A 144,179-nucleotide genomic window follows, 5' to 3' on the forward strand; every position below is an offset into this window, starting at 1 on the left:
CCTTGCAGATCTAATAATAAGCAGTGCATAAGTGTGAACACAAAATCAAAAGCATGACCCCAGAAATGCAAAATTTAAATTGAGAGAGAAATGGAAGATTCCTCTTGGTACTGATATATCTGCCTGTAGCTCTGATCTACCTGTTCTGGTGGATTCATCAGGTAGTTTCATAGGTGCTTCTGTTATTCTCACACACATAATGGGAGTGAGCAACATATGTGATAAGTGTTTTACACAAAACTTAAATCTCAGTGATGGTTTTCCAAACTATTTTATTCCACTCTAATTTTGGAGGCTCTCCACTTCCAACCAACATGGATATTTACTGCACTCACAGACAGAAGATTTCATTTAAAGTAAGCCCATGCCTGAGAGCCAGACTCCAGATTCCCCCCAGTCTGATACTCTTTTACTTATAGAAATTCTTTTACTTATAGAGGCCAATGTGGTGCGTATCTTCAAGAAGGGAGGAAAATAGATCTGGGGAACTACAGGTCCATCAGCCTGACTTCTATCCCGGAGAAGATCTTGGAACAAATTATCAGACACCATTCCAGACAAACTGGCTGATGGCAACACCCTGAGGGACAGGCAGCACGGGTTTGCTGCGGGTAGGTCTTGCCTGACAAATCTCATCTCCTTCTATAACCTGGTGACATAACACCTGGACAAGGAAGAAGAGTTTGATGTCATATATCTTGACTTTAAAAAAGCCTTCGATCTGGTAACCCATAATCTCCTCTTGGAAAAATTGGTCAACTGTGGCCTCAGCCACATCACAATTCAATGGCTGGGGAATTGGCTCCGAAGCTGGACCCAGAGAGTGGTAATCGATGGAAGTAAATCATCGTGGTGCACTGTGATCAGTTGGGTCCCCCAAGGCTCTGTCCTTGGGCCTATACTTTTTAACATCTTTATTAATGATTTAGACATTGGCGTCAGAAGCAGACTGGCCAAGTTCACCGATGACACCAAATTTTGGGGTAAACCATCCACACCTGGTGATCCAGGCCAACCTCAACAGGCTCAGAAAATGGGTGATGGCATTCAACACCAAAAAATGCAAGGTACTCTGCTTTGGGGAAAAAAAACCCTGCAGCATGCTTATAGGCTTGACAGAGCTATGCTTGCTAGCACCATGGCCGAAAGGGACTTGTGGATCATGATTTACCACAAGATGAATATGAGCCACCAACGCGATGTCGCAGCTGGTAAAAGCAAACAAAACACTGGCTTGCATCCATAGATGTTTCTCAAGCAAATCCCAGGATGTCATCCTCCCACTGTACTCAGCCTTGGTGAGGCCGCAGCTGGAGTACTGCATCCAATTCTGGGCTCCACAGTTAAAAAAGAATGCGAAAAGCTTGAGAGTCCATAGAAGAGCCATGCCCATGATCAGAGGGCAGGAGAACAGGCCCTATGATGAGAGGCTGAGAGCCATGGGACTCTTCAGCCTGCAAAAGTGTAGGCTCAGGGGGTACCTGGTGGTTGCCTATAAGTATATAAGGGGGGTACATCAAGATCTGGGGGAACACCTGTTCACCAGAGCGACCCAATGAATGACAAGGTCAAATGTTCACAAACTCCTCCAAGACCATTTCAGGATGGACATAAGGAAAAACTTACTGTCCGAGCCCCCAAGGCCTGGAATAGACATCCCACAGATGTGGTGCAAGCACCTACTCTGGACTCTTTTAAGAAACATTTGGATGTCTATCTTGCTGGGATCCTTTGACCCTAGCTGACTTAGCTGACTTCCTGCCCCTGGGGCAGGGGGCTGGATTCAATGATCTTCTGAGGTCCCTTCAAGCCCTATGAAATCTATGAAATGTCGATAAGGACATCTCCAAAGCTTGACTCTGCATCCAAAATTCAGTGAGATTCAGATACATTCTGATTTGAGCCCCCTCTTGCTTTGGGGTGTCCTCTAATACCATTATTAAGAGAGTCCATCAGAAACATAAAATATTTTGGAAAACCAATCTACCATTCTTTGAACGCTTTTCTGGCTTTATAAGGAAGGAACTCCAAAAAAAAGTTTTGTAGACTTTGAGCCGTTGCAGATTTCTACATTTTCAATTTTGAATGAATTTGTAATTTCACCAGGGTATATAGATGCATTCTCCACACTTTCCACTTTCCTTCTGTACTTTGGTAGCATTAGCAGGATGACACCAGCCAGATTTTCAGGCAAAGTGCAAGGGCAGCCTATGTGGAAATTCCTGCTGTGTTCAGGACATAGAGGTTTGGACTGACCTCTCAGAAGTTCATCCAAGTGTTTTGCTGTCTTACAAGTAGGTGGCAGAGGATCAGGTATCCTTCTGCTAAGGCATCTAAAGGTTTCCTATCATAAAAAGGTGAGGAGGATGGTGGGAAGCTGGGCAGCTGCATGCTGGCACTGGTAGGAATGAGTGGAAAAAAGTAAAGCTGTGCCTTACAGTCAGAGTCCATTAGTCACCCCCAAATGGCTGAATGGCCTATACTGGGGAAAGAATGAAGCAAAGAGAAAGAACAATGATAATTTGGGAGGGGAGTTATTTTGGTTTTTTGGGTTTTTTTCCCTTAAAATCTGCTAGTAAACATTGAATTAATACCTCATTGTACACTCAGAATGGCTGCTTAGAGCCTGAAATCGGAATTTAGCAAGCAAAAAGAAAGGATAAACAAGCCAAACCAAATACAACCAGACAAACCTAAGCTAAGGTTTCCAGCTCCAGGTTTCAAGTATAATTTCCAAATTGCACTCTTTTTCTAATATGTTTCAAGTAAAGCTTTTCGCCATCAATATCCAATTTAAAATAAACTTAGATTGAGAGACTTATGGGGGATTTTTACCTGTAATTATGGGGGTAATGTTGTAACAAAATCTGGAGAAATCCTTCTGTAAGCAACTCATTACAAATGCTCCTGGCATTGGCAGAAATCTATTTACTGTGGCTAATACAGTCCCTTGGGACATATTTTCTAAATTCTACTTAATCCCTATTTTGCTATTATAAACAGGAAACTCCTTAAGGCATTACAAATTCATCCTAAATATACTTAGAAATCTATCAATAGGTTGATAAGTCCCAGACAGGCAAAGAGATTGTTGAACTTCATAGATATGAAGTTAGATCATATCAAACATGTTATTACTTGCTCTTAAACCCTAAGAGTCAGGTACAGGTTTTCTGACCTGAAACCTAGATTAATAGAAAAAAAAATCTGCAACACGATATCCTTTATTAAAAAACAGATAGTCTGCTGTGCGACTGCAACAGGTGTTATACCCTCCTATCTCTTCTACGACATTTTCTGAGGTTTTAAAACTACATTTAACTGTTGGTCAGTATCTGAGAGAAAGGGGCAGTTTCAGTTATCTTAACTAAAGTCCTTAGCAGAGGCAACTTTTATCACATGTGGAAAGGCCACTGTCTCTTCTTTACCATAGCAGAATCTCTAGAAGCACAATTCTTGTCACTACCTACTTGTAATAATATTAAAAATGAATCTAAAGAAAAGACTAGCAGCAGAATCAGCTCAGTATGCTATATCTGCAGTCTGGTGGTCCATGTTGCTATTTATACTAGAAAACATGGCAAATCACATTGAAGAAAAACAAAGTTAAATGGAATAGTCAATAAGGTAGCTAAATTCAGGCAACAATGCTAATGCACCACTGTAGAGTCCAATCACTGTTCCCTTTTGAGGGAAAATATCCCAGGCTAAGTGCAGACAGTTAAAAAGCCTAAAGCTGAATCAATTCAGTCTTTGCAGGTTAGACTAGGCGACAGAAATTAAACTCAGAAACAACTGGACATACACATCAACCATCAGGATGTAGCCACATGCCTGCAGTAGTTCAGACTAGAAGCCGGGGGGCGCTAGAGCACTACTCTCTGGCACTTCCACTTCAGGCTGTCCCTGAGGTCTCTGGGATTTCGTAAACCAGTTTGGCCCAAACCAGTTAAGTCCAATACTACATTCAACCAGGTTTATCTTAGACCAGTTTCAGCCATTTTGAAACTGGTTTATGTGCACTGAACTTTTGTTCTGTTACAGGTTTAAACTGGTTTCTGATCACTTAAACTGGTTTATATGCAACTTCTGTCCCTAGCCCTAGTGAAGTTAAGGGTCTTCATTCACAGAAGTTTTGCCACTGTCAGGAGTAGAGTTTTCAACCCTTGGAGAAGAGTTGAAATGCACTAAAATCAGGACAGGAAGATGTCTGGCACCCATAACAATGCTAATTCTGCCACTTTACACATAGATAAAAGATATAAAAGATATCTCTATATATCTATATAGATATAGTGGCTGAGTTACAGTCCTGATGGGAGCAATAATTTCTAGTCTCCTGATTTTTGTGTATTTAAAGTCTCATGCTTAGCACTGCATTAGCGTTTGTATCTCAGGAACACATATATTTCATTCTCTACTCTGTTTCTAGAAACACAAAGCCTGACTGCTGTTTCTGTTTATTTCCAAGTCTGCCTAGTACTGACACCTTATGGTATCACTGATGATTGGGATTCTACTGATGCATTATTTTCTGTGGAAAAAATATTTGAAAAGAATGCTAAGTTTATTTATAAAATATACCTGCATAAACATGGAACAATTCAGGGTGGTTTTGCACTGTCTACTAAAAGAAAGAGAAATAGGACTTGTCATACTGAATCAGACCTGCAGCGTCTGGAGTTCACTGTCTGTTCTCTAACAATACTCATTCTTTCAGATGTGAGCACAAGAAACCACGTAACTCACTATTGTGATATAACCTGCTATTGGAGAAGCTTATTCAGAATGACTCAGGGTCTAAAGCATGAAGGTTTATACATACCCTTTTAAAACTACAACTGTTGTGTTTCATTATCTATACTTACCCAATCATTTTTTAAATTTTAATGAGTTCTTGGCCTTATTGGTAGCTCACAGTTATGTGTTCCACAAGTTAATTATGCATAGATTTCCTTACTGATTTTAAATGTACTATCTTTCAGTTTCATAGGATGTCCTCTTACTACGATGTCATAGTGTTCTCCATGTTATTATTTTATATGCCTATCAACCATTATGTTCTTTAAACCAAGCATCCCTAATCTTTTCCAAATTTTCTATGAAGAAAATCTATCTGTGCCCTCAGACAACTCATTACCATTAAACAAGACTAAAAATACAAAGTAAAAATCTTTATTGTCATGTTCAAAAGTAGCCTGGCACTACCTTCCTACAGTAATTTTAAAAGATGTTATTAAACTATGCAGATAGTCTTCTCACCTTCAACCCTGAAAGGTCACCTGCAATTTGGCTGCTTAAAAGAGTGTTTGATAAATGGCCTTTGTTAGCTTAACCCTTCTGAATTCAGGACAATTATTCTTATTGAATTCTAACATACTTCTAAATGTGTCCTGAGCCAGTGGGTTTAATATTAATAATGTTGGGTTTTTGGTTGTAGCCATGTTGGTCTAAGGATAGGCAGGTAATATTTTTTGAGTAGGTGTAATATCTTTTATCAGACTAACCAAGTAGTTGGAAAAAAGTTCTTAACAAGCTTTCAGGCACAGTCACCCTTCTTCAGGCATAGGGAGTCTCTGCTGGTCTGAGACTCCAAGGAACGAGAGAAGCTAAAAGTATGGCAGGATGTCAGTGACAATGTAAACAGGTAGAAATTAGAAAGACAAAAGGTCAGGCATAGAAGGGCAGAGGAAAGAAAAGGGAGACATCACAGTAATAGAATACAAGGTAGAAAAAGGCTATCTGTGAAAAAGGGAATAGTTGGAGATTAGGAAAACAGGAATGACAGAAGCTAGAAGTGTGACAGGATGTCAGTGAAAATATAAATTGGTGGAAATAATAAAAGCAAAAACGTAAACCAGGGGGAAGATAGCAAGGGGGAGTGGGGAAGGGGAAAAAAGGCCAAAGGGAAACATACCAAGGCAATAATACAAAGGTGAAAAAGAGGCATCAATGAGAAAGGAAACATATGGAAAACACGGAGACAAAGGGCAGAAAACTAGGGGAGGGGAGGGCAGAAACGATGGGGGAAAAAAAGAATGTAAGAGGTCAGGTCAGGCAGGTACCTGGTGAATCAGGTATCAGGCAGGTTGTAATGTGTCATAAAACCAATATCTATATTGAGTCCATAATTTTTTTGTATCCAGTAAATTTATGAAGTGAAGTTCATAGTCTTATCTACAAAAGGTGTTTTGTAAATTCCCTTTGAGGATTAAAACTGAGGGATTGGAGAGGAAGTGATTGTTCTGTGAGAAGGTAATTGGGTTTTCTTGTCTTCAGTAGATTTCTGGTGTGTGTTCCTTTGGGTGCGCAGTTGTTGTTTGGTTTCTCCTACATATTTTCCATCAGGGCATTTGGTGCACTGGATGAAATATATTACATTTCTAGAGGTGCGGGTATATGATACAGGAATGATGCTGATGGTTCTGTTGTGGGGTTTAGTTATAGTGGCAGTGGTGTATATGTGTTGACAGATCTTGTATTTCTTTTCCTGGCATGGTCTGGATCCACTGAGTGTAGTTTGGGTCATAGGGAGTTTGCTTCTACTGATGAGGTTAGTGGGGTTCAGTGCTTGTTTAAAGACTAGGATGGGTGGCTCTGGAAAGATCTCTTAAAGAGTGGGGTCTTCTTCTAGTATAGGTTGCAATTATTTGAGGATTTTCTGTATAGGTTCCAGGGAGGGATGATATGTCATAACTAATGGTGTGTAATTTGTGGGGATTTTCTTTTTAGAATGTAGCAAGTTTTCATGTGGTATTCAAGTGGCTCTTTCACAAGTGCAGTCTCTCCCTGGAGGAGTTTCCTTGCTGGCTGAAGGCCCTTTTGAGATTTGTCAGGTGGTGATCACAGGTTTTGTCCTCGCTGCAAATTTGGTGGTATTGGAGAGCGTGGCTGTAAGTTACAACTTTCTTGGTGTGTCTAAGGTGATTATCGGTCCATGAGTTTCTTATATAAGGTAGTTTGGCTTTTACCATCTTGGATACTGATCGTGGTGTCCAAAAAGGAAATGCTAGTCTTAGAGTATTCAAGCAATAGTCTGATGGAGGGCTGATGATTATTGATTTTTTGGTGGAAATCAATCAGAGACTGCACGGTTTCAGTCCAAATGATGATGTCATCTATGTATCTCAGGTATAGTAAAAGTTTGATAGTGCAGTTCTTTAGGAAGTCTTATACTAGGTGGGCCATAAAAAGGTTGGCATATGTGGGGCCATTTTGGTGCCCATAGCTGTGCCCATGGTTTGGAGGAAGTGTTGGTTGTTGAAACTGAAGTTGTTGTGTGTGAGGATAAAGTATATGAGTTCAGTGATATCCTGAAATCTGTACTCTGAGTTGTAATCTCGTTCTTGTAGATATGTGAGGCAAGCATGGATGCCATCCTGGTGTGGGATGTTGGTATAAGCTAGTGATATCCATGGGCGCGTCCAGAGGAGTTCGCACATGCCTCTCGCCCCATCTCTTTGAGACGGGGCAAGAGGCATGTGCGGGAATGAAAAAATGTTCCCTGCGCTGCAAGTTTGGATATCCAAAAAAATGAAGTTAAAAAAAGCAGGGCAGGGCACAGTCCCAAACCATGCCCTAAGGCAACCAGAGTCTGGGTCCTCCATGGAGACACTCTGGCTGCCACAGCTTCTCTATGGTTGGCCCCTTGCCCTGGTGCTGAAGCAGCTGCTTCAGCACCAGGGCTCCAGTGCCATAAGTAAGGGGTCAGGGGGCTGCAGAAGGGGGAAGGGGACTATGGCGGGACCCCCACTGGCAGCACCCACTCCCCCAGTCCTGCCCCATCCTGCCCAGCCCAGCCCCTCTACCTGCCTGCTCCCTGAGTCCCCCTGAGCCCTTTTCTGCCTCACTCCATCCCCCATCTGCCCCCCTGACCCCCGATCACTTTTCAGCCTGTCCCCACCCCCACCTGCTCCCCAATGCCCCCATTCTTTCCCTGCCCCACAGCCCCCTGATACCTGCTCCCCCACCCCAGCATCTCAACAGTTTAAAACAAAACAAAACAAAAAACACCCCAGCACTTACCAGCAGTCCAGCCGCTGTCTTGATGACTGGGGCCCCGCCCCGACAGCACGGGGCAGAGGGACAGCCCCAGTGGCCTCAGCCTGGGCCCTCCTGCCCCCCGCTGCCCTGTGCTGCTGGGGCGGGGGGACTCTGCCAGGAGGCCCCAGAGTCCCTCCAGCTCCTGCTTCTAAGGTAAGTAGAGGCTTTTTTTTCTTTCTTTTTAAAGTGACGGTGCCTGGGGTGGGGTGGGGTGGGGTGGGGTGGTAGCCCCTGTGGGGGCCATTTGGCCCCTGCTGGGGGGCTGTAATCCCTGTGTGGGGAGCCATAAACCCTGTGGGAGAGCAGCAAAATATATATTCATGTTTCATGAATTCATGAATATATGTATTTAGAGTTCACTTTATTATTATGATAGAGACACTGGTAGGCTTCCACATTGCTTTAACACTGTAGATATATCAATAAAACATTGTTTAACTGATCGCTGTCTCTGTTTCACTCTCCCTTTATGGTGGTCTTTTGATTTAGTTGTGGAGGAACATGGATTTGGGGGTATTTTACAGGGTGACTTTGGGATTTTTTTTTAATCAGGGATTTTTCAGTTTTCCAGTAGGGAATACCAGAATTCCTGCTAGGGAGGCCAGTAGCAGGACCCTGCCTGCTCAGAGTTGGCACCTTGGACCCAGCTAGCTGTGGCTGACCTCCTGGCCAAATGGGATCCGGAGGACATGTTTTGACAGTTCAAAGCAGGTCACCACACCCAGAACATCTTCCGGGTGATAGCTGCCCAGATGGCCGGTAGAGGGCACGCATGGCAGTAGTGCCGCACAGAGGCCAACCCTGCAGCCACAGCCCACTGGCAGCTGGCTCAGAGGGGCAGATGCCTCTACTGGCTGTGCAGTCCCCATCTGGGTCTGGCAGGTGCGCAGCAGGTCACAGCCAGGAAGCAGCCCCCACTGCCAGACTGCTTCAGTGGTAAAGGGTGCAGGGAACTCTCAGGGCTGCTTCAGCAGTCCAGCTGGCACAAGGGGTAGTCCCCAGGTACCAGTTGGCTTGGCCCCAGAAACTCCTGAGAGTGAGTAGCCCTGAGCAAGACAGGGCAGCTTTTTATACTGCTGGTCCCATGCTCTAGGTCTCCCTGGATGCAGATCCGGGAGGAGCTAGGCAGGGTTATTTTGCCCTGAGTGCAACAATTTGCTCTACAGCAAAATGCATGTCCAAGCAAAATGCATGTCCGGCGACCTGGTGATTGATGGGAAGCTGGGTGGCAGTGACCACGAGCTGATCACCTTCACCATCCGCCATAAAGCTGGCAAGTCAGTCAGCAACACAGAAGTCCTTGACTTCAGAAAAGCCGACTCTGACAAGCTCAAGAGGCTAGTCGGTCAGGCCCTCAGGGACCATGACCCCAGGGAGATGGGAGTTCAAGAACAGTGGTTGCTTCTCAAGGAAGCGATCCTCAGTGCACAAGCTAAATCTATTCCAACACGGAGGAAAGGCAGCAAGAAGGCACATCAGCCCTACTGGCTCTCCAGAGACCTAGCGGACCTACTGTGGCTAAAAAGGAAAGCCTACAAAGGATGGAGGATGGGATTCACCTCTAAGGAGGATTACTCCGCGCTGGTCCGGTCCTGCAGGGAGCAAACCAGGAAAGCCAAGGCTGCAACTGAACTCCAACTAGCTTCAGGCATCAAGGACAACAAAAAGTCCTTTTTCAGATATGTGGGGAGCCGCAGGAAAAGCAAGGGCAATGTTGGACCCCTGCTAAACCAGATGACAACTGACGCCCAGGAAAAAGCCAACCTATTAAATAGGTACTTTGCGTCAGTCTTTCATCAGTCACATGGGATGCCCATGCCTGCTATGGGACAGGGAAATCTGCGTGAGGGGGATCCCCTACCCTCCATCAATGCTGACCTCGTGAAGGAACACCTTGAGAAGCTGGATACCTTCAAGTCAGCTGGCCCTGACAACCTGCACCCCAGGGTACTCAAGGAGCTGGTGAGCGTCATAGCCCAGCCCCTGGCACGGGTCTTTGAAAACTCCTGGCGCTCTGGTGTAGTGCCCGAAGACTGGAAGAAGGCCAATGTGGTGCCGATCTTCAAGAAAGGGAGGAGAGTGGATCCGGCTAACTACAGGCCCATTAGCCTGATTTCTATCTTGGGGAAGATCTTAGAAAAGTTTATTAAGGAGGCCATCCTTGAGGGACTGGCCCAGGCTAACATCCTAAGGGACAGCCAGCACGGGTTTGTTGCGGGTAGGTCTTGTTTGACCAATCTCATTTCCTTCTATGACCAGGTGACCTATCACCTGGACAAGGGAGAAGAGATTGATGTCATATATCTTGACTTCAAAAAAGCTTTTGATCTGGTATCCCATGATCTCCTCTTGGCCAAACTGCCCAGTTGTGGCCTTGGCTCCACCACGATCCGCTGGCTGGGAAATTGGCTTCGTGGTCGGACCCAGAGGGTTGTGATTGATGGCAGTCACTCATCATGGTGCCCTGTGACCAGTGGGGTCCCTCAAGGCTCTGTCCTGGGACCCATACTGTTCAACATCTTCATTAACGATGTGGACATTGGAGTCAGGAGTGGACTGGCCAAGTTCACCGATGACACCAAACATTGGGGCAAAGCATCCACGCCAGAAGATAGGCGGGTGATCCAGGCTGACCTGGACAAGCTCAGCAAATGGGCAGACAAGAACCTGATGGTGTTTAACACCAAAAAATGCAAGGTTCTCCACCTTGGGAGGAAAAACCTGCAGCACCCTTATAGGCTCGGCAGTGCTACGTTGGTTAGCACTACAGAAGAAAAAGACTTGGGGGTCATCATTGACCACAAGATGAACATGAGCCTGCAATGCGATGCTGCGGCTAGTAAAGTGACCAAAATGCTGGCGTGCATCCATAGATGCTTCTCGAGCAAATCCCGGGACGTCATTCTCCCCTTGTACTCGGCCTTGGTGAGGCCGCAGCTGGAGTACTGCGTCCAGTTTTGGGCTCCACTATTCAAAAAGGATGTGGAGAAGCTTGAGAGAGTCCAGAGGAGAGCCACGCGCATGATCAGAGGTCAGGAAAACAGATCTTACGATGACAGGCTGAGAGACATGGGACTCTTTAGCCTGGAAAAGCGCAGGCTCAGGGGTGATCTGATGGCCACCTATAAGTTTATCAGGGGTGACCACCAGGATCTGGGGGAACGTCTGTTCACCAGAGCGCCCCAAGGGATGACGAGGTCGAACGGTCACAAACTCCTGCAAGACCGTTTCAGGCTGGACATAAGGAAGAATTTCTTTCCTGTCCGAGCCCCCAAGGTCTGGAACAGTCTGCCAGCAGAGGTGGTTCAAGCACCTACATTGAACACCTTCAAGAGTAAATTGGATGCTTATCTTGCTGGGATCCTATGACCCCAGCTGACTTCCTGCCCTTTGGGCAGGGGGCTGGACTCGATGATCTCCCGAGGTCCCTTCCAGCCCTAATGTCTATGAAATCTATGAAGCATGTGCGCTGAAGCAAAAAGCCCCAGCTCAAATTTGCATCACTTGTATTTGAGCTGCAGTAAGCGCACGTGTGTGGATGTGCCCCATGGGAGCTAAGAGAGTACTGCTGGGAAGGTAGTTTATGTTTCTGAGTTTTTGCAGGAAGTCTGTTGCATCTTGGATGAAATGAAACCTGATATTTCTTCTGTTAGGATACCATGGTTTTAAATGATAGGATTATTTGTTTGTGGATTTGAGGGAGCAGGTAAACAGTCCTTGGATTGGGTAGTGGAGAGATCAGAATCTTGTAGTTCTGATGGACATGATATGATGGTGGTTTTGAGGAGAAAAGGGCAGTAGGAACTTTCTCTAGTTTTTTATAGTAGGTAGTGTCAGAGAGTTGTCTGTTGGCTTCTTTTATGGAGTCTTCACAGTTAAGGATAACTATAGCTCCTCCTTTACCTGATGGTTTTATTACTATTTGGTGGTTGGATCTTAGAAACTCTATGACCTGCCTTTCTGAGAGGGAGATATTGTTACACCAGTGTTTGTTGTTGAGTATTTCATTGTTCATTCTTTCTGTGAAGCAATCAATGTAGTGATCAAAGTTTTATTAATAATGTTACTTACTAGTCAAACACAATTATGTTTTCCAAATTATTTTTTTTTAAATCAGTAAAATAATATTTCCATACATTATAGAATCATATGGCTGGAAGGGACCCTGAAGGATCAATCAGGTCCAGCCCCCTGCATGAGAACATCTAAACAGTTATACATACCAAATGCATTTACAGAATTTTAGCTATAGCTAAGGTAATCCTGAGGATGGCTCGCAGCTGATTACTATAAATACTAAATTTGCATTCTAAATCTTTGCCTATCCTATCTTTCCCTCTTTCCTCCCCTTACTGTTACTGGAGAAACCCATCAAGTTCAAAGAAAGTTATTAAGCAATTTTCACTTTAACCAGACCCTTTTTTTCAATGTTTTGATCTCATATGCAGAAGTCTTTACTAACTATCTTATATCCTTCAATGCACACCTTTAGTAGCCAGAGAATTTCAGAACCCCTCAGAATAAATCCCTCAGGATAAATCCCTCAGAATCTAACAAATAACTTGTTCTGACAGATGGGATTTTCTCTGTGTCTCCCAGACTCATCTTGCCGGATAGTCAAACAAGCAAGCAAAAAGGTAAAGTAAGAGTCCATTTTGTAGTATGACATTATGTATAATGTATTAAATTTGCAGATAGCCTGGCCGCATTGCATCATTATGGTGAATTATTTCCAGATTGCTACCCCATCCAGGGAGGGTGCTTAATACCAGTTGATGTACTAGGATTGAGAAACCATCACAGAGCAATATACAGTCACCTTGGATGGTGTCCAAACTCCTGCATCATCTCCATGGAAAAACAGATTTCCAATAGAAAAGCACCAGCTTGTGTGTTGGATCTGTTGCTGTTCAGCCTGAGTACACAACAAAAAGCATAGAGATTATTTTTAAGAAGGGGTGTTTATTGGGAGGGAAACGGGTTATGGAGTGGCTAGACTGAAAAATAGCTCAGGGGTGGCCAACCAGTGGCTCCAGAGTCACATACCGCTCTTCAGAAGTTAAGATGTCTCTCCTTGACTCTTTGCACAAGCACATGATGTGACATAACGGCTCTGAAAGCTGGTCCCCCTGTGCTTGTGCAAAGATTCAAGGAAAGGCATATTAACTTCTGAAGAGTCGCATGTGGCTCGGAGCCCAGAAAGTAGCTGTTCAGCACCCTGGCAGGCAGGTTATCCCTTCCTTACTTGCTCACCTGAGATGCAGAGTGTGGGCAGCCACATGGAAGCAGTGATGGGGGTGGGAGAGCAATGAGAAGGGATCTAGGGTATGAGGGCAGGGCATGGCAGTGGGCCTGAACCAGGCCAGTGGAAGAGGGGGTGTGGGTGGGTTGTTTACACAAACATGTAGCCTAGAGTGGCTACCTGTTAGCGTAACATGAGCTGGGTAACATGATCAGAGATAAACCTAAGCTGGAGTGGCATAAATTTAAGCCACCTAAAGAGTGCTTAAAACTAGTTTCTAGTGTTAATGCATAGATAATCTAGGGGTTAAGAGCTACAGGAGCTGCCTAATATTAACATGTAAAAATGCCCTCGAGATCAGTGGAAACCAATTGGCTTAAGCACTGAGGGCTCAATGGTTAAGTACACTTACGGCAGACTCAGTACAATTGAAACTAGGTCTGGCTTGAAATAATCCTTATCTCTCATTACAGGATAAAGATACTTCTTAAATAATATGCTGATTCATTGAGAAGATTCTTTGTTACTCCCCACCCATCCTTAGCTACTTCTTACTTGAATTTAGCTGAAACTCTCTTCTCTAATGAAGAGTATCTCTAGGAGGATACCAAGGCATTCATGGCTTGAAAAAATTAATAGGATGCTCAAAATAATATAGGCTGGAAATATTTTGAGTACCTGTTTTATTGGTTTCTCATGCTTGTTCAAGTGTAAATTAGATAAAACTCATCGACGTAGTTCTCAATAAATAAAATCCATTTCAACTGTTCACAGGCCAAAAATCATATCTACTGTGAATGAATGCATGCATGTATGGATTTAGAACCCTTTGAAATGTAATTTATAGAATTTCAGAAGATGTAGGACTCATTACATTGCCTGCATAAATTTAGAACTCACATGTGTGGTCAACCTTTTATGTACCTAGGTTGTAGCCATATTGGTCTAGAGAAAAAAAGCAATCAGAGCTCATGGACAGAAGTGATATCTTTTATTAGACAAACAGGATATATGCAAAAAAAATTTTCTTTAATTGCAAGCTGTCACAGGGCACTTCAGTGCCCTGCTCCTATAAACAGGTCCAGGTGTCGGTTGCCAGGGCAACCACAGTTGGTCAGCTGACCGGAAGGGGCCTGACCTATATAAATGTAACCCAGGCTGAGGCCAGGGAGGCAGTTCCCTGCTAGCAGCCAAGGAAGAAGGAGCTTTGCTGGAGTAAGCTGAGTAGAGAAGCCCGATGGCCTGAGCCGTTTCTGTTAGAGGATACCAGGTGGAGGAAGCCCTGGTAGGGACTTGAATGATGGTTAGCCAGATGGCTTAGAGTTTACGTTGTAACCCAGGGGCTTGAGTTTTCTGTTTGTAGTTTTATAAGACTGGAGGACCAGGTGAGGCTATTAGGGTTGGAGGAGGCCTCATAGGGGCTCCATGGTAGTGTGGGGACCCCGGTGCCAGAGAGGGCACAACATTCAGGGGTGCACTGACCCCAGCCCTGAGAAGGGGCGCAGAGGATTGGGGGCTAGGTAAGGCTGAGGCTGCCTCAGCCCCACATGAACTTTTAGACCCCAGGAGGGGATTTGGGGGCCAGGCACGGCTATGACCACCTGAGCCCCAATTGTGAGAGGCCCCAGTGCGGGCACGGTTGCGAGGGAAGGCCCCAGTGCAGGCATGGTCGCGAGGGAAGGCCAGGGAGCATCTGCGGGGAACGTGGGCAACTACAAGAAAAGAGAGCCCAGGGAGCGTCCGTGAGGGTGCAGGCGATAGAGACAAGCCCAGGGAGCGTCTGTGAGGGCGCAGGCGATTGAGACAAGCCCAGGAAGCCTGTGAGGGTGCAGGCGATTGCAAAACAAGTCAAGGGGCACCCGTGAGGGCGCCAAGGGCAGAACTGACCAGATAACGTCCGGTACATCTGCGAGGCTTGGGGTGTGGTACGGGATGGTTGGAGCCACGCATAGCCCCTAAGGCTTTAGTGCACCAAGTCACGTAAGGCAGAGCACAGACTGGGATACATCGGGGCACTGTGTCAAAGAAGACAAAAGGCAGCCTCCCTTAAACAGTATGAACTTCAAAGACGTGGCAGGCAAGACGGTGAGGGTACACTGACACAAGCTTGGCATGGTAAGGGGTGCTAGGGGAGTTCATGTCACCCCTAGGGCACGCCCTGTCACACAAGCTTTCAGGCACAAACACCCTTCATCAGGCATCAGATGTTTGTGCCTGAAAGCTTGAAATTAAAGACAATTGTTTTGCAAAACTTTTGTTGGTCTAATAAAAAAGTATCACCTCTGTCCACGAGCCTTGATTGCTTTTTCCTCTAGACTATTACAGCCAGAACCTGGATATATGACATCACAGGCAACTCATAGGGGAGGTCCGAACATGGCGCCTCCTGACAGGGCTGTCCCCGCTGCCGACAGCATCTGCAGGTGCTCGCCAGCTCTGCCCCCGCCACCGTCAGCACCTGAGGATGCTCACCAGCTCCACCCCAGCTGCCCGCATCTGCGTCTGCTCGCCAGCTCCACCCCCACCACCGTCATCTGCGGGTGCCCCCCTCCCCCGACTCAGGAGGCACCAGTTGCTCATGCTCGACACATGGAAGATATCGAATTTTAGCTGACTTTTTAAATGAAATCTTCATATTTTCTCAAGCAGAAAACAACTCTGACCACCTCAAACCTAAGATCCTTCTCCTGCCTTTGTTTAAGCTAATTTGCACAGCTTCACAGGATAGCTGAGACTCCTTACCAGCTAAGAAGAGGGTTTTAGCATCTACTGACTCCTCTGTGAAATTCTATGAAATAAGAACTTCCATTTCTATCCAGGAGAAATTTTACTATCTTTTCTCTGATGCCTGATGAAAGTGTTTGTGCCCAAAAACTTGCAATTAAAGAATTTTTTTTTGCAAATGTCTTCTTGGTCTAATAAAAGATATCACCTCTGTTCACAAGCCCTGATTGCATCAACCTTTTATGGCTTTTGAGGCATATTTCTTTAAAGCCAGCATTTAAAATTACCTAATTTAAAATGCCTTTTACAGATATCAGGAGCTAGCATACACAACATATTTACAAAACTTAAATGTGAGGAACATCAATTCCCAACTTTTCTTATTTGATGCCATTTATCTTCAAACATACATTCTTTTAACACAAGCACAAAGCTAAAATCTTCATGTGAACAATACAGTGTGTGAAAAGATTCTGTTTTTTTTCTTTCAGATATATTCAAGAACCATATTTTACCTATTTACTTAAAAGTAGTTTTATATTGTCTCCTATGCAAAGATCTCCACCTTCTTTGTAAACATTAGTGAATTAACCCTCCTAACACCCATGTAGAATAGGTATTACAGGGCACCTACACACATGCCTGACACCTGCTCTGATTCATGCTAATTTGCATGTGTCCGAGTCTGCTGGAGCATGATAGTTAACCACTACCAGGCACAGCCACTATGTTGCTAGCCACTGCCACAAGCAGCATTGGTGTCACATGTATTCAGTGTCTCTGTGCTTCAAAATGGCTGCTCATTCAATGAGCTTTAGTTAAAGCATCCTGCCACTATTTTTGAAGTGCAGGGACACCGAATACATGAGACACTGCAAGAGCTTTAATTAAAGCATCTCCCACGACCCGTTCTAATTAAAGCACCACCCCCCCACCATAGGAGCACATGTAAGGATGCCCATAATGATTATTTAGAAAGCGGATGAAGAAAGGTGCCTGAGGTGATATAGTGACTCACAGTATCAGTTGGGACCAGAATCTTCATCTCATAACATATTGTCCCATGCTCTAAATACGGCACTGTCTGGAAAGAGAGGCATTGTCTGCTTTTCACACTGAGTTATACTCAAACCTGTATTCAGTACACTGTCCTTGAACATGCTGGTTTGATGTCCTCAGATATCTGCAGCAACTGACACCTACAGCCTTAGTCACTATATTATTGCAGCTTTATGCCATTGATTTAAACTGTTAAATCAGTAAAAAACCTGAAGTAACACAGTGGTGAATTGAACCCATGATGTATAGCTGTTTCAGACAGAGTCCTTCGGAGACAGCACTGGGAAATCCCAGATCCCAAGGGCTGCCAGCTAGAGCAATTAAATCACAGTGTGCTACTGCACATTCTCTAAAGAGAATTAAAAGAAAGCAATCTGCTCAGTTTTGAATGATAAAAAACCATTGGGAGTTCTCAGTGACAGGGACATGCCTCCCTAGCTGAAAGCAGTATGTGCCAAAACAGCATATATTTTTATTGTTTAGTGTGCTCCACTGAAGCAAATACATATACAGAAAAGATGGTGAAAGAAAAGATGCCTTACATTGGGACCCAAATATATGGAATAAAAAAAAAAATCTTATATATTGAAACAGGAAACAAAGCCTCACAAAAGAAATAGGATGGTTCAGTATAATAAAGAGATGAAAGAAGAACTATATGAAAAAAGGGTGAGAGATTATACTGTCATAAAAGAGGCTAGAAGAAAATCTAAATTAAGTTCATAATGATGAAGGAAAAGAAATGTCTGAAGAAAGTCAAAGCCACGAATTGGATTATGCAAGCAGGCAAAGGGCCAAACTTTCTCTTTTGTATCACCGTTGTTAAGCTGGAGTGACTCCAACAGAGACAGAATTGCACTGTGTTTATGCTGCAGCTGAAGGCAGATTTTAGTCAGAAGTGCTGTTTGTACATAAAACAAACAAAAAAAAATCTTGATCTGATTTAAATTATTTACACCATGTAAATCAGAAGCAAGTCCACTGCAGGCAAGCTGTAGATTAGGGTCACAGTGATGGGGACTCAGAGAATACAAGTGCCAAAAACCTTGGAACAAGAAACAGAGTTACTTTCTGAATGATAGGGACAACATTTTTTCTGTGGGATCATCACACACAGGCTCTTATTTCTGATACAAGCAGCTGACACTGTCATCTCTTATCATATTTCCTCATCTGCCTTCATGGGTTCTCTCTTGTCTTATACTTAGTGTATAAGAGCTCTTCTATGTTCTTAGGGGCAGCCCTTGTAATCTGTGGTTACATAACGCTTAGCACATGGGGTCCTGACCCTTGCCTAGAGCTCCTGAGCTTGCCTAGAGCAATACAAATAATAATACACTACCAACTCCCAGAGCTCAGTACAGAAACCGATCCCAGAATGCACAAGAGAAATCTGCACTAAGCTCTGCAGTGCAGATGCAAGAACACAATGCTGTCCTAAAAGGGGAGTAGCACAGCACTTAGGATTTTATGGAAATGCCTTAAGGTAGCAGAGAGGAAAGATAACTGTACAGTAATAAAAGTAGGCAGGCTGCCTCACTGCAGACAGCAGTGAGAACCCTCTATATTCACAAGCATGCTCACACCACTCTGCGCCCACAATTCGGCACAATTATCCTCATGTTTCAGGGCATATGTTCATCAGAGCTCATCCAATACACAGTGGGCACCAGGCCCTTTGCTCCACGCAGTCCTCACAGGGCAGAGTGGAAAGGTAGAGTTGGTCACAGTTCTTGGATCCTTAAGGCAATTTCATGTCAGCCCTGGCTGTGTTTAGAATAGCCTGAAGGACTGTAGGGGTTCAGATGTGTAGACGTCAGCTACTCCAATGGAGACACACCACATGGAGAGACAGTTCCAGTTTTCACTGCTAAAATAGTGTAAAGGGACAGAGCACAGGCCAAGATATGACCCAAGCACATGTATGATGTGTGCATGTCTGTATAGAGGTAAGTACTACCACCAACAACACAGAGATACTGGAAAACACAGGACCATGAACAGCATGTGCCTCCTGAGGCTTGTGGGGCACAGCAACCACCCACAGGCAGAGGCATGTTGGCGGTGACGTGGGGTGGCAAGCGGTGGGTGGTGAGCAGGGACCACCCGCAGCTCCCAGCAGCCATATTGGCAGCAAGGCCAATCTCGGGGGCGGGGGCATGTGCCCCCCCCACACCCCGTATCCCTCCTATGCACAGGATTGACACTTAGTAACCACTATCAAGAAGAAAAAGTTGCAATGGACTGGCCTTGTCAGGAGAATGGAAGAAGACCTCATGCCAGAGAATACTCAGTATAGAGAGATTTGAGACAGCTCTAGAAACAGGGATCACCCTCCATGGCAGTGCCACAATGCGTGTAAAAATGATATGAAGCTCATTCAACATCAGTGAAGAAAGCTGGGAGGAGCACACAGAATCTTATCCAATCTAGAGGGAACATTTGGCACTGCCTGCAGCTCAACATGAAGCAGCTTTAATTCAGAGGATGGAAGCAAAGTGAGAAATAAGAAAGCAGCATGCTATAAATTTGGACTCCAGCTTAGACAACGTATGGATCTGTGAAACTTGTAACAAGCTGTATTGCTCTTGAAACGGGCTTGTCAGCCACAAACAGATTCATCAGGCATCTGACTAGACCTCTTACATATACACCATGATCCAGAGGATCGATGGTTACCTACTACTACCACCAAAGAAAGCAGTAATTATTACTATATTTATTTTGAATGATCATTTTAAATGAATCCTCTTTACAAGGTAATTGTAGTTATTTGTCTCTGTTAAAGAAAAACAACAAGAACTTTGTGGGACTTATAAGGAGAAATGAATTAACCCCTTCCAGAATCTTTATTTAAAAATCTTATGAAGGGACTGCCTCAAAGCCATTACAAAGCAAAAGATAAATACAATAGGCTCATTGGCAAAATAGCTTCCAGGAGAGATACTCATTACTGCTTGCTTGCTTTCTAATCTCTACCAGGTTTTAAAAAGGCATAGGTTTATTTAGTTTCCTTTTTTCCATCATGCCATCATTAAATTAGAAATATGTCAAGGCTAGCCAAACTACTTACCTGACACATTGCTATAGGAACAAAAGAATGGAAAAGGCTTCCCATGGCAGAATCCAATGCATTCTTAGTCAGCCTCCTGATTTTACATCCTGTCCATCTGGGGTTGTAGTGTTGTTCCCCAGGCAAGCAGGATACTAGAGTGTCATTTTGTGCAGATCACTTGGTGAAATCTTAACCCCACTAAGGGCAATGACAACATTTGTTTTAAGGATATTCTTTCCATTCATCCCCTAACTCACCTGTGGCCCCAGGCTGGATCCAAACTGTGGGGCTCCTTGAGGGCCAAATACAGCCTGGGGTACAAAGGCTGCTACAGTGACCACTGAGACAGAGGTGAGGGGTCCATGATGGTAGCAGCAGTGAGGGGTCCAGTAGACTGAGTCCAGAGGCAGTGGCAGCAGTGAGACAAAGGCCATGCCCAACAGGCCCAAAGGGCTCTGGATTACGTGGCAGACCATACCCGCAACTTCTAGTACCCTCTGGCAGCCTGGCAGGGCAGAGAAAGATGCTCCACAGGCTGGATTTGGTCCATGGGCTGTATGTTTGACACCTCTGCCTGAACTAAACTTATTCTTTCACTATTCAATACATCAAACACCAACATTTGAAGGAGGCTTTGGGCCTGGGTGAAATGAACTGCTTCAAATTATAGTATTTTTTTCAAAAGATCCAACCTTTCAGGGGAAAAAAAAAATCACCGATCGATCCATTTACCTCCATCTACCTTAGCAAGACACTTAAGAGTTAAATGTTCTGAATCAGATTCTATACTTAAAAAGGTAAGACAAGAGTTTTCCAAGAGGTTCTGCATCTGGGATGGAGAAAGTAGAAGGGAGCTATACAAAAGCAGCGACATGAATGCTGATCCATTGCCAATCTCAAGGTATCCTTGGAAGACAAGCCTATCCCCAACCTCAAATGACATCTCTCCAGCAACAGACTACCTAATTATTGTTCTTATCAAGGTACAAGGCCTTGCTACAGACTCAGTACCAGCTGTGGTCTCTCATCAAGATAGACCATGTCATCACTGAACCAAACAACATGGATTCTAAAATTCAGGGTTCATTCAGCTGCTCCTCTACCAACGTCATTTATATCACCAGCTGCTTACAATGACCCTCTCCTGTTTACCTTGGACAGATGGGGCAATCCCTACATGAGAGAACGAATGGACACCAAATCATCATAAACTGCAGAAAGACAAAAGTGCCCGTGGCAAAAGATTTTAATCTTCCTGGACATTCTATTATTAGCTTCAGAGTACCTGCCCTTAAAACAACAAAACTTTGAAAAACAACTTGAACATGAAAATGTGGAGCAAGAAATCAGACAGGGTTGTGTTTCCTGTGGTCTCAACAGAGACTATGGATTCTTTTCCCATTTCTGGGCCAGCTGTTAATATCATCTGAATGCAAAACAGAGCAACAAGAAGTAATCCACTGACTGGATAAACTTAACTATGGTCTCAGAGTCTATGGTTTCTTACCTCTTTACCTAGACAAATGATTTTCTCTGGCTGTTAACTACAGAGTTTTTCAAGGTGTTGAGACAGTTATTTAGCCCTGTTAGTCTGAAGTCAGGCAAAAGGCAGGGTAGTTTTTCACCGTATAGAGTAACACATAGGTAATTTAAACCTATCTGTCTGTAATTTAAACCCTCACTAATAAAATACTAAATTTAAGAGTTAAAAGCACTTTAAAATGCTTCCAGGTTCCCAGGCTCTGGTCAAGGATTGCTTACACAGCTCAGCTCAAGATGTTGCAAAGCTAGTTTTAGGTTTCCTTTGGGCTGACCATGATGCTTCAATATTTCTGGCAGCTGGAGGGCAGCTGCTCATGTGCGAAACTCCAGTCATGCCCTTTAGTCAGTGGGTAATAGTGTAATAGCCACCACGTTCATTTGATATTTCCCAAAGATTCCATGCGAGGGTTGACTCTAATGGCCAGCTATGCTGTCTATATTTTTGCTTGGCTACCGAAGAGCAATACACAGCTGCTTAAAATGATAAACAGTTATCCCAGTGTTTTTATACTTATAGATGAGCCATTCTAGCTATTTATAAAATGAGTGTGGCTAAGTACATGAGGCATACATATAAAGACAGCCTATCTCTGGCTTGCCTGAGAAGACGAAAAGTAGGTGGAAGAGCACAGATATTATTTGGAAAAAGACAGTTAACATGTAAAGAGTTTTAAAACTTATTATTGCATCCAGTCCCTTTTTTGGGCTATTAATAACTACATTCTCTTAATGGTAGCTGAAGTGTGGTCAACCTCTGATCAAATAGATACAGCTAAGGAAGAACAATGCATTCTATTTGTATTTGAAGTCTAGGAATGAATTCAGGATGTGTCAAAACAACAAAATCCAACATGGACTGTGTCTAGCCTCCAATTTAATTCCTCTGCATCCTTGTGATAAAAAGGCTAATTACATTTTTAGAAAAGCAACAACAAAACAAGAAGAATGAACCTTGATTGACTGTTCTTTAGAATACTCTAGGTACCTGAAAAACAGAAGGCACAAAGTGGCTCTTTTTCCTGTGGAAACTCCAGCAGAAAGCAAATCTAAGAGATAAGTGCATTTTTAACTCTTGGAACAAACACCACAAAATCTAACTTTATCCATGACACAGACTACACCATGCTGCTCAAGTGAGAACATTAAATGACAACTGGCTCCAGAGAAATTGATTTTTGTCTTTTTACATTTGGATGGGTAAAGATAAATGTTTTTTTATTGCCTTCTAAACCTAATAGTCTAATACAAAGTGCTTTCCAAGACTACCATCTAGTTTTGTGGATAAAAAATTCTATTTTTACTGAAGGCATAAGAGCTCATTATGTTACATCAAAGCATTCAGAAGTCTTTAAGGGTACAGTACATTTTAGGAGCAGTTATTTTGTTTTTTAGAAAATTGAACAGCTTCTGTCCATTGCACTAGATGTGCTTGTTTTCTTTCAGACAATTTAATTTTTGTCTGGAGCTAATCAAGGCAAGATACTAGCTATAAAGATCAAGGATGTCTACTACCAGTTAACTGCTTTAGCAAGAGACACCTTCATACTTGCAAATAGGACTGAACCTCAAGAACTAAGCAATTCAAAGTAGCCTCAGCTTTATCTATTTATTTATATTTAGTGCATTTCCAGCTCTTTGAATGTAGCCTTGTTAATGTTAATTGGCATAAGCCAATCAATAGGGTTCAAAGCTTGACATCGACTTCTTTACCTCCACCAAGACCTGGCCAACAAAGTCTATATTAAACCTAGCTGAAATCCGTATCTTTTTTCTTCCAGAACTGCAGGTAGTTAACACTTTTCAGAGTCAGCCACTTAGTCTCTGAATATGGCTTTAGGTCCCTGACAAACATTTAGGTAATGTTGCTTGATAGAAACTGTAATGTCATGGGACCTTCTTCATGTTCACAAGGCAAGCCATCAAAAGAAAAATGTTTCCTGACAATTTGTTTTGCCAGCACTTGCCAGCAAAGGGAGCCACTGGCAGAGATGTCAGCTCCCCTCCCCATTTTCAGCTGTACTGCTAATGAAAAATAAGATCTGAGTTCTCCCTGGATGAAGAAACCATTCCCCTGATCCTTACACGGAGCAGGAAAGACCTGTACAAAGGGCTGGGAGGCAGAGTGACAGGGTTCAAACTCTCCTGGAGCACCTGCTTCTGTGCTTTTCGCTCTCCCCATCTTATTACCACTGGCAGCTTTCCAAACCAATTCCCCACCCGGTCTCTTAGCTTACTATTGTGTGCAAGTAAAGCATGTCATCCTGAATGTCTCTTTACACTGCTTCTCACAGGAAGAGGTGCTCATGGCTCCTTAAAACAGCAGGTTTGGGGAGGAGAAGGGGTGGTGAGTCATGATCTCTCCTGCTGGGAAACCCTGGAGAAGCATTCAGCATGAGCCACAGAGTCCCTTTGCAGGAAGAGGGGGGCAAGGGAGAGGGAAGGAGAGAGAAAAGCCAACCCTGAGGTTCTGGAGTACCTGGCCGTGCACTCTCATCCTATGTGTGACATGCCACATGTTCAAATTAAAGCTTGATAGAAACCAGCTACAAAAATGTAAAATCTTTGTGGCTGGTTAGCCATTTTTATGGATGGTTGGAAGTTTACTGTGCAATGTGGCATGTCTAATTTTACTGTGCAACTAACCACTTAATTGCACAACAAATGCAACATGTCAGGGGCCTTAAACAATTTTATACACTTGTGTTTCTAAATATTGAGAGCAGCATCATCTTTTACATTTGTAGAAGAGGCATATTATTCATTTACACTGTTTATCTCTGATGTTCACATCCTGAATTTTCCAGTGGTTAGATAACAGTCCCCAGGCTCACAGATTAGTTGGACAATCACCTTCTCTCTCATTCTCTTATTTTTGTACCTCTCCCTCCTTTTTCTAGGCTGTCTCTCTACCACAATTATTATTCTGTCCCACTTACTGTTGGTCCTGTCACTTACTACTACCCTGCCACAATCTAGCACTCCAAAGAATACGTGGAAACAGTGCTCCAGTTTGACCCCAGTTACCTTTGCATAGTAGAATTGCAGTTGAACTCTGGATTCATCTTGGCCTGTTCTACATGGCTCCAACTAGAAATACATGGGCATATATAACTAAAGTTGGGGCTCACCGAGAAGCATATGGAGAGCAAGGCAGCCACATTATTTTAGGGAAAACATGAAGTAAATGTTTGGAGAAAATGTGCACTCTCACAGCCTGCTGTCATTTCATCAGCTCAAATGGCTCTGACAGCTCCTCTAGAACAAAACAGTATTTTTATAAAACTGATAGGAATGTCCCTAAAAGTAGAAACACTTTTATATGTTGAATAGCCTTCCTCCAAAACACTTTCAATCCCAGAGAGTGGTAAAACATGCATGAATGCTTTCTTAATATATCCCTACCGAACTTTGAATTTTCTGACTACACAAGGCTTATTTTGGGGCTAACTGCAACATGCCTGTAATATTTTTCTTTAACCTTTCAGTTACTTACAGATACTGTCACCCTTAACTCCACCTTCACATATGTTGATTTGAATCCCTGCCTTTTGGTATAAAGACAAAAAGATACTGGTCATAGTTTCTGGCGGGCAGTGTTGAAAACCAATTCTAAATTGGATTGTAAGATATATGGAGACATGCCCAATAAGCCTTATGTAAACCTCTCCAACTGAGCATATTTAAATCCTGTGTCTTACAACCTGATTCATTTTAGTTTGCAGTTTGAGTACTGGGTTTTTACTACCCCTTCTTATTTGAATACTTCTGGAATATAAAAGGAAAAATTTTAGTTGGATAATTTTAATATACTACTGCAGTGCTGGAGACTAAATCTGCACTGAAGTCATGTGATAACATGAAATTAAAGTTGATTATTACAAGTTATTGCTAACCCACCTATTTTCTGTAGCATTGTTTGGAATGGACCCTAGGTACCCACTAAAAATTATAGGTAATGTAATTTCCAATGTAATTTTTTAAAGGCAAAAGGCCAATTCCTGGAGCATATAGGGAAAGAAGCGAGAATCAAACCTGGCCATTATGCTTTTTAATAAGGTAAATTCTACTCTCATTTTTGGTAGGCCTAGATATGCTACTGGTATGAAATATAGGGTACAAAGGCCTTATACATTTCTCATTAACAAATAAATAATGGAGAGTCATTTCAGTGGTAAGAACACAACCTTCCTTTACCTGTTTTTTTGTTCTTTTAATCATATTGAAAGTCTGAACGTCGTTGAATGACTAACATAGATGCACCTTCCACCATGCTGATACCATATCAATTGCACTGGAATGTATAGAAAAGATGTTTCACCACAGTATCTGGTCATGAACCTTGGCTGATGAAAACAGAAAAGTGATGTTAAGAGTCTCCTTTGCACAGAAGCACAATCAATGCACAGGATGGATATTGCTCACTTAATGAGCACCCATGCAGCATTAGACTTGTGCTGGGTCTCACATTTTTCACATATTACCTAAATGTACGAAGAGGGAAATTAGTAAGAAAACAGAATTTGCAGATGACACAAAACTGAGTCAGGACAGGAAAAGATTGCAGGGAACATCAATGAGAGCTAACCAGCTAGGTGAACAAGGCAACATGATTAATGTTCAACGTTAATAAATGTTAATGATCAATGTTAACAAATGCCAAGTAATGCATATTGGAGGAAAATAAAAATTCCAAGTTAATGCCAAGTAACACCTACTGAAGGGAAAAAACTTAAACTGTTCTTACACCTTATGAGTTCTAAACAACTGCATCCCTACAAGCAAGGAACTTGGTTATTGAAGACAGCTTACTGAAACTGTCTGCAGATCATATGCAGCAGTAAAACAGAAAACAGGATATGCAATATGGAGAATATCAGAGATGATCACCTCATCTGAAAAAATATATTGCTAAGTTGGAGGGGAGGGTGTCCAGAGAAGAGTAATACCATTTTTCTGGAAAAAGCAGCAAATAAGTCTGTGCGCTGTGAACCAGCTACAGTGAGGAACAAGGTAAGATACAGGGGCCTAAAAAAGGTGGAGATGGTACAACCTCGGACAGAAAACAGATTGAAATGTGGAAGGTAACACATAACTGAGATGAATGTATGCAAAAGGATGAATGGTGATTGGTTAAAAAAAACTCAGGTCCGCCCATTGACTGAAAGAAGGGAGTTAATGGCCTTAGACATGCGATCATAGCAAAAAAGCATGTTAATGAATGAAATGCATAGGCAATTCCATGCTATTGAAGCAAACAGTAAACAGAGGCACAGCTTGAGATGGGAGGAGAAATGGGTGGAATATAAAAGGAGTGAGGGTGGAATAAATGGTAAAAAGCATAAACCAAAGTGTATAAAATGTGGAAAGAACTATTGTTCATGGCAGGTCCCCTGCTTCACAGACTGTGCATCTGTGAGGGACCCTTGTCCAAAGCTGTCTCCATTTTGAATAAAGCTGTTGTGAGCAATACATGCTGGTGTTTGCTCCCAGCTTGCTCTAGCTAATGAGTACCAGGATCCACGGGCAATTGGATCATCTTCCTAGTTGTTGGGCACCACATGGAGTCAGGGTCTAGCAAGAATAAAGAAGGGTTTAGAAAAAAAGCCTTTCATATGAAGAGAGATAGAGGAGTCTAGGAGTGTTTATCTTGGAAAAGAGATAAATGAGTAGTGTAAGAAAGGTAGGTTGGAAGAATCTCTTCTTCCCTGTTCTATAACATGAGAATAAGGGACATTAACGGTACTGAATATGGAGGAAAATTCAAAACAGATAAAAATAAATAATTACATATCACAGATAAAAGTATGACTGTAGAGTTTAGCTTCTTGTGGCAACACTGAGGCCAAAAAATTAACATGATCAAAAAAAGGGGACATATGTCTACAGGTAACAGGAACATCTCCAGGTGTCTTATTTACTTACAAAAGGTTGTGAAAGGGCTATCAAACTCCATGTCTGGGGCTTAAGTCAATTTCTAACTAATTATGGAAAAATGATCTGCAGAGGCATAACAAGGCAGGTCTGCACCTGGGGTAGCACTGGCTACTGATGTGCCAATTGTAGTGGCTTAGTTATTTGCTACTGCAATGGGAGTTGCTTTGGCACCCCCTTACAAAGGTGATGCCCAGAGCTGCTTCCCTTCTTGCCACTCCTCAGTTACTCTGTCATCATCAGCAATCCTTCACATTCAAGGATGATTGTCTTATCTGTGAGTTTGAAGATGGCTGATGGGGCCTATCTGGGATCCACAGACACAGCTGCAGCTTGGGCATACATTTCCATACCAGGTGGATGGCTCTGGGTTTTTGACTCAATCCACAACATGCTGTTTCTGCCACTCCCGCTTTTCAGTATTCGGTTGTCATCGTAAGGTTTCAAAGTACTGAGATCCTTGCAGCAGACTCTTCCTCCATTTGGGTTGGTCCTGGGCATTAAACTCCCATGAGTTGACAGATGTTGCATGTTTTCATGTTGGCCTTAAGGACGTCTTTAAAGTGTCTTCTCTGCCATCCTCTTGAGCATACGCTTTGATTGAGCTGGGAGAATAAAGCTTTCTTTGGGAATTTGGAACAGGACATCCAAATTACATGGCTGTTCCAGTGAAATTGATGTCAGATGATCATTGCCTCAGTGCTCGTGGTGTTTGCTTGTGAGAGGATGCTAACATTGGTGCATCTGTCTTTCCATGAGATTCAAAGGATCTTCTACATGCGGCATTGATGGTACTTCTCCAGTGGCTTGAGACGTCTCCTGCACTTTGTCCACATCTCAGCTCCATACAGAAATGTGGAGATCACAACTGCTTGATAAACCATGAGCTTGGTTTCAGATCTGATGTTACAATCTTCAAACACCTGTTTCCTCAGGCATCTACTTCTTTCTAACTTTCTTTGTGTCTGAGGTTGGAAACAAGACTGCAGATAAGGCCTCACAAGTGCTAAATCGAGTGGAAGCGCTGCTCCCATAACTTGCATATGACACTCCTGTTAAAATAGTGTAGTATCTCTCCTTTCCTTAAAGACTGTACTTGCACATTTGACGCTGTGGTCACTGCAGTGACTCAGTCTGCTGCCACTAAAGTGGAGGCTGCTTTTACGCCCCCCACCACCCTGTGCCTTACAAAAGCGATGCCCAAGGCTGCTTCCCCAATTGCCACTCCTCAGTTATTCTGCTGATGATCTGTAATATGTGGGGTGAAATTCAAGGAGGATAAGGACAAAAAGACTACAAGGGAAGGACCAATAAGTACCAGTACAAAAAGAGGAATTGGTTAGGCTGTACTACAAAAAGGGACCTGGGATAATAGTGGACTGCAAGCTGAATGAGTCAACAGAGTAACATTATTACCAAAAAATGAACAGATACTGCATATGACATTCCTGTTAACATATTGCAAGTTATGGGAGCAATGCTTCCACCCGGTTTAGCACTTGTGAGGCCCCATCTGCAGTCTTGTTTCTAACCTCAGACACCAAGAAAGTTAGAAAAACATAGACAAATTGGAAAAAATCCAGAGGTGAACAAGCACAATTAGACAGCTCATATGAAGAAAGGTCTCTAGAACTGGGAAGAACTTAGTTTGGAGAAGAGAAGGCTGAGAGGGGATCTAGTACCAGTCCTCCAATATAAAAAAGGATGTTATGAAGAGGATACAGGTAAACTCTTCTCTGTGTCCACAGGCAGCAGGGCCTTAAACTGCAAAAAGTGAAATTTGGTTAGAAAATTCTTCCTAATATCTAACCCATGAGTGAGATTAAGCAATGAAACAGACTATCTAGAAAGGCTTGTGGAATCTCTGTCACTGGAGGATTTTAAGTGCAGGTATGAAAAAACATTTGTGTGGTATGGCTTAGACAGAGATGCTCCTGCCTTGGACATAACTCTGGAAGTCCCTTACAGCCCTTATTTCCTTTGATTCTCTGGTTCAATTAGATCTTGGGTTATCCGAGTTGGTTTATCTGAGTTTTGTCCACTACAGGGTTCTTATACTTTTCTCTAAAGCACCAGGTGCTGGCCAAGATACTAGTCTAGACAGTCTAACAATTCATACAGTGGGAATGTACTATCAACAGGCATGAGCAAAAAGAGTTTAATTTTCAAGTAACTAATCAAACTTCACTGTAATAAAAGTCTTGTATCAGGGTTTTACTTGGAGCAATTACATAACATTTTTAATAAGTAAAAGAATTTCAAAGGCTCTTCTTTCTCCCTTCTGGGCTGCAGAAAAATTTGCATCTTATTCAGTACACTACAAATATTTTCTTTCTACTTCCAACACATGTTATAGCTGGAACAGAAGAAACCTAAACAAAGGCTCAATTATTCTTTATATATTTTACCCTTGAAGCATTTAGTTTAAAAAACAAACAAAAAATATTTGTCTAATTAAACTGGCTGGTAGACAAATAATATGCAATTAAAAGATTTCTTTCTTCTGTTTGTACCTTTCCCTAAAATATACAGCTTGATGGGAAGGGAATGTTCAGAAAGGAAGGGGAGGTATTTCTTTTTTTCTACTGAACATTTTCTCAATGATAGATTTTAGTTAGAATCCCTCCTTTCCAGCTGTAAGGCAAGCCAATATAATTGCCAAAAATCATGCTTTGCTATTTTATTATCATCCTGCACATAGAACCATCTTATTGAAAAGTCATTATTAAGAGAAACTCCTTTATGATGCAACAGAAGGATGAACAGCACAAATGCAATTACACATTTTTGAAGGAATGTTCTCAGTGCCAGGTTAGGGGTAGTTGAGGGCCACAAGGAATAAAATGCGCTATGCACTTCAAAGGAAGAGAGCTGTATTGTGTACTATCACTTCTTACCAGCAGAGACCAACCCTCCATTTGTGGTTTTAATCTGTCTGATATTTAAGGAGGCACCAGCTACCTCCTTGTGTTGCAAATGGGCATGTATGGAGACAAAGTAGCAGGCAAATGGCCAGAGGAAGGGACACGTGCCTCACCTCATAACGCCCCATGCCAATCCCCTGTATTAATGTATGCCAAAGCCCTTCCTGCTAGAGAAACACTTTTATAGACGATTTCAGAGGCAGCCTTCTCTGTGAATTCCTTTATGGACTCCCATGGGACCAGTTGTAAGTTGAGAGTTGATACTCCCAGTCTTTCCATGCCATAGAATTGGGTCCATTAGTAGTTCATTGCTCCATTTGTCATCTCTAAGATACCAGCTTATGTAACAGGACTCAGATGCACTCAAATAAAAGTGATCAAACACACTTCTGTGATCTAGGGCCAAAAAGCAGCCAGGTAGGATGCTAGAAAACTGCTATTTAGGCACCCCAAGGACAACAGAATGTGGCCTATCACTTATTCCTTCAACTCGGTCCTCAAGATTGCTGTTGCAGCCCACATTTGTATTACCTGAGCTCTGGCATGATTGATTTGCACTTCAAAAAAAAAAACCTCTCTCTCTAATATTGGCTATTCCCCATTTAGGATGCTACCTTGGAATCAGCTTTTTGGAGAGACATGAAATAGAATCTTTAAAGTACATATGTTTTATGAGCCTAAGTCCCAAGGCAAAGGAGGCGGGGGGGAAAAAATCAACGGAATTTGGGTTTCAAAGTTGTGTAAATTCTTTTGAAAGTGTTACCCCTAGCTCCCTTAAGTGTACCCTTAAGTGTAATTGTGTTTCTATGTGATTTTATGTGAAATGAAAGGTTAAAGCACAGACATAAGTGACAATTTTTGCCCGATCTGGCCCCGGAAAGTGCTCTACAGCTATGATCAAACAAAAGTGCATGGCTGCAAGCACTTGAAAAGGGCCTGATCCAGCAAAAATCTGAATCCTCATGCAATGCATTGCATGAGAGTTCAGATGTAGACATTCCAAAATAGAGCACCTTCAGTAATGTGTCTGCACCAGCTCCCAACCCAGCTGTTTTCAGAATGGAAGCAGAGAAAGGGAGTTTGGTCTAGGGTATTTTCAGCTGGCACTGGAGGGTGGCACAGGTATATTGGATCCCCCAGGGAGGGTTCCAATCCACCCCCTAGTGCTGCCTAGATAGCATCCAGAACAAGCTCCCTCTGCTCCCTTCCCATTTTGAAAACAATGCTGGGGCTAGGAGGGTGTTTCTAGGCAGCTTGCAGCCAGAAGATGGATTCCCCAAACCCCAAGACCCAAAGATCAACTTTTGTTGGGTCCAGGGGATTGTTGTAACTTATGGTGCTTCCTACAAAGTGACATGAGTTATAGCAGGGAGCTGCTCTTCTGTTTGTGCCTTTGATGGTCTGATCAAAGTGTTATATCACACACAGATAATACTTCCTATGATCATAGGATCATAGAAAAGTAGGTTTGGAAGGGACTTCAAGAGGTCATCTAGTCCAACTCCCTGCTCAAAGTAGGATCATCCAAAACTATATCATTCCAGCCAGGACTTTGTCAAACTGGGCCTTAAAAAGCTTCAAGGATCAAGATTCCACCACCTCTCTAGGTAACCTGTTCCGGTGATTCACCACCCTCCTAGCAAGAAAGTTTTTCCTAATATCCAACATAAACTTCCCTTGCTGCAACTTGAGACCATTGCTCCTTGTTCTGTCACCTGTCATCATTGAGAACAGTCTAGTTCTATCTTCTTTGGAACCACCCTTCAGGTAATTAAAGGCTGCTATCAAATCCCATCTAAGTCTTTTTTTCTGCAGACTAAATAAACACAGTTCTCTCAGCCTCTTTTCAGAAGTCATGTGCTGCAGACCCTGAACCATTTTCACTACCCTCCACTGGACTCTCTCCAACTTGTCCACATTCCTTCTGTAGTGCGGAGCACAAAACTGGGCACAGTACCCCAGATGTGGCTCATCACTGCAGAATAGAGCAGAATAATCACTTCCCTTGATCTGCTGGCAACATTCCTACTAATACAGCCCAGCATGCCATTAGCCTTCTTGGCAACATGGGCACACTGCTGACTTATATCCATCTTATTGTCCACTGTAACCCCCAGGTCCTTTTCTGTAGAGCTGCTGCTTAGCAAGTCAGTCCCCAGGATGTAGCGGTGCTTCCATCTTTCATCTTAGTTGCAGGACTTTGCACTTGTCCTTATTGAACCTCATGAGATGTCTTTTGCCCAATCCTCCAATTTGTGTAGGTCACTCTGAATCCTAGTCCTACCCTCCAGGATATCTAGTACACCCTTCAGCTTGGTGTCATCTGCAAACTTATTGAGGGTGGAATCCATCCCATGTTCCGTCATTAATGAAGATACTGAACAAAACCAGCACCAGGACTGACCCCTGCAGCACTCCACTTGATACTGCCTGCCAACTAAACATTGAACCATTGATTACTACCCATTGAGCTCAACAATCCAGCCCGCTTTCTATCTGCCATACAGTCCATTCGTCCAGCCCATACTTCCTCAGCTTGCTTGCAAGAATGCTGTGGGAGATGGTATCAAAAGCCTTGCTAAAGTCAAGGTATTATGTCCAATGCATTCCTTGTATTCAGTGAGTCAGTTATCTCATCAGAGAAGGCAATCAGGTTGGTCACCATTGTCCTTGGTGCATCCATGCAGACTGTTAGTAATTGCTGCCTTCTCCTCGAAGTGCCTAGAAATGGATTCTCTGAGGACTTGATTTATGATTTTTCCAGGGACTGAGGTGAGGCTGACTGGTTTGTAGTTCCCTGAATCCTCTTCTTCCCTTTCTTAAAGATGGGCACTATATTTGCCCTTTTCCAGTCACCTGGGACCTCCCCCAAGTGCTACGAGTTTTCAAAGATAATGGCTACCAGCTCTGAACTCACATCAGCCAACTCCCTCAGCACCCTTTGATGCATACATACATACCCAGCTTTTCTAAACAGTCCCTAACCTGTTCTTTCACTACTGAGGGTGCTTACCTCCTCCCTAACTGCTTCCTGGTGCAGTAGTCTGGGAGCTGACCATACTGTGAAGACTGAAGTAAAAAACGCATTGAGTGCTTCAGCATTTTCCTCACCATCTGTCACTAGTAACGGATACACACTTTCCCTGAACTTCATCTTGTTGCTAATATACTTGTAGAAACCCTTCTTGTTGCCCTTCATGTCTCTTGCTAGCTGCAACTCCAATTGTGCTTTGGCCTTCCTGACTTCATCCCTGTGTGCCCCAGCAATGCTCTTATACTCCTCTCAAGTTATATGTCCAAGCTTCCACTTCTTGTAAGCTTTTTTGTGTGTTTAAGCTCACCAACAATTAATTTAAATAGCAGGGATCCAATTATGATCTGCATATAATGATCTATAGTAGGTATCCTCCTGTTTAGGCATAGTATTTTAGGACACCTGTGACATTTCTAAGAAAGTTTCCTCTATTGAAAATTATCTTACTTTATATTTGCATTCACTATATAACATATGGAATTAGTTTTCAATAAAGAAAGTATAAAAACCTCTACTAAATGACACCTTGATAATGTAGTTTATCTTGCCCTACAAAATTTTATACCACAGAACCTGATATTTCCAATTCACTCCAAAAAGCAATGGCACAGAAGGGGTACCAAAAACTGAACAAAGCTTAAAATGCAACTATAGTGTTCACCTTGAAGTTCCAAGCTTGGGACATTTTAATATGACAACAGAGCAAGTCTGTAAGTTCTGCATTATGCAGTATAATTTCACTTCAATGTTCATTTCCTTTTTTCCATATTTTGTTTAATATGGCAGATTAACCCATTAGTCAACTACTACATTCATTCAGTGGTTTTCTTCCCCAAAATGTTTTGCCAAGTGCATGTAAATGAAAAATAACCACGTGTACATGTGTGTGTGCATGTTTGTATGTACATAAGTAGACTCTGAACTTGCAACGAAGTCCAATTTATTCTGGAAAGTAGCATTCATGGTTGAATAGGGAACTGGAAAACAGCACATCAGTACTTTAAGGAATTTAATGTAAGGGTTTTTTCAGCTAAAGATAGCTGTTTTGAAAGGTGATGGACTGAAAAAAAAAGCAGCAAGCATGTCACTCACTTCATTTGAAGTGGTAAACTTCAAATCATCTAGAACCATCCAGCATTACTTTTCTTGACAGGCAGCTTCATGGTGAACTGGAAGATTAAGAATAAACTGGTAAAAATCTTATGTATTCTGGGAGTAAAGAATAGGTCCACGGTTCTGCAGTTGAGAAAGTACATATTGCCTAGACCTTTGTTCAGAGCATATGTTTGATGTATTTCAAACTAGTAGTGCTCAATTGAACATCCCCAGGCCTGGGGCTTGGGTTCAGTGAATTTCAGTGTTATAGGTTCTCCACAGATAAGAATCCTTCATAGGACAATTGGCAGTCCTATGAGGTGTAAGGATGAAATGAGAACTACCAAAAATAAGGCTGAATTAGACCTTGCAAAGGATAGTAACTCAAAACACATAAGGGACACATCAGGGGAGAGATTAAAGATAGTGTTTGTCTGGGCCAAACACTAACGATACATCTGCATTGTACAATAGAGTACCATGCAGTGATACCCAAACTTGTTTGGGAAAGTGTTGCACTAATGTGACTGTGCTGCTGCTAGTACCTGAGAAAGCCAATTCAGAACAAGTGCAGATATCTTCTCACCTAACAGGGAGAATATAATAAAAGTACAATACAGTGCCAGGCAGACCTAACCTAAATGACTATGTTTCTTTAGGAGTGAAAGTAGGACAGCTAACGGGAATAAAGGTATACAAACTGAACTGTGTTTCCATCTCAGACCTGGTAATCTCTAAGAGAATACACTCAAGATTAGAAGGTAAGACATATGAATAGTTTCTGTCCCAGAATTCTGAAAGACGTGGTGCATTAAATGACAAGTTGGGTTTTAAATCGATATATATTTTTTAATCAAGGCAGAGGTAGACCCATACACTGCATACAAGAAAGCAGGGAGGTGGGAGGTGAGGAGGGAATCTGGGTAGCTGCAGGACTCTTAGTTTGACCTTAATTATTTACAAGCTTTTAGAACAAATCTGGAAAGACAAAAAGGAGATAAATGGAAACTAGTATAAAATACAACATGGTTTAATAACATGAGATTGTGCAAGGCTAATTTTATATCTTTTTTGATTAAATTGATTTTCTAGGCAAAGGAAATTTTAATAGATCTCATCTATCTGGACTTCAGTAAAGCATTTGATAAGAGTGCCACATGGGAAATGATTAGTTAAGCCAGAAAAAGATGGGGATTATAGAGAAATTGGAAAGTAACTAAAGAGGAGAGTATAATGATATACATTGAAAAAGAAAGTATTGGACTGTAAGGAGGTAATTAGTGCGGTCCTTCAAGGTTAGGTCTTACGGCCAATCTTATTTTCAGCAATGACCCTGACACAAAACCTGGGTGTGTGCTGATCATTCAAAGTTGGGAAGCAGTGTCAGAGGAAGATTGGGAGGATCCAATCGTAGAGGAAAAACTGAATGACCTAGAGGACTGGAGTAACAGAAACACAATGAAATTCAACAGTACAAAACTATAACACTTAGAGATTACTTACATGAATTTCTACTATAAACTTGAAAAAGTCATCAACTGGAAGTGATAAGGGAGGAGACAGACCTAGGAGCAGTAGTTGATCACAGAATAGCACTAAGCCACAAATACAACCTAGCCATGAAAGAGCCATGTGATCTTAGCGTATAACAGGAAAAATATCTTTAGTGAGCTTAGGAAAATCCTCAAGCCATTTTTCTATGGGTGCCCAAATAGAATAATCATGAAGTGCTTCAAAAATTGTGATCCTGGAGCTGCTTGATGCCTTACATGCTTCTCCTCTTTCCCTTCATGGGAAAATACAAGTTAACCACAATCTGGCCCATAACAACTTTTTTTTATCAAGTTAAACCACATAATTCTTTATTATCTCCTAATTTACAGTTACAACTTGATACATTAAGTTACTGTTACTAACTAAAGCAACTTGCTGGTATACTGAGTTGATATGAGGACAGCCCTAAACTAATTAATTTATAAATAAGTAAATGTTAGAGGGATAGGGGGAGGAAGACTACTTAAAAAACAGACACCCCCCCCAACAAAACATGCAGTGAATCTATTTGGGATTGGGTGGTGAATCAGTAAACAGTTCAATTTTTGAAGCATGTGTACGCACAGATAATACTAATTCAATATGCATGAATGAGAAAAGTAAAAAAACTAAGGGAAAAAGGTCAGTGTTGCTGAATTAATAAATAAGCATTATAGCAGTGTGTAGCATAATATTAAAACTTTTCTCGAGGCCTAGGTATTGCAGATGGACTGACAACCAGCAGGGTGATAACTACAGACTAGGCAAAAGAAATCAGTAATTCTTACTGCCTTGTACTCATTCTTCTCCACTTCAGCCCCTTGCTGTTGGAAGCTGGGGAAGTGGTTATCTCCACACACACACACACACACACAAAAGAAAGATCTCTGCCTAGGGTACAGATGAAAAAGGATGTCTAATATGTTCTTGTGCTGCTTCATTATACATGTTCGGATGTTCTAAAGAAGGATGTTTGTTTCATGCTGAACTGAATTTGGGAAGAGACAGATTTCTAAAAAAAGTGAAAATTGTATATCTAACTAGAGTTACAATACATTCTTATTTCAGTTGGTGTTGTCTCTTTAAAACCAAACTGAGTGGCAATGATATTGTGGAAATGAATCCAGTTTATCTCTGTGTACAGCTTGAGATACTGCAATTGACATCAAGTGAGAAGGAATATCTGTGGATGGTGAAGAAGAAAAAAGGGGAAAACATCACCAGTTGCCATAGGAAATAAAATTTGGTTTTGATTTCTTTCCTCCCTCTACAGAGAAAGTAATAACGGACGTTTTTCTTGCTGTTTTTCTTACCAATTTGCCAATGATAATGTTAACTTGCATAGCCTACACTTACTATGCTAAGCAAATTCCTACTATCAGAATGTCTGTTTCCAATAGATTTTGAAAATTCTAGCACAAAAAGTTAACTTGGAATTGAAACTGAACAAGGAAAGTTTGCAAAAGGTATGTGAGCACAAAATGCATAAACACAAACTAAGTGTCCCTGAAGAATCTCCTCTATGCTCTTAAACCAGAGGTGGGCAAAATACAGCCTGCAGGCCAGACCTGGCTTGCCAGCCCATTCCATCCAGCCTGCAGGGCCTTTAAAATTTTTAGAAAATTAATTTATATCTGCCCGTGGCTGCCTGTCAAAGATGACAGGTGGCCAGTGGCAGCAGAAACCAGCAGGAGCCTGTGGCTGAGCAAAAAAGCTAACCTAGCTCCACACAGCCCTCTACCCGATTCCCTTCCTCAGCCCCCAACCAGAAGCCTCTGTGGCTTCCGGTCCCATGCCCTTGGAGCTGTTCCCCCTCACTCCGCCTGAGTGGAAAATAAGGTAAGATTGGACGGAGGGAGTGGCCGGAAATGGTGGTTGTGGGGAGTGGTGGGGGCTGCATGGAGTGGTGTGGTAGCAGGGGGGCCCCATGGGGAGCAGTGCAGGAAGCGGCAGATGTGTGAAGCAGCAGGACCCATGTGGAGTGCAGCAGGTGGCAGAGCCACAGTAGGCAGCAGAGCCACAGTGGTCCCTAGCGGGCAGTGGGGCCATGGCAGGCCCCAGCAGGCAGCACAGTGAGCCCCAACAGATGGCAGAGCCGCGGCTGGGCCCCAGTGCATGGCGGGGCTGCAATGGGTCCCAGGAGGCAGCGGAGCCACAGTGGGCAGCAGAGCTGTCATGGGTGCCAGTAGTTAGTGACATTGCAGTGGGTGGTGTAGTAGCAGCCAGTGGGCCCTGGCAGGTGACAGAGCCATAGCCGGGCCCCAGAGAGTGGTGGGAGCCAGTGAGTGGCAGAGCCACAGAGGGACCCAGCCAGTGGCGAAGCCACAGTGGGTGGCGGTACCCGGTAGGCAGCAGAGCCACAGCGGGCAGTGGGGAGGTAGCAGGCCCCAGACGGCGGCGGAGCCACGGTGGACCCCAGCAGGCAGTAGGGTTGCAGTGTGCCCCAGCAGGTGGCACAGCCACAGCAGGAGGTAGGCCCTGGTGGGTGGCAGAGCTGGGCCCCAGTGGGACCCAGCAGGCATCAGAGCCACTGTGGGTTGCAGGCCCCAGTGGGTGGCAGAGCCGCAGCCAAGCCGAGACAGGACCCAGTGGGCAGCAGGGCCCCAGCGGGCAGCATAGCCATGAGGGGCCTTGGCAGATGGTGGAGTCCTGGTGAGTGGCGGGGTTGCAGCAGGCAGTGGAGTCACAGTGGGGCTGCAGCAGGCAGTGGGCCAGGCAGGGGCCATGAAGAGCACTGCAAGAAGTGCGGGGCTGCAGGAAGCAGCAGGCAAGCCTGCAGGAGGGAATGCAGGAAAAGGTAGTGGCAGGTAGAAACATGGAGCCTGTGCAAGTGCCCTGGGACTGGCAGAGACGCAGGGTGGGGTTGTAGAAGAATATAGCCCGGGCTTGAGGTTTGCCTGGGTGCATCATGCAAGGCTCACATGCAGCATGTTAGAGCTGAACGCTATGGAGCCAGCAGCCTGGCCCCGGCTCTCTCTCTCAATACACACCTAGCCACCATACCCACACCCCACCACATGCGCGCACACACACACAAATTCACACACACTTGCTGCCCACACAAAAACACATAGTAGGACTGTATTTTAAGCTGTTATGCAGCCACCTCTAGATACACTTTTTGTAAACACAGAACTCAGCAGAAAAATATGCTTAAATATAATTTAAATAGGTTATAGTAGATGTTTTGTGTGTGGGGGTGTATGTCCATACCAAGTTTCAATCATCCTCCCTATAAATCTCTGCTTTGCTATTTTTCAGCTATAGAAGTACTTTTTGAAAATGCCTGTTCTGTAACTGTCCACCTGATTTTTTTAGTGTTATCACATTACACATCAAAAGCTCATATAACACTGCTTACACTAATAAAAAATATTTCTTCAGCCTTATTTTCAGTTTCATTTTTACTGTAAACAGACAATTAGTTAATGAGTTTTCATTCTGTCTGAGTAAAAGGGACCACCATAAGGTTCCAAAGGGTGGTGAGGACTACACGAAGGGATAAGTTTCCGCTAAGGATCACAGCTTTTACTAAGGATTGTAAATAAGGCTGTCGTAATAAAGCAGCAGACACCAAGGATTTTAAGTTTTTAGTTTGTTTGGGTTTTTTGGGTGGGGGGAGATCATCAAATTCACTGCTAGTACAAATGATGACACTAATCAAAATATTGGGGCAGCTTCTCTGGTGTGTAAGAAAAGTACCTACAGATCTATTTATTAGAAGACGACAAACTCAAGGTGGCAGGGCAACCACGAAAGCTGAACTTGAGGTGGGCAGAAAAAGGGGGTTTACAGCAAGACATTTAGAGAGGAGATCCATTGAGAAGCTATTAATAGCCACATTCCTATATCGTGTCATGGTAACCTAAAGCTACATCCCAAACTCAACAAGGTTACACAGTCCTTTGCAGCAGTAAAACAGATTACTTCACATAGCATGCTGTTAGCGGACACTATGTAAAGTGGGATTTTTTTCCCTACACATAGGCACATTTTTACTGAATGTTTCAAAACACTTTGAAACGAGAACCTGATGGTGTTTAACACTGAAAAATGCAAGGTTCTCCACCTTGGGAAGAAAAACCTGCAGCATCCTTATAGGCTTGGCAGTGCTACGCTGGCTAGCACTATGGAAGAAAGAGACTTGAGGGTCATCACTGACTACAAGATGAACATGAGCCTGCAATGTGATGCTGCAGCTAGTAAAGTGAGCAAAACGCTGGCTTGCATCCATAGATGCTTCTCAAGCAAATCCGGGGACGTCATTCTCCCCTTGTACTTGGCCTTGGTGAGGCCGCTGCTGGAGTACTGCATCCAGTTTTAGGCTCCACAATTCAAAAAGGATGTGGAGAAGCTTGAGAGAGTCCAGAGGAGAGCCACGCGCATGATCAGAGGTCAGGAAAACAGACCTTATGATAACAGGCTGAGAGCCATGGGGCTCTTTAGCCTGGAAAAGCGCAGGCTCAGGGGTGACCTGATGGCCACCTATAAGTTTATCAGGGGTGACCACCAGGATCTGGGGGAATGTCTGTTCACCAGAGCGCCCCAAGGGATGACGAGGTCGAATGGTCAGAAACTCCTGCAAGACCGCTTCAGGCTGGACATAAGGAAGAATTTCTTTACTGTCCAAGCCCCCAAGGTCTGGAACAGTCTGCCATCGGAGGTGGTTCAAGCACCTACAAGAGCAAACACCTTCAAGAGCAAGTTGGATGCTTATCTTGCTGGGATCCTATGACCTCAGCTGACTTCATGCCTTTGGGCGGGGGGCTGGACTCGATGATCTTCCGAGGTTCCTTCCAGCCCTAATGTCTATGAAACGTCTTAGAGTAGTACTGATAAAGGTTCATTAGGCCACATACAGAGATTCAGTGTCTCCTGGGACAGTTGCAGCTGTCCTAGGTAAAACCACAAGTGTACAGATTTTCAGGATATTTTTCCCCAAAGCAAAAATTGCTCAAAGAAAAATAACCTGGAAACAACAAGGGTTAAAATTGTAGCAAAACCCCCAGTTTTGGGGGGGTTTTTATTGCATTCACTCCCCTTCCCCAACCAATTCTGACTTTTTCTCTCCCTCTCTATTCCCTATAAATAAGTATAAGTAAGCTAAGATATAGGATAAGCTTTAAACATTTTTATTTTGGTAGCAAGTTTTTGGTTTTGTATCCACTGTTTTATATTGTATTATTATTAGGTTTGTATTGATTTTTACTGTTGTATATTGTATTATTGTTAGAAATGGAATATTGTTAGAAATGCACAGCCTGCATCTTACTCTTGATAAGTAAGAAATACTGTCCAAGACTCCTTTCTCTCTCCCCCTCACCCGCCTTAGTCTTTCTCATGCTGATTACAGAAGCTGAAATTCAATTGACTGTGGCCTTGGGGTATGAACTTTTGGCGAACTGTTGTAGTTTCTGGGCATGCTTAATGAACTGTTGCATATTCATCTCTCCGCCCCGCATACTTAAGTAGCTAATTATACTATACATGCGATGTATGTGATGATGTAACTACATGTATGCTTGTATGAAACGGAAGTAGCTGTAAGAGTTCCGGTGTCTGCACACGTGCTCAGGAGAGAGAAGATAAATTCCGCTTGCAAACACAATTAGTTGCTCAGAAGCTGATTTGGGCATCAATGCCCCACTCTGACCTTGTTTGCAAACAAATACATCCTTTTGTGCCGGCTGATGTTTGTGTGTCTGTGATCTTTGCGGGCCTCCAGAGAAACGAACCGCTTTTGTACAACAATCTGGTGAGCCAGCCAGGAGTTCTTTGGATCACCCCGGAACCCAGTGACAAGATCATCGCTGCCGCCATGGGGAGTGCGCACCGAGCCACCTTTTTGGGCTCGCCCAGAGGGCTTGAGACGTGAGTTGGGGTATCCGGGAGATTAAAGGCTACCTGTGCAAAAATTTTGGTTTCTGAGGACGCCAGACACACATTCCGGCATTCTGATCGAGATCTCTAGGATACCTGAGTGAGTATACGAATTCCCTAGCCCAATTTGGTTTCTGGATCCAGGGGCAAAGATTTGTTCGATTTGGTTTTGTACCGGGGGATTTTTGGCCCAGTATTTGGTGTGCGTAAAACGTACTTTAGCGAACGGTCTGCGACTAGGATCTTTTGGTATTTGGTGTGCATTGGGCACACTTTTGTGGGCATTAATATGGGTGCGGGTAGCTCCCGTGTAGAAAACTCAGGTACTCCTTTGGGTTGTGTTTTACGGAACTTTAGCAAATTTGCAAAGCAGACAGATTATGGGGTGAAGATGAAAAAGGATGATTTAATTAAGTTTTGTCAACTCGAGTGGCCAACATTCGGGGTCCACTGGACCCTGAAAGAATCCTTTGTAGTAAAAGAAGTGACAGCTATCCATGAAATAGTTATGCAGGATGGACATTGGGATCAATTTCTTAATATAGATTGTTGGTTGGAAGTAGTTCAAAATTAGCCACCTTGGATTAAGAAATGCTTAGTAAAGTCTCATGTGATGGTTGTTAAAGGAAAGACTTGAGGAGGACCGCCTGTACTCTCTGAGTCTGATGGGGGGGGAGGGATCCTGAATTAGCCGAGTACCAGGCTCATTCTCCTGTCACCCTAACAAGTAGCGAGGATGAATCAGACATCTCCTCAGGATCCAGTCCCTCTGCACCACCGCTCCCTCCCTCAGGGAAACCACCACCGGCGTACCAAAGCATACCTAATGATTCAGAGCGTGTGCCTCAGCCAAGTGCCCCATCTGAATCAGGGAATAAGGGCTATTATTTGCGCAAGACTGTAGAATCACGGCCGGTGCTGAACTGCCCGATGTGAGAGGTTATTGGAGAGGGGGGCAATGCAACTTTTGTCTACACCCCATTTAGTAATTCAGATTTATTTAACTGGAAGAATCAGAGCCCCTCTTTTCGTGAAGACCCTGAAAAGATGAGGGACTTGTTTCGATCCATTGGGCAAACCCATCGACCCACTTGGGCTGATGTCCAGATGATGCTCCAAACCCTCCTGACCCCGGAGGAGAGGAGATTAGTACTGGGGATGGCAGAGCGCATTGCAGCAGCCAGGGTAGAAGCGGAGGGAGCTGCTGGTCATACCTTGCGTGATACCTGCCCTGTTGAGGAACCGAGATGGGATAATCATACCGCAAAAGGAAGAGAGCTGAGTGCATGGTATCTGGGGATTAGTGGAAGCAATGGGGAAGGCAATGCCTCGGGTTATTAATCTGTCTAAATTGTATGAAGTGAGACAGGGAAAAGAAGAGGATCCCTCAGCTTTCCTCGGGCGGCTGTATGAGGCGTTCCGCAGGTTTTCAGACCTAGATCCAGAAGCCCCAGATAATCAACGCATGGTAAATCTTAAGTTTATTGGTCAATCCGCTGCTGATATTCGTAGGAAGCTACAGAAAACTGAGGGAGGTGCTGGGCAACCGATTTCAGAGCTGGTGGAAATTGCATATAAGGTATATGGGAATCATGAGCAAGTGTAGGAGCGCAAGGAGGATAAAAAGGCTCAGCGACAGATGGCAGCACTGGCAGCTGCTATAACTGGAGGTAACCCTGGAAAGGCTGGGATACAGAAAGGGAAAGGAGAAAGAGTGGGAGCAGACGTTTGTGCTTACTGCAGGGAGAAAGGACACTGGAAGAGGGAATGCCCAAAGTTGAAGGAGAAGAGAGAGGGTGAACCAAGAGGTCACCTCATGAGGGCAGAGGAAAAGGGTGAGGACACAGAATGAAGGGGACGAGGATCTAAGACCACTACCATTCGGGTTGGAGCCCGAGAAGATCCCATGGTAACCATTAGGGTTGATGGCAAAAACTTTGAAGCCTTGGTGGATACTGGGGCTACATTTTCAATGATTCCAGAAAAAAAACCCTGTGCAAGAGCTAGTGAGCAGCATGTTCTTGTGGAAGGGATTGAGGGAACGCAATCCCAACTCCCCGTTTGTAAGCCACTCCTTCACCAAAGTGGGGGACCATTTGCTTGAGCACTCCTTTGTATATTCTCCAAGTTGCCCGGTTGCACTACTTGGGCGGGACCTACTCACAAAACTGCAAGCTGAGATATTTTTCAGAGACAACCAGATGGTGGTCCAGCTACCTGTCAAGCAGAGCTCGAACTATCAGATGGCTCTCCTGGAGGACCGACACCCTGTAGTAAGTTCTGAAGATCACATGACTGGAGTAGACCCTTCGGTATGGGCTGATGGAACCCCTGCACGAGCTAAGTCGGTCTCCCCGGTAAGGATCTTACTCAAGGATGGGGAGGGGCCCGTTCGGGTAAAGCAGTATCCACTCAGCCGAGCAGCCAGAGTTGGACTCAAGCCGTTAATAGAGAAATACAAGAAGTACAGATGGCTAGTGGAAGGGTCCTCACCATATAATACCCCCATTCTTGGAGTGCCGAAGGCAGATGGGGTCTCATACCGACTGGTCCAAGACCTGCGAGCAGTAAATAAGAAGGTTCTTTCAGACCACCCTGTAGTCCCGGAACCCACACACGATTTTGACACAAGTACCGGGGGAAGCTGAAATATTTTCAGTGCTAGATTTGAAAGATGCTTTCTTCTCCATTCCCCTTCACCAAGAGAGTCAAAAATTGTTTGCTTTTGAATGGGAGGTAGACCCTGGGCAGCGTACCTGGACAAGCATGGTAGATTGATTTTGCCGAGCTCCCACGGTCCGGACATCATAAGTTTTTACTTGTCATGGTAGACCAGCTCTCCGGTTGGGTTGAGGCATGGCCCACCAGGACTGCCACTGCGGCTACAGTAGTGAAGTATCTGTTGCAGGAAATCATTCCCCGGTATTCTCTGCCTGAATCCATCGAGTCGGATCAAGGACAACACTTTGTGGGAAAAGTAGTTCAAGAGGTCGCACAAGCCCTCAAGATCACTTGGAAACTACACACACCATGGAGACCACAGAGTTCAGGACAAGTGGAACGCATGAATAGGACCTTAAAAACTCTACTCACCAAGATCTGTATTGAAGCACACCTTAAGTGGCCTCAAGCATTGCCGCTAGCTCTTACTTGCATTCGAAACACTCCCCGACGGGGCATTAAATTAACCCCATATGAAATTATGTTTGGCAAGCCTCCTCGAGTCTTACCCCCTGGGATGTGAGAAAATGTAACTTTTGAATTAGGTAATAGCGAGCTTCACATGTATGTTATTGCTTTGCAGTCTGTCTTGTCTTCTCTTCACAGATATGCAGCCTCCTTTCAACATCTGCCTTTAGACGTCCCGGTACATGACTTCCGCCCGGGAGACTGGGTCTTGGTGCAGCGGTGGAAAAAGGAACCTTTGATTGAGAGGTGGAGTGGCCCTTTCCAGGTGCTTCTAGCAACCCACACCACTGTAAAGATTGCTGGCCATGACCGTTGGATACACCATACCCATGTGAAACGACATCCACGAGCATCAGAGGACATCAGCTCCCAGGACGAGCTCACTCTGGAAGCTGAGCCGTCCTCGGAACAAGAAGCCAGCAGATGGAGCTGTGAACCTACTGGTGATCTCCAAGTGCGCCTGAGACGGCTTAATCAGAGTCCAGAAAATCAAATAAGGAAGTAACAAAGAAAAAGTTTAGGCTGTATTTTATCTCAAGAGAGGGAGGATATGCTGGAAGTCTTAATATGCCTTGTTGTTATCTATGTAGTAAAAGAGGCAGGATTGAGCAGCCCTAGCCGCCACCCTATATCCCTGTTTCCCCCAATTGCTCCCCCAGAAGCAAATTTGTATGTTGACATGATGGAAAGAATTGCAGGTACCTTCAATCTCACCAACTCCTGGGCCTGTGGGGGACTCCAGGAGGCCGGAGGCCGGTGGCCTTGGAGGGCTTTTTCTTTAGCCCCAAAGTGGCTAGTGAGTAGTAAGGCAGATGTTAAGAGTACTAGTTAAGAATGGGGAGCAGAAAGTATCTTGAGGGGGGAATATTGTTAGAAATGGAATATTGTTAGAAATGCACAGCCTGCATCTTACTCTTGATAAGTAAGAAATACTGTCCAAGGCTCCTTTGTCTCTCCCCCTCACCCGCCTTAGTCTTTCTCATGCTGATTACAGAAGCTGGAATTCAATTGACTGTGGCCTTGGGGTATGAACTTTTGGCGAACTGTTGTAGTTTCTGGGCATGCTTAATGAACTGTTGCATATTCATCTCTCCGCCCCACATACTTAAGTAGCTAATTATACTATACATGCGATGTATGTGATGATGTAACTACATGTATGCTTGTATGAAACGGAAGTAGCTGTAAGAGTTCCGGTGTCTGCACACGTGCTCAGGAGAGAGAAGATAAATTCCGCTTGCAAACACAATTAGTTGGTCAGAAGCTGATTTGGGCATCAGTGCCCCACTCTGACCTTGTTTGCAAACAAATACATCCTTTTGTGCCGGCTGATGTTTGTGTGTCTGTGATCTTTGTGGGCCTCCAGAGAAACGAACCACTTTTGTGCAACATTATCATCATTTTTGTATTGATTTTTATTGTTTCATAGGGATATTGTATGGTTTAGGTCTGTGTTTGTAAGTGAATCAAAGTGATGTCAGGTTTCCATTTTATATGTCAAGTCTCCATCTTGTGTCCTCTGCCCCAGCATCCCCTGTGTGTTGCAACTTCTATGAGTCACATACCCCTCCCATGTAAATTGGTTCCCCAAAGAATGAGTGCGATTGGAAATGACTGAAATACAATGGTAGCAGGCCTCTACTGAATGGCCTATAACGACTGGGCCATCACCTCGCATTGATTCATCCAGGAACCACGGACCTCACCCAGGAACAGAGACAAGACCAGCATTTGAAAGGCAAAAGACCCTGCAGAATCAGCAACTCTCACCATTACAGACACACGAAACTGCACATCCCTGCATGAAGCACACATGCTCAGTATGCCAGGGGCTGACCCTTGCCTGGGCATGCCTCCTGTCACTAGGGTCACACAAGGTCTGCCCCTATAAAAAGGGACAGTGAAGACAGACCCAGTGGGACGCTCTCCCCATCTGGACCAGCACCATGCCACACCCAGAGGCCCTGCCGGCAACCCCTCTCTGGACAACATCTACTGGACCAGGACCCCTTTCCAGCCTGGATAGGCAGATATTACCTGCATACCTCCTCCTACAGTTTGGACTCTCTCTCCTCCTGGACTTCAGCGGACTTCAGCCCCTGCACCAAGCCTCTTTAACCCCTGCTACCATTGTGTGTGTGTGGGTGCAAGGGAACCAATTTGGCATTGTGTCATCATCTCCCCTGTTCAACAAAACCACTGTCATTTTCAACCTCGAGTTGGGTCATGTTTTACTGAATCCCAGTCCCTTCCCTATCTTAAATTCCAGCCTCATTCTCTCTTTCTCTCTCAGCTCCAGTCCCCACCCTCTCTGCTAGTTTCCTGATTGCCTCCCAATTCCATCTCCCCTTTTCTGCCACCTCTCAGCCTCTCCTTGCTTTTCTGCTGTCCCTGCTGCCTGCTGCTTTTCCTGTGATTTTCTGCTGCCCCTCTCTCTGTTTTCAGGCTTCTCACTCCCCCTCCCCCCCCCAGCTTCCCAGCTCTTATTAGCTGTCCTGCAGTTCCCTCCAGCTTCCAGCACCTACTGCCGCTCTCTGCAACTTCTCTAGCTGCCCTGGAGCCATCCCTTGGCTCCCCACACCCAGAGCCCCTCTTTAACACTCACACTTTCCCTTAGTCCCATTTTTCCCCCTCCCTACCTACTTTTTCAGCTCCCCCGTAGCTGTGCTGGCATTGCTTCCCTGTTCTGCAGGCTTTGGGCATTGTCTTTTAATCAATTAACCTGAAGTTACCCCCAGCCTCAGTTCTTCATCCCAGGCCCCTGTAGTCTACCAGTTCTAATCCTGGTTTTGGTAACTGTAACTCCCTACACTTCTACTTTCTTACCTTAACCTTTCCCCAGGCATCCCAAGTACACCAAGCACATACATACATACATACATAGATACCACAATACCCAACTTAGGAACTCACTTGTATGTATGTGTAGGTGGGTGGGATGTGTGTAAATTAGTGAATACATATATAGATATCATTGTGTGTGTGTGTGGTATATGAATTAGTAATCCACGTACGTGTATTGAATGTGCAGGTGTTGGTAACTGGTAACTGATTCTGTCTAAATTTGGTGTGTGTAGCATGTATGGGCTTAAACAGGTGATAGGTGTGCATGATATATGAATTAGTGATCTGTGTCTAACTTCTGGGGTATATAGTCCATGTGCTTGAATTGGTAATAAGTATGCATGTGCCTAGGCTGGTTTGGCTAGGTATGCGCCTGAGCTGGTAGTGTGTGTGTGTATGCACCTGATTGATTTGTGTGTTTGTATATGTGCAATTGTGTTACATCCTCTTGTCTAAAAGCGCAATACTGAGATCCTGAGAGCTTGTCTGACCCCACAGGGCAACAAAATCACTCTGAAAGATTGAAATCATCCTGAGAAAAGCCACAGTATAGTCCTCCAGTATCCCAGGTGCTCTGTTCCTGCCCCATACTGGAGACACTGTGTTGCTTGGGCTGGATTCTGCTCCCTGATTGGCTGGGGTAGTAGAACACATCCCATTCACAATCCTCACATGGTGCTACAGGGAGACACAGGGTAACTCTGAGCAGTCTGTATCAGTCAACCAATCAGAGCTACTGCACTGCTGCCATTTGTTGCCAGTCAGACTGCGGGAGTCTGCACAGCATGTTGAGATGTATGCACAATGGCCTCCTGTCTGAGGAGTGGCCTCCTGTCTGTGCAGCATCAGCTCTGTAAACTCTCTGCTCTTCAGGGGCTTGGTATTCAACTGTCTGTTCTGAGAAAGTTTTTCTACCAGGAGAACAAACCCAGGAGAATTCTCTTAGGTCATTTGAATATGTGTACACAGCCTCTGATCCAGCAAAGCATTTGAAGCATGCGCCATAATTAAGCATGTGGCTAACATATGAGACTACTGGATCAAGGCCAAAGTGACTTGCATAACAGCCGGCTTGTTTGCTCAGAATAGTTGATCCAATACAGATACAGTGCATCTATATTATGCTGAAATTAGAGGGGTTTAACAATTTTTTTTTTTTTTTTTTAAACAGAAGAAGCATTACCATACAGTCCATAATGGTGAAGAGTACATTTCAAGAATGAGGATGGCTATAAAAACTATAGATTTCATAGATTTCCGAAAACTGTTTGGATCAATGATTAATACATTTAATACATTTAATACATGCTACTAACTGGGACTGGATTTAAAAAAAAAAGTTTAAAAAATGAAATTATGCTTCTTGAGACCAGCTTAGTTAGTGTTCAATTTTATTTACTGCAAAAGACGTAAATGGAAAATTAAAATGCTTAAAGCTTTTTCTTAAAAGTCGGGAACAAGATTATGCAAAGATACATTTTAAGCACATATGTGTAGCACACACAACAAGAACAGCCAAATTCAGTGCTGATGCACCAATGAAAGAGATTTATCCAGCTATACCAAGTCGGAGTAAAACTAGCTAGTATGAATATAGTCAAATAAAATTAATGAGTCATAAACCAAAATATATATTATGAAACTGACTACAGTTATTCCAGGATCTAATTTAAAAAGCAAATTACTACTTACACTTCTACAAACCAAATCCCAGTCCCAATGAACTCAGCGGTAAATGTAGCAATTAACAGTTCTTATTCACTGATGGTTAGCAGAGGTATTCTAAGAACGATTCTCAGACTAAGAATGAGCCTAGAAACATTAAGTAAATCCCATGCTACCTCGTGATCCTGAGCACAATAAAGTCTGAATTCAAGAGAAAGAGAAGCACCCAGATGATGCAATATACGAGTATAATTCATTAGCAAAGCTGATGACTTCACTCTGATAAGTTGGTATTTCAGAAAAATTGCTGCACCCATACTGTTCTTACTTGAAGAGGTTGCTGCTTAATTTTATACATCAGTCTCAATCATTTCATGTACTGACCATATTCACAGTTCAACAGCCATCCAACAGCACTTTTTTCTCTCTCAGGTACAGAAGAATACATGCCCTTTTCCCAGAGCATGCTCTTATATTTCACACTACTAAAAATAACAATTCTCTGTACCTATACAGTTCCCCACATGGGGACTGCAAAGCACTGAACAGATTTTAAAAATTACAGCATTCCCATGAGATTGGTGGGAATATTACACCATTTTTTAAACAGGAAAAATGTAGAAGAAAGGTTAAGTGACTGGTCTGAGTTTTCAACATTGGTATAAATAAAAAACAGATTTCCTTACTCCTAAAGTCTATGCTTAGACTACTGTGTGGAATTTCCTCTATAAATTACTTGGAATTTACATCCAAATCCAAGGGAGGCTCTTTTGTATAGGAAAGATTACAAAATTAAGAAATGGGGAAAAAAGCAGCAATGTTCAGACTAAAAAGTAATTTTTTTCAGAGGTTTGATTCTACAGATAAAGAATTGCCCCTCCTTACTGTCACAGCAAAACAATCCAAGTTAAAAACTTGCTTATTTCACCATATTGAATGTATTGCAGGATTTGAAACCAAGCCTATGCTTTTGATTTTCTTTTCTTCTCTCACCCAACACCTAAACAAGCTTCATTTGACTCATCAGAACCAGGCTCAACATCTGACTCACCAGAACCTGCCTTGAGACTGACTGAATGATTACCAGGGGATCTGATTAGCAGATTATGCAGCACCTTGCACCTCTTGCTCCTTATCAGTGTGACTAACTCGTATTGCAAACACTTTACGTTCCATCAGGTGCTGGTACAGAGCTGTAGTGTCACCAGGGACAATATTAATACTATCTACTGCAGATCTGGCAGCCTAAAGTGACTGCTTTGAAAACTTATGCTTCAGTTGTTTGTTATAACTGTTCAATATATGCTGTAATCAAGGACACCTCATTCCTACTTTGCACTATTTTGCCTTTACTTAGTACTTCAAAAATGACAGACTAAAAAATTTAGCATTGCTTTCACTTTATGACTTTCTGGTTTTCATTACTTGTATCACATTCCCCACCATTAAGATCTCTTAACAAAGTGGTTTTTTGCCAGCAACCTGTTTCCTGAGTAGGAATATTTCTTTAGAAACTAAAATGCTGTTCTTATAAAGCTACAGTGGATCTACTAAGGATGCACATACCACATAAGTCTCTAGATGACAATATTTTATGTCCCAGTCACCCCCAAGAGAAAATTGTTAAATAAAATGAGAGCCTAAGATAATGCTTATATGTGCTACTTCGAAATTTAAGTCTTTTTTTTATATCCTCGCTTCACATAATCATATAACTCACTCACCCCAATGGAAGCTTTTAGCAGCTTTGTCAAATCTGTGGTCACAGTATCTTACCAAGGCTTCACAAGAAGCTCATCTTCCCTAGCAGATAGGCCTGATTCTACAGGTTTTACTAGCATATGCATACTAGTTAGTAGTACAAAAAATTTCATTCTTAGCTAGCCTAACTTCACTAAAACCTCACTTTGCTGGTATAGCATACGTTATACAGGGAACTGGGATAAGCTGCAATGAAAAATAATCTAACTGATCTATATCATGACTCCAGTAAAAGGGCTGACTCAGAGGCATAGGCATACACTTTTTAGTGTGAACAAGGACCTGGAGGAAAGAAAGGCTCCCAACACACCAGTTTCTTCATTAAGCTTAGTATTGCTATCCTGTCACATAACTATAAGAAAAGGTTTCATGAGAGTCCATTATATATGGGCTCTGATGTACACACATGTAAGTGTGTATACATACAGAAAAATCAACATTACCATTAAATTAAAGATTCAACTACTGATGAGAATTTGAAGTCACACAATTAATTTTGGATGACTACCTGAACTGACGAAAACCTTCTTGAAAGGCTAACAACCATCACCACATACATTCATTGTCACCTAATGCCCCCAGAGAACCTACCTCTTCCTCTTGAGTGTTGCCATCTTAGGAGCAAGGTAAGAACTCAAAATGTCTTCTTAGAGCACAGAGCAAAGCTGTTCACAGCCAGCATCTCTGGAGACAGATAAGCTAACATGAAAACTCATTATCTATCCTCTGCCACCTGGTGCAACATTTGTCTCCCACAGGAGAAACAGAAGAGGGGAAATACTGCAGGTCATTCCAGTAAGCACTGGGTGAAACTGGATAAAGCCTGTCTCCTTGTGACTCATTTATAAGTAATTTTTAAGCAAGGGTTTTCTTCTCTCCTATTCCACCTTGCATATAAATTTAAGTACTGTGTTTACTCAAATCCAAGACAAGGTTTTTTTCTCCAAATCAGCATGGGAGGGGAAAAGCCTTGTCTTGGATTTGAGTACTAGACCAGGATAGGCAACAGCCTAGCTACTGCTTTGGCCCCAAGCTCAGGGCTGAGCCCCAACCTGCCCCAGGCTGGAATGGCTCATTTAGTGAGGGAAGGGCCACATGACTGGAGGGAGCACACAAGATCTTGTGAGATAGGTGTTGGGGAATGCGGAGCCTGCCTCCCACATGCCTGTGCTTGCTCCTCACACCCTGTGTTTTATAGCCAGCCATAGGGAAAATGGTGCACTTGGAGAACCTGTATTTTGGTGACCCCCCGTGACTTCCCTCCTCAAGTTAGCACCACTGTTGCAGGCAAAGGCAGGCAGGGGTGCAGTGTGCAGTCCAGTGAACAAGTGGAGCAGCATAGCATTCCAGGCAGGTGGGTGGGCAGCTGCTGCTGCCTGCACTGCCCAATTTAGCTCCTCCTTAGCAACAGGGATCGGGCGGGGGGGAAATGTTGTGAGTGTGGGCTGCTCACATGTGCATGGTGCCCCCCCCGCCCATCACAGCGCCCTGCATGAATGCCTTGTGCCTCCTGAGGCTGGGGGGGCACAGCCATTGCCCACAGGTGGCAGCGTTGGCAGTGGGGGCATGGCGGTGGCAAGCAGGGACCGCCTGCAGGTTGCCTCAGTGACGCTGGCAGTGAGGGTGGGTCAAGCAGCAACTACACACAGGCACCCACAGTAGTGTCGATGGTGGAGAGGAGGGCGGGGTGGTAAGTGTCAATTGGCAACGACCCACAGACGCTGCCAGTAGCATTAGCAGTGGTGGGGGAGGGTGGCAAGCAGCAACCACCCACTGACACCGCCAGCAGCGGTGCCATGGCCAATCTCAGGGCGTGCATATGCACCTCCTAAGTGTCGCCAATGTTGCCCTGGGTGGTTGCCCATGTTGTCCACCCTAAGGCCAACTCTGTCTTGCTCTCCCCCATGCAGCTACCCTCTTGCCCCCTTACCTTCTGCTCTAGCTCCAAACTATTCAGCTTCAACCTAACCTAGCAAGCAGCTCCTGCTGCTTCTTCCTGGCCAGGCTGGGCTGGGACCAGTCTAGGACCACTGCTAGTGCTGACTGCCCTGGAGGAACAGATGCTGCAGAAGATTGTGGGGGGGAAGGAAGCTGAGGGCAAAGTGTGATGCAGAGACGAGATAGGGAATACGGTGGCAGGCACAGGCACAGAATCATAGAAGTAGCGTGGGAAGGGACCTTGTAGATCTTCAAGTCCGACCCCCTGCCTGGGCAGAAGAAAAACTGGGCTCAAATGACTCCAGCCAGATAGGCATCAAGCCTCCTCTTAAAGACCCCCAGGGTAGGAGCCAGCACCACTTCGCTTGGAAGCTGGTTCCGGATCCTAGCCGCCCTAACTGTGAAGTAGTTCTTACGGACATCTAATTTAAACCTACTCTCCAACAACTTGTGGCTGTTATTCCTTGTTATGCCAGGGGGCACTAGGAGAAACAAGCTCTCTCCCAAACCCTTCTGGTCCCCTCTAGTGAGTTTATAGATTGTCACCAGGTCCCCCCGTCAGCCTTCTCTTGTGAAGGCAGAATAGGTTCAGGTCCTGCAGTCTCTCATTGTAGGGTCAGCCCTGTTGTCTCCGGATCATGCGGGTGGCCCTCCTCTGGACCCTCACAATGTTGTCCACATCCCTCCTGAAGTGGGGTGCACAGAACTCGACACACTACTCCAGCTGTGGCCTGACCAGTGTTGCATAGAGGGGGAGGATCACCTCCTTGTCCCTGCTAGAGATGCATCTGTGGATGCACGACAAGGTCCGGTTAGCCCTGCCAACCGTGACCTCGCATTGTTGGCCCATGTTCATCTTGGAGTCAGTAACGACTCCAAGATCCCTTTCTGCCTCCATGCTCTCAAGAAGGGAGTTTCCCATCTTATAAGTGTGTTGCTGGTTAGCACTGCCCAAGTGCAGCACCCTGCACTTGTCAGTATTGAAACACATCCTGGTTTTGTTAGCCCACCCCTGTAACCTATCCAGGTCTTGCTGTAGTCTTTCCCCCCCTACTAGCATGCTCACCTCACCCCAAATTTTGGTATCATCAGCAAATTTAAACAGGGTGCTTTTCACCACGTCGTCCAAATCGCTGATAAAGAAACTGAACAGTGCAGGCCCAAGGACCGAGCCCTGGGGGACTCCGTTGCCCAATTCCTCCCAGGTCGAATATGACCCGTCAACCACCACCCTCTGAGTACAACCCTTCAGCCAATCTGCAATCCATCTTACTGTGTAAACATCAATGCCACAGTCGCCTACTTTTGTAATGAGGATGGGGTAGGAGATGGTGTTCAAAGGCCTTGCTGAAGTCCAGAAAGACTACATCCATGGCTACACCTGCATCCAATGCTTTTGTGACCTGATCATAAAAGGCAATCAGGTTGGTTTGACATAACATGCCCCAGTAAGGTGGGTACATGTGTAGCACACGTGCACCCTGCTCCCTCCACTCCTGCTTCCCAACTGTGTGTGGCGCTCTATGTCAAGGAGCAATACACAGCTACTGCCAGCAGAATGGGGTCAGAGCAGGGGCAAGCAGAAGTGCTCTGGGTCAAGATACAAGGGGGCCATGGGGAGAGGGATCTAATGGTGGGGTTCTACTACAGATCCCCCAACCAAGGGGAGGAGCTGGACTGGGAATTTTCGGGCCAGCTTGCAGAGGCACTTAAGGCAAAGGATATAGTTGTCATGGGAGATTTCAATTATCCGGACATCTGCTGGAAGGAACAGTCATCCAGGTCGGACCATTCCAGGAGGTTCCTGGCTGAGATACAGGACCTCCATTTAATTCAGAAGGTGCACAGTCCAACCAGAGAAAATGCCCTGTTGGACCTGGTCCTGGCCACAGGCGACGACCTGGTAAGGGGCCTCCAGGTCCTTGACCACCTCGGTGATAGCGAACATCGCTTGCTGGAATTCACCATCCAGCACAGGATGTCAAGGGCCTGCAGCAAGGCTGTAGCCCTAGACTTCAAAAGGGCCAACTTCAATGAGTTGAGATTAGTGGGAGAGGCGCTGGGGTTCTCGAGAGCAGGGAAGCTCAGTGCCCAAGATGAGTCTTCATTCCTTAAGGAGACGATACTCCGGGCCCAAGGGGTGACCATCCCAACAAGATGCAAGGGGGGCAGGAGTGCCCGAAAGGCCCCCTGGCTCACGAAGGGTGTCCCGGAATGGCTGATTGCCAAAAAGGCGGTGTACAACTGGTGGAAGGGGGGGGGGGTGCTATCTCCAAAGAGGAGTATACCTCTTCTGCTCAGGCCTGTAGGGGAACTGTCAGGAAAGCTAAGGTAGACAGAGCTAGGACTGGCGTCCAAGATCAAAGATAACAAAAAGTCCTTTTTCAAATATATAGTGTAGCACTGGGAAATGTGGGGCCCCTGTAAGATCCTCTCGGCAATCTCGTGGTTGCACCAGAGGAGAAAGCAGACATCTTTAACCAATTCTTCACCTCCGTTTTCTTTGGCACGAACCGGGACTTCCCCAGCGTGATGCAAGACAGACTCAAGGGGAATGCCTCCAGACCTCAGGCTGGGAAGGACCGGGTTGGAGAGCTTCTGGAGGGGCTGGACGTGTTCATATCAGTGGGTCCAGATGCTCTCCACCCCAGGGTGTTAAGGGAGCTAGCAGGGGTAATTGCAGGGCCCTTGGCACAGCTTTACAAGTGCTCATGGTGCTCGGGTCAGGTGCTAGATGACTGGAAGATAGCCAACGTGGTCCCCATCTTTAAAAAAGGGAGGAGGGAGGACCCGGGCAACTATAGGCCCATCAGTCTCATCTCAATCCTAGGGAAACTCTTTGAGAAGATCGTCATGGAACACATCTGCGATGGGCCGGCCTCAGAGATGATGCTTAAGGGCAACCAGCATGGTTTCATTAGGGGCAGGTCATGTCAGACCAATCTGATTGCCTTTTATGATAAGGTCACAAAAGCATTGAATGCAGGTATTGCCGTGGATGTAGTCTTTCTGGACTTCAGCAAAGCCTTTGACACTGTCTCCCACACCATCCTCATTAAAAAACTAGGCAACTGTGGCATGCCTACACAGTCAGATGGATTGCAGATTGGCTGACAGGTCACACTCAGAGGGTGGTGGTGGATGGGTCATATTCAAACTAGGGAGAAGTGGGCAGCGGAGTCCCCCAGGACTCAGTCCTTGGGCCTGCACTGTTCAATTTCTTTATCAGCAATTTGGACAACAGGGTGAAAAGCAACCTGTTTAAATTCACTGATGATACTAAAATTTGGGGTGAGGTGAGCACGCTAGTAGGGAGGGAAAGACTACAGAAAGACTTGGATAGGTTACAGGGGTGGGCTAGCAAAACCAGGATGCGCTTCAATACTGACAAGTGCAGGGTGCTGCACTTGGGCAGTAGTAACCAGCAACACACTTATAAGTGTCAAAGAAAAATCTTTGATCTCAGATGCCGATGGCAAAAGGTCAAAGGCTAACGCAACGTACTTTGTAATTACAGTTCTGCATCATTACAAACCCTCCCCCATAGCTTAAATGTAAAACACATGTGCAGTCTTATATGGCCGAGCTGGCATGAAGCCTGAGCAGACAAGGATAGGCAATCCTTTAATTATTCATTTATTCATGTCTGGCGTGCGGTGATAGGCCACCCTGCAAACTATAACTTTGGAAAGATTTCCGCCTTTGGTGGAGAGCTCCGTACACGCCCAAGAGGTTCAGTCAGCAATTTGGCCAGTTGCTGACCTCTCCCCACCACCGTTGAAAGTTTTCAGGTGTATTCGTTCTGCCGCCTCATCCGTCCTTCTCGTAAAGAGCTCTTGGAGGTCTAAGGACCAAAGTAATCTCTATACTTTGCTTAAAATCTGCATCAAGCAGTTTTGTAACCTGGATAGAAAAACCTCTGCATGCTGTGCTAAATAAATCAACCTCTCTTTCTACGCTGGGACCACAAGTTCTTTTCCTGCGCCTCGACCACAACTTCCCTTCCTACACTGCGACTATCTATAGCGTAAGTAAAATTATCTTTCTGTGTAACCAATACGCTTTAAATCTCCTGACTCCGACTCGCTGCTACTACCCACCTGTCCGACCACCTATCCCACCCGCGCCTAGCCGGTCGTGCCGACCAAGGCTCGCAGGTCAGGGGTATGCCGATCATCGGGGCGCAACAATAAGATGGGAAACTCCCTTCTTGAGAGCACAGAGGCAGAAAGGGATCTTGGAGTCATTCCTGACTCCAAGATGAACATGGGCCAACAATGCAAGGTCACGGTTGGCAGGGCTAACCGGACCTTGTCGTGCATCCACAGATGCATCTCTAGCAGGGACAAGGAGGTGATCCTCCCCCTCTATGCAACACTGGTCAGCTCACAGCTGGAGTACTGTGACCCGTTCTGTGCATCCCATTTCAGGAGGAATGTGGACAACATTGTGAGGGTCCAAAGGAGGGCCACCCGCATGATCCGGGGATAACAGGGCAGACCCTACAATGAGAGACTGCAGGACCTGAACCTGTTCAGCCTTCACAAGAGAAGGCTGACAGGGGACCTGGTGACCATCTATAAACTCACTAGAGGGGACCAGAAGGGTTTGGGAGAGACCTTGTTTCTCCTAGCACCCCCTGGCATAACAAGGAATAATGGCCACAAGTTGTTGGAGAGTAGGTTTAGATTAGACATCTGTAAGAACTACTTCACAGTTACGGTGGCTAGGATCTGGAACCAACTTCCAAGGGAAGTGGTGCTGGCTCCTACCCTGGGGGTCTTTAAGAGAAGGCGTGATGCCTACCTATCTGGGATCATTTGAGCCCTGTTTTTGATCCTGCCCAGGCAGGGGGTCAGACTTGAAGATCTACAAGATCCCTTCTGACCCGACCTCCATGATTCTATGACCCCCACCTTTTCCTCCTTCTCTATCCCACCTGTAAAGCCTATAGCCCCTAATGCTAACTGCCCAGTCATGGGATGAATCCCACCATGTTTCTGTGAGCCCTATTACGTCTGGGTCTGAACTGGCTATTCTGAGGGTGAGTTCCTCCTGTTTATTCCCCATACTATGAGCATTGGTATATAGGCATTTAAGGCCTTGCCTAGCTGCGTGTGCCACCCCCCGATTTAGGGGACTGTCCAGACCCCTGTTTCTTACCTGGGCACTCCTTGCATTTGTCACCTGTCTTGCTTGGGTGGTGTCTCCTCATCTTCCTGCAGCCCCCTCCCTCGGTGAGGCTAGTTTAAAGCTTGCCGTATGAGATCAGCCAACCTGGAGAAGACACACTTGTCTTTAGGTGAGAGGTGAATCCCATCCCAACCCAGCAAGTCCCCCGCCCCAAATCATGGGTCATTATCTAGGAAACCAAGGCCTGCCTGGCGGCTCCAACTGCATGTGGGAAAGGGGTTGTGGGCAGGCATATGAGTGGAGGGCAAGGCAAGCCCAGGCTCAGGGGCAAGGGAAAAGAGGCAGGGGTCTGACTGCTTGTCTCCACACTGATGCTTTCCCTGCCATAGCCTTGGGGGGGAATGAATTGAATACGAACTTCCACTAATTAGATTCTATACATGGAAAATTGCAACAAATTTATAATGGTCCATGTATGGAATCTAATTATCGGACTGGGGGAGTGTCTTAAAATATAAGGCATCTGGGATTTGGGTAAATACAATATTAGGCACTTGGCATATGTTCATTTAATGGTGCCATGGGATATGATCCCCCATCTGAGTAATCATGCCTCCTGCCATGCCACAAGCTGGTATGATCTGCTCAGTGTCCTCCCTGGAAGTACCCTTCATTAACCTTTGACCCACACTCCCATCCTTTGTTTCACATTTGTTGTCTCTTGGAATCACTTATTATACATTTAATGTCCTCCCTCTAAAAATGGAGCGAGGTTTATAGTTTGTGTGGGCCTAGGTCCACAGTTTTCCCTACGTAAGATATAGGCTTGCCATGCCACAAGTTCATGGCAGGATGTGTGATTTTGGGATCATGGATCAGATCCCAATCACACTATTACTACTTGCCAATGAAGGAGGATCATGATTTCTAGCCCCCCCCTCTTCAACAGCAAGTTGAAAGCCAGGTCCCTGCGGCCTGGTATGATCCAGTGCAGTCCCAGGGCTGGGACTGACAATCAGCTGATTGTTAGTCTCAGCTCTGGGACAGCACTGGAGTTCGTTTGAGACTCTGGTGTGATCCTGGGTCTGACAATCAGCTGATTGTAGGTTCCAGTCCCAGAACTGCATTGGGGCAGATTTCAGAGCCTTGTGCACCTGGGTGTCAGAAAGCCTTAACTAAGTATAGATAGTCAAAAAGTCTTTGTGGTTAATTTAAGCTGTGTCAATTGAATCAAAAAGAAAGTGAACAGACATTCACTTTTGATGTGGGAAATGCAGTCACATGCCTACAGTGGCTCAGGCCAGAAGCTGGGGGGTGCCTGAGCATGCCTCCCCGCTCAGCTGGAACAGACAGTTTGGTCCAAGGCTAGCCCACCCACCCTCCAAGGGGGCTTTACAGGGGAGGTGCAAAGCATCCTGGGATGTTCAGGGACTGGGAGTTAACTTGAATCTGGAGGAGATCTGGGACAGAAGTTCAATAAACTGATTTAACCTAAATCAGTTAAATTTGATATTACATCCATCCAGGTTTGTCTGAAACCCAGTATGAGTATTTTGAAAGTAGTTTATGTGCACTGAACTTCTGTTGTGTTACAGATTTGAACTGGTTTCCAATCACTTATACCAGTCTATGTCTAACTTCTGTCCCTAGCCTCTTGGGTACAGCCCAGCTATTCACAAGTTTTTTTTAAATCCCAGCATCCTGGGACTCCAGGATTCAGAAGAGCTGGGATGTCAGATAACCACAACATTTTAAGCTACACAGGGTCCCCATATCCAGGATGTGTCAAGTGCCTTGCTCCACAGCTCCCTGGGACATACAGGGTAAGGCAGTCAACCTGCGTGGCCATGGGGAGTCCTACCAAGCTGGTAAGCCCTCCTCTGGACCCTCTCAATGCTAGCCACATCCCTCTTGAAGTGCGGTGCCCAGAATTAGACTCAGTGCTCCAACTGTGGCCTGACCAACACCACATAGTGGGGAAGGATCACCTCCCTGGACCTGCTTGTGATGCATCTGTAGATGCACAACAAGGTGTGGTTAGCCTTACTGACCGGTTCCTTGCACTGGCGGCTGATGTTCATCCTGGAGTAGACAATGACTCCAAGATCCCTTTCTGCCACTGTGTTGATAAGAAGGGTGTTCCCCAGCCTGTAAGGTGTGTTGCTGGTTCCTTCTCCCTAGATGCAGTACGCTGCACTTGTCTGCAATGAATTCCATCCTATTCTCATCCACCCACCTCTGTAACCTGTCTAGATCTATCTGGATTCTGTCCCTCCCCTCCAGCGTGCCCACCTCGCCTCACATCTTGGTATCATCAGCGAATTTGGACAGCGTGCTTTTCACACCCACATCCAGATTGCTGATAAAGACGTTGAACATTACAGGCCCCAGGACTGAGCCCTGGGGGACTCTACTGCCCACATCCCTCCAGGTCAAAAACGACCCATCCACCACCACTCTCTGGGTGTGAACATCTAGCCAATTTGCCACCCATCTGACTGTGTAGGCATCAATGCCACAGTCACCTAAAATGTGATGAGAAACAGTGTCAAGGGCCTTCTTAAAGTCCAGGAAGATGACATCAACCTCAACACCCTCATCCAGGGACTTTGTGACCTGATCATAAAAGGAAACCAGGTTAGTCAGGCAGGATCTGCCCTCACTGAACCCATGTCGGTCCCCCCTGAGCATCACCTCCCATACTGGGCCCTTGCAGATGTGTTCCTTGATAATTTTCTCAAAGGTCTTCCCAAGGACCGAGGTAATACTGACTGGCCTATAATTGCCAGGGTCCTCCTTTCTCCCTTTTTTGTAAATGGGGAACTGTGAGGGGGCCAGGACCACAGGGGACCTGGCCCGAGGGAGGAAGCCCGGGTTTCCGTCCAGCTTCCGGGACCCGATCCGGAAGTCTGGTTGGGACTTTGGAGTTTCCCGGAACGTAAACCGGGCCGGCGTGGGACCGGCCCGGGCAAATAAAAGGAGCACCCCTACCCCGGGCAGAGGAGGATGGAGGCTCCGGCGGGAGCCCGACCCGGGAGCAGCAGAGCGGGGAGCGACGCGAGGGACGCCGGCTGCAGCGGAGCCAGCGGCGGCAGACCCAGGGTCAGTGAAGGAGAGAGCGGCGCGAGAGACGCCGACTGCAGCGGAGCCAGCGGCGGCAGCTCCAGGAGCAGCGGAGCTGGGAGCGGCGCGAGAGACGCTGACTGCGGCGGAGCCGGCGGCGGCGGTACCGGTAGCAGCGAAGCCGGGAGGCGCGGAGCCGGTAAGCGCGGAACCGGGAGCAGCAGAGCCGGCGGCAGCAGGGCGGGCAACAGCGGAACCGGAAGCCACGCGGCGGGCTGCAGCGGAGTGGACCGCAGCGGAGCCGGGAGCAGCGAGGCATCCCACCAAGACACAGGTAGCCAAGGGACCGGTGGCGGTTCCGACGGAGGAACCCGGGAAGGGAACCTTGGCCGGAGGGGCCTTCCTCCGGTGGCTGGTGGCCGGTTGGTCACGGAAGAAGACCCGCGGGCAGGGCGGCGGACTTTGTAGCCCCCCCCCCCCGGTCTAGAGGCTCAGGCCCGTTAGGGCCGGACAAATCCGGACTAGAGGAGCCCTCAGTATCAGGGACACTAGGTGCTGGTGGGACTCCGGGGCGGGTCCGTCAGTGAGCGGGTACCCTGTCGGACTATTCCGTCAGCAGAGGCACCCCAGCGGGGCCCCATATCCCGGAGGCTCGGGCGAGGGTGTAGGGGAGGAGGAGCCCTCAGGACCCCTGGACTTTGGAGTTGGGGTACCCTTTTCCGTGGACCGTCAGCGCCTCGCCCGGGTGAACCCCTTATTCCATCAAGTCGTGGCAGGAGAGATTGGCGGCGGCACGAGCGGTCCGGCACATACCCCCTTCTCTCCAGGGGCCATTCGGGGAGTTGGGGAACTCACTATCGGGTGACCTACCCCAACCCCCCACAGGAACACTTTGGCCCTTTTCCAAACCTCTGGTACCTGACCAGAGCACCATGAGCTGTGGTGATTAACAGATTAATTATGTCTTAAATGTAATGTCTGTGTGCTGCCTATAGGTGTTATAAGGCTTAAGGCCCTTCCTGATGAACCCTCGGCCTACAGGTGGTGGCAGGGTGGGGCCTAGAATCTGTCATCCATGTCTCCTGGTTGCTGTTTCTTGTCACCTGCCACAATTTTGGTGTTATAATACTGGGAGCCAGTTCCCCCCCAGACGACTGTCCTGGCCCAACACTGGCTTCTTCGTCAGGCTCCCAAACTACCCCTAACCACTTCTGGCCTCTGGACAAGATGATTGATGCTGAGGCTTACTGATGTTGCCCTGCAGGTATGGGTTGCAGTAGCAGTCCTTGGCAGCAGCCTGTAACACAGCCAGCTTTTGATCTGGCCTTCCCTTTTCCTGCAGTCCTATGGGGTCCGTAGATGCTCAGTCCCCCTTAACAATAACAGAATATATAATTCAACCAAAAGAAACTATAACTAAGAATGACAGCATCTGCTGCTATGCTCCTCAGAGCCTCTTCAGAAGTAATCCTTCCTAATACAGTCCATTTAACATAAGCCCAATTTTATTATACTGGTCCTCATCATCCAGGTCCCATCACTATGGGCTCTTGTAGTCTGGCCACAGCTCTTTTTTGCACGCAGACACCTTCTATACAAGGGTTGAAGTCCTGGGGCATGATCCCTGTGCCAGTCCTTCACCTCTGCTGAGGGCAGGGCCCTGTGTGGGAAATGCCCCAACACCTGAGTCCCTCTCCCCCTCCATAACCACGCTGGTTCCCTCTGACCTGATTCTTATCTCTGACCCATCTTCCTCACTGGTGGCACCACCACTCTGATGTCCTTTGCAGGCTGCAGTGGGGAACTGGCGCTCCTCCAAACGCTGTGCCGAGCAGCCTGACACACTGGCTCTTGTCTGGCTGCCTGCTGCTTCCTGTCAAAGGGTTGCTCTGGCATCTGCCTCCCCACCATGCCACAGGCTTCCCCTCCAGGCCCCTCACCAGAGCCAGAACTACCCTAGCCAACACACTTCCCACCAATCCAGAGGACGAAGCTCCTCCAGAAAAACAGTGCCAGCCTCAGCTCGCCACTCCCATTCACTGAGCTAAGTAGGAGACATGGGTCATTTTGTAAGCTCTTTTCTCCCCTTTTAAAGTCTGCCAGGAGCTTTGCAATCACAATAATTTTCCGCATAGGAAAAAGTTGTGATAGCAGAAAACCAGTTTTACAATGTCTTATCTTTTTCTTTACCCCTCATAAATATATCACAGAATTCTACCAAGTTAATTTAGTGTTTTACATCATTACTCTGGAATCTTGCTAGAACCTAGAGGTGAAGTAAAATTTAGATTGAAGTAGAAACTTTAAAATATTAATCTCATCTTCACCCTTAATAATATCAATAATAAAAATAATGAATAAGCAGTAATGCTTAAAAATACTGCACAACTTATTTTCCACCTTGATTTCATTTTTAATTTTCCTTCAGGGGCAAACAGCCAACATTGGGCATCTTATTTGCACTGAATCTATTACATCCCTAAAAGACATATTCATGCATACAAATTGGGAGTTTTGGATCCAACTTCTTCAGATGTGGATGTTGAGACTTGCACACTTTGGCTTTCCCGACACAATTTAGGTTTTAAAATTCAAGTTCCATATGTGGTGATTTGGCTTAGACCCTCCACTAAGAGAGATACGAGCTATCTCTTGCAGTAGTGAAATAAACTCATATTCTTTTGTTCCTTATTACTGGTAAACAATGACAATAGATTTGTTCAGATTAACAACATTATAAGTAAGACAGCCTATGAAATGTTTTGGAACCAAACGAAATTACAGACTGCCATCTGCCAACAGCTATGGGAAAGATCTGCCTTATACATATTAATACTGGAAGTGTGATCTCCTGTTGCAACATAAAATATTCTATCTGGAAAAAGTCTTCAGCATATGAGAGGTTCCAGCTGTTGTGAAAATAAGTTATAATAAATTACCTGTCACATTCAGTTTACTATAATTTCAAATGGGGCAATATCTATAACCAGCATGCAGATTGAGTCACCACAATAATACAGGAGATAGTCACTGAAAATACTAATAATGTGTGTACATACTTTTCCCTACCGTCCACGCAGACACAAGGGCCCCCTGTGGGTATGGATTTGGATGGGTTTCCAGATACATAAGCCCAGGCCCAGGTCCTTTTCCTCCTCTAATACTTTCCCATGGTTAACCTGAAAAATCTGTCATGTTTCAGGAGTGTGATCTGAATCCACACAGGCAACAAAGAAGGTGGCATTTTGTTTCCCTTTGTGTGCCTAAATGGCAGTTTTCTAGTTGTACACCTGGAAGTTTTGGTCCTGGGTTTAAGCTGTGTATGCATAATCATGCAAATGCAGTCTTAGCATGAGCACCCAGACCACACACTGTGGGGCAAAGGACAGAAGTTGCACATAAACCTGTTTAAGTGATCAGAAACCACTTCAAACTTGTAACAGAACAGAAATTCAGTACATATAAACTGCTTTCAAAATGGGTGAAACTGGTTTAAGATAAACCTGGCTGACTGTCGTATCAGACTTAACTGATTTAGTTGAAACCCATTTACAGAACTTCTGTTTCAGACTCCTTCCTGGTTCAAGTTAGCTCACAGTCCCCCAGCATCACAGGATGCTTTGCAGCCCTGGGCTGGGCTGGGCTGGGCTGGGCTGGACCGTCTGCTCCAGCCCAGAGAGTGTCCACACTCTCATCCAAGTCACTGATGAAAACATTGAACAGTACTAGTCCAAGGACCAAGCCCTGGGGCTACAAGTTCACCCCTCAGCCATCTCTTGTAAAGGCTGAAGAGATCTGGATCTTTCTACCTCCCCTTATAGGATCTTTCACAGAGGCCACTAATCATGTGAGTGGCAGAACTGGGATGTTGGCCCCACCCCGCTCCTCCCTAGCTGGAGCACTATCACTGCTCCTGCTGGCTGACAAGGGAGTGGAGGTGAAACACCCTGCTCCCCAGTAGCCTGGGCAGGGGGGGTGTCAATCCCCACCTCTGTCCCCTCTCCCTCCCCAGCTGGGGTCTGGCTGGCTGCTTATCCCCAGCCCTCCCACCCTGGATCACTGCTCCAGCGGCAGAGGGAGGAAAGGGGAGCATAGTGCTACAGCTTCTGGGGTTCTGCTTTCAGGGTGATGAGCAGTTGGACCTTTTGTTGTATTTCTTAAGTTAAAGCTTTGCATGTCAATAGTAACCCTTCCAGAGCAATTTGTTTAGTCTTTTTATTCACCCAGGGTTTATGCCTAGAGATCATCTGAGAGGACCACTGGTCACAAAATTGTACAAATGCATTGGGTCCACAGAATATATCCTTACTACAAAAACCTAAAGCTGTTTTTTTCTTATAACCCACTTTTCTAGTTCCAATAGCTCTTTTCTCACCAACCCTACCATATCAAATCAATCCAAAAAGGGGAAAATCTCCTGAATTCCAATTTAATCTGTGCTCCCTCCCTTGCAAAACCCGTTTGGCAAGTTTAAATGACAGCCTTCAACACCCTGGAACAGATTTTGCAATCCTCAACAGCTCTAAGTTCAAGGCGCCTCCAATTTCTAAGTCCAGTGTTCAACAAAATTTCCAAGTGCTGTGCACAATGAAGTGTCTCAGTCCAAGTGAGTTCAGTAGTGCCCATTCAGGGAGGGGGGAAGCTGGAGCGCTCCCACAGCGAGTGGGGGTAGGGAAGCTGGAGACAACTGGCAAAGGCTGCTGCTCCCCTCCCCTTCCAGGCACACTCTGGCTGCGGGCCATGCAGGCCAGGGTAGGGGGGTAAGCCCCTGGTGGAGCTGTCTGGGGTGGAACAGCCCCCCAGAAATGCCAGGCCAGTTATCACCTTGGTGGAAGGCAGGTCAGGGCACCTTAACCCCAGCCCCCACCTTTGGGTGGGTTAGTTAACGTCGGAGGTAGTTTGGGGCCAGGTACAGCTGCAGCCACCTGAACCTGTGTGGGTTGCAAGACCCTGGAGACAGTGGAGCACCTAACAGCCTGCACCAGAGTAGCAGTTGGGAGGCCTGGAGAGCCTAGCGAGGGGCACTGAGCCAAAGGAAGCAGCAAGGAGCCCAGAGGCTAGGAGCTCCAACTGTGCATGTGTGTGGGGGAAGGAGCCCAGTGAGAGTGAGACTGAGGGGCTCAGGGCTCAAGAAGAGAGGCCAGAGTTAGGGGCCGGGGTATACTGAGAGGGGTGAGTAGTGAGGCCCCGTGAGGAAAGGTGTGAAGTGGGTCCTGGTGAGCAGGAGGCTTGAGGGTAGGCCCTGCTAATATGAGGGCCAGGTGAGGCCCAGGTAAGCCTTAGGAAGCCTGAGGCCACAGGTGGGCCAGAGGCCAATTGGGTGGAGTGGCTGAGGAAGTGCTGTGGGTAAACAAGGGGGCAAGTCAGGAGCCCCTAATTCAGAGCAGCTGGGTGAGCAACCCAGTGAGGGACTAGAGGTGGAGTCACTCCTGTGTACTGCAAACTGCCCACTGTTTGCTGGGATGAGGGTCGCAGGAGAGGCCCAAGAGGCCATGCGCTTGCTGGCTGGAGAGTGTAGGGAAACCTGCCGCAGGACCCTTCGAGCAAGGGCAGGGTGAGTGTGACCCTGCAAAGGGGCAGTATGAGAGACTGTGTGAGAGGAGGTGGAGTGGGAGAGGCCTCAGTGAGAGGGGGGCAGTATGAGTGTGGCCTGTAATAGGGCAGCAAGTGAAAAGCCTAACACTGGGATGAGTTGAGCCCGGTCTCAGGATGGAGTAGAGCTCACCTGTTAGGAACATCTGCGAGGCTTGGGATGCCATACAGGGGTGGCTGGAGCTGCATACATAGGCCCAGGACAACAGGGCATCTGAAGGGCAGCCTCCCGCCTAATTAACAGCTTAATTATGTATCATCAAGACAGGCAGTGTGCCCAGAGGCAGGTGAGGAAACTAGCACTGTGGCAAAGTGGGAACGCCCTGACTAGCAGGCTGTCAGGTGCCCCTCAAAGCAGGTTTCCCTCAGAGCAGCCCCTGCCACATGGCGAGCACCCCAAGCATGCTCCCCAACAGGTATATATTGGCAACTTGCAGCATAGCAATACATTGTTTTCATTTTCTTTTTAGATGTGCCTCAACTGACTACTGGACACTGAGATTCCACTGTGCTTCAGATCATACTCTGATCCCATATCAAGGTACAGTTGCAAGTTGTTCTACTCCGACTCCATAAAAACATCAGAGGAACCAAGCAGTGAGAAATCTTTTGCCCCTCAGCAGCTGTTAAAAACCTTTCCAGGTATTTCATGTCTCTAGACTATGTTTTTCAGAAGAATAACATTTGGTGGGGAGTTTCCTATAAAGTAAGTTTGCAAATGTATAGCATTTTAGCAACAATTCGCAAAGCACCCTGAAGAAGGATGGGGGGAAAAAGGAGGGAGGATTTTTCTACTTTATAGAAGAACAAACATAATGATAAAGAGCTTGTCCCAAAGTTATTTGGTGAGCCAGTGGGCAGTTGAGGAATAATTTTTAAAAAATTTTAAACAAAAATCAAAACCAGATCTCAACTCCTAAGAAACCAGACTATGCCAGCAGACCAGATCAGTACTGAAAAACGAGAGCATTTATCAACACTAACGTTCCTACTGCTACAACAAACACCAGGATGTCCTAAAGTAGAATAGTTCATAATTGGGAAAGTATTGTTGGATAACCATGCATCATAGATAGTCCTTAATCTTAATTTGGCTAGTGATTCTATACATTTCTTTTATATGCCAACATATAAGGTTTAGACTCACAGCCCATTTTGGCATTCTATTCCTGAAGTGATCGGAAGCATGGGTTTACGTTCCTAATGTAACTTTTTCCCCTGGTAACTTCAGAATTAGACTATCATAATATTCCATAAATAGATGCCAAATTACTATCAACCTGAAAACAATATCTTATAGGCCACAACTACCCATTACTTAAGCTGGACATTTGAAGACGTGTACTTGGAACAACTACTCCAAGATCTACATTACCTGCTAATGAGCTATTTTGACCATGACCTTCTTGGCAAGCCTCTTTATCCAGGCTTTTAAGAACAAGAGGCATAACAAATGCTGGTACTTGTAGGTGAGTCAAAAGGCTGTTTGAGTGTGGTTTCACTATGATCAGTTATTTTCTGGTTGAGAAGTAAGTGTTCATTATCTTTCATACCTTTCTACTTTGAATTATGCCACATGCAGAGAACACATCTTTTAAACGTATTGGTTATAAACATTAAAAAATAAATAATGTACCTGAGCTCAAAGAAATATAATTTTCTGAATTCAAATTCTGATAACTTCCATTCCTACACTTCAGCTTACTCAACTAAATAGTTACACTAAGGTTTTCCTGCTTTAGTTAAGAAAAAAGGTTTCTTTTAAAATAATTGCTATGCTTTAATTTAATCCTCCTTTTAGCAGTCATTTTTATTAAAGCTGTAGTAGAAACCTTCCCAATTAAATGTCATACATTTTTACATTTAATTATCATTTGCACACCCTCATTGTTACATAACTTTAAGCTAGAAAAACTGCAAATGAAATTATGCATTTTTGTAACCCTCTATTAATATTATTCATGAGTAATGTTTATGTTGACACATTTAATTTAAAAATTCTAAAAATTTCTTATTCTAAATACAGAAAAAAATATCCTTGGGTTGGACAATTGTGCTACATTAGAGTGTCCAGGATCAATTTTCATAAATACTAGCTCATGTAAGTCACTCTGAGTCCAGTGTCATAGTATTGAGACCTAATACAGTGGTTCTGCCAATGTACACAACCATGGTAAAATTCAAATCATTGTCCTATACCTGAGCTGATTATGGTAATCCAAGTATTTGTGAATTTCCAAAAAAGGAGGCAGGACATGCATTTTGGTCACTACAGCTAGGACTCAGATTCTACAAAATTACTCAGAATTAGCTCTTGCTAAAGTCAAGGGGATTTTTCTGTTGATTATATTGGGAATTGGATCAGGCCAAAGAGTAGAGCTGCTAAAAAAAAAAAAAAAAGATACCATGTTTAATACAATCACTTTTTTAAAGAAGAAATGTTTGAAATGCCTATGTTGGGAAGGGCGATAACAAAAGCACATGGACTAAAGGACTATCTCAATAAGTTTTTATTTCAAGCATTTAATAGACAAATTCAACGCAGGGTATGACCTAAAACCTGTTAAAGTCAGTCTTGCTTTGGTTTCAATGGAATGGAACAGAATGTCTGTTTTATTTTTGGCCAGCTACAGATATTGTTAGCTCCACAGTCTGGCTTTTCAGAGGTAGTTCAGAGCAGCTTTGGATACCTAGGCCCTCACAGTAGTATCCAAAGCCCAGAGTTAGGCACTGAGGCTCCCTACAAAATGTAACAAAATTCTAAAAGGGTGATCCAAAAAATCTATACACTAAGTGGAGAGCTGTTGGGGAAATACTAAGCACAGGTTGTATCTGAACTCCTACTTCTCTCTTGATCTCAAGAACATGAATCAGAGCTGCAAGGTAGCTACCTAAAGCACTTCCATCCACTCCAGATCCAAAACCCACTTCTGAGGGCATGCACTTGTACCTAATTCTTTGAAAAAACTGAGTAGGATTTATTCTTTTAAAACTCAGACACTGGAAGAACAGGTGCAAATACCCTACCTTTCATATAAATGTCTAGTACGGTTGGGACCAACTTTTTGGCAGACACACTACAAATTATCTCTATACCCTCCCCAAGTGCCACTCTGACTCCTTTACTTTATCCAAGCTGCTGATTTCTGCTGCTTGCCTTGTGCTCCCTGCCTGATCTGATGCCCTGTTTTCTTCTCCCTGCTCTATCTACCACTGTGGTTTCTGTCCCTTCCTCTGTTTGCTGTGTAACAGGCTGCCCATGACAATTGTTGCACCTGACCTAGTCACTGCCCAGGAAGTGGATGATCTGAATTGTAGCTTGAGAAGATTCAAATCCATATATGCCCCCTCTTAAAACGCCCCAGCTTTAGATATGAACTATTCAGGGTTCAGAGAGGCATCACCCACCCCTCCTTCAAGCTGAGCTACTATTCAAGAAAGAATGCAAGTTTCATGGAACCAGGAGGACAGCAAAGAGAAAACCTGACTCTGTATCCTAAATTTTAGGGTATTTAATTGTGTTTGGGTAGTCTGGGGTTCTAATGTCTATACCTTTTACATTAAACCATCCTTGGGAAAAAACAAACATAGAAAGGCCTTTGAATGAAAATCTGTGTGTGTTATTCTTCAGCTCTGTTAGCTGTGCTCTGAGCATCTCTACTGAATCTGTCCCCATAGGGGACTTAAAAACAATTCTGCTTAGTTTTTGGATCCAAATGAGGCTTAGACAGGAGCTGGATGCCTAGCTGCTTAGACAGGGCCAATTCTGGGCATGAGCAAAAGCAAAATTGGAGGCTCTCAAGTGCTTTCAGATCATAAAGGGGAAATACTCACTGAGTTGAGATGGCTGTCAAGCAGGGCTTTGGGGTTGTTTTTCTTTTTCCTTCCCTGGATTGTAATTTTGGCCTTAGTCTGCCTAAGATTTTAGACTCTTACTGGTAATTGTTCCTTTGGATCTGGCCCACTGACTAGCTCAATTCTGTCAGACTTGAGTCACTGGTTCAGGATCAGTGAGCTCAGTTTATAAGTGGCATTAAGTGGCAGACTTCCTGATCCTTCAGAAGAGGCAGAAAACTTACATACACATCTTCCTGTCTCTGACTAGGCATTTGGCAGCTTAAGTGTCCATAACATGTTTTTAGGCTAGTTTCACATTATTGTTATGCATTAACTAATCAAGACCCCATTCCTGTAAGCTGCCTGCATCTGCTTATGATTATATGAAGGAGTGTCACCATTCTTTATGAGCAGGTGTCTGTGTTGTCTATTATTTCAGGTAATTAATTCTCTCTTTCCCCCTAATGTTATTTATTGCAATAAATAAATACTGCTGCTGATGTGTTTGTGCCTCTTTTCTAGAAAATATTTACAGGTGAAAATCTGATCACCCAGGTGAGGCCACCAACATACACAACTGGTTACACAAGTGTGCAAGGATAAGCATTTGAGATTCTCTTCACATGCTCCACTATTTTAAAACCCTCACCATTAGCTGCAATATAAATGTGGTAGCAAACTTTTCATAGCATTGATGCATACGTTTACAATGAGAATTGGAGTCGCTTGGCTATTTTCAACAGCTCAGCCTCCACACAATATTATCATAGCAACATTTGACACTACACCATTCAAGCTGCATTTGCAACTAACAATATATCTTGTCAGACGGCAGTTTTATTTAAAACCATAAATATCACAATGTCATGCCTCAAAAGACATCTCTCTGAAATTGATTTTTAAGCCGGTGAAGAGCACAGAAAACTGGTGGCAAAAAGTATATTTGAGGTAAAAAAAACTCTCTCTCGGTTCGTTTCTTTGGAGGCTCAATGAATATTAATGATCCTTCAGGCACACATTGTTGGTGATACAAAAGGGTATATATTTGCAAATAGGGTCAGAGAGAGAAGACAAAAGATCAAAACCCTCTGCCCCCGGGCACAATCATTAGCAGGCTTTTATCCCCTCTCTTCTGGCACGTGTACAGAAGCAGGAACTCTTACAACTCATTTCCGGTTCATACAAACATGCATGTGAATACGTCAGATCATGCATCCCATGTGTATTATAATTAACTACTTAAGTATGCGGGGCGGATAGGCTTAATACGTATTAGGTTATTGCGCTTGCCCAGAAAGCACTCGAGGTTATGGAGGGTTTAACTTCAAGGCTAAGATTGCAATTATTCTTATCTTAGCCTAAGAATGTGGGAGCCATGAAAGAAAGTGTGATTTAGTGTAACAAAGAGATAGTAAATTTGCAGAACAAAGAGAGAGTAATACCTTAGTACAAAGAGCTCTTGGAGTTTTTCCTTCAGTTTCCAACCCCCCCTTCCCTCTCTCATTAAGGAGACAAGGAGGGCTGGCAGCCGTGCTTATTCAGAGGACAACACTATTGATGGGAGCTAACAGCTATTGATAATGCATTTTTAATAATATTTCTAACATATTGATGAAAAAATTAATATGCACTTCCCAGAGGATTAATACAGCAGAACATTTTTGTAACATAAAAGTGTATTTCTCTGTGTCGTGTCCATATTCAATTTTTACAGCAATCTCTCTCTTGCTTTCTAATTACTTCCAAACCAGCAGGCAGCCAAATTACTTGCCAATATAGTTTAGAGTAAGCATAGAGTCTTTTGGCTTTATTCAGATTTTTTTTAAAAGTAAATACTGTATTTTCTCACATGCAACAGGACCCTTTCTTCGCCAAACTGCGGTGCATGTTTTAAGAGGAGAAGCTATTCCCTTCACTGGAAAAGAACAATCTTGTAGATGCTGTGCATGCCATGTGACTGCCAAGATGGCTGCTGCTTATATCTACTCAGCCTGAGCCAACTGAAGGGGTAGGCTCTTATGGCAGCCCTCACACAACTGGAGCTATTGGCTGAGCACTGTAACTTGTGACCGAAGCAGCAACTCAGCTGCTGGTAGTGAGTATCTTGATGATGCTTGTGATACAGAAACACTTTGGGCATTTTTAAATGGAATGTGGTGCCAGGCACTTTAATTAGTGAGCCATGCTAATTAAAAGCACCCGCGTATCATGTGCATCAGCATCCCCATGCATCCCTGCGCTGAAAAAATGGTGGCAATGTGCTTTGAATTAAAGCTCAAATATGTTTTATTTTAAAGTGCCCTGCTGCCATTTTTTCATCATGGGGATGTGCAGGAATGGTGATACATATGACACAGAAGGCTGCCGGAGCACGGCAATTTCCATGCTCCAGCAGACTTGATTATTCAGGTCTGCTCCAATGCACTGAATTTCCAGCTCATTCAAGTAGGCTCCCCACACATCTACAGGAGCCTCTCATTTGCAGGTACTCATATGGAAAACTACTTCTTTATAGAGAACTAACAATCTTAGTACTGCCCTTTGCAAGATTCTGAGACACAGAGTAAGTCTTCCTGGAAACTCAGAGTGTTCAGGAAGTGTGAAATTGCAAAAGACTGTCTACCACACCACAGGCTCCTGATGCCACACTTCCTGGACACTGTATTTTCAGGAGGACATACTCTGTGTCACAGTTGGCCAAAACTGCAAAAATCTTTTTTTCTACACTCTGTCTTTCCAAAATAAAGTGTGTGTTTTATTTGAGGGCTTGCTGCATGCAAGAAAAATGTTGTATTCATTGGTCTAACTGCAGTCTTTTAGGGAAAAAATATCCTTTACATTGCATCTGACCAGATGTTTTTAGACTCATACCAAGCAGAGTTGTGCTTGAAGTCATAATCCTTAAAGGAAAACTACAGCAATTATTTAGGAAACCTTAGAAGAATAAATAATTGGATTTTGTTCTACCTTGGTATGTCATTATTAGCTGGCACTATAGGGGGAGTTGCCAAGTAAAGGCAAAAGGTTTTAGGATGCGTGAGAAAGGAAGTTCCTTCTTTCACTACAGCTATCAGCTCACTGCTAACCTACTGTGAGCTAGCAAATAGTGCTTAGCATGCCTACCTGGGAGGATCAGATGTCATTCCTTGTCTACAAATCCTGGCGATTCGATACAATAGGCTGCCTGCAGCCATTAAAAAAAAAAACCCCAAAACAAGCAACCCCCTCCCCCACACACTTTACTGGAAGCAGCAGCATGTTACTTTGACCCAGCTCTGCAGTGTCTGTATAGATCAGATGCTTCAGCGGGGCTTTTTGGCACTTTTATCTAATAGCTGATTTAATCAGCTATTGGATAAAAGCACCAAAAGGCCTCACTAAAGTGCCCAACCTATACAGCTGTTGGGCAAGCTGGGTCCAACTAAGGCACTGCCTCTTCTGTGTAGGTGCATGGATCTGGGCTGACAAGTTTTCACTAGTACATCATGCATTAAGGCAGAGTTATTCAAGTTAGGCTGGAAGGGACCTCAGAAGATCATCAGGTCCAGCTTCCTGCACAAAGCAGGAAAGATAACTGGGGGTCAGGTGATCCCAGCAAGATGACTGTCTAGTTTCCTTTTGAAGATTTCCTGGGTAGGTGATTGCACCACCTCTGAAGGGAGCTTATTCCAGAATCTGGACACCCTGACTATGAAGAAGTTTTTCCTAATGTTGAGCCTGAATCAATCTTCCAGGAGTTTGTGGCCACTGATAGGGTAGGGTAGCCCCTACTTTCTGCAGCCTGCATACAAGTGGCTTACGTCAGCTGCCCTGCTGCACTGTACCAAGGCCTGCCCCTGCACTGTAAGCTGTACCACCCTGCCCCTGGGGTGGAAGCAGGAAGTGAAAACTTAGGGAGCGGGAGCCTACAGACTCCAGCTGCAGCAGCACCTAGAGTAATAATGCCATGGTGTGCAGATAGGAGCTCTCCTGAGATGCATTAATTCCTCATGGGCTGCCTGCAGATCACCAGTTTGGACAGCCCTGCATTAGGTTATATCTCCTGACAGGACATCACACTCAAATTAAGAGGTTTTGTTTGCAGATAGGACATGAACAACATTTGGGTTATAATTCAAGTTAATTCCCAGCTATGACATACCTTCTAGTCCTCTTTAATAGTTAATTATTCTTTCTTATTATTTGGGATACATTTCAATATCTTTTAGAAATGATCTATAGTAGTATGAAATCATTAGAATACATTTTGTCCCTTTTCCTTTCAAAAATGGAGCCATCTGATGTTTGCTTGCAGTAATGCATATTAGTTTTACTATTTGGAAATAGAGAATATATAGGTGAAAATTTATCCAATATGATAAGGAAAGTGGTAGCTATCCCATTCAGCATTCTGTTTAGTGAGACCATGTCTGTCACTACCACATGATCCTACCTGCATATACTGATACTTTGAATAAAATGCAAATAAATTCAAAGGGGAGAAACTTTCAAATGGTCTGGTTTTGTATATCCACAGAGAACAGAACAAATTACGCTGCTTTTTGAAACACAGGACAGTATTTTCATACTCGCATGGTGCAAACACAGGAACCTTCATCCTCCATTATCAGGGCTGAATATCCATTTGGTTCTCAGGAACTACCAGCTTCCAAATTTTGGCCCAAAAAGGGTATGAAGAAACAGCTACTGAATACGCCCATATCCAGAATAAGCTGGTCCTTATCCTGCAGTGCTAGCCAAGGATGCCTGCTGTTCTTTTTCAGAGAATCAACAAAAGTGCCCTGTAGCATATAGCCCATGGGTGGGCAAAACGGATCTGGCTAGTGAGTGAACTCCATTTCCTAGCAGCCACTGCCCATGTTGCTACAGCCACTTTCCATGAAGACCCTGACAGCGCCATGACAGCGCAGGGCCAGGGTTTCCATGGAGACTGGCCCCAGTAGCACTAGCAGGGTGCACAGCTGCACGGGAAGCTGCTTCGGGGCTGGTATCTTGTAGTAGTGACAATGTGGTCTGGAGCCAGGGCAGAGCCATCAACTACTGCCTGCATGCCCCTGCCTGTGGCCTGCAGGCCATGGATCACAGGTCTGTCCTGGCTCTAGACCACACTGTCACTGCTGCAAGATCCTGGCCCTGGAGCAGCTTCCAGCCCAGCTGTGTGCCCTACCACAACTGCTGGGCAGTCTCCACAGAAACCCAGGTCCTGTGCTGTCATGGGCCCACTGCTCCTGGGGCCTCCATGGAAACCGGCTGCAGCGACACAGGCAGGGGCTGCTAGGAAATGGAGTCTGCCACGGCCCTAATCAGGCCTGCAGGCTGGACTTTGCCCACCTCAGTATAGCCAAACTTCTGTCAGTATGGTTATTAGAAGACTTGGCAGAATTCAAATTTTTTTTTAAATAATTTTGACGGATAATATCAATGCTTATTTTTAAGCTTTTATTTTGATTTTTATTGATTTACATTTTCAGGATTGCATGGAATTCGGGACATGGGGGGCAGACAATTTATTAATGACAAATGTCACTACTGTAGGACTGCTGCCAGCTGAGCAGCAGAGCTGCCATCAGTTCCTGGCTCTGCTTGCCCATAGCTCCCTCGTCTGCTTTGTCCCTTCCTTTTCCTTTGTTTCCAGTTCCCTAGGGTTTCCCAGAGTTGCAGTCCAAACTACAGTCAGCATGGTTCTGTAGGACTGCTCCCCCTGTCATCACATACTCCATCAGTCATCATTTTTCTTACATCCCCATTCTATCAATTTTGATTATTAACAATGGAAGTATTTTTGTCAATCTGTGTGAGGTGAAAGCAACATTTATCAACATTTACTGATAAAAACTGAATCCTGCCAAGCCTAGTTATGAGCTACTATCACAGAAAAGAGGCAATGGCTTATAAGATACAGAAATTCAAAATAATTAAATTTAAGAATGAAAATGCATGAGTAACAACTATACCCTACTTCATAGCTGTGATGCTGGTAACCTCAACTCTCTTACATATGTACACAGCATGCTGTAGGCACCTGTACCACAAGACTACATACAAATTCAAAAGGTTCACAATTTATATGTGAACTATTTTACTGAAAAAGTAGAAGTTTGTAGGGACACAATGAAAAGACAATGGAGAAGAAGAAATCCCTGCCTACTTTTACCCAATGGTAAATTGTTCAGACATCCATACCCATACACTATTTATGAAACCAAATTTACATTTTAGCTAACCTTATTTTACACTTTCCTCTCCCTACATTGCCTATCAATTCTGCTTTTATTTAAGTGAAGAGACTTAAGCTAGAAATAATCAACACTGAAGCCACTAAAGAAAATATGAATTGTGGTTTCAGAGAAGACTAAGATGAAATATAGTTAAAAAACATGCCCTGAAGAGCCTCCTAGCAGCATCTTACCTCTCACTGGAGACACTCTGCGGTCTTCTTTCAGTCACTCAGAGCCATTATTATTAAGAATTTGAAACAGAAGTGTACTGAACCATGACCTGGTTTTCAAGGGTTAGCACACAGTATTATAAGCCTCCTCACAAATGTTTCAGGAGAGACACTAGCACTGGTCACTGGGACTGGCAAAAGTTCAATATCATGAAGGGGTTGAGTCTCATTAAAACTGACTCTCCAGACTAGCTGGTGGCCAAAAATTAAAAACAAATAAACGTTCTTTGAAGTCCTGTTCTAACACTTCATGAAACATTTTTGCTAATTGTTCATTTTAGGCTCTAGTGAAACCTCAGAACTTCTAGCCCCACAGGTAGATCCAGGTGGCTGCCATTGTAGCCCTCTTCAGCTGTGCAGTGCATGCTCAGTTTGATCCCTGAGCTCACTAGCTTACCAGTGCCGCTCTGGCCACAACCTCTTCTTTGGCATGGCCCCAAAACCAAAGGGGATGAACACCACAACCACTCAGCCTCCTTCTTATCTGTGACCAAATGGTAGGCAAGGAGATGGTGGGACATGCTTATAAGTTGATGACCATTCACCGCACAGATAAAGTGCAGCTGTAACCCCTGGATCTACCCTGCCTAGGCCTGAATTGACTCTCACTTATACTGGCTTTGCACCAATGAAGCTCCATTTTTCTTCAGTGGAGTTACTCCTTTTATATAAATGGAAAAGAAAGGTCAATTGAGCCAAAACAATTGATGGATTTATTTTCTAAGCTTTCATTATCATTTATTATACTTCTGACTACAAAACATGAGAAAATGAAGTTGTGAATATTTATACTCACCAAAATGGAGGCCTATGTTGTAAGATACTAACTCTTCTGACGGCATGGGTTCTCAGCTGGAAGGCAGCATGACAGAGGTGCTATTACAAGCCTTTATAAAAAGCACACAAAATGTATCTGTCTGTTCGCTTCATTAAATTTTCCTGATGAAGGCCTCAAGGGGGGCTGATTTTCCCCACCTTTAAATAGATTATTTAAAATAAGATACTAAATGAGAATGTTATTTATAGGGAATTACCACTGGAATGCATCCAAAACAGAGCAGAGTATAGTTCATACCTAGATTGATTGACTGACATGTTTTATACATACACAATTTCTCACTTCCTGATATAAAATTATTTAAAAGACCGAGACTTGTTCTTAGTGCTTTGATCAAAATAGAACACATTAAAATAATAAGCAAGTACACCCAAAATGTAAAAAATAATTACTTGCATAGCTTATTAAAACTCAACAAAATTACATACATGTCATAAAATTCTATCACAAAGAACACTATTTGTGAGTAATCTGCCGACAATTATCTGACTGTCATCATATTTGTCAAGGCAATAATCTACTGATAGACATGCTTAACCTTTAGCTGGACTTCTTAAGCACCTGTTTTAGTCTGCCTTTAGCTTTCTCTTTGGCCTAACTGCTACATGATCTTGAATGCTAAATTTTACTACTGCTTGTCAGAGTGATAAAGAAAAGAAGTGATTATAATGAGCAATTGGAGAAATGAAAGACAATATAAAACCGTTTTTGCCCTACTGGAAAAATACATACAAAGTTTCATTACAAGAGATAATTTTTACAAGAAAACATTGCCCCATGAATAGAGTTTCCATATTGATGACCTTTTCATATATATGAACAGAGTGTTTTGCTTAAATTTATTTCTAAGCAATATAGGTACTTATTCAAGCCTTAATGAATAAAATAATCCCTTTGCAAGTACTGGGAGATAAAGTTACAATCTTCAGAGAAAGGACCACAGTAAATTAATGTGCTAAATTAAATTAGCTTTTATAGAGGAATGAATAAGAAGTTACTGTCCAAAGGTCATGTACAAAGGAAATGCATGCGTTTAAAAATGACACTGGGGCAGATGGTCACAATATAAAATATGCCACCGGCTCTTGGCTATACATTAGCAGCTGTCACTCTTGTTGGGAGCCTTAAGTCCCAAACATGACATGTTTACAGGAGCATAATCTACCTTTACACTAATGTAAAAAAGAAGCAGACACCAATTTAAACACACCTTTATATTGAGATTACTTAATAAAATCTGATACAGGGTTAGCCCAAGAGAAAACAGGAATAAAAATACAATGGTGTATAATATACTAGTGGATGTGTTGTGTGTCCAGTTATTCTGGGTTAGCTTTTTGCTCAAAGCATACAGAGGACTGCCTACAGCCCACTAGGGCTGTGTGAAGCTTTGTTCACTGATTCGATTTGGCGGAGATTCAGCCCAATTTGGTGACCGAATCTCAGAATCCGAATCAAACCAGGAGACTCTTTAATCTCTACAAATTGAATTGAACCCTCCGAATCAGTTCAGAAAGATTTGATGATTCAGACACAGGACACAGCTTTAAATGCTTTTTCTGCATACCTCAAGGGACCAGGCAGCTCGTGAATGCTGAGATGTTGGGGCAGATGAAGTGTCCCACAGGAGCATGGGGGGGTCCCCAGTGCACTCAGCTGCAGACCCAAAATTGGACCTCAAGCGCTGCCAGGTCCACCAGGGAGTGTGCAGGGAGCCACCCCCCGCACTCCCCCAGCTCAGTGACTGGGGCCTCCTGAGTCTGGGCAGGCACCCAGGTTCCCCCTGCAGCCGATTGCTGGGGGGTGGTGGGGAATCCCCCATGTGGTTGCACTTGGCAACAGACCCGGAAGTGCATTGGAAGTACTTCCATTCTGCTTTCAGATTCACTGCCGTGAACACAGGGCCCCCCCCCCCACCTCCGCACTTGGGTGGGATGCTCCATCCATCCCACTATTGCAGGGTTCACAAGCCATGCCTGGTACCTCAAGGTATGTAGAAAAAAAAACATTTAAAGCTGTATCCATGACTGAATCACTGATTCTCTGAATTTGAATCGAATCTTCAGATTTGGATTTGGCCGAATCAAATTGGGGACAGTGATCCGAATGAATGAATAGAATCACTGTCCCTGATTTTGGATGAATCCAAATCCAAATTGAATACGGCCCATTTCACACACCCCTACTGCCCACCATTTTGTAGCAAGGCACTGTAATAGCTCTCCCAATGCTCTGTGGGTGTAGTTTGTGGGTGGGTAGTTGTAGTTCTCCCTGCAAGCTGTGAGCATGTGAGTTGCTGAATGTTCTTTCTAATAAAGATAAAGCTGCCTACCACCCCACCGGTCTCAGCTGAATGGTAACTTGAGGACCGAACCCCAAAGGCATGGAGATCTGAGTGAATGCCCTGTCCCTGGAACCCTATGGCATACTGTAAATGTTATAGCGGGATACCTTAAAATATACCCTTAAACTTCTACTCTAAACTGTGATGACACCCATGCCTGCTATGGGACAGGGAGATCTGGGTGATGGGGATCACCTACCCTCCATCAATGCTGACCTTGTGAAGGAACATCTTGAGAAGCTGGATACTTTAAAGTCAGCCAGCCCTGACAATCTGCACCCCAGGGTACTCAAGGAGCTGGCGAGCATCATAGCCCAGCCCCTGGCACGGATCTTTGAAAACTCCTGGCGCTCTGGTGTAGTGCCCAAAGACTGGAAGAAGGCCAATGTGGTGCCGATCTTCAAGAAAGGGAGGAGAGTGGATCCGGCTAACTACAGGCCCATTAGCCTGACTTCTATCCTGGGGAAGATCTTAGAAAAGTTTATTAAGGAGGCCATCCTTGAGGGACTGGCCCAGGCTAACATCCTAAGGGATAGTCAGCATGGGTTTGTTGCGGGTAGGTCTTGTTTGACCAATCTCATTTCCTTCTATGACCAGGTGACCTATCACCTGGACCAGGGAGAAAAGATTGATGTCATATATCTTGACTTCAAAAAAGCTTTTGATCTGGTATCCCATGATCACCTCTTGGCCAAACTGGCCAGTTGTGGGCTTGGCTCCACCACGATCCGCTGGCTGGGAAATTGGCTCCGTGGTTGGACCCAGAGGGTTGTAATTGATGGCAGTCACTCATTGTGGTGCCCTGTGACCAGTGGGGTCCCTCAAGGCTCTGTCCTTGGACCCATACTGTTCAACATCTTCATTAATGATGTGGACATTGAAGTCAGGAGTGGACTGGCCAAGTTCGCCTATGACACCAAATTTTGGGGCAAAGCATCCACGCCAGAAGATAGGCGGGTGATCCAGGCTGACCTGGACAAGCTCAGCAAATGGGCAGATGAGAACCTGATGGTGTTTAACACCGAAAAATGGAAGGTTCTCCACCTTGGGAGGAAAAACCTGCAGCACCCTTATAGGCCCGGTAGTGCTACGTTGGATAGCACTACAGAAGAAAGAGACTTGGGGGTCATCATTGACCACAAGATGAACATGAGCCTGCAATGCGATGCTGCGGCTAGTAAAGTGACCAGAACGCTGGCTTGCATCCATAGATGCTTCTCGAGCAAATCCCGGGACATCATTCTCCCCTTGTACTCGGCCTTGGTGAGGCCGCAGCTGGAGTACTGCGTCCAATTTTGGGCTCCACAATTCAAAAAGGATGTGGACAAGCTTGAGAGAGTCCAGAGGAGAGCCACGCGCATGATCAGAGGTCAGGAAAACAGATCTTACGATGACAGGCTGAGAGCCATGGGACTCTTTAGCCTGGAAAAGTGTAGGCTCAGGGGTGACCTGATGGCCACCTATAAGTTTATCAGGGGTGACCACCAGGATCTGGGGGAACGTTTGTTCACCAGAGCGCCCCAAGGGATGACGAGGTCGAACGGTCACAAACTCCTGCAAGACCGTTTCAGGCTGGACATAAGGAAGAATTTCTTTACTGTCCAAGCCCCCAAGGTCTGGAACAGTCTGCCAGCGGAGGTGGTTCAAGCACCTACATTGAACGCCTTCAAGAGTAATTTGGATGCTTATCTTGCTGGGATCCTATGACCCCAGCTGACTTCCTGCCCTTTGGGCAGGGGGCTGGACACGATGATCTCCCGAGGTCCCTTCCAGCCCTGATGTCTATGAAAACTATGAAATCACTTTTAGTTATGTACAACACAATTTAATTGAGAATTTATCAAGTACACTTAAAATAAGTAAATAAGAAGGTTAAGCTATTGGCACATATTCTCTTATGCACCGATACCTAGGGTGAGGATGCCAGAATTCTCACTGTACATTTGTAACAGGCCTAATCATGGCCTATGAAAACATATAAGAGCAGAGCAATTTAGGGGCTGCTTATGCTATGGTCTCTCTAAGGCCAGTTCTGTGGCACGTTCAATCTTGTCTTTGAATGCCCTGTGGCCACATTAGGCCAGCTAAGAGCCCCTTACACTGCTGAAATCTCAGCTGGTAACAGGAGAAATGCTACTACTTTGAGCTCCCTTAATGGCCAGACTGAGGAGGAAAAAACTGACAAATAAACCACATTGGGAATATATCTAACATACATTTCTTTTCATACAGCTCAAAAGAAGTGTGTGCACCATATCCCTTTAAAATATTGCTTTCTTTTCCTTCCAAGGGAAAAGAAAAAGAAAACCCGCACTTCAAACTTTTTCTTAGGGAAATAAAAAGGATAAATCCTCCTGTGAGAAATGGTACTTACCTGTAGTAACAGGAAAACTGTATTTTTTAAAACAGAAATTTGTGGAACTTGCTTTAGTGCCTGTAGCTTCGGATGGCTTTGTGCAGCCACAGTGACCTCACTAACCTTTCACATTATCTCCCAAGTATGTGCATATGAAGGAAGAATTTCTTAAAATATTAAAAACATTGGTACCCAGAGCACTAGTAGGCAAGACAACATTCTAAGGTACTTGTCTCAAAAGACTTTTTGCATATTAACCTGGCTCTATTATAGGCTGAAACTTTAATGACATCTAAGCACAGTATAAAATACATCAAAGCTGTCCAACTTGTGGCCCTGGGCTGCATGCAGTTAAATGGGAGTTTGCAAGGGGTTAAATGGGGCTCCACCCAATTGCTGCACCCTCCAGATTCCCACCCAACTGCTGCTCTCCCCATTGCTCCAGCTGCATCAGCAGCCAGGCACTCCAGATTCCCCCTCCTTTTGGTTTCTCCTTCCTGCCCCTTCCTCTGCCCCAGGGGCAAGTGGTGCAACATAGCATAGTCATCAGTGCCAGGGGATCCTGCAGCTAGGAGTGCCTGAGTGGCATGCTGCAGTGAGTGGCTGGGAAGCTAGGGATGAGTCATGGCACCTGGGCAGCATAGGCACTAGCATAACTAGGGTAGGATGAGTTGGGCACCAGCCCTGGGCACCAACTAGTGGAGGATGCCATGATACTCCCTGCTTTGCCCACACTGGTCCAGCGCCAGATGATCTGACCTGAGAAGCACGCAGCGCCCAGCCACTTAGAAGCTGGAGGCCCTACTCTCTTTCATTTTTCAGGCATGAAGATTCATGGTATTTCAGCATTAATAGCAGCCTACATTTGACCTATCTGCAGATTCATATGCTGGGATACCTGTAATCTGCATGAGAAAACAAAACTCATGGAAGAGGTGATACCTTTTATTAGACCAACTAGATATTTGCAAACAAATTGTTTTATTTATTTGCAAGCTTTTGGGTGCACACACCCTACATCAGGCATAGGAGAGAGCAGAGATTGTAAAAGTTCTCTTGGTAGAAATGAAAATTCGTATTTCACAGGCGAGCTGAAGATGTGGTAAAGTCTCCTCTTTGGAATAGTTCATTTTGTCCAGGTTAGGCACACAGAAAGATTAAAAAAGTCTTTTTAACTCAAAGTTCCTGGTGGCAAGCAGGATGTAGAAGTATATTTCCTTCAAGTTATAATGTCTCATATTTCACAGAAGAGTGGAAAGATGGAAAGCTCTTCTGAGCAAGAGCTCATTTTGTGGTGAGGTATCTGTGCGTCTCTGCTCTGTGAGATGCAAATTCACTCCAACAATGGCAGGAGCCTGGTGTTAGCATATCAGGTAGTAAAATGCTTCCTTCTTGTAAAATTATGAACTTTTCATTTAAAAAAATGGCTCTCCTATGGTTGACGAAGGTTGAGTGTTCTCAAAAGCTTGTGAATAAATAAAATAATTTGTTTGCAAATATCTAGTTAGTCTAATAAAAGATATCATCTCTTCCACAAGCTTTGATTCCTTTTGCCTCTAGACCAATACGGCTACAATCTGCAGGAGACATTAACAGCTGGTCCGGCATTAAAAGCCTGATACTCTGGCCGCAAAGAACATGCTGAATGTAATCTTATTGGATATGACCGGGGGTGGGGACTCAAAATTGAACACAGTAATTATCCCTTCCTTAGATACCTCTTTTCTCATAGATATATTCATAGAAGAGGGAACCTAAACCTAAATTTGTCCTCTAAAGCATTCCCTTCAGCTGTCAATTTAATGTTGTCTTTTCTAATCTAGTGCTGGTAATCTTAAATAACTGCTAAAAAGCATAATGTTTTTGCAATGACTGCACTATAACCATCTGGCCCCATGACTTTCTTTTGCTGTAGCCAGTAATTCATTCAGCTTTTTAGCCTTACAAAGGTCTTGAGAAAATTGCATCCTTTCTGTGTGTAAATGAACCCAGTACTGCATATAGTCCGTTACACACACTAGATGTCACTGCATGACCTGAAATATACTCTGGATTTTGATTTCTGTCTTCAGTGGTCTGAGATAAAAATGCCACACAGTAGAAAATGAACCCTCTTGCCTCCAAAAAACACTACATTTCAGAGGCTTGAATAGAGGAAAATGAACTCACAACTACAAATCACACTAAATTATAATATTAATGCAATACATTCCTGTCTCTGTTTTTGACTTCTAGCCTTCAATGTATTAGCTCCTCTGCCAGGACAGGCTACTCCCCTCAACAGAAATATTTACACCTAGACCTAGATTGCTAGCCTGTCCTCCTTTAACAGTCCAATCTTTATTCTAGTGTTACTTGAAGACTCAATCCTGCTACTAGTCTGAATCTGAGAAGAAGCAAGCGCAAGTGAAGATAAGGCGAAGGATGTATTTACTTTTTCCCACTCCTGAAGCTGTCTGAGAACTAATCCAGTCACCAATATACTTTAGTCTTGGGATTACTTAAACGTATGTCCCCCCGCCAATAGCTCCACACATCAGCTTGGCGCACACAGATTGCCAGGACATGGGGGGGTGTCTACATGAGAGATTTCCTATGTGGTTGACTAAACATCTGAGCAATAAACGTCTTGCATCTACACATGTGCAGCTATTAGGCTGGATAAACTAATTTACTCTACAGCAGGATAATATTTTTATTTACAAGTACTATCGTGCTGTGGAGTGAAAAACTCCGCAGCACTACATGTGTAGACACTGCTGCACACTGAAGCTCCCTCATGCTCCAGCCAGCCCCTCTGCAGCATGGGCTGCTCCAACCCGGCTCTACATGCTGCACATGAATAAACTCTAGAGCAGATTGCTCCAGGGTAAATTGCTCCTGAGCACACATTCAAAGAGCATACTTGAGAGCAAAAAACTCCTTGCATGTGTAGATGTGCCCAGGGATGCCCTAGCCAGGCTCCAACTCCCCCAGCACCCAAGAACTCTTGTATTCTATGTCAAACAATCAATTGCTGCCTGACTTTGAATAAGTGAATCCTGTAAGCTGAAGTTTCTGAAAAATGGGGCAATAATAAATCTTGTCAGAAGAATGAAAAAAACAATCTTGATCCAAGTTTTTTCATGTTCTGTGAAGGTATTTTCTTCAACACTTTCCAACCAGCCATAGGAGAGGACATGTGCCTACATTCCAGCACTGTAGATGAGGCTTACTTTATTTTCCCAAAACAACATGCCCCCAAATAAAATACACACCTTATTTCTGGAAGGCAGAATGTAGAAAAAAGATTTTTCAAGCATCATGGTCCACTGTGTGAGATAGGGTAAGTCCTCCTTGAAACATAGTGTGGAACCGTGTGTTTCTAGAAAATGTGGCATCCCAGGAGACAGTCTGGATGAGGCAGCAGGAAGTTCCTGGCATGGCAGGCAAGGGCAGCAGCAAGACTGTTCGTTCTTTACTGTGGGTAGTTCTTTATATACGTTCCTGTAAATAAAATGTTGTTTCCACATCACAAACCTCATCAAGATACTATCAGTGAAGGCACAAGTAACAGTGCTCAGCCAATAGCTGTGGCTGTGACTCCATTCTTTCAGCTTGCTGGGGTCAGAGACAATCAGCAGCTGTCCTGGAAGCTACATGGAGGGTCTGGGGGTGGAAGGCAGCTTGGGGGAAATGGTGCATTTTATATATGAGAATATTTTGATAGACTGCTTCCAAATCCCAGATGGAGCTGTATCATTAATATTAAAACTGTTATTTCATTTTTCAGATTTGACTTAGTGCCTCCTCCTCACTGGAGGCTACTCTTACACTTGATTAGAACTTCAGACGTTTATTATTTCTTAGTTTACATAACAAGTTCATTAAAATATTTCATAGTTTTTCATGTGTCAAAACTCATAATAAACATCAAAAAAAGCCATGCCCACATTTTAACTAGAACCAAAAGGAAGAAGAATCAGCACTGAATGAATCAGCACTAATGAATTCTAGTGGAGAAGTGAATAAAAACTGTGGCTAGATTGAAAAGCCCATCTCTAACTATATACTGCTCACTAAAGTGCAGAGTAATAAAATGCAACACTAAATGTAAAAAAGTGAAATACTATAATGTAAGGATCAGGAAATTTGGACTCAATGGCCGTGTCCAGATGAGTATGGACATTTGGTTCCTTGGGGATAACCAGCAGTGCCACTGCTAGTTGTGCCAGGGAAATGCCCATGCCATGCACCCTCTGGTACCCATGCCATGCACTCTCAAGCAAGTTACCCTGGGTGGGGTGGGAGAGGCTGGGACCAAAAACTATGCTGGCCCCAGCAGTCTTGCCTTGGGTCCTGGGGGCCAGTGTAGCTGCAGCCATGTTGCTCCTGCACCTGGGAGCCTGCCGACAGCTGCAGCATGGCTCCGGCCAACCAGGCTCCAGTTTTGGGTGGCACATGCTACCTCCACATGCACTGCCCCACTTTTTTCCTTCATGGGGTTATTGTTCTCTGGGATCTCCCAGTTTCAAAACAAAACAAAACAAAAAATGAACAAATGCGTGCTGCAAGGTAGCAGTGAGGGAAACACCTGAATGTGCAGTGTATGGTTATACAGACAGGTCTGCAGTGCCACATACCGCACAGCCATGCTTGTCTGGATCCAGCCAATGGAGGTTGCTGCAGAATAATCATGTTAGGATTTGGTCATGTGGGTTATTTCTTGTTTAATTCCAAAATCAATGCTTATAAGATTGGTTTAAAGTTATTTTTTTGATGGAGATTCAGGCAGGTGCATTAAACAAGGGCTTTTATGATGGCAGATGTTACGATTTCGGCTTTTCAGTTATTTGTTTACATAATGTAATTTCTTTCTGGCATTTTAATTCTCAAATATAAGAAAAGGACTATTTGAGGTATAACAAGAGTTTAAGTCATATTTTAAATGAGTTTGGATCACAGAACAGAAAGTGCAGTTTTCATGTCTCTTTACACATTAGTGTTAAGCAGCTAGCTGTCACTGCTCATGCTGAGAACTGGCTGTTCTATAATTGTAGAAACTTATGTGACAGGACAAGACCAATAACCTGCATTTCACTGTTCAAAGCCATTTATATTTATTTTTTCAAATCAAGGAAAGTATAAAAGCCCGAAATGAGAATAAAAATGACAACAATCATTCTGCAGAGATGAGACTGTACATTCTGCCTTAATCCTGATATCATGTTACACTATGAGAGAAAGGTAATGAAATATAGGATTTGTTGTTTGTTTATGGTCATGCCCCTTTTCCTATTTTGCCACTCAACCATAGAACCTAACTTGAAAACAAAGTTGAACAAAAGATGGCAAAAAATACAGGAATAGGAGTCATCTTACCTGGTTTTTCTTTTCACTTTGTGTATGATCCTGGAAAAATCCCAATTTTATTGGTTCTGTGTTTCCCCCAGTTTTGTAAAATGGGGATAATAATATTATCTTTATTTAATAACATGATAGGGTATTTAAAATGTGTATTAAAAATGTTTCTAAAACAGTTTGAGATGGAAACAGTTTCCAAACTGGTCATCCATGAAGCACTTGCTAATGGTTAACAGGGCATTGACTGGTCATGTGATTCCAGCCATACTCCTTCCCAGCTGCTAAGTAATATTTTTTTAAGTGATTGCTCTGACTACTAATGAGAGGTGTTACTATGTGACTAGCAGAGGGAGTAATAAAAAACAGGGAAGCAAATAAGAGACAGAAGATGGCCCCCAAGACAATCTTGTTTTTAAGAGGTGCCGCACAATGCATTTCTAGAGGCTTGGTGATGTTGAGCACAGGGAAAACAATAATATGAAATGTGGGCTTCTCTTTTGAAATTTCCTGTCTCAATAAACTCAGGAGGAAATAGCCTCCAGTCTTCCTCTTTGATTAGAACTGATACTAAGTTCTAGCTGATTATGTGAAAAGGCAGCAGACTTTATCCAACGCATGCCCTCTCAATCATAGAGAGATTGGGAACCAGAAAGGTGGTTGCCTGTATTTTTAGGACTTGCCAGAAAATTCTTGGATAGTGGTGATCTTACTGTGAGAATTGTAGAGACAGTAGAAGATGCAATGATCTCAGATGAGACACTGAATCCCCAGTAAACTCTGGTAAGCAGGAGTACCATTGCACCATATGCATAAAGCATATAAAGGAATGAGGCGTAGGTTTTTTCTGCACTTCGGAACATTCTGATATGACCTTCTCAGGCTAGTGAAAACCCTGCAGGACAAAGCACAAGATTAATAATAAACATCCTCTTGTTTCAATTATTGTATGAATTTATTCACAGTATTTCACAAGGACAGGCCACCTGATTCTGTAACCTGTTGCGCAGACAGGAGGATATCAATCATTCTGTGCCTCAATTTACATAGTAAGTGTTTACTGTCACTCCCTCACCTCACAAATCCAGCAGCTGTTCAAGGAATTAAATGCCTGGAGACAGCAGAATTAACAGTTACTGTGGCTGACTGTAACTCACATTTTCAGAGATGCCTACAGCTGGATCTTCAGCAAGAAATATGCAAACACACTGCCTGGTATTTGGGGCTCCTATGAGTGAGTGCTAGCCAGCTGCATCAGTGCTACTACTGGAGGTGGAGCCAGAAGACTCCAGCTGTAGATGCATTCCAGCAGTCCAGCTTGCCATGGGCTATTTGTCTTCCCTCTATTTATCATGCTACCTCTGACTATCATTGTGACTTGGAGGCCGTGTCTACATGTTCATTAATGCGCTTTTGCTACTGCACATTAAATTTAGTACCTCTAATGTGAGGTACTAAATAAATGCTCATTAAGCTGCCCTAATGTACAGTAGTGAAAGCACATGCTTTTTTAGTAATGCTTAACGTGCAGAAGCCTATTTTTACTCTGCATTAACATACTAGCACAGTTTTTGATGCAACACTTTAACGTGCAGTAAAATAAACTACTGCTCATTAAAGGGCATATGTAAACACACCAACATAATACTATAATAGTCCTGATAGTGCTAGAGACAATGACACAGAAAATGGCATTCTCCAGATCCTGTCCTATTCATAGAATTGGACAATGTCACTATAAATCCAAAAGGTAGGATTTGTGTGTGATAGCAAAATCTCCTTGATGCATAAAAGATTTACAGAGTTTTCTGAGTGCCATCATGGGCTTGCCTACTGGCACACAAGACAGGTATCTAATTCAGCCTGGTCATTCTACATATGCTGGCTTTTTCCATGGCAAATGTATTATCCAACACACAGCTATATAAGCAAAATCCAACTGCTTATTTTTCCCATTATTTTATCTTCCAGTTAATCAGGAGGGCAAGATGTAAAAGACACTGACTTGCTTCAGGCTGACTGTTCAGACAAACATGAGGTCAGTTTGTGAGTCAATCCACCTGGACTACTGGCCTGTGAAACAGTTTGGACCCGATTTCCAAACATCCAGCTTTTCAAAAGAGCAGGGAAGAGCAATAAAAAACAAAGTACACATCTCCAATGGACACCCTCTAATGCTGCACTGCAAGCTGTTAAACGGTTTAGCTCCATGGTCCCTGGCCTTCCTAGACTCGAGGCACCCCTCAAGACATGCAAATGCCAGCTCTTAGTTCTCACTTTTTTTTCACTATGGAAAAATAATAGAGCACTGCTTTTGCTGAAAAAAAGAAACCCTCAGAAAGCCCACAGCAAGTCCCGACGGTTTTAATACGACAGCTCCCCTTTGAAACCTCCGGGTTCATCATGTGAATCGGGTTTGTAAGCCTGACGCGGCTGGCACGCCCTGAAAGGATCTCACGGCCCCCTGGCCAAGACCTGCCGGTTGAGCCGCCTTCTAAGACTGTCAAAGAAACAGCCCCGGGTCAGCTCGCCACGCGGCTAAAAATCTCCACAGGTTTCCAGGGAAGGACTCTCACTGCAGAGCTACCTGTTTGCTCCCCAGGATGCAGCTGGGTGGGGACGAGCGCGCCAGCCAGGCGGGGATGCGCACCGGCCCTGGTCACCAGTCCTGCCCGTGGCCCCAGGGCAGGGCTCTCGCTCCCTGGAGCGGTGCCCCGTGCGCCCCAGACAGCCCGCCGCCGAGCCGGGCGCGCGTGAAGAGGCAGCGGCACCTCCCGTCCTGCAGGGCGCGGGGCGGCGCGGCTTCTCCTCCCTCGGAGCGGGCTGCGGGGAGGCGCCAACCTGTAGCCGCCCCGCCCCGCCCCAGCAGCGCGGCGCACAGCCCCCGGGAGCCGCCTGCCCGCCCCGCCCCGCCCCGCAGCGCTCCGGCTCCGGCTCCGGCTCCGGGGGCACCTGTTCCGCGGCAGCCCGGGGCATGGACGCGGCGCCGGGCAACCAGACGGCGGCGGCGGCGGCGGGGCTGCTCCTGGCCAACAGCAGCGAGGTGCTGGAGCGGGCGCTGCGCTGCTGCACGCCCGCCTCCGTGGTGACCGACGACGGGTTCGCCGTGCCGGCGCCGGACGAGCGCAGCCTGTACATCATGCGGGTGGTGCAGATCGCCGTCATGTGCGTGCTCTCGCTCACCGTCGTCTTCGGCATCTTCTTCCTGGGCTGCAACCTGCTCATCAAGTCCGAGGGCATGGTCAACTTTCTGGTGAAGGACCGGCGGCCGTCCAAGGAGGCGGAGGCGGTGGTGGTGGGGCCCTACTGACTGCGCGGCCCCGGCCATGGGGGCGCCGAGGAGCCGCAGGCGGGGCTGGACGCCGGCAGGATGCCCGCGCTCGGGGCGCCGAAGGCGGGAAGCGGCCGCTGAGCGCCCCGCGCCGCGCCGCGCCGGGCCGGGCCGGGCCGGCCTGAGCCCCTGGCTGCAGAGGGCTGATGCCGCCGCGCTCCCAACTCCGCCGCTTGGCTGAGGACGGGCAGGGAGGGAAGGGCATGGGACGGGATCACCCTGCTGCTTGCCCAGTGCTCCTGTTTACAGTGATTTGAATACGCTGGAGAAGAGCAGAGCGGGGTTTCTCCTGGTCTGGGCTCGCCCCAGGTGGCAGGTTCCTTGTCTGGAAAGAAACCGCCTTCATAGTAATAGGAATGTTTCCCACTCGTGTCACTGTTGTAGCTTCTGTGGGGGGTTGTTTTTTTCTTGATGGTATCCTGAGACGGTTTGTACAGAAGCCTCCCGAGCCAGCTGTGCCCTCGCTGCTTGTTTCTGAAGTGCCCAGTTTACAGTTAAAAACAAAAAAAGAAGAAGAAGAAAAGGGCTCCGCTGGTAACAGTCTTGGGGTTGTTTTTTTTCTTTTCTTATTTAATTTGCTTTAATAAATACATGATACCTTTGTGGACTCTGGGTTCCTAGTGGTCCTTTGGTAAGTCCTTTGGCACTTACACAAACAGGTTTAAAGCCAGCTGAGAGAGACTGAAGATACAAGGGAGTTTTGTACTCCCTCAACCTCCCTGTGTGTGTCCCCCCATCTCTGGAATTCAGATGGAAAACTGTGAAACAATGAGTTAAAATCCTAACTTCAAATATATCACAGTTGCATTTATTTTGGGCTAGCATTTACATATTGAAAAGTTTTTTGACCTTTAATTCATTCCCTTTACACAGGACATGCTTGTTCTGAGGGGGTCTGCATAGCTGTTTATCCGTAATGGCTTGAACTGCTCTACCCTCTGCCAAGTCTCATCAACTGAATAGGAGAAGTTGTAGAGGATAAAGAGAGCAGGAAGGGTGATGGGCCTAAGGGCATGATGGAATTAGAACTTGGGACTAAATTGGGAGATTGCTGTTTTCTCTGCCTTCGTAATAGTTTCTCAGTTTAGTGGAATTAGAATAATTCAGTAGTACTAAAGTTAGTTTCATTCCTGTGTATCTTTGAGGTAAGTCCTCAAGAAAGAGTAGAGAAAAGAATAAGCGTCTGCCAGTGCCCCCATATGATCCACTATGGAAACATGTTACGCAGCTAATGAAAGGAGAGAACTAGTGATTTGCTAGTGGTCATCAGTGCTATAATTATTTTTAGAAAGGGAAGTCTGATGAAAAAGGCATTGACTGAATCAATGCATTTGACAAGCGGACTGAGCTTAGCTTGAAATGTGTAACATTCTTAGTGCCTCATCTGCGGCTGAGGAGCCTCCAGTTTCAGTCTGTTTTTAAGATTTCTTTTTAAATATGAATGATGTTTTGTGTTACGTAACCTAAAAGCAAGGCCAAAATTTACCTCCGCTTTTAAATGCTAGAGACACACTAAAGAGCCAGCAAAGTGCCTTAGCTGGTTCTTGATGCATTTATCTGCCACCTTTGAGCAATGCACTTTCTCCATTATAGGGAGTCTTACACCCTCTCTCAGCCTCTGTGCATGTGTGCATCCTATCCTTCAAATTCAGAAGTGGAAACAATGAGCTTAAAACCTAACTTCAATATATCATAGTTGTATCTCTCTTAACATTTACACATTGAAAAGTTTTGATCCTCCATTCATTTCCTTTACACAGAGAAGGGGACATGTTTCTGTGAGGGGGGGTTGCATAGCTGTTTATCCCTGAGGGGTTGGACTAATTATTAGTTATAAATCAACGGGTCTGCATTTTCTCTAGGAGAAGTGAAGCTAACATAAACACTGTCAGTGACTACAGCAAAAGAACCAGTGTGAAAGGACTTCAATAACCTGTCTGAAAGCCAGTGGTCTTTGTGATATACAAAAGTCTTGCAGACCAAGACTTCGTTAACTGCTCTTATTTTTACATGCTAAAAGGAATCATACAGGTGGACAGATTTCAGTCTTTCTTAGAAGAAGTCTTAAATGTTGCTTGATATAGCCAGTGCTCATTAGAAAGACAGCCAACCTCACCAAATCACTTGTCTAAGTAAATTAGCACTTGTTATTATCTGTTTCAACAGATCAAGATGACATTTATCTAAGCCAAAATATACCAATCAAGTTAAAAGAAGATTAAATGAGCAGGGACCTGGAAATCTGGTCTTGACCATGAGTAATCTACTGGTAATTAATGAGGCAAAGCAGAATTTCCAAGTTTAACACAAACTACTGAGACAAGCAAAAAAAACCCAACCCTGCAGCTCAACTCAGTCACTTGCTGCTGTGTTTAAAGGACAAGAAACAGATCTGACTGTTTCCTCTAAAATAAATGCATGGTACAATTTGTTACTAAATCAAAGTCATGTTACTGAGACATCTTTCAAATGAGACGCTGCTGAGAACTTTCACCAAAACTCAATATTTTCTTTATTACACCTTTTTGTAGCTGAGAATGTAACTTTCTGAAAAAGTGGTAACTCAGAATGTGGGAAGCTAAGTCTTTTGGAAACAAGATCAAACTCTGGAGTCATAAGTTATTTGGAAACATCACATACAGATAATTGTGCCAATGATTTGACTTCCAAAAGGTTTTTTTTTAAGTTTTGGCCTCATTAAACTGTCCTATGAGATATAGCAAACAATTAAAAGTGTACTGTACTATGGACCAGTTGCTGCCAGAAGCCACAGGGTTCTCCAATCCTGTAAATTTAACTGATGACACACCTGTATGTTTGTAATAAAATAAAATGTCAGTAGTGGGTGATTCAAAGGTCAGTTGGACAGCATGCTTAAGATGCTGTCTCCAGCCTAACCAAGGGACCCCTTATAAGGACAAAGGCCCAACCTGGCAAAACACTTGTGACTCATAAATGCCTCTTTTTTAAAGTCCTTTATAAAGATGGCTCATTCTGATTTGGAAATTGTGTTTAAGAGAAATTTTGACCACGTTATGGAAAGGTACTTGTACATTCTTCCCTTGTATTAATCTCAGCTGACACCAGTCCTCTGTCTGGTGTGGGAGGAGGAGCCCCAGAGAAGTGGCCTGGGTATGGTGATACTTGAGAAGCATAGAAATTACTAGAATATTTCTTGAAATTATAACATGCATGGGCCAAATGAACGGAAGGAAACAACAAGAAAAAACAATCTGTTGTGTCTGTTCAGGATACAGCCAGTTGTCCCTCAAACTAATCTGTTCCAAAAATCTGATTGCTACTGTCAGTTCCACTTTCCTACAAAGGAGAAAAACACTTAGGCTCCTACCTACCTTTAACAACTGTCCTTACTTCCTAACTTATACCTAACCACTCTTCACTAAATCAGTGAGCTGTCTTTGCACAGCAGTCAGATATTTACATAGTTTGTTTCGACTGCTCTACACTTCATTTCAGTGGCAGTCCTTACAAGGACATTCAGAAACCTCCCATGAGGGTACTTGTTTGTGAGGTTAAACAAATAGCAACATGTAACCTCACAGAAAACACCTGTAGGAAAACACAGTGACACAAACTGGCATATCATATGAATAGTGACATCAGCACTACCCCAGGTGATTTATTTACTCAATGACAATTATTTAACTATATATTGTTAAATTTTTATAGAATTATACAAAAAGCTAGAACTCTTTGTTCCAAAATGATACCTTTTATAATTATACGGTATTGAGGGGGGAAAAAACTGGTTTAACATTTCAAAACAAAGAGTTTTAAGATTATCTCAACAGCACACACCTTTCTTCTCCGTCTTGCAGCTTTAACAGCAACATATGTTTAACTTAAACTGAAAACACCCTGTTAATTTTGCACATGTTCACTTTTCTCCTGAAGGAGTAAAGAACAACTAGCACTTGGTAAAACAAAATGGATAATTGGCAGCAGAAAGAAATTTCCAATCCACCTAAAAATATTTTGGCCTCATCCTGTATTCAGTGACTTCAATATGACTTGGCTTTCATGCTAGAATTTCTATAGTGGTACTTCTCAGCTGGTTTAGATAAGAGGCCAAAGAATTCACATGCACAAGGCAAGTAGAACACCTCCAAATGCTGGCATATATACATCCATATGCATATGTGTTTAAACCTTTGTTTAAAACAGGGTTAAAGTAGTCCAAAAGACATCTGTAACTTTAAACTTTTCCTATATCTAACAGAACTCACACACTGAACAGCAACGATATTTCTGAATTTTGATTTTTAACTTACAAGTTAATTATACTGTTGTGCCTAACACAAGACTGTAGCAGAGAGCTGACTGATCCATTATCAACACCTCAACAACGGGACAATTCTGTCAAGAGTTAAACTGGTAGGGCTGTAAGTTTGTGGAGCTTTCAGGATGAAACAGCAGATTTTTCTTGCCCTTTATTCTTTATATTTGCTTCAACTATGTGAGACAAGATAGTGCAGAAAATAGATTCCCAGTGTTAGTAAAAAAACCCTTTTCTGTGATAAAATCCACAGTCTTTAAAAACCCTCTATAAAATCCAATATGCCCCCATCTCCTTGCCAAATAATGGCTCACTTGTCTCTTGCATCTCACTTAATATTTTGCATCTTTCCTTGCAGCTCGCTGTGGAACATAGGCTTTGAAACATTCGTTAGTAATTACAGATTTCATCCTTTCTGCAATCTGAAAGATGCTTTACAGTATATGATGAACTTTCAAAAGAAAAATGGATGTACATTAGTCACTTTTCAAAAGCCACTGAAACATTACATTCATATTTTAAATGGGATACACTTATTAAAAGATAGCTCCAGAAACTGCAATTGCTTTTTGATATAGCCATTTAAATGGTCTCAGACTAAATTTCTCTGTATGCCTGTGCAATTTTAATTGTATGCTCACCGTATTATTATGGTAATAATTATCAAACAAAAATTTTAAGGATCTAGAAAATAAACACTTTAGCTGTTAAAATACATTCAAGTACTGGGCCTTATTCTTCAGTCCTCTTCAGGCAAATTTCTCCATGGACTTCAAAGGAAGTTTAGTTTTGATAAAGAGTGCAAGATCCAGCTATCTATTTGCAGTTACAAAATCAGGTTTTATTGTAAGCAACAAGTTGAGTACACAGTACAGTCCTATGATTTAGCTTGTACAGGCAGTCCTCGAATTACAACATTTCAAGTTACAACGTTCTGCACTTACAATGTTTATAAATTGACACCCTGTTTCAACTTTACAATGCTTGATCCTATGCCATGCCACACCGGCAAACAAGTTCACTGTGTCGTCCATCTCCCTGGAGAACATCTGTCCAAACTTCCTTGGACGTCTTCTTTAAGTAAGCAGACAAGGCTCCAGAAGAACCTGCAGCCAAGACTCCTGAGAAGACTCCAGCCAAGAACACTTCAAAAAGTCCAACTAAGAACCCTTCAAAAAGTCCAGCAAAGCCACCCCAAAGAAGTCCTTCCAAATTAATATAATTGCTATTTACAATATAAATACATTAATGTAGCTACATTGCTCTTCTATAATTGACTGAATATAAAATTCTGAGTTATTTTTGGTGAAAACAAGGTATCAGGCCTTGGTTCAGGAACCAATCCCCCATTTATAACATTGGTTCCTATGGGAAAACTGGTTCCGAGTTACAACGTTTCGACTTAAGACGCGGTTGTCAGGAACCAATTGTGTCGTAAATCTGAGGACTGCCTTTATATTTATCACTTAAAGTGGCCATGTAATCACAGGTGATTTAAGATATCCAACATATGGAGTGCTTGCTTTTTATGAGATTGGAAAGCTTTAACCAACCATAATGGAACCATGTTGCCTAATAAAATATTTATATTTACATTCATATAGAGAATACATTTTAATATGCATCTCTAGGGTAGGCAATTTTAAAACACAGCATTTGAGCCTACATTATCTAACATTAATCATGAAATGCTTCTCTCTTTATCTCTCTCGGTCTCTCTTTCCAGGGTGTGTGTGTGTGTGTGTGTGTGTGTGTGTGTGTGTGTGTGTGTGTGTGTGTGTGTGTGTGTGTGTGTGTGTGTGTGTGTGTGTGTGTGTGTGTGTGAGAGAGTGAGAGTGAGTGAAGGAGAGAACAAATTACACTGAATGAAAGGTCCATTGATTTTGGTATATCATGACTCCAGCTGTCTAACTTACAGTTCTAAAAGCCCTAAGGAACAACAGGTGTCTCAGTTATTCTGTATATAGCTGAGGTGTCCTCTCTATAAGTGACGCTTAAACTTGCTGTCCATTAAAAAACCTCAATTCCCATTGGCTCACCAGAACAAAATATCTCAAACTAAATCTATTCCATTGCACACTTCCACATACATCCAGTAGCTCATTCTTTTTGCCAAGAAGACAGATAATTCAGAAAATTCTCTCTCTCCTAATTTCCACTGCAGGATGGAGCTCTCTCTCCCCCATCCACAAGTCCTAAAGCTGCAGTCCTATCTCCTTTCCCCAGTTCTGGATCAACAATTCCATTGTCAGGGAAAACTACATATGAGAGAACCAAATTGGCCCCTTCCTAGCAAAAATAGTTACTCATGTTGGTGATTAAAGTCAACAGTTACATGGAGGGGAGCTGGACGCTACTGGCTCAGGATCAAATTTGTTAACTAGTTTTATATTTTCATAGTTATAGTTTCATAGTAGGGTTGGAAGGGACCTGAGCAGATCATCAAGTCTGACCCCCTGCCATGGCAGGAAAGAGTACCGGGGTCAAACGACTCCAGCAAGGTGTTCATCCAGCCTCCTCTTAAAGACCCCCAGGGTAAGAGCTAGCACCACTTCGCTTGGAAATTGGTTCCAGATCCTAGCCACCCTAACAGTGAAGTAGCGCCTCCTGATGTCCTATTTACATTTGGAGATTGTACAAGAAGATATTCTTCTTTCTCCTGATTCAAAAGCATGGCATCAAGTGATTTATGAACTAGCTGCCAGTTTTGCACAGAAAACTCTGTATAGTCTGAAAGATATTGAGATTTAGTAAAAGGTGAAGGTGGTGAACATCCTCTAACCACACTGAAGCAAATGAAGCAAGAACTTCAGACTTGCTTCAAGACAGCCATTCAGTTTCAGCACTAAAGAAATGCAAATCTTCCACTTCTTGTCTTCTGAACTGTGACAACTGGTAAAGCCAGACGAGCAATGGTAACTATATAAATGATGAGGAAGCCATTGGCCTGCAGTTCAGAGAAGAGTTTTCAGACACACAAAGCTTGTGCTATGCTGCTCTCAAGATCAAAACAGTTCTGAAAATTATAGCCAACATGAAGGGATACAGCAACTTGAATGAAGAGCAAACCCAAAAATGTGTTACTGATAGCGTTTACACATTTATTAATTTTGGAAAATGACAATGACAGCTTGTTGACATATGCAAGTTAAGAATCTAGACAGCGATGTACTGAATATATGTCAGGATTTGATTAACCTGCAATCAAGGGGCAGAAAGCTAATGCCAAAAAATGTTGGGTTAGGCTTGCTGACAAATCATGCAACTGTGTCCAAGAAGCTGGTACAGTCTGCACATTGCTGGATGCAGCATACTCTATCACAGTTTGTCACATTGAGACCATCGTTGCTAAGAAAAACTTAAAGGAATTTCAGGAAATTGAGTTGTTATCCCAAGGACTCTCATTCCCCACTATTTTGTACAGTTTTTATTGGACAGCACTGACATCTTGGAGGAGGCACTGAATGGAAACTTGTAGTATTTCTAAAGAGGACCATTAAAACCAGTTGAGATTAAGCACCAATGTAACAGGAAGGAAAAGAACCTTGAAAGATGTACCACCTGAATTTAACAAAGTTATTCCAACAGTGATGACCAGTAACAAGTCATTGAAACCACCCATCCATAGTACGGGTAATAACATGAATGAAAAGCTTGACAACACAACTGTTCAACAGGTGTCAGCAGAGCTATCCTAAAAACTAAGTAGAGTATCAGCTGACAATCAGGAGAACTGACAGGGGAGTGAGACACGTCCACTCTCAGTGGAGTGGGTGGACCGGGGTGGACAGCGTTTAGCCAATTTCTGTCTGATGCTACTTCATCACCATTAATTGATGGATTTTATCCTATGCTGCCTATACCAGCATCTGAATACAACACCATTCGGACTTTGTAGTGCATTCAGGGGATAACTTGGCTCAAACAGTTCATCCCATTTGTTTAGTCTCACACTACTATTTGCAGTCCCTGTTCCCAGGGCAAACTCCTTCCCGGCTGGGATCCACATATATAATTAGGACCGCAAATACACAGAAACAGGTAGAAGTGGTCTACCTCTGTCAGAAAAGTCATGTTGCAGGGGAGAACTTTGGGGGTGAAGCCCCACTGGGAGGAGAAAGATGCAGTGAGGGATGGTGAGGAGAGAGGAGGTCCAGAGATGACCGCCCTCAGGACCCCACCTGAGCCTTGATGGTGCATGGATTGGCGCACAATGATCAGGCTCTAGGAGCTGCTCGAGGCTGTGAACCCAGCAAGTGGCTGGGTGGGCTGTGCATGGACTGCTGCACAGAGAGCCATCCCTTGGAGCAGCTTGAGGCTGCTTGGGCCCCACCTGGTGTGCAGACCAGCACAGGGAGAGCTGGTCTCAGCTAGAGGCTGCTCTGGCTCCCACACGGTGCGCAGGTCGGTGCATGGAGAGCTGGCCCTGGGAGCAGCTCGAGGTGGCTTAGGTTAGCCTTGTCTCTAGGCTGAGTAACTGGAGCCCCGCAGCGTGACTCGACATTAAACTAAAAGAGCCCCGGTGCCCAGAGCAGGGCCCAGGAAAGGGAAGGACCCCTGGCGTGAGGTTGGGGAACAGGAGCCAGTCAGGGCTCGGCTCACGTGGGAGCGCCCTGGGTGCCCAGTGCTTGTCCCCTGGGTGCCCAGTGCAAGTCATTGAGAGGAGTCGGAGGCGCTGCCGGAGAGAGGCCCTTGCGGGACTGGCCACCAGGGGACAAGCCTTCGCTGCTTCAGAGAGGGAGATGCTGGGGAAGTGGGTCCTGCAGGGGAGGAGGGCTTGGGAGAGGAGAGTCTGCTGCCTCTACCCTCTGCCATTGTGGGAGGGGGCATGTCCACATTCTGGGGCTCTAAAGGGAAGCGGCTCCAGGGAACACCCCACGGGGTTCTGAGTGCACCCACATATTTTGTGATTGTTGTTGTTTCATACTGTAGAGGTTAACATAGTTGTGGGTACTCCTTAAGGGAGTTTACATGGTTTATCTGTCTTCATTGCCTATATGTATTTATTGTCTTTTATCGGAACTTACCTGTATTGTTGCCTGTGTATGCCTATAGTATTGCTACCTCAACTTACCTGGGTTTATCTAAGTTGATGTTCATATGTGTTTATTGTGTTGATGCCTTGACTTACCTGTTCCAAAGTGTTAATGCTTATTCTGTGCAAGGGGGTTAATTATTGCATATGCTGTGAATCACCTGGTTTATGTTTTTTCAGTCCTTTGAAGTGGTTCAATATGTTGATTGCAGGTTATTGTATATGGTGTCACATACTAATTTTACTATACATATTTAATGTTTCTTATTCATATTTGTTTATTGTAACAATAAATTTGTATATAGTTGAGCTCTTTGTCTTGGCCTGACTCTGTAGAAAGGAGAGGGAACTTCTCCCAAGTGGCAGGCCCCTCTTTCAGCACTCTTGCCTGACCACCCCATCCCTTCCACTGGTGGACAGGGAACATCCCTGGGTGTACCCAGGCTACAGGACATAATGTCAACCTTCTCTCCCATGTCCAGGTGGTGAGAGACCTGCTCATAGAAGGAGATGAGATTGTTAAGACAAGACCTACCCACAACGAAGCCATGCTGGCTGTTGTTCAGAATCTTACCCTCAACGAGCCTATCGTACATAGATTCTTTAATGAGCTTTTCCAGGATTTCCCCTGAGATGGAGGTTAGGCTGATTGGCCTATAGTTGCCTGGGTCCTCCTTCTTCCCCTTTTTGAAGACGGCCACAGCGTTGGCCCTATTCCAATCCTCAGGGATCTCCCGTGTGCCATGATTTCTAAAAGAGTTTTGCCAGGGTTCTGCAATGACCTCCCCCAGCTCCATCAGCACTCTCGGGTGAAGTCCATCTGGTCCTGCTGACTTATAAATGTCTAGCTTTTCTAGTTAGTTTTTCACAAGCTCAGCATCCACAGTGGGAAGGCTATCATTCCACCATGGCCCCTGTGATCTTTATCTCACCTGTCTTTCCCCTTGGTCCTGAAGCAAAGTGGGCATTCAGGAGTTAATTTTTTTTCTTGAATGTCCATTACCAGCTGTCCTGAGTTGTTAAGCAGGGGCCCCACGCTAACATTTGTTTTCTATGTGCTCCCTACATACCTAAAGAAGGACTTCTTATTGTCCTTGACTCCCTTGGCTAACTTAAACTCATTAGCCATCTTAGCTTTCCTAATTCTTAGTGTTCCTCCATGAGAGCCTGCGCACAAGCCAGACCCTCCTGAAACAGGGATAAGAGCTGCTCATGTTTTATGTACTTTGCTTGCCAATCCCCCTTGCCAAGTTTTGAAGTAGCAGCAGGCCATCAGCTTATCTTCCTGCTTTTGGCCACTTTCCAACTCAGCCATGATTAGCCGCCTTATTTCTTTGGCATTTTCTCCCTCAGCAGTCAGCAGGCATTTCAATTCTTTGCTCTTACTTCCCATCTGTATCTGCTGGTTCAAAGACATGCCTTCAGCCTCTGCTTGTTCATGGCTTCTCTGTTCCACCTCTAGCTCCCACTGTAGGTGATCTGCATACTCACATGCCTCCTCTATGATGAACCATGTTGCTAACAGTTCACTCTCCAACTTCTCGGAACAATCAGCCACCAGCGTGGTGGCGCTCCCAGTTCTCAGGGATTCCAACTCCAGCATGGGCAGACAGCCTCTGCAGTGCTCGCTGCCCTTCAGTAATCTGCCAGAATATCTACACAATCTTTCAACAGTGTCCCAGATTATTTGAAAGTGTGTACACAGCCTATTTTAACTACTGCAAATAGAATGAATTAGACAGGAATAATGGGTATGTCAGCAATGTCAAGGAAAAAGAGGAAGTAAAAGTTGCCACAATAATCAAGCCAGTAGATTGTGAGAACCTAACTGACAGGTCAACTTTCACAAACCATGTGGCCCTGGATGACAGGATGATATTGGAAGCAGAGGCAGAAATAGGAGGAGTTGAAGGAGAATCATCAGGAGCTCAGTTTGGGCCATGTTAAGTTTTTGTTGCTGGGGAGACATTCAAGAGGAAAAGTCATAAAGGGAAGCAAAGATGAGGGGTTGGATGAATAAGTCACAAGGAAAAGTCATGAATCATAGAAATAAATCCAACAGCTGAAGCAGTATGAGTGGATGAGATTGCTCAAAGGACCAGCAAGACATGGAGGGAAAGAGAGTATCCCCTCACTGGAAAAACAGACACTAGAGGAGAACCAGAAATGACATATTCAGTTAATACAAGATTGATTTGTTTTTAAATCAACACTGCTAAAAGCAGACCAAGATTTAATCAAAAAAAATCATTTGAATCCTGGGGTGGGCACTTTCACACAACTGAAAAGCATAGAAGCACAATGGCAAGGAACCAAGAAAGAGCTAGAAGATAAGAATTACCTTCCCACTTAACAGTAATTTACCAACCATTACTTTTTTCTACACCTCCTAATGATGCAGTATTGGCATATTATGCAAACTATCATCTGTATACTTTTCACTTTTTGTTACTTGAATATACACATCTGAAGGGTGACTTTACCCTGGGGTAAAGTGACTTGCACTGAGTAAGGCTATGTGTCATGCACCTGCTTCATTTCTGTAGGAGAGTCAAATCAATTGGGGAGCAGGAGCAGAGGGAGCAGGAGTCCGTAGCCCTCTTAGCTCACCCAACAGGGAGCTGCGCTCTGGAACCGCATGCGGGCAGTGCGCACAAACAGGCGGGCTCTGTAAGGGCACACCAGCGTTCATGTAAGGCGGGCACGAGGTAGCTGCCCAGAGCAGCACCTCCAGTGAGCAAAAGCAGTAGGCGCAGCTCTGCAGACATAGTGCAGACGTGGAGCACAGCTGCCAGGGGCCCTGCCCAGGCGCTGCTGCCTGCCATGGGCTCTTCTGAGGCCTCCACCCAGAGGGAGCTCATGGCGGGGTCGGTGGCCCCTTGCTCCCCTGTCTGTGGTGGGGTTCAGTGGGGTCCGGGGGCGGCCTGGTGGTCCCTTTACCTGTCCCCCCTGTGCATGACTTAGGGCCCTGGCGGAGCAGGTGAGGGAGCTCCAGGCTGAGGTGAGTAGGCTGGCGGGGATCAGGGATTCAGAGGATGAAATTGATGCCTATTTCTGTTCTCTGCAGGCCTGATCGCCCACTGTACAGCCCCCACAGGAGACGCATCCAATGCAGGAGTGGCAGAAGGTGTCCAAATCCAGAGCTGCTAGACCTAGAGTGGTGGAAGCTCCCCAGGTTCACCTGGGGAACAGGTTCAATGCCCTGGCAGCTGTGATGGAGAAAGACAAAGAAATTGGCTCCAGCGGGGATGATGCCACTTTCCACGTGACAAAGAAGGGGCAGAGAGTGAATACCAGCAGGAAGAAATGCTGGGTCCTCATCATCGGAAACTCCATCCTACGAGGACTGGAAGGTCCCATCTGCTAGCCTGACCCCATGACATGAGAGGTCTGCTTTATGCCTGGGGCTTAGATACATCATGGAGAGGATCCCGGCCTACATCTGACCTGCAGACCAGTACCCCATGGTTGTAATCCATGTGGGGACGAATGACGCAGCCAAGGGCAACCCTGATCGCATTATGAAAGATTTCAAGGCTCTAGGGGAAAAGCTTAAGAAGACAGGGGTGTGGGTGGTATTCTCCTCTCTTCTTCCGGTGAGTAGGCGGGGACGGCAATACAGGGCCTGCATTGGCGAGGTCAACCGGCACTTACGCAGTTGGTGCCGCCAGGCAGGCCTTGGGTTCCTAGCAAATGACCCATGCTTTCAGGCGGGGGGCTTGCTGGGGTGGGATGGGATTCACCTCTCTCCTAAAGGCAAGCATGTCTTCCCTTCCAGGTTGGCTGATCTCATACAGCAAGCTTTAAACTAGCCTCACTGCGGGAGGAGGGCACAGGAAGATGAGGAGACACAGCCTGAGCAGGACAGGCGACAAATGCAAGGAGTGCCCAGGTAAGAAACAGGGGTCCGGACAGTCTCCCAAATCGGGGGGTGCCACACGCAGCTAAGCAAGGCCTTAAATGCCTATATACCAGTGCTCATAGTATGGGGAATAAACAGGAGGAACTTGCCCTCAGAATAGCCAGTTCAGACCCAGACATAATGGTGGGATTCATCCCATGACTGGGCAGTTAGCATTAGGGGCTATAGGCTTTACAGGCGGGATAGAGAAGAAAGGAAAGGTGGGGGTGTGGCGCTCTATGTCAAGGAGCAAAACACATCCTCTGCCAGCAGAATGGGGTCAGAGGAGGGGCAAGTGGAAGTGCTCTGGGTCAAGATACAAGGGGGCCCTGGGGAGAGGGATCTAATGGTGGGGGTCTACTACAGACCTCCCAACCAAGGGGAGGAGCTGGACTGGGAATTTTCAGGCCAGCTTGCAGACGCACTTAAGGCAAAGGATGTAGTTGTCATGGGTGATTTAAATTACCCAGACATCTGCTGGGAGGAACAGTCATCCAGGTCAGATCGTTCCAGGAGGTTCCTGGCCGAGATACAGGACCTCCACTAAATTCAGGAGGTGCACAGTCCCACCAGAGGAAATGCCCTGTTGGACCTGGTCCTGGCCACAGGTGACAACCTGGTAAGGGGCCTCCAGGTTCTTGAACACCTGGGTGATAGCGATCATCGCTTGCTGGAATTCACCATCCAGCGCAGGGTGTCAAGGGCCTGCAGCAAGGTGGTTGCCCTAGACTTCAAGAGGGCCAACTTCAATGAGTTGAGATTAGTGGGAGAGGCGCTGGGGTTCTTGAGGACAGGGGAACTCGGTGTCCAAGATGAGTGGTCGTTCCTTAAGGAGACGATACTCAGAGCCCAAGAGGAGACCATCCCAACAAGAAGCAAGGAGTGCCCGAAAACCCCCCTGGCTCAGGCAATCCTGAACACCCTTGATGAGGCAGGTGGGCTTTCCAGCACTCCTGCCCCTTGGCTCACCAAGGGTGTTCAGGAATGCCTGATTGCCAAAAAGATGACGTACAACCGGTGGAAGGGGAGGTGCTATCTCCTCTGCTCGGGCCTGTACGGGGACTGTCAGGAAAGCTAAGGCAGACACAGAGCTAGGACTAGCATCCAAAATTGAAGATAATAAAAAGTTCTTTTTCAAATATGTAGAGAGGATGAAGAAAGCACCGGGAAATGTGGGGCCCCTGCAAGATTCTCTGGGCAATCTGGTGGTTGCGCCATAGGAGAAAGCAGACATCTTTAACCAATTCTTCACCTCCGTTTTCTTGTGCAGGGACTGGGACTTCCCCAGCGTGATGCAAGACGGACTTGAGGGGAATGCCTCCAGACCTCAGGTTGGGGAGGACCGGGTTAGAGAGCTTCTGGAGGGGCTGGACATGTTCAAATCAGCGGGTCCAGATGCTCTCCACCCCAGGGTGTTGAGGTAGCTAGCAGGGGTTATTGCAAGGCCTTTGGCATGGCTTTACGAGTGCTCATGGTGCCTGGCCCAGGTGCCAGATGATTGGAAGATAGCCAATGTGGTCCTCATCTTTAGTAAAGGGAGGAGAGAGGACCCAGGCAACTATAGGTCCATCAGTCTTACCTCAATCCTAGGGAAACTCTTTGACAAGATCATCAAGGAACACATCTGCGATGGGCCGGCTTCAGGGATGATACTCAAGGGCAACCAGCATGGTTTCATTAGGAGCAGATCATGTCAGACCAATCTGATTGCCTTTTATGATCAGGTCACAAAAGCATTGGATGCAGGTATTGCCGTGGATGTAGTCTTTCTGGACTTCAGCAAGGCCTTTGACACCGTCTCCCACCCCATTCTCATTAAAAAACTAGGCGACTGTGACATTGATGCCTACACCGTCAGATGGATTGCAGATTGACTGAAGGGTCATACTCCGAGGGTGGTAGTGGATGGGTCATATTCAACCTGGGGAGAAGTGGGCAACGGAGTCCCCCAGGGCTCGGTCCTTGGCCCCGCGCTGTTCAATCTCTTTATCAGCAATTTGGACAATGGGGTGAAAAGCAACCTGTTTAAATTCGCTGATGATACCAAAATTTGGGATGAGGTGAGCACGCTAGTAGGGAGGGAAAGATTGCAGCAAGACCTGGATACGTTACAGGGGTGGGCTAATAAGAACAGGATGCGTTTCAATACTGACAAGTGCAGGGTGCCGCATTTGGGCAGTAGTAACCAGCTACACACTTATAAAATGGGAAACTCCCTTCTTGAGAGCATGGAGGCAGAAAGGAATCTTAAAGATGAACATGGGCCAACAAAACGAGGTCATGGTTGGCAGGGATAACCGGACCTTGTCGTGCATTCACAGGTGCATCTCTAGCAGGGACAAGGAGGTGATCCTTCCCCTCTATGTGACACTGGTCAGGCCACAGTTGAAGTACTGTGTCCAGTTGTGTGCACCCCACTTCAGAAGTGATGTGGACAACTTTGAGAGGGTCCAGAGGAGGGCCACCCACGTGATCTGGGGACAACAGGGCAGACCCTACAATGAGAGACTGCAGGACCTGAACCTGTTCAGCTTTCACAAGAGAAGGCTGAGGGGGGACCTGGTGACTGTCTAGAAACTCACTAGGGGGGACCAGAAGGGTTTGGGAGATACCTTGTTTCCCTTAATGCCTCCTGGCATAACAAGGAATAATGGCCACAAGTTTTTCGAGAGTAGGTTTAAATTAGACATCCCTAAGAACTACTTCACAGTTAGGGCAGCTAAGATCTAAGATCTAAGATCCAAGGGAAGTGGTGCTGGCTCCTACCCTGGGGGTCTTTAAGAAGAGGCTTGATGCCTACCTGGCTGCATCAAGCATTTGAGCCCAGTTTTTTCTCCTGCCCAGGCAGGGGGTCGGACTTGAAGATCTACAAGGTCCCTTCCGACCCTACTTCTATGATTCTATGATTCTATGAATTTATTTTGTGTTGGGTGCCCTAGTAAAAGTTAAAACTTAACTTCAGTGAGTAGATAAGTGAATGTCTGGTAGGATGAAGTTATACAGTAAACTTAGGCCACAGTAATGGCACTTAAAATATTAGCATCCTCACATAAAAGCGCATTAACTCATGCTAAGCACTCTTTGAGCATCTTAGTTACACCATGTCTGGTAAAGGTTAATTCTGGATCGTGCTACCTAGCTCATGTTAGGGTAGCTTCAGGTTGCTCCATGAAAATAAAACAAGACATTTGCTGTCCTTCAGCATGCCAGGATGCATTGCTTCCATTCCCCCCTTCCCCCCACCCCTCCACACACACACAGGGATAGAGTCTAGGTGTCCTGGTTTCTAGCCACACCCCTGCTCACCAGCCCTCTAGTGGCAAGTCAAAGCTGTGCAAGCAAGAAATGCTATTAACCTGTAACACGAGGATGTTTACAGCACATTTGAACTTCCACACTGCTTAGTGTTCCGCAGATTTAGTATGGTCTAAGTATAATGTATAACTTCACCCTTAGTCTGAAGTCAAATATGTCACCTAAGGAACAATCTTGCCCTACCTTAACTGTAAGGATATCAGCCTTAAAATGACTTATTCAAATAAAGTTGTATTAAACACTATCCAATTTGCCTTTCTCTTTAGAGTTTATTTGTGAATTTGGTTTCTTTTTATAAGATGGTTTTGTCTTTTTTTACTGCTTAGAGCTGATGAGCATATCCAACTTTTGATTAAACAAATCAAGAAAAGCTGAAACTATTCAGCAATAACAGTAGCCAGGAATTGGTCAATAGCAACTAGGGATCTTTTGACTGTTATTTAAAGTATTTTTAGCACACAGAAAAGTGTCCTGAGCATATGATATGAAAACATATACAAAGCAATATATCATTTCTGTGTCCTTCACTCTATCATAATCAAGTTAGATTTGTTTTGCTTCTATTTCAGGTGGAAAGTAGCTCCAGGGATCAAGACTATAAAATTTGAGTGTCCATCAAAACAAAACTTGGTTCTGTGATGCTGTTTCTGGCAATGACATCACTGACTTCAATGGAAGGCAAAGAGATTTGGAGCCATAAAGGAGGAGTGAGGGATCCCTTGACAGTGAATGAATTGCCACACATCAGTGCTACTGAAAGAGCATCTGACTAAATGAACAGAGAGATATAGCATCCCTATATCCCTTACACACTAAGTTTCATTTTATTATTTTCAGCTACTTAATATGATTCACTCTTTTTAGTTTCCCCTATATTCATCTGCTGTAGTATTGTACAGACTAGCACATAGGTTTTCAAATGACAGAGAACAAAATGTTAATATTTTTGCTAATTTGGACCAAAAAAAAGTTACATAAAAAAGTATAACATGATAGTGGAGTATAAGTATCATTGGAATATAAGACTGAAATAGATCTCCTGGGCCACTAAGCCCAGTCTGCTACTATTACAGGCGAGTGTGTCATAGAATCTCTTTCACAAATAAGCCAAGATTTACATGCAGGGATTTTGTCCTCCACTACTGAAAAACTGTTCCAGTACATCAATGTTCCTTCCCTCCTTTCTCTCCCTAGTTTTCATTCCCTAATGCACTTATATGTAGTCATATCCCCCTTAGCATTTGCTTTCCTAGGGTAAACAAGTTAAGTCCTTTCAGTCTTCTCTCATAAAACAAGCTCTCAGTTTCCCTGATCATCCCTTTAGCCTCCCTCTGTGCCTGTTCAGTGAAGATGAATTCAAACTGGAACATAGATGGGCAGAACTACACTCAGTACTCTAGATGAGGTCACAGCATAGCCTTTTACAGTGCTTAATTAATTAATGTTTTCCTTTTTCTAACAGTAATAATTGTTATTAGTCCCTAAATGCATGTCATTGCATTCCTTCCTCTTGAGTTTCATTCTATTTCTTTTGCTCCAGTTCTCTCTTGCTCCATGATATCCCAACCCTCCTCTTTCAGGTGATGTGTCTGTCCACTATTGTTGAATTAGGTCACATCTACATGAGACGCATTAATAAGCATTAGACTAATTTGCTGCACAGTACAGGCATACATCTACATGTATGTACCCTTACTATGCAGTAAAAATGCCTAATCATGACTAAATTTGAGACCTGCAAGTGCAGGTATCAAAGTTAGCCACAATTAGCTAATGCATAGTCAAACACATGTAGACATGACACAGCACTAACTTCAGGTCTACCCAGCCACTAGGATGCCAGCCTGAGCCCAGCTCCAGGTCTCCTGGCTGGCCACCTCTCCTGGTCCAGGGCTGGGCTGCTCTCCTATAAAAGCTCGCGGGCATTTTGTCACCATCATAGCTCAGGGTCCTGAATCAGGAATGCAGATGCGCCCAGGGCACCAGGAGGATAAGCAGCAGGGTGTAGTGGCTTGGGCACCCCTCAGCCTGCACAAACAGCTCATGCACTGTCCAGGGTACATGCAACAGGAGCATGCTCAGGATGCAGCAGCAGTGCAGGGGATGGCCAGCCCTGGAGTGCCTCCCCAGAGAGGCCCCCAGCTGGGAGGGTGGGGGCACAGCCAGCTCTTCTCCTCAGCTGTCCTGCAGCCTCACGTGCCCTGAGCTCAAGCGCTCTGGGCTGGGTGGCAGCACAGCAGAGTGCTTAGCCTGCAGGGGCAGAGAGCAGGAGTGGGATCTGGAGCCACAGCAGCAGGTGCTGCCAACAGCCTGGCCTGTCCCACTCTGTGAAGGGGGCAGGGGAAGTAGGCTTCCTGCAGCCAGCACCCAGAAGCCCACCAGTGCTAAGGGAGCAAGCAGGGACCGGGAGCTTGCCTGGCAGCTGTCTGGGCCCAGGTGTGCCCAGCCTACTTACCATGGTCTGTGGGCACCTATGTATGGCTGACCCCTGATCTGAGGCTGGGCAGCATGTGGCCCCTGGTGCAGAGCATCTTGTCTCTAAAATGTTACCAAAACTCATAAAGGGCTTCTGTCTCTTGCTTCTGAAGGTCCAACTAGCTTCAGGCATCAAGGACAACAAAAAGTCCTTTTTCAGATATGTGGGGAGCCGGAGGAAAAGCAAGGGCATCGTTGGACCCCTGCTAAACCAGATGGGGCAACTGGCAACTGACGCCCAGGAAAAAGCCAACCTATTAAATAGGTACTTTGCGTCAGTCTTTCATCAGTCACATGGGATGCCCATGCCTGCTATGGGACAGGGAAATCTGGGTGAGGGGGATCCCCTACCCTCCATCAATGCTGACCTCGTGAAGGAACACCTTGAGAAGCTGGATACCTTTAAGTCAGCCGGCCCTGACAATCTGCACCCCAAGGTACTCAAGGAGCTGGCGAGCATCATAGTCCAGCCCCTGACACGGATCTTTGAAAACTCCTGGTGCTCTAGTGTAGTGCCCGAAGACTGGAAGAAGGCCAATGTGGTGCCGATCTTCAAGAAAGGGAGGAGAGTGGATCCGGCTAACTACAGGCCCATTAGCCTGACTTCTATCCTGGGGAAGATCTTAGAAAAGTTTATTAAGGAGGCCATCCTTGAGGGACTGGCCCAGGCTAACATCCTAAGGGATAGTCAGCACGGGTTTGTTGCGGGTAGGTCTTGTTTGACCAATCTCATTTCCTTCTATGACCAGGTGACCTATCATCTGGACAAGGGAGAAGAGATTGATGTCATATATCTTGACTTCAAAAAAGCTTTTGATCTGGTATCCCATGATCACCTCTTGGCCAAACTGGCCAGTTGTGGGCTTGGCTCCACCACGATCTGCTGGCTGGGAAATTGGCTCCGTGGTCGGACCCAGAGGGTTGTAATTGATGGCAGTCACTCATTGTGGTGCCCTGTGACCAGTGGGGTCCCTCAAGGCTCCGTCCTGGGACCCATACTGTTCAACATCTTCATTAACGATGTGGACATTGGAGTCAGGAGTGGACTGGCCAAGTTCGCCGATGACACCAAACTTTGGGACAAAGCATCCATGCCAGAAGATAGGCGGGTGATCCAGGCTGACCTGGACAAGCTCAGCAAATGGGCAGACGAGAACCTCATGGTGTTTAACACTGAAAAATGCAAGGTTCTCCACCTTGGGAGGAAAAACCTGCAGCACCCTTATAGGCTCGGCCGTGCTACGTTGGTTAGCACTACAGAAGAAAGAGACTTGGGGGTCATCATTGACCACAAGATGAACATGAGCCTGCAATGCGATGCTGCGGCTAATAAAGCGACCAAAATGCTGGCTTGCATCCATAGATGCTTCTCGAGCAAATCCCGGGACGTCATTCTCCCCTTGTACTCGGCCTTGGTGAGGCCGCAGCTGGAGTACTGCACCCAGTTTTGGGCTCCACAATTCAAAAAGGATGTGGAGAAGCTTGAGAGAGTCCAGAGGAGAGCCACGCGCATGATCAGAGGTCAGGAAAACAGATTTTACGATGACAGGCTAAGAGACATGGGACTCTTTAGCCTGGAAAAGTGTAGGCTCAGGGGTGATCTGATGGCCACCTATAAGTTTATCAAGGGTGACCACCAGGATCTGGGGGAACGTTTGTTCACCAGAGCGCCCCAAGGGATGACGAGGTCGAACAGTCACAAACTCCTGCAAGACCGTTTTAGGCTGGACATAAGGAAGAATTTCTTTCCTGTCCGAGACCCCAAGGTCTGGAACAGTCTGCCAGCGGAGGTGGTTCAAGCACCTACATTGAACACCTTCAAGAGTAAATTGGATGCTTATCTTGCTGGGATCCTATGACCCCAGCTGACTTCCTGCCCTTTGGGCAGGGGGCTGGACTCGATGATCTCCCGAGGTCCCTTCCAGCCCTAATGTCTATGAAATCTATGAAACATCTGGATGTGTGGGAGAGCCCATCAGCCCTAGTGAGTATGCAGACCACTGCACGCACCACGTAAGACATCTGGATACACCAGCCATGCCAGTGGTGTGCCATGGACTAGACCCTCCTGGGCCAGCAGCTGGTGGTGGTGGTGGAGGAGTGGAAGGCATGGGAACAGACCTGGTGGGTGGAGGTTATTGCTCAGAAGGAGGTGCAGGACCAGGCACAGCAGGACCACTGGGCACAAATGGAGGCCCTGGAGCAGGAGCACCTTGAGCTGCAGGATGGAGACACCAACTGCCAGACCCTGGACACCCTACTGGGCCTGGCAGCCACATCCATGCCTCCCACTGCCTGGCCCCTGTCCATGGCCCCACAGCCCCCCCCCACCGGTCCCACCCACCATGCCACAACAGGTCCCCGCCTGGGCCTGGGAAGAGGTCCTCGGATACCTCTTGCCTGCCAGACCCTCTCAGCCAGCCCTCACCCCAGACCTGCCTGAAGACCTGGCTGTGCATGAGGCTGCCACGTGCTGGGGTTGTCACAGCCTCTGGACCCATGTGGGAACATCCCAAGGCTGCGGTGCTGGGCAACTGCTCCTGAGCTCTCCCTCTAGCCCCCCCCCCGCAAAAGGTCCCCCACTCTGGGCTCAAAACACAGAGATATAGTAAATAGTTTTCCAATTGTAAATAGTTTTCTGATTCTAAATAGTTTTCAGATTGTAAGTGGGGTTTTTATTGCTGGTGGGTGGGAAGAGTGGTGGAGGAGCTCTGTTGGTTGAGAGATGAGGGAGCTCAGGTAGGGGTGTTGAATTAAAAAAATCGTGGTTCGTTTCTCGGGAGGTGGAAAAAACTTTCAGCTTCAGACACACTTTATTAGCAATACAAAAGGTATATATTTGCAAATAGGGTCAGAGGGAGAAGACAAAAGATCAAATCCCTCTGCCCCCGAGCATAATCATTAGCAAGCTTTTATCCCCTCTCTCCTGACCACGTGTGCAGAAGGAGGAATTTTTACAACTCATTTCCGGTTCATACAAACATATATGTAAACATGTCGCTTCATACGTCCCATGTGCATTATAATTAACTACTTAAGTATGCGGGGCGGGTAGGCTTAATATGCATTAGGTTATCACGCGTGCGTGGATGGGACTCAAGATTACTCAAGGTTCAGCCTGAAGGCAAAAATGGCATTTGCTCTTATCTTAGCCTTAGGAATGTGGGGTCATAAAAGAAAGTGTGATTTAGTGTGACAAAGAGATAGTAAATTTGCAGGACAGAGAGGGAGTGATGCCTTAGTACAAAGGGCCTTTTGGTGGCTTTTCCCTTCAATTTCCACCCCCCGCTTCCCTCTCCCATTAAGGAGACAAGGATGGGTAGCAGCTGTGTTTTTTTTTTTTTTTCTAAATCTGCTATTGATAATGCATTTTTAATAATATTTCTAACAATATCCCCCCTCGAGATGCTTTCTGATCTTTACTTCATTCGGGCATATCAAGATAATTACGAGGAATTTTTCTGAGGACCATGACCTTTGCAGCAGTCTGTGCTTTTAGAGGGACTGCTGCGACCTGCATTCCTTCCACTGTGGTGGTTATCAATCTAGTGAGACAAGGAATAAGGCAAGGGATAAAAATCAAACCAGTTAGAGCACACAAAAGCACAAACCCTACCTTTTTCCACCAGGGTCCTCCAAATAATTGAAACCACCAGTCCTTATTCCATGTGGTTTCCCACGTTTGTATTGGTACATGGGCTATTTTTCTAATCTCTTTGGCAATCTCTAAGACTGCTTTCCCGTTGTCATCTATTTGGAGGCAACAGTTAGAAAGGTTGAGCTTTCCGCAGACTCCGCCTTCCTCTGCAAGTAAATAGTCTAAGGCCATCCGATTTTGGTATATGGCTGCTCTCATCTGAGAACTTTGTCGGGCCAATAACTCGAGAGCAGTGGCGGTCTGGTTAGTAATTACTTCCAAGACTGCCTGCAACCGGATGATTCTATTCAGCATATATATTGGTGTCCGGTATCCCCAACTCCCATCATTAGCCCATGTAGCTGGTCCATAATACTCAATAATCCTCTGAGGGGGCCACTCATCCTTCTTCCACTTTTGGGAGCTACCCTGTGTCAAACTTACATCAATACTTCTCTTGGCCCTTTTCCAATCATCATACAAAGAGACTCCTAGCTTATTTCCAACCTCAGACGGTAACAAAAAGAAAGCTGGTACAATTACTCCCATATAGCAAGTTCCCGTCCACCCCTATGGTAGTATTGTATAGGCCCGTCGTCCGCAAATCCAATAGTATCCTCTTAAGGCCCTATTTTCTCTATTGGTGGCATTTGGAGGGGCCCAACCATAGGGCATCTCGGGAAACCCCAAGCCTCCTTCTGGACCCAAAGGACCAGCAACTGCGTGGCCTCCTTTCATGGAACATTCCCATAGCCCATCCTGGTTCTTGTCTGTACAATCTGTCCGATCATCACTTTGATTTGTGGCACTCCAATATTTATTAAACCACACAATTGTTCCATTGGGATGCTGCCACACTAGCCGATTATACCCTGGGCTATTAGGATAATAAAGCCGTTCTAATCTTGTAAGGTTCATCCACCTTACTTTTAAAGTCCATATGCAACGGCTGTGTCCCAACCTTTTTCCTGTACCATTATTACTGATGCAATACTCTCCTAACGCCACTTGGGAAAGTTCCCAACTGTGGTTCTCATCCCATTTTTGACTAGTACTCTTAACATCTGCCTTACTACTTACTAGCCATTTCGGGGCCAAAGGAAAAGCCCTCCAAGGCCACTGGCCTCTGGCCTCCCGAAGCCCCCCACAGGCACAGCAGTTGGTAAGATTAAAAGTACCTGCAATTCTTTCCATCATATCAACATACAAATTTGTCCCTGGGGGAGCAATTTGGGAAAGCGAGGGTGTGAGCCAGCGGTTAAGGCTGCTCAATTCTGCTTCTTTCATTATGCAGATAACAACAAGGCACATTAAGATTCCCACCATATTTTCCCTTTTACTTTCTTGTCTAATTTTCTGAGCTTTGATTAAGCCGTCTCAGGCGCACTTGGAGATCACCAGTAGGTTCACAGCTCCACTTGCTGGCTTCTTGTTCCGAAGACGACTCAGCTTCCGGAGTGAGTTCTTCTTGGGAGATGTTGTCCTCTGACGCTTGTGGATGTCGTTTCACACGGGTATGGTGTATCCAACGATCATGGCCAGTAATTTTTACAGCGGTGTGGGTTGTTAGAAGTACCTGGAAAGGGCCACTCCACCTCTCAGTCAAAGGCTCCTTTTTCCACCGCTGCACCAAGACCCAGTCTCCCGGGGAGAAGTCATGTACCGGTACATCTAAAGGCAGATGCTGAAAGGAGGCTGCATACCTGTGAAGAGAAAACAAGACAGACTGCAAGGCAATAACATATGTATGAAGTTCACTATTACCTAATTCAAAAGTTACATTTTCTCGCATCCCAGGAGGTAAGACTCGAGGTGGCTTGCCAAACATAATTTCATATGGGGTCAATTTGAGGCCCCGTCGGGGAGTGTTTCGAATGCAAGTAAGAGCTAGCGGCAATGCTTGAGGCCACTTAAGGCGTGTTTCAATACAGATTTTGGTGAGCAAAGTCTTTAAAGTTCTATTCATGCGTTCCACTTGTCCTGAACTCTGTGGTCTCCATGGTGTGTGTAGTTTCCAAGTAACCTTGAGAGCTTGTGCGACTTCTTGAACCACTCTTCCCACAAAGTGTTGTCCTTGATCCGACTCGATGGACTCAGGCAGGGAATACCGGGGAATGATCTCCTGTAACAAATACTTCACTACTGCAGCTGCAGTGGCAGTCCTGGTGGGCCAAGCCTCGACCCAACCAGAGAGCTGGTCTACCATGACAAGTAAAAACCCGTGATGTCCGGATCGTGGGAGCTCGGCAAAATCAATCTGCCATGCTTGTCCAGGGTACGCTGCCCAGGGTCTACCTCCCATTGGCACAGGGGGTTTCCTTCGAGGGTTTACTTTCTGGCATGTAATGCACCTGGTAGCAATGCGCTGAGCTTCTACATATAGCCCTGGGGCTACTGCTTGGCGGATCATTAGATCACCCATGGCCAAACCTCCCATATGGGTTCTTGCATGGAGCTGTTGCAGCACCTCCTGAAGCAATGGCCTGGGTATCATGACTTTCCCTCCTGGTACTATCCACCACCCCTGGGAGTTCTTTTCTGCACAAGCTTTCTGTGCAAATTTATCTTCTTCAGGGGAATACTGTGGGACTAAATCCTGAACGTATGGCCATATGGCATGGGACATAGCCTGCTTGGATACCTCTTCCGCTTCTCCCCCAATAAATGCAGCTTCCTTTGCTGCTGCATCAGCCTTTGCATTTCCAAGCTTATGCTTTTTCTCAGCAGCCTTCCCATGGGCCCGCACATGAATGACTGCTACCTCTTCAGGCTGGTGGAGTGCCTCTAGTAGTTTGATAATCTGGGGGCCATTAGCAATCTTATTCCCAGAGGCAGTAATGAAACCCCTTTCTTTCCACAATAGTCCGTGCGCATGGACTGTAGAAAAAGCATAGCGAGAGTCAGTGTATATATTAACTCGCTGGTCTGTCCCCAGCTGTAATGCTCGGGTGAGCGCAGTGAGTTCTGCGGCCTGTGCCGACCATGAGCTCGGCAATGACTCCCTCCATACTACCTTATCCAAGGTTACCACTGCACATCCTGTTCGTCTTTTTCCATCGATGACAGAGCTGGAGCCGTCCACAAAGTATTCAACATCTGGGTCTTCAATTGGGTCCTCAGCAAGATCAGGTCGCACCTGCGTGGTCTGATTCAGGACCTCAAGGCAGTCATGCGTCGGTTGCCCTGGCTCTGGCAGCAAGGTTGCAGGGTTTAAGGCTGTAGTATGTTTGAAAGTAAGTCCTGGATTAGAGAGCAAAAATATCTCATACCGTGATTGTCTGGAGGGGTTAAGAAATTTCCCTCCCTCAGTCCCTAGGATCTGGGGAACTCCATGAGGAGTGAGTATTTCCATATCCGCACCCATGACTATCTTCTGGGCTTCTTCAACAACCACTGCTGTGGCTGCCACAGCCCGAAGACAGGCTGGCCACCCGAGTGCAACTGGATCTAGAACCTTTGAATAATATCCCACGGGTCTCCAGGTCGGGCCCGATGGCTGTGTCAGCACCCCTGATGCAACCCCTCGATTCTCATGAACATACAGTCAATATGGCTTTTTACTGTTTGGGATGGCTAAGGCTGGGGGCTGGGTTAATGCTGCCTTCAGCAGATCAAAAGCATGCTGCATTTCTTTATTCCATTTCCATTTAGTGAGACTCTCCTTAGTCAGGGATTCATACAGTGGTCTAGCCTTCCCACCGTAATCTGGTATCCATAGTCGACAGAACCCAGTTAGCCCTAGGAATGCTCGCAGCTCCTTGGGTGACTTAGGTGGGGTTAGACCTTGAATCGCCTGTATGCGATCTGCACTCAGGGCTCTGACTCCTTTTGAGAGCTTATATCCCAAAAATGTGACTTCAGGCTGACATATTTGGGCTTTTTCTCTAGAGACTTTATATCCTTTTTTTCCCAGAGTGTTTAGGAGTGACCTGGTGGCTTCCTCGCAGAGCTGCAAGTTTGGGCTTGCAACTAGCAGGTCATCCACATACTGGAGGAGAGTCACTGCGGGGTGTGATCCCTTCCATTCCCCCAAGTCCTTCTGAAGGGCAAGTCCGAAAATATGGGGGGCTGCTATAAATCCTTGTGGAAGAACTGTCCACATGAGTTGGGCTTTATGGAAAGTATCTGGATCCTCCCATTCAAAAGCAAACAATTTTTGACTCTCTCGGTGAAGAGGAATAGAGAAGAAAGCATCTTTCAAATCTAGCACTGAAAATATTTCAGCTTCCCCCGGTACTTGTGTCAAAATCGTGTGAGGGTTCGGGACTACAGAATGGTCTGAAAGAACCTTCTTATTTACTGCCCGTAAGTCTTGGACCAGTCTGTATGAGACCCCATCTGCCTTTGGCACTCCAAGAATGGGGGTGTTATAGGGTGAAGACCCTTCCACTAGCCATCCGTACCTCTTGTATTTCTCTATTAACGGCTTGAGTCCAGCTCTGGCCGCTCGGCTGAGTGGGTACTGCTTTACCCGAACGGGCCCCTCCCCATCCTTCAGTATGATCCTTACCGGGGAGACGAACTTAGCTTGCGCAGGGGTTCCATCAGCCCATACCGAGGGGTCTACTCCGGTCATGTGATCTTCTGGACTTACTGCAGGGCGTCGGTCCTCCAGGAGAGCCATCTGATAGTTCGAGCTCTGCTTGACAGGTAGCTGGACCACCATCTGATCGTCTCTGAAAAAGATTTCAGCTTGCAATTTTGTGAGTAAGTCCCGCCCAAGGAGTGCAACCGGGCAACTTGGAGAATACACAAAGGAGTGCTCGAGCAAATGGTCTCCCACCTTGGTGAGGAGTGGTTTACAAACAGGGAGTCGAGTCTGCATTCCCTCAATCCCTTCTACAAGTACATGCTGTTCACTAGTTCCTGCACAGGGGGGTTTTTCTGGAATCATTGAAAATGTAGCCCCAGTATCCACCAAGGCTTCAAAGTTTTTGCCACCAACCCTAATAGTTACCATGGGATCTTCTCGGGCTCCAACCCGAAGGGTAGTGGTCTTAGATCCCTGTCCCCTTCATTCTGAATCCTCACCCTTGTCTTCTGCCCGCATGAGGTGACCTCTCGGTTCCCCCTCTCTCTTCTCCTTCAACTTCGGGCATTCCCTCTTCCAGTGTCCTTTCTCCTTGCAATAAGCACAAACATCTGCTCCCACTCTTTCTCCCTTCCTCTTCTGTATCCCAGCCTTTCCAGGGTTCCCTCCAGTTATAGCAGCTGCTAGTGCTGCCATCTGTCGCTGAGCCTTTTTATCCTCCTTGCGCTCCTGCACTTGCTCACGATTCCCATACACCTTATATGCAATTTCCACCAGCTCTGAAATCGGTTTCCCAGCACCTCCCTCAGTTTTCTGTAACTTCTTACGGATATCAGCAGCAGATTGACCAATAAACATAAGATTTACCATGCGCTGGTTATCTGGGGCTTCTGGATCCAGATCCGAAAACCTGCGAAACGCCTCATACAGCCTCCCAAGGAAAGCTGAGGGATCCTCCTCTCTTCCCTGTCTCACCTCATACAATTTAGACAGATTGGTAATCCGAGGCACTGCCTTTCCCATTGCTTCCACTATAATTCCCAAATACCGTGCACTCAGCTCTCTGCCCTCTGCAGTATGATTGTCCCATCCCGGCTCTTCTACCGGGTAGGTATCACGCAGAGTACGACCAGCAGCACCCTCTGACTCAACTCTGGCTGCCGCAATACGCTCTGCTGTACCTAACACTAATCTCCTCTCCTCCGGGGTTAGGAGAGTCTGGAGCATCATCTGGACATCAGCCCAAGTGGGTCGATGAGTCTGCCCAATAGATCGAAACAAATCCCTCATCTTTTCAGGATCTTCACGAAAAGAGGGGCTCTGATTTTTCCAGTTAAATAAATCTGAAGTGCTAAATGGGGTGTAGACAAAAGTTGCAGTGCCTCCTTCCCCAATAACCTCTCGCATCGGACAGTTCAACACCGGCTGTGACTCTACAGGCTTGCGCAAATAATAACCCTTATTTCCTGATTCAGATGAGGCACTTGGCTGAGGCTCACGCTCTAACTCATTAGGTATGCATTGGTACGTCGGTGGTGGTCTCTCTAAGGGAGGGGGCGGTGGTGCAGAAGGACTGGATGCCGAGGAGGCGTCTGACTCATCTTCGCTACCCGACAGGGCAACCGGAGCACGGGTCCGGTACTCAGCCAATTCAGAATCTCCCCCCTCATTAGACTCAGGAAGTACAGGCAGCCCCCCCCGAGCCTTTTTCTTAACAAGCATCACATGAGACTTTGCTAAGTAATTCTTAATCCAAGGTGGCTGATTTTGAACCACCCACAACCAACAATCAATATAAGGAAACTGATTCCAATACCCATTTTGCATAACAATTTCATGGATAGCTATCACTTCTTTTAGCACAAAGGATCCTTTCGGGGTCCAGTGGACCCCAAATGTTGGCCACTCGAGTTGACAAAACTTAATTAAATCATCTTTTTTCATTTTTATTCCATAATCGGCCGGCCTTGCAAATTTATTAAAATGACGTAATAAGACTTTTAGAGGGGTATCAATATTGTTTTCTACACGAGAGCTACTCGTACCCATTTGCCCACAAAAATGCGCCCAATGCACACCAAATACCAAAAAGATCTCAACAACAGATGATTTACAATGAGAGCTAAGCCTAGAATTTCTCAGCAAACTTACACATCCTTTGTTTTAGATCCGTACACCAGATTAGGCAAAGGGAATTCGTATACTCACTCAGATACCCCAGAGATCTCGATCCAAATTCCAAAGTGTGTCTGCCTCTCCAGAAACTCAGAATTTACATAGGATACTTCCTTTAACTTCCCGGATATTTGGACTTAAACCTCAAATACCAGGGTGAGTCCAAAGTCGGCTCGGTGTGCACAAATCCCTGGTACCGGAGGTGCTCTGTCACTGAATTCCGGGGTAGTCCTCGAGAAGCCCCACGTTGGGCGCCAATTGTTGAATTAAAAAAATCGTGGTTCGTTTCTCGGGAGGTGGAAAAAACTTTCAGCTTCAGACACACTTTATTAGCAATACAAAAGGTATATATTTGCAAATAGGGTCAGAGGGAGAAGACAAAAGATCAAATCCCTCTGCCCCCGAGCATAATCATTAGCAAGCTTTTATCCCCTCTCTCCTGACCACGTGTGCAGAAGGAGGAATTTTTACAACTCATTTCCGGTTCATACAAACATATATGTAAACATGTCGCTTCATACGTCCCATGTGCATTATAATTAACTACTTAAGTATGCGGGGCGGGTAGGCTTAATATGCATTAGGTTATCACGCGTGCGTGGATGGGACTCAAGATTACTCAAGGTTCAACCTGAAGGCAAAAATGGCATTTGCTCTTATCTTAGCCTTAGGAATGTGGGGTCATAAAAGAAAGTGTGATTTAGTGTGACAAAGAGATAGTAAATTTGCAGGACAGAGAGGGAGTGATGCCTTAGTACAAAGGGCCTTTTGGTGGCTTTTCCCTTCAATTTCCACCCTCCCCCTTCCCTCTCCCATTAAGGAGACAAGGATGGGTAGCAGCTGTGTTTTTTTTTTTTTTTTTCTAAATCTGCTATTGATAATGCATTTTTAATAATATTTCTAACAGGGGGAAGAAGGTGGGTGGGTGTTGTTATGGAAATAAAGTTTTTTTGTTTTGAGCATGCACATAACCTGAGAGTGGTGCTGGGGGTGGGCAGGGAGCAGGGGGGGTGTGGGAAGCAGGGCTAGCAGGCTGGAGCAGGGATTGCAGGAGGAGGGGGTTGGCCAGGGCCTCCTGCACCCAGTGCCCTGGCCCACAGCTCTCTTGCGGCCTGGGCAGGGAGGTCCTGCTGGAGGCAGCAGGGCCAGCGCCATGGCCAGCAGGAGCACAGAGAACTGGTCATTACTACTGGGGCAGGGCTGGAGCAACAGGGCACTGGATGTTGGTGGCAGAGGCAGGGGCAGGAGCTGCAGCATCCATGGTGTGGGGAGCCAGGGTGGGCAAGGCATCTTCCACATGCTTCCCCTGAACTAGGCACATGGCTTATGGGAAGGGAAGGGGCTGGCCAGGGATCAGAGGGCAGGGGTGTGTTTCCAAGATGGCTGCCAATTGCTGCCAGCCATGTGGCCAGAGGCTGCCCTCCCCCCGGTGGCCACAGGGGCACTGAACAGGGCTGGAAGTACTTGGCACTACCTTCAGTGCCAAGTCCCTGTATGTGGCACTGCCTACCATAAATCAGTTACTGCACATTAGCTTAATGCACAGTAACTTTTATCAAGACGAACCGTATATGTAGATGTGCCCTTATTCTCCCAAGGCATTGTCAGTATAAAGCCATGTCAATGTAAAGTAGTTGGTAATATCATAGGGGCTTAATGCAATGGCTTAGTACTATCCTTAAGGACCTTGGCAGGGAGCAAGTTTTTCATTCTTAGTTGATTTGTCAATGCAGAAAGGAGTTTAATAACACCATGATGAAAGCACAGCCAAAGTCCAGCAAAATGCCTAAAAGAAAGATAGAAATCAGCTTGTAGTATACTATAGCACCCTAAAAGACCAATGCAGTTTTGTGCTAAATTCATGAATGTTTGGAAATAAGTTCCCATTAGTTCCTCCTTTTAATGGGTCTGGCATGTAAATTCACCTCAGGGCACCAAAAACGTACTGATAAATTTGAAATGGTTCAGGAAGAGCAACAAAAATCATGAGGGATCTGGAAAAGCTAAATGGGGAAGACTCACCTCTGCATGGTTATTTAAAGCAGTGGTCTCCAAAGTGGGGTGCACAAGACGATCCTTTGGGGTGCAGGAAGAAAATATTAGAACTTCTATTTATATTTATATCTATATAAATATACATATATTGGGGGGTGTGCTCAAAAATTTTTTACTGATGGGGTGCGTGATCAAAAAAGTTTGGAGATCACTGATTTAAAGCAATGCAAACAGGGGAGGAAGATAGCATGGTATGAATGCACAGAATGCAATGAAGATGAAAATAAATTATTTAAGATGGTATGTATCTTAAGTAGGAGAAAAATGATTTTAAAAAATGATGAATTAAAAGAAAACTTTCCAGAAAGTTGGAAGTATTAGGCTGTGGTATAATTTCCTAAGGAGAGTGGTAGAAACTCTATCACTTCTGGCTTTTAAACCTTGGCAGGAGAATATATTAGAAAGGCACCGAAGAGGACAATTCTGAACTTCCAAATAATTGGACCAGATCATGTAATAGATTTTTCCTTCAGCAACTTCTACAATTTCATTAAAGGGAATGATAAATATTACCAATTTTTCTATTTTATAGTAGAATATAACTGGCATTTTGAATCTTGGTATATGCTGTAAATATGTGTACTTTTGGGGGTTTCATGCATCTTGGGAACAAAGATGTGCCCTCTGAATTGCCAGCTAAATTTATCACTACATTCAGTACATTGCAGAAGTTGAAAGATCCTCCATACATGCTGTAGATATTAATTATATATGAGAATACATGAAAGGTTATCTAGTGAAAAAAGCAACCCTGAATGATATTCAATTCAGGAATTTTATGAAGTAGAGAAAGCAGCAGTTCCCTTTAATACATTCATCCCGGATCACAGTCACTTCCATCAGAACAGAGCTTATCACGACATCTAGGGCTAGGTTTTCAAATCACATTAAAAATTAGGGTTTATGCACTACAACTATCACTGTGAGTTTAAAATATACATCCCCAATATTTTAAAAAAATCACTCATTTTCATTATAATTACTGCATCTTCTATAAACTTGCATCTGCCTTCCTTTAGACATATAGCCTCATGAAAAAAGCAGCAGTGACTTTAATATGGATTTTTCATTCCAGAAACATAGAACTGTATATCTTTGAATGGAAAAGATCACGTAAGTCATTTAATCCATTTTCCTGCCAGAGCAAGGTTATGTCCTCTTACACATTAAGTAGCACTTTGTCTAACCTAATTTCAAATTTACAAAAGCAGGGTTGTCAATATTTTCGTTGATGAGAATCATTCCACTGTCTAATAAACCTCATTCTCCGAACTTATCCTGATCTGCAGCCTAAATACCTTTTTCTTAATTTCTTCCCACTATAAGAAACTATATTCCTTTGTTTCATTTTATTAATTTCTTTTTTTGTGTATTATATAATTTTACCATTATGCATAGAAATATATATCCTTACCAGCTATACAAATAATAGTCTTCCATTCTGCTGTCTAGGTATATTTTCTCAGCATTTCCATGTTGTCTTATCAAAATAGAATGCAGTACACTTAAGATATATCAATGACATCTTCATAATTTGGATTGAAAACCTGCAATCTCTGATTGAGTTCCATCAGAAAATCATCATCATTCCTTCATCCAACTATCTCTTGAATACTCCAGCACCAACATCTCATTTTTAGACACTATGATCACTATCCAGAATGGTAAGATGCAGACCACACTATACAAGCAACCCACAGACCAACATACGTATCTGCACAGAACCAGCAATAACCATAAACACACCAAGAAAGCTGTGAAACACAGCCAAACCCTCAGAATTTGCACTGAGGAGAGCACCCGGGATTGCCACCTCTCTAATCTTAAAAAGGCTTTCTTTCACTCAACAAGGGCACTTCTTCAGAGAGATAGATCACACATTTGAAAGAGCCATCTGGATACCTCATGAAGAACTGTTGCAGTACAGAAGAAAACCACCACAAATCACATACTGCTGGTTATGACATATCACCCCTCCCTTGAACCCATACACAAAATCCTCAAACAACTGCACCCCATACTAGAAGGAGACCCAATTCTTAAAGAGACCTTCCCAGAACCACCTATCCTAGCCTTCAAACAAGCACTGAAGCTCACTAACCTCATCACCAGAAGCAAACTTCCTTAGGCCCAGAGCACACCGAATGGATCCAGACCATGCCATGACAAGAATTGCAAAACCTGCCAACACATCTCCACCACCCCCACAATCACTACACCCCACAACAGAGCCATCAGCATTCCCGGATCTTATAGCTGCACCTCCAGAAATGTAATATATCTCATCCAATGCACCCTATGCCCTGATGGAAAATACATAGGAGAGACCAAACAGCTGTGCACCAGCATGAACACCACACCAGAAATCTATCAAAGACAAGAATACCCAACTACCTGCGGGGGCACATTTCTCACAAGAAAACCACTCTGTCTTCAATCTCTCAGCTCTAATCCTCAAAGGGAATTTACAAAACACTTCCCAAAGACGAGCCTATGAACTTCACTGGATACAAAAAATCATGGACTAAATATAGACATTGGATTTATGACACATTATAACCTGCCTAACATCTGACTTCCCCAGTACTTTTTTACTATTTACCTGGTACATTCATTCCCCTTCTTCCCCTCCCTACTCTCCCCATCCTAGCCTGTCTCTCACCCACTCACTCCTCAATTTACTTCTTCACTGATTCACTTTCTTGCATGCATACCAGTCTCTGGCCTCTTTACTATTCATTCCATCCAGGAAGAGCACACACCAACTTCAGATGCTTCCTTAGCCTGATGAAGGGTTTTTAAACCTGAACGTTGCTAAGAAAAATGTTTCCAACTATTTAAGTTGGTCTAACAAAAGATATCAGATTCACCCAAAGAACCTTTCCAAATGCAAGCAGCATTTGGAGAAATATTTCTAATGTCATTGTTACAATATTTATTTGTGTTACAAATATTTGTATTTACTTGTATTGCAATTAAAACTATAACTCTTACCAAGACTGGGGGGCCTACTGTACTAGGCACAGTGTAAATTCATGAGAGATACTCCTTATTCGGGTGTACTTGAAGTCTAAGTAGATGAGACAGAGACAGCATGGAAAAGGAATCAGAGGCCCAGAAATGGGAAGTGCTTTCTCACTTTTCTTCAGAAGCACAGCAGCAGATCTAGGAACAGAGCCAAGGTTTCCTGAACTGATCCACTGGACCATGCTGCCTTTCAACTATACTAGTTTTATTGTGATATACCCAGCATCTTTATGAGTATAGATTTTGTAACAACCCATGCTCTCTGCAGGTTTGAATGCACATATTAAATGTTAAGTGATATCAGTAACCAGAGATACTCAACAACTGCCTTTAACATAACCTGGACTGGATCAGTGGGCAGAAAAAAGCTAGAGTAGACATATACACAATGGTTAAGAACCATTGCTCAGTATTGGTATTTTCACCTTGCTTGCAGTTCAGAGAATGGATCACTTTAAATTCTAATTATTTTTCCTTTTTCCAGTTTCGTAGTGTGTAGTTATTTTGAGATCCCTTTAGTTTTGTGGCTTGGTAGTGCACACCCAGCCCCTCCGATTTACTTTTAATTTTGCTTTTTAGCAGGAGACAAAAAGAAAAGTGCCTGATCTCTTTCTGAACCTTATTACAGATTCATTTCCTGTGATTGAGAGGAGCCTTCCTTTCCATTTTTTCCAGCAAGAGACCAGCACTTTAGGAAGACATAAGCAGCAATTGATTCCCCCCTGTTGCTTTGGGAAGAAAGCCCTGAAAGAATCTGTCCTCCTCTTAACAGATATAAGCAGTCAATAACTCTTGTATTTACCAAGGGAGTGACAAGCAATCTGGAGCTGAACTATTATGGATTCTCCACAAGCAACTTACTACTCCATTTACTTTTTAAAAATTCCAAATGCATTCTGACATCCCGCCAATGCCCAGAGTGTATTGTTACCGTGGAAACATTCAACCCTATCTTCATTTATGTAGATGCCAGATATCCTAAACCAAACAAAAAGACTTATCTTTTTTTGCTTGCTAACTAGTCATTGGTTCTGTTTGTTTTTTTAAATGGATAGAGCATACTTACTAATAAATCAATAAGAGAGATTTAGCCACAACACTCTTATGTATTACAATGTAGTGTTAGAGATGCAGGGGTCAATTTAATGTTAAATTTGAATTTCTGTATTTTCCTTAAAATGTACTTAGGGCAAATAAAATGTGGCTTGCAATTGGCACTAGCATATAATACCCCTCCCTAGAGTCTTCAATATTAATGGTACTAGCTGGGACTTGCAGTCTCAATCAGCCATGCCTCATTTAAGAAAGGATGACTGAACTGAATGCTATGCAAATTAAATCACAACACATAGGATCCTAGCAAGATGCTAATAAAACCCTCAAACAGCGAGAGTACACCTAAAACAGAGCACAGCTTTTCACCTAGAAATGTGCTAGTACAAACCTCTACCCTGCCTTCAGCCTGATTCCAAACTAGCATAGTCCAGACTACATTTCTCTACCTGTGAAAATGACTGGCATAATTATACCCATGTACTTTGCTTGCCTCTGCTGGAAAACCTCAAGGAATCTGTAATGTCTAAAGCAACGAATGAACAAATTTAACTGAAGGCAATATTTTTTGTCATGTGTTGGCTGCTGACTGGAAAATCACCACTGCTTCTCAAAGCACTCCCATCATCATGGCTTCTAAATAGACTGGAATCCTTTCTTGCCAAGAGTGGGCTATTTCGTCTTTGGGAAAGAAGTGATTTGACATAGATAAAGGGAATGTTATCTTACTTTAATTTGTTTGCAAGTGTGGGTGGGCACTTTTGGAGAGAGATTAATGGGAAAGCAAAATAGAGATTATGACTCAGAGATGCAGCATACGATATTCTCAAAACCACAAGCAAACATCTATGTTCTCTCTCAACCATCCTTTCTCTCATTTTTAAATACCAAAATGCTCAGTCCCAAATCACCCCTCATCCATCAAATTTCCTGTTTTAATTCTGCAGTAAAGTTTGCTATCCAGGCATGAGGATGCTAACCTAAGCAAGGAGCCTGGGTGGTCAACTTTTTCTGTACTTCTATCACTTGAGAAATCTAAGCCAAAAACAAACAAACAACTCCCCCCTCACCTCCCAAAAAACAAGTTAATCATTAGGGCTCAAGTATCTATATAGAACATCTTCCTCAAATTATTCCATAATGATCCTGTCTAACCAAAATAATCACCTTTGCCTCAATGCCTGTAAGACATTAGCATGTAATAAAGGGTTGATGAATAAAAGGGAGACCTGGCAGATATTTTATATATTTAAGTTCATAAATGAATTTTTCACTATATTTAAAATGTATATCTACTCAATTATTTCACTTTCCCCACTTCTCATACGTTATTTGTCTTCTCAGAACCAGTTCATGCAAAGTTTGATGCATATGTACATGAACAGTCCCAATTCAAATTTCAACAAAGACTATATTTACTCAAATTCAAGACAATTTCCCCCCACCCCGCCCCCATCACATTGGGGAAAAGAAAGCCCCATCTTGGATTTGAGTATTGACCTGAGGCATGAGGTAGCTCAGCATCTTTGAAGCTGGAACTGAGATGCCACCTGTTCTGGGTCAGAATAGCTTGTTTGGTAGGGAAGAGGACAGGCAGCCATGGGAGCACAGGGGAGACCTCTGGGTGTGTGGGGGGGGAATCTTCAACCTGTCCCTCTGTACCTCCCACCGGCCCAGCTGCCTCCTCTCCCACTTACCTCCTACTCCAGTTCTGGTAGTTCCACCTCCAACCAAGCCCGCCTGGGAGCTGCCACTGCTTCTCCCTGGCTGGACTTGGCTGGGTCTGGGCCAGGGCTGTCATTACTGTTGACTGCCCTGGACGAGCTGAGCTGCAGCAGAAGGTAAGGAGGGGGGATAAGCAGAAGTCAGGGAGTATGAGGCAGGGGGCCAGATATGGAGGGGCAGGCAGAGGGGTACATGGTGGGGGACAGGCATCTGGCCTCTCATCCCCTTCTTCTTTCCTGACAGTTCAGGGGGAACAGGATGAATTTAAGAGCAGCAGAGTAAGGACCCTGGACTTCAGAAAAGCAGACTTCAACTCATGCAGGGAACTGATGGCCAGTATCCCCTGGGAGGGCAGCCCGAGGAAAGGAGTCCAGGAGAGCTGGTTGTATTTTAAAGGAACCTTACTGAGGGTGCAGGAACAAATCATCCCAGTGCAGGGGATGATTAGCAAGTATGGCAGAAAACGAGCTTGGCTTAGCAGGGAACACTTCAATGAGATAAAACACAAGAAAGAAACTTACAAGAAGTAAAAACTTGGACAGACAACTAGGGAAGCATATAAGAGCGTTGCTCAGGCACACAAGGATAAAATCAGGAAGGCCAAAGTGCAATTGGAGTTTCAGCTAACAAGGGATGTGAAAGGCAACAAGAAGGGTTTCTACAAGTATGCCAGCAAAAAAAGGAAGATCAAGGAAAGTATGGGGCCCTTACTGAATGGGGGAGGTAACCTAGCTACAGATGACGAAAGGCTGAAATACTCAATGTCTTTTTCACTTCAGTCTCCCTTCACAAGTAAAATCAGTTCCCTGACTACTGCACTGGGAAGCACAGTCTGGGGAGAAGGTGAGCAGCCAACAATGGCAAATGAACAGGGTAGGGTCTATTTAGGGAAGTTGGATGTCTACAAGTCCGTGGGGCCAAATGCAATGCACCCGAGAGTGATGAGGGAGTTGGTTGATGTGACTGCAGAGCCACTAGCCATTAGCATTGAAAACTTGTGGCAACTGAGAGAGGTCCTGAATGATTGGAAAAGGGCAAATATAGTGCCCATCTATAAGAAAGGGAGAAGGAGCATCTGGGGAATTACAGGCCAGTCAGCTTCACCTCAGTCTCTGAAAAAATCATGGATCAGATCCTCAAGGAATCAATTTCTAAGCACTTGGGGAATAAGAAGGTGATTGGGAACAGTCAGCATGGATTCAGCAAGGTCAAGTCATGCCTGACCAACCTGATTGCCTTCTATGATAAGATGACTGACTCTGTGGATGAGGGGAGAGCGGTGGACGTGATATACCTCTCCCACTTCCTGCCCTGGCTCTGGGCCCCATGCACCACCCTGGCTGGGCAGCACCACCAGGCTCAGCACCTGCCCCATTCCCTTCCTCACCATGAGGGCCTTGATCTGTGTCCCCCCTCCTCTAGACCTACCTGCAGGCAGCTGGGGGAGCTGCCTGTGGTTGTATTCCTGGCCACATGGCAACCCCTGTGTCCCACTCCCCGCAGCCCCTTACAGGGGGCCAAGCAATCTGGGGTCTGTCAGTCTTCAATAAAGGACAGATGGTCACCCTGGCATTTTCCACAGGGGGGCCAGGGCCCTCAGACCCCCACATACTCAGCACCTATGAGTATGAGCATTGCCAACATATCTAGGGAAGTGATTCTTCCTGTCTGTTCAGCACTGGTGAGGCCACATAAGGAGTACTGTGTTCAGTTTCGCCCCACCCACCCCTCCACTAAGGAAAGATTGTAGCTAAATTGGAGAGAATCCAGGGAGAACAACAAAAATGGTTGAGGAGTTGGGGAACATGACTTCTGAGGAGAGGCTGAGGGACCTGGGCTTATTTAGTCTGGAGAAGAAAAGGCGGAGGGGGGATTTAATAGCAAACTTCAACTACCTGAAGGGTGCTTCCATTGTTTTCAGGCGTGGCAGTTGACAGAACAAGGACTAATGGTCTCAAGTTGCAGCAAGGGAAGTTTAGGTTAGATATTAGTAAAAACTGTCATTAGGATAGTAAAGCACTGGAACAGGTTACCCAGAGAGGTTGTGGAATCTCCATTCTTGGAGGTTTTTAGGACCCAGCTAAACAAAGCCGTGGCTGGGATATGGTTGGAGATGGTCCTGCTTTGAGTAGGGATTTGGACTAGATTACCTCTTGAGGTCCCTTCCAACCCTAATTTTCTATGATTCTGTGGTGCATGGGGGAAACTACTGTGGCCACTACAGCAGTGGTGACTGTGGTGGCAGTTGAAGGTCTGGAGGTGAGAACTGGTACAGAGATGGCAAAAAAGGTCTGGTGACAGCAGGTGAGGGAGAGGTGGGGGAGCAAAGGCTGTGTGGGGCAGGAGGAAGGGACAGGCTTGCCTTTGCTCTGTTCTGGCAGGCTCTTTCCCTGCTGCAGCCTGGGGAACTGAGCAAGGCCCCAGCCTGGCCCTGTTTGCTGCTGACAAGCAAGGCCCCAGCACTGAGCACCTTCATGGAATCACCTGGCTAAGGAGGGCATCACCAGTGCAGAGGCTCCCAGTGGCCTCAAGGAACAGCTTGAGGACGACCAACATCTGGGAGATGGTATCCCACTCTGTTTTGTTAAGGGGGGAACTGATCCCAATCTTTGGAAGCAAGGCCATCTCATGGATGGCCTTCTGTTGCTCAACCAGCCTTTTGAGCAACAGGTATGTGGCGTTCCACTGAGTCGCTCCAGTGGAAGTAGCCCACCACCTTCCTGCATTTTGAAATGAGCTGGCTGGTTGTGAAAGCACCCTCACCAGCAGCCCTGTCTTCCTCCAAGGTTTCCTTCACTATAAAATGGAACTTCTGTGCCATACCGTGGATGCCAACAAATTGGCATCACGGACCGCCTTGACCATATTGGCCCCATTGTCTATGACCATGAACCCATGGGTGAGCTCGCCCTGCCCAATGAGCCACCTCTGCACCATGTGGTTCATGGCCCCTATGATCTCCATTGCCATGTGGGACTCATCCATCACTTCTGCTTGAAAGAGAGATCACCAATGGCCTGACTGACCACACCAGTGCCCTGCAAGGGAGAGGTAGACATGATCTCTACCCCAGCTGCTCCAGATGTCCGAGGTTAAGTGCAAGGCCACCTGCGGCCCTGCCTTGCACAGGTTCTCCTTCAAGTACTCCTTGCATGCCTCATACGGGAAGGGCACCACCATCCTGTTGAAGGTGGTGTATGTGGGTACACAGTATGATGGGGCCACAAGCACCATGAGCTACCTGAACCTGGCTGCTCAACTAAGGAGAAGGGCTGGCCATCCAGAGCAAGCATCTCCCCAGTGCTCTTGCTGATCTTGCTCACCTTGGGAACATGCCCTCCTTTGTCTCTGCCTTTCCCACACTGGTCCAGGGTGGCCTGCCTCTGCTTTTTGGGGATGGGGACTTCGGAGCAAGAGGGGGACTTCTTGGGCATGCTCCCACTGCTGTCATGCTGATGAGGGAAAAGGGCAAGGAGATGCTGCCTCCTAAGATGAAGCAGCATAGCTGTGGTGGTGAAATGCTTCTCATCTTTGTCCCAGTGGATCTGCTTTCAGCAGTGCTAGCAGGCAGCATACCTGGGATCATCTGTCACCTCAAAATGATCCCACACTACGCTCCCCCCCCGGCCTCCCCCCCCGCCCCGCTTCTGGGTTGAGCGTGGGGATCCTGCCTTATCCCCCTCCTCATCAGGCAGAGGCAAAACAACAGGAGGAGCTGAGCCACCTGCCCCTACAACCTCCTCTGAAGTGCCTTCCAAAAGAGACCTGCCTCTAGGGGAACTTTGAGAGGTGTGGAGCACAAACTGAGATTCCCCCTCTTTCCCCAGAATTTCCTTAGCTATGGCACTCAACTTCACTGCTTCCAGATTCAGCTCCTCCACTGGCACTGGAAGGCTCATGCTGGGAACTGAAATTGGGGTGGAGACTGTCATGCCGGTGCTGGTGGTTATTGCTGGTGTTAGTGGAGGTGGTGCAGGTACAGACACTGCTCCCACCTCCTTGCTACCACTAGCAGCAGAAGACTCATTGGTGCCAGTAAAGAGGGTGCATCTATGTTTGCGGTGGGAGGGGGGAACTTGCAGCTCTCCTTCTGCCCCCTCTCCCTCTCCTGCCAGAAGACCTGACACCTGCCTTTTCAGCATGCGTCATAATGCTTGGTGTGCTGCAAAATGTGTGCATGTCTGTAATATATGTTGTGCTCTCCTGCAGTGCACAGTGATGACACACTGTCAGGGAAAACACAGAAGAAGAGGAACTAGCTACCAAGAGACTAGACAGCAAGTCAGAGCCTTTCAGACAGTACTGCTCCAAGAGACACACAGGTCATAAAAGGCACAGATTACTTCACACACAGCCTTATATGTTGCTTCTACATTCCTCCCCCAGAGCACTCTGACTGGAAGGGAACTGAGGGAAAGATCACAGTCACTGGCCAGCTACAACTGTCAATATCAGACCAGTCTTCCCCCCTCTCCCCCTGCGTCTTCTCAGTTCCTGTTTCCTGAAAGCCTGCCTTCCAAATCAATTCAGACCTTTTAATGGGTCTCCTGATTCAATTTAGAGTCAGAGATTCAGCTGCTGAATTGGGCTGAATGTCCTCTGAATCGAATTGGCTACCAAAGCTTCATACAGCCCTACTTGCTAGGTCTCAGTTGGAATACTGAATCAAATTCTGTGATCCACAATTTAAGCTGTAGAGAAACTTGAGAAAATCCAGAGCCAAGTGACAAAGATGATACAGGTGGTGCATGGAAGCCATACAAGAAAAGGCTGAGAGACTTAAGTTAATTTTGTTTGGTGAAAAGGAAATTGAGGAGACATGATAGTTTTCATTTGAAAGGCTGCCGTAAAGAAGAGAGACAACAGCTAGTTCCCTTTACTGCAGAAGGCAGGTCATGAAACAATAGGCTTAAACTGCAACTAGGCAGCTTTAAGTTAATCTAAAATAAGCAACTTCCTAACAATAAGAACAATAGGACAATGGAACAAGCTACCTAGAGAAGTTACAGAATCTCTTTTATTGGAGGTTTTTAAGAACAGGTTGAATAACCTTTGTCTGTGATGGTTTGGAAATAGCACATCCTTCATTTGTACAGCAGAGTGAGGTACTTGAACCTTGAGGTACTGCCACTCTTAAGATCCTTTTATTCTAGTCAATAACCAACATCACACAATATCACAATATCACAATATCTGCTCTCTTCAACATTTGCCATTCCCCTAATCTTTGATTCATTTGCAGACTTTATCAGGAATATGTTTATATTTCTTTCCGGCTTACTATGTTAAACAATATAGGGTCAAGAACCAAACTCAATAGGAGCTTACTAAACATGCACCTTCTGAATGATTACAGTATATATACTCCTTCAGTCATTTTTTAATCTATTGAGTATGTGCCATATTGATTTTGTATCCTTATATTTTCTTATTTAAAATGTGAGTGATACCCAAGACAGTGCCCTACATCAGCATTATTACATTTATCAACCAAGCGTATAACCATGTAAAAAAGATACCAAGTTACTTTGCTGGGATCTGTTTTCCATAAAACTATGTAAGTTAACATTAATTATATTACATTCCTTTAATTCTTCATTAATCAAGTCTTATATCAGCCATTTCATTAATTTGCCTGGGACTGATAGTTCCCACAGTTGCCTCAGTCAAACTTTTCCCCAGTTTCTACCTTATTTTGTGTCTATGTTTTCTTGCAGTCCTGCGGTATTTTCATAGTATTCCAAGACTTATTCAAATCCACATTACTGGTTAAATATCTTCTTTTAAAACTCATGGATACAAGTTATCCAGACATGCTGATTCAAAAGTGATTAGCTACTGAAGCTGCAGCTACAGTTTCCTTGTTATTGTTCTTTCAAAAAAACAAAACATATTATATGGCTTTTTCTGAAGACAGAACAAAACTGTTTTTCGAACTTTTTTTCTTTTTCTGTATTTATCATCATTGACAACTTAACCATTCCCATGTAATATTGAAACAATAACACCTTTAGAATTCCTTCTGGTCCAAATACATTTTAAAATCTTCTTATTGTCCTCTGTTTACCACACAATTGTCCTTGTATCCCCCTTTGGTTCTCATGAGTTTTCTATGATTCCCATCTTCTATCTTTATTCATTATTATTATCTTTCTCTTCCTTTCATTATATTTTATATCTGCTCTCATTCCTCCCACTCCCTCTCCAAGCCAGGTTGATTTCTAATTCTCCTGTGGAACTGTGACCAGAAAGAATTATGACACTGGTCTTACTTCATAAGTATGGTCGCACATTTAACATAACTGTGTTGAGGGTAATGGTAGTTATACAAGACATATTTTAAGTTTTCATAGGTTTTGCATAGATTTTGTGGAGTTTAAGCCCAAAGGAACCATCACATCATTTAATTTGAACTTCTGTATGTCATAGGCCATTACTTTGTGGTCCAGTGGCTAGGTAATTTGTTCCATGGTAGAACCCAGAGAGTACTGATTGACAGAATTGAGTCATCATGGTGGAGGGTGACGAGTGGTGTCCCTCAGGGTTCAGTACTCAGACCAGTGCTTTTCAACATATTCATCAATGTTTTGGATTCGAGTATTAAAAGCAAACTAGCAAAGTTCACTGACAACACCAAAATATAGGGGAGTGTGGTCAGGCTCAAAGACAGGCTGTCATTTAATATGGAGAAATGTAAAGTGCTCCATCTGGGGAGAAATAATCTACAACACACTTACAGGCTCAGCAGTGCTACACTTGCTTACTAGCACCACATCAAAATGAACATGAGCCACCAATGCAATGCCATAGCCGGCAGAGCTAATCAAACACTGGCATGCATCTACTGAGGCATCTTGATCAAGGCTAAGGATGTCATCCTCCCTCTCAACTCAGCCTTGGTGACACCACAGCTGGAGTTCTGTATCTAGTTCAGGAAGAATGTCCTCAAGAGAGTCCAAAGGAGGGTCATGCACATGATTAGAGGCCTAGAGACCAGGTCATATGGGGAGAGGCTGAAAGATTTGGGACTGCTCAGCCAGGAGAAGAGAAGGTTCAGAAGGGACTTGGTGGCAGCCTATAAGGATAACTAGGGCATACATCAGGACCTGGGAGAGCATCTCTTCACCAAGGCTGCCCAGAGGAGAACAAGAAATAATGGGCACAAGCTGATTGAGGATCCCTTCAGGCTAGACGTAAGGAAAAACTTCTTTACCAATCAAGTGCCAAAGGTTTGGAACAGATTCCCCTGCAGAGATGGTACAGTCATCCACGCTGGCAATCATCAAAAAACATCTTGATGCCCATCTTGCTGCAATAATCTGATCCCAGCTGTCTTCCCTGCCCCAGCACAGGGGAGCTGGACCAAATGATCTGTAAGGTCCCTTCCAGTCCCTAACAACTATGAAACATTTCACCCAGATACCACATATTGGACGCATCCACACATGCAAGCATGTGTGCTTGCAGCAGCTCAAATAGAAGCGGTACAAATTTGAGCCCGGGCTTTTTGCCTCAGCACATGTGCTTGGACATGCACTTGTTGTGGAGCAAATTGTGCCACTAGGGGCAAAATAACCCTGTCTGGCTCCTCCTGGATCTTCAGCCAGGGGGAGCTAGAGCCCGGAGCCAGCACCTGACCTGGCCCCAGCAGTAAAAAAAGCCACTCTGGCAAGAGCTCAGGGCTACTAGCTCTCCGGAGCTTCTGGGGCCCAGCCAATTGGTACCTGGGGACACTCCCCCTTGTGCCAGCTGGACTGCTGAAGCAGCCTTGAGAGTTCCCTGCACCCTTTACCCACTGCAGCAGTCTGGCAGTGGGGGCTGCCTGGCTGTGACATGCTGTGCACCTGCCAGACTCGGATGGGGACTGCATAGCCAGTAGAGGCATCTGCCCCTCTGGGCCAGCTGTCAGTGGACTGCAGCTGCAGGGTTGGCCTTTGCACGGCACTACTGCCATTTGTGCCCCCTGCCTGGCCATTTGGGTAGCTATCACCCAGAAGATGTTCCGGGTGTGGTGGCCTGCTTTGAACTGTTAAAGCATGTCCTCCTGGCCCCATTTGGCCAGGAGGTCAGCCACAGCCAGATGGATCCAAGGTGCCAGCTCTGAGCAAGCAGGGTCATGCCACTGGCTTCCTTAGCAGGAATTCTGGTGTTCCCTATTGGAAAACTGAAAAATCCCTGATAAAAAAAAAAATCCCAAAATCACTCTCTAAAATACCCCCAAATCCATGTTCCTCCACAAGTAAAACAAAAGACCACTATAAAGAAAGAGAGAGAGAGTGAGACAGACACAGCGATCAGTTGGACAATGTTTTATTGATATATCTACAGGGTTAAAGCAAGTCTCTTATCATAATAATAAAGTGAACTCCAAATACACCATCACATAAAAAAAAACAGAAAAAGCACAGAAAAAAATGGAAACCAACTTCCCAGGGAAGTGGTCCTCGCCCCTACCTTGGGCAAATTCAAGAGGAGGTTGGATGATCACTTGTCTGGGGTCTTGTGAACCCAGAATTCCTTCCTGCCTGTGGCAGGGGGTCAGGCTAGATGATCTGTTCAGGTCCCTCCTGACCCTAGCTACTAAGAAACTATGAAAAGAGGGTTCAGGCCCCGAAAAGGGTTTCAGACACCCAACAGGGGTATTGGCACTCTCACAAGGGGTACAGCCCCCAACAGGGGATTCATCCCCCACACAGGTATGGTCCCCCACTGGGGGACAAATGGCCCCCACAGGGGCTACCACCCCCACTGCAAGGCCCACATGCCCCACCCCAGCCCCCTGATTGCTGCCCCACCTGGCCCCATCCCCCACCAGTTGCTGCAGCCCCTGAATGGCTTCCCCACTCTGCCCCACTCCCCAACTTGCACCCCCAGACCCCCAAGGCTACCCCCACAACCCCAGGCACTATCACTTAAAAAAAAAAACCTAGAAAAAGAACAGAAAAAATGGGGGGAAAAAGCCTCTGCTTACCTGAGAAGCAAGGGTGAGGGAGCGCTCCAGGGCCTTCTGGCAGAGCCCCCTGAGGCAGCACAGGATAGCAGAGGAGCAGGGGGGCCCAGGCTGGGGCAGCTGGGGCTGTCAGCCTGCCTTGTACTGTGCTGGCAGGGCCCCAGGCAGCCAAACAGCAGCTGCAGCTTCAACTGTCGGTAAGTGCTGGGTTTTTTTTGTTGTTTTTTTTAAGTATGGGGTGGGGGGGCAGGGATGGGAGGCCAGACAGGGCAGGGCTCAGGGGACTTGGGGGTGCTGTCAGCTGGAGGGGCTGACCCCGGCAGGGCTCGGGTGGGCTGGTGGAGGGAGGGGCCAGCCCCGGCAGGGCTTTGGGGGCTCAGGGTGGGGCTGGTGGGGGGAGAGGCCAGCCCTGGCAAGAGTCAGGGGCCTCGGGGGGGGGGCTGACAGGGGGAGGGTCTGGCTCTGGCAGGGGGAGGGGGACTCAGGGGGGCTGGCAGGGGGAGGGGCTGACCCCGGCAGGGCCCGGGTGGGCTGGTGGAGGGAGGGGCCAGCCCCGGCAGGGCTTTGGGGGCTCAGGGTGGGGCTGGTGGGGGGAGGGGCCATCCCCGGCAGGGCTCAGAGAGGCTTGGGGGCCTGGCAGCGGGAGGGGCCAGCCCTGGCAAGAGTCAGGGGCCTCGGGGGGGGCTGACAGGAGGAGGGTCTGGCTTCGGCAGGGGGAGGGGGACTCGGGGGGGCTGGCAGGGGGAGGGGCTGGCCCTGGCTGGGCTCGGGGGGGCTGGGGGAGTGGATGGGGCTGGCAGAGTTCACCCCCACAGTCCCTTCCCCCCACCTCCAGACCCCCAACCCCTTACTCACCAGCACCAGAGCCCTGGTACTGAAACATGCAGCCTGGCTGGCCGCATGTTTCAGCACCAAGGCAAGGGGCAACCATAGAGATGGTCTGGCAGCCAAAGTGTCTCTTTGGAGGACCCAACCTCCGGTTGCCTCAGCATGGTGGGGGACCATTCCCTACCCCACTTTTTTATACTTCATTTTTTTAGACCCCTGGATATCCAGGGTTCTAATTTTCTCCCCCCGCTGCAAGTTTGCAGCACAAGGAACATTTTTTTGTTCCCGCATGTGCCTGTTGCCCGTCCTCAAAGGGGTTTGAGGCAGGGCAAGAGGCACCTGCGTGCTTGTGCGGATGCACCCATTGAGTCTAATGATTTAAACAATCTAATAATAATAGATTTAAATAATCTAAAATAATTCTCATGATACTTATACTGTTGTGTGTCAAAAGAAGAGGCCGGGGTCTTCAATTTTTGCAGCCTGACAAGTTTGGAAAAAATTTAGACTACTTAAAGTTTCATCTTTTGTTACATCAGAAGACCCTTATTTGGGGCAATCCCTTTTTGAAGTATGGGTCTTTCAAAATGAGTTAGATGGTTAAAAGTTTTGTACGTGTAGAAGAGTTTCTAGTAGGAAATCTGATTTTATGAGTTGTGATGAATTTAAGCTTCTGAAAACAGGTAAATGGCAATATATGTAGTTGCATCAAGTATTAAAAAATATTTGGATCTGAAGCTTTAGGTACAGATAATACTCCATATATATTAGTTTTTGCCTTGAAATCTGTTTCTCTTCCCCATCCTGTGTTATCGCTCTACAAATATATAATGTCCCATGACAGACCTAAGAAAGACTATTTAAGATAGAAATGGAATGGAGACCTAGGTATCCAAATGACAGAATCCCAGTAGAAGTCAACAATTCACAATATTCAATCATTGACCTTAAAATTTGTCTTATACAAGAAAAGATCATTTTTGTCTACACTGGACTCCCTTTAAACTGTCAGTAGATACACATTGGTTATGTGATGTATTGCAGGCAGTGCTTGGTCATGTTTCGGTCATGCCCTACTATCAATTCTTTTTTGGAAAGAAGTTATAACTAGAGTCAACACAGTTTTAAACACAGCACTGATGCCTTAGCCAAAGATGTGTGTTCTTGGGTATATCCCCAAGGAATTCAAACGGAATTCTTCTTGAATTGTACTCTTACAGCAGGCCTTATTAGTAACACTCAGGATTATATTGTTGCATTAGAAAAGCAGAACATCTCCAAAAGCTGAAATCTGGTACAATGAGATGGTACAGCTGGCATATACCGTGAGAGTCATGTTTAGCAGGCTTACCTGCTTCCAAAAGTCTGGTGCAATTTGGAAGGAATCCGTGGAATATTTTGGTAGCTAGGTTATTGCTCAATGTATGCTCCCTTTTCTTATTCTATATGGCCTCCTCTTTTTTTGCTTTTATTGCTATTTTTTATGACTTAATTCAGCTTTACATGTACAGCTTGATCATATGCTTTTTTCTGATTTTTGTCTTATACATTTAACAAAAACAATAACATATTTTTAAAAATAAAAGAGGAGATGCTAGGATGTCACTTATACCTGAAGTCTCAGCAACAGCAGGGAATCGATTAGCTGTACCTAGATAATCCTAGCACCCCACTTTCTAAAAAGGAAAGTGAAAACTCCCCACAGTGCAATCTGAACCGTTGGAAAATTTCTCGCTGCTCTCAAATTCAGGGTCAGACCTTAAACACACAGGCTGTGGAGTACTGGTCCACTCATCCAGTGCCCTGTCTCCAGTGACATCCAGCCTCTGAAGCATTTGGTTTGCAAATGTAAAATGCTCTTTTCTGTAGCTTTTAAGGTTTCTGTGCTGCTGCTTAAACTCCACCCTGCAAAAATCAAAATGGGGCTAAAAAGCCAATGTATGTTCCATCTTTGAGATGTGAGCGATTTAGCAATACATTTTGCTAAGTATTATTTTTCGTTTTTGATTAGCTCTAGGTTTCTTTTGTTTCTCCAAAGACAGAGGCAGAGGGTGGGGGAGATGGGAATCCGTGAGGGGGGAAAGAAAGAGTGATCATGTGCAGCTCAGAGGTGAACTTGGAAAGCAGTACAATAAGGTAACTAACTCCTTGGCCTTTAATTATAGAGTTGTGCTGCAGTTGCCCTCTTGGTCATATTTTGTTCACTTCTAATGCATTTTTAAAGAAATGATTGATATGCTGGAGACTAAGCCAGCACGGAAATGGCTTAACGAGACTGTAAAACAGACTACTGCCTTGCTGTAACTGTTCAGTTGGAGTACAGAGTTAATTTAGGATTCATATTCAGCCACCTGAGCGCAGTTGCCCTCATTTTTGTAAAAGAAGTGCAAGCTCTGTGTCATAATAATCTGATCTGGAATGGAAGTTCTAAGAGAGAAGTATGGAAAAGCATTAAAGCCAAGTAGACTGGATAACAGCCCATAGAAGTGGGATATTTGCTGTTTTCCTGGTACAGTACTAAGGAAAAACGAGAGCCTTGATGTAAGGATGAAGGGATAATTAAACTTAGATACCAGACACTATTACCCAGGAATAGATGCCTCCCATCCTGATAGGGATTTCCAATGGCTGGATTAACTGAATTCTTGTAAAACAAGAGACTCTCTCTTCTTGCAAGACAAGAGCAATTGTTAAAGGAGCACTGATGGCTGGTTTGAAAGCAGTCACTATAGCAAAAGCAGTATAGTACTATAGCAGATTAATCTTTGTTCCTGCAGCCATTACATGCAAAGAATTCCCACAGATATTAGTTATGCATGTCAAAAGATTGCAGGTTAATAGTCAAAGTTGGTTCACTTGTTGACAGTTGCAGATATAATAATTATAGTAGACAAAGTAAAGGCTCCATGTTTCAGAGCTGAATAATTATTTTATATATTTTTATCACTATTTCTGTTCTAATGCAATTGCCCAAGGTAGATTTGTTCTAGATTCATAGTCAGAAGCCAGGTTCATTAACAAATCAGAAATATGAAACTGCTCCTAACAGGTGGAAAGAAAAGAAAAAGAAAAAAAATGTGAGCAGCAGCACTTACATTTCCTGCACCACTGCACCTGCAACTACACTCCAACCCTAGGAGAAGCAATGACTATTTCTAGGAAGAGCTATGCGAGGGTTCTGTGGGATGCTCCAAGTCATTTCATCTCCCAACTACCTTGGCTACAAATCAGCCTCTGGGGACCACAACTTTCTGGCTATTTACAACTTTCTAGTTGAAGAGACAGAAAAATATGGGGCAACTATTTCCAGGGAGCTTTGCCATTACCTGTGGCTCTGTACGCTGCTTTACTGACCTATCACATCTATTCTGTTTTCCTGGCTTTTGGGTCCTTTCTATTGAGAAATCCATTCGTAATTCTCTTCTGGTTCAATGTAGAGGCGGGATTCACATGGGACCAGTGAGCAATTCATGCAATTTAAGAAATGTTACAGCACTAAAATACTGGAATCGTCTTCTTTCTTTCCAAAGTCATCTTCTTTTCCCATACAGAAGATGATCCACATGAATTTTACTCAGATCCTCACAAAACATCATTCTAAACTTCTTTAAAAAAATTTAACATGCCCACAGTATTTCATTTATCTCCATTCTGAAATTTCCTAGGAAAGTCTGTTTAACTTACTTTGCCATTATCCAGGGTGACTCCTCCCTCAAATCATTAAACAAACACATTTGCAGAAAAGGAAACAGGAATGGGTTTTAGAAATCCTCACCTACCAGTAACAATCTTAAGATATCATAATCAGTTCTTCTATGAGCAGCCACTGGCAGGGGCAGCAGTGATCCCTCCCAATTGAGGATGATCACTCCCACAGATCAGCTAAAGGGTTGTAAATGAGTCCATTGATGGCTAAGAAGGCCAGTCCTAGAGCCAGTTTATACATGGCAGTAGGGAATTGAAAAAGATTTGCCATTTCTGTATTGCCTTTCTACAATTTCAGGGTTAATTAAGACTTAATGATTGCTTTAGGAAGAAAGCTTTATTTCCCTTTTTTTGGACATATAACATAGAATCATAGAATCAATGAGTGGGAAGGGACCTAGACAGATCATCTAGTCCGACCCCCTGCCATGGGCAGGAAGGAGCACTGGGGGTCATAAGACCCCAGCCAGGTGCCTATCCAGTCTCCTTTTGAAATAATAATATTACTTGAATCATTCACTCCTGTAAAGACTGACAGCATTTAAGGCCTACCATAATTTCTTGCTTACAGCATGCCCTGGCATAAGATACACACCTTGTTTCTGAAAGGCAAGATGAAGAAAAGAAAGATCTTTCCTCATTGTAAGTAACAGAGTAGCAGCATAGTATATATCTAACAGTTTAGCCCCATAAAAGGCTTTATTTTGATTCTCTTCTTTTAGGTTTATACTGCTTATAATAAACAGATTTCCACAAGAATTATTATACCAGAAAGTATTAGCATTCCTCTACCTATGCATCATAACCATGCTTATAAATTAGAGAAATTTGAAGAAAGTAAAATGACTCCAGATCCTTACAGAAAATATCAAGTCAGAAATAGATGTTTATCAGTTTTAAAAGCTGAAAAATATATGCTGATCCATGGCATGGTGCAGATTCAAAACATTGAATCGGCTTCCAGGTGAGAAACCACTGAAAAGATTTCCTTGATGTAGCTATGGATTATGGCTGAGATTCTGACAGAAAGCTACAAAAGAAGAATTCATCAGCATTGGGTACTGATAACATTATGTGAACATCATTCATTTTAAATAGCCTACACCATGCAAGGTTTTGAGCAACTAGAGAGCTGCCCTGCTGCAGGCTGAGTTCATAATAGAAGAATGGGAAAACTTTTTGTTCTTTTGGTCTAAAATCTTCATCAATTTAAAGGCTAAAATAAAATTATATCATTAGAAAAATCCTACAGCATAAGCATTGCAAATTACTAGGGTTCCCTAGTGTGCACTCTTATAGTCAGCTACTCAGTTACTTCCACTGGCTTTGACCTAGGGTCCCTGGCAGAAAAATCATTGGGGTATTTTTCTCTTTTCAAACTGCAGGTTGCAAAGTTAACTTAAAGTGTTCATTACCATTTCTGTCACTCCCATATATTCTAAATGCTGGAGGGTATGAAAGGAAACATGGGCTTATTCACCCATTTCAGAGCATGAATAGAAAATCTGCTTATTAAAAAAACAGGGTCAGTTGTAAGGTGAAGGAGGATCATTTTCTTTCAAGTTGAAGGTAGGTGAAAATGCAAATAAGGAGGATAAATCAAATGAAATAAGAACTGTGGCAACATGTCATTTTGTAGGAAGCATTGCCATGAAAACTAAATAAGCAAATAACTTTTAGCAATCAGCGCCCAGTCCTGAACAGTGTAGAACTGAGAGGGGCGGCCTAC

At 45.0% G+C, this 144,179-nt stretch overlaps 1 protein-coding gene and 1 long non-coding RNA gene across 3 annotated transcripts; one reads left to right on the forward strand and one right to left on the reverse strand.

The window, feature by feature from the left end:
* Positions 1-12,466: 12,466 nt before the first annotated feature.
* On the reverse strand, positions 12,467-91,130 carry LOC149867579 (uncharacterized). 2 transcript variants are annotated; one of them, XR_016442091.1, is made up of 6 exons: positions 90,998-91,130; positions 89,124-89,305; positions 86,328-86,556; positions 58,623-58,736; positions 52,113-52,205; positions 12,467-12,958 (listed from the first exon to the last, which is right to left on the reverse strand). It is a non-coding gene; the product is annotated as an uncharacterized LOC149867579 (long non-coding RNA). The 2 variants fall into 2 exon arrangements; XR_016442092.1 differs by having other exon boundaries at positions 88,432-89,305.
* Positions 91,131-91,248: 118 nt separating this feature from the next.
* On the forward strand, positions 91,249-92,554 carry RPRM (reprimo, TP53 dependent G2 arrest mediator homolog). Its single transcript, XM_090045705.1, has one exon. The coding sequence runs from the start codon at positions 91,385-91,387 to the stop codon at positions 91,718-91,720; it is 336 nt and encodes a 111-aa protein (XP_089901831.1). The 5' UTR covers positions 91,249-91,384; the 3' UTR covers positions 91,721-92,554.
* Positions 92,555-144,179: the final 51,625 nt, after the last annotated feature.

Source organism: Crocodylus siamensis, chromosome 4 (genome assembly GCF_052110815.1).
Source record: "Crocodylus siamensis isolate JL-2025a chromosome 4, ASM5211081v1, whole genome shotgun sequence".
Taxonomy (NCBI): Eukaryota; Metazoa; Chordata; order Crocodylia; family Crocodylidae; genus Crocodylus; species Crocodylus siamensis.

Bases quoted from the DNA above. Each gene is read 5' to 3' on its own strand.
- RPRM (XM_090045705.1), top strand. From the start codon at position 91,385: ATGGACGCGGCGCCGGGCAACCAGACGGCGGCGGCGGCGGCGGGGCTG.